The sequence below is a fragment of the Camelus dromedarius genome, chromosome X (assembly GCF_036321535.1).
Source record: "Camelus dromedarius isolate mCamDro1 chromosome X, mCamDro1.pat, whole genome shotgun sequence".
Taxonomy (NCBI): Eukaryota; Metazoa; Chordata; class Mammalia; order Artiodactyla; family Camelidae; genus Camelus; species Camelus dromedarius.
In genome coordinates this window covers 18836852-18981030 of record NC_087472.1, presented here as the reverse complement: position 1 = coordinate 18981030, position 144179 = coordinate 18836852, and the positions used below count along the sequence as shown (strand labels likewise).

The following is a 144179-nucleotide window of genomic DNA, read 5'->3' as shown; positions in this document are numbered from 1 at the left end:
TATTCCCAACATCCCATCCCTACTTGTATGTATTTGCTCTTCACATACTCAATCTTTCTAGAATTAATTTCCCCAGGGCCAGGAATTTTTGTCCTACTTCTATAACTGTTACACTTCAGCACCTAGAACAGCATCTAATCTTTTGTTAAATGAAATTCTCTTCAATTTCAGTAGAATAGGTGTCACTCAGCCTGCCTCAAAGCTTCCACCTGTGCTCTGGATCGCTTGTTTCCACCTCTCCAGTGACCACTAGATCCTTTTTTCCCCCTACATTTTCAACCTCACCCTCTCCCTCTGGCATACAATGTGCTCAAGTCTCTCCTGGCATGCATACAGATAGAAATAACCAACAGCCATCCAACTGCTCACCTCTCATTCACAACCAAATTTCTTGAAAGAGTTGTCTACACAGTTTCCATGTCCTCTCCTCTGTTAAATTCTCAACCGACTGTATTTTGGCTTTAACCCCCACCATACCACTGAACAGGCTTCTTTAGTTAAAGTTAGCAATCCCCTCTATGGTGCAAATTCCCACAGAGTCGATACTCTTCATCTAACTCTGTAGCGGTTAACACAGTTTCCTGCCAACTTTCTCTCTCCTTTTTCTCTCTCTCTCTCTCTTTCTCTTTCTCTCTCTCTCTCTCTCTCTCTCTCTTTCTCTTTCTCTCTCTAAACACACACACCTGCCTATTCTTTATACTGCTCCCCTGGAGTTCTGTCTTTGGCTTCTTCCTGCACTCTACATACTCTCTCTCTATGTAAACTCTACACTCACTGTAATAGGTAATTACTATATATATCAAACGTGGAAAACTGACTGCTTGAAGCTTCATATGGACTGTAGCTAGGTTTTGTTTGGCTGGTTTACCAGACTTTTAAAAAATGTGAATGCCTTTAGGCAGGGCCTATGTGCACATTTTGTCTTCACCCCATATCAGCCCTAGCCAGAATCATCCATTTATGTGACCTGCCTGGATCCTGTAGACATTTAGATTTGCAACTCTTGATACTGTGACTCAAAACTATATCTGCTGCCCAATCTACATTCCTTTAGTACAAATATTATATTCAACTTTTTGCCATTATCTCCATTTGTATATATGACAGGCCCCTCACACTCAACATAGGTAAAACAAAGCTAAATTCCCCCTCAAATCTCATTTATCTGTGTTCCTCCTCTGAGTGAATGGCACTCCCTAACATTAAAGTTCAAACCTGAGATTCACCCTTGCACTCTGTCATCCACCTTATCACTCACATTCCATTGGTTAGCAAGTCCGTCACTTCTGTCCCCTAAATCTCTCCCAAATGTATGCCCCCTTCCCCCCCCCCAATGCTGTATTTGTAATTCAGGGTCACAACAGCTCCACCTAGATCACTGTAATAGCCTCTGTAAGACTTTTCACGATCAGGTCCCTACAGACCCTCCAGTGTTATCTCTTTACCACTCAATTCATACCCTAGGTTAAAGGCCAGCACTCTCAGAAACTCTCCAGGTTCTCTACACCTTGGTGACTTTGTATGCTCTCTCTGCTTGAAATATCCCTCCCATTTCTCTGCCTGAAACACCCTTCCTATATCCCACATTTCAGGAAAACTCACATTCTCCTTCATATTTCAACTCAGACATTACCACCTCTAGAATGCCTCTCCTGATACCTCACATCTTGTCTAGGACAGGTGCCCTCAGCACTTCTTACCCACTGCCTCCACTAAACTAACTTCCTTGTGGGCAGGGAAGGTATTCATCACTGTACTCCACATGCCTTTTTTAAGTGCCTGGCACACAACAGTCCATCAATAAGATTTTTAAAGTAAATGATTCTCTGAGTAAAGTCTATCTCCATTAGATTGGTGCCCAAGAGTCTTTGCAATTCAATTCCATATGTCCATTTTCATCTGTATCTCACACTATACCCCTACAATGCTCCAAACAATGTAAACAGTCAAGAATATCACATTACAGGTTTTGACTAGGGAGAAAGTCTGTACAACCCAACCATTATTATTCATAAATTGAGATAAATTGCCACTATGACTGTTGAATAAGTAACCAAATTGGTCTACTTCATTCCCTGAAGCCCATGTGCTGGTTTCCCACATCTATCATTGCTCATGGTTTCCTCAATATCTTTTCTTATAATAAGTCTATCTCTCCTACACCAGATTATATATTGTCTTCCTGAAACCTGACCAGCTCTACCTAGCCAGAAATAGAAGTGATTGCTGCTTTCCCTGAGTGCCTTCATATCTTGAATTCTCTGATAACTATCCAATTTTGCCTTTTTTCATAGCTGTTTGTGTGCATAGCTCTTATTCTCTTTCTGACTATAATCTCCCATGGAGCAGGTAACATATATTTTGACCTTTGAATGCCCTATGGCATCTTGAACTTAGCAGGGACTCAATGCATATTTTAAATACATATTAAACAAAATCAGATCAGGGAGAGCATTTCACCTAATTACAAATGCATTTGGCATTTGATTATCATCCCCCAGGCCAACTGCTTTGTGAATTTGAAAAAATAAAACTCTTCCATGGTAATCATTAAGTATTAATTATCATGGTGGTTTCCCATTTACAAATATTAACATAAGAAAAAGGGGTTTTCAAAGTCACTAAGAGGAGCAGACACTGGTTTCCATTTCTAAAACCAAAGCTACAGAATCCATTTCCATGTGGTCTGCTTGGACAGCGAAGGGATCACTTCAGCTTCCAACTGAAACTATATTGGCAACTCAGAGGTATCTCTTCAAAGCCTGAGTCAGTCCCCTGGAGCCTTCCTGAGATAAAGAGCTGTAATTTAATTTGCCATTGCATAAGCCAGTCACGGAAATCATGAAGGAGCTCACGTTTTCATTCCCTTCATAGTAGACATTTAATTATATGATAATTACTTACAGCTTGCTGCTCAGCTTCTACTTTTATGAAATGTAAATTACACTTCACTCAAAAGTGCAAGATGAGCATTTAAAATACTTCACTAAATAGATTTAAAGACTTTTCAGACATTTTTTCTCCCCCTAGCCAAGAATTAGAAAGGCAATATACCTTTAAAGGAAACTTTCATTCAGATACCAGGAAAGTTGAGTTCTTAATGAACACCTGAAAAAGAGAAAAGCTTCTAAGGGGAAAAAATGTATATTGGGTTTTGAACAAGCTCAGAGGCCAAAGCCTCAGCTCTCAGAATAAGTCAGCTACTCTATTAACTGTGCTTACTGGCAGATTCATTAACTGAGTTTTACTGGCAAGGCTGAGGGAAAGAAAAGTGATGGCAATGATAAAATGATTTGAATGTCTACTTTTGGAAATGAATGTCAAATGTGTCTTGTTATTCTTCTAGCATTATTTTCACCTGACGTTAGAATTATGACCTCCTAATAGAGGTCAAGTGACTGGGAAAATCATTATTTCCACTGCTACATTATGCATCTAAGTAGAAAACCCAGTCTGAGGAATGCAAAGCCACAGCTGACTCAAAGGAATCATGAACCAGTCTCCTTAAACCTTTTGAGGCTTTGCCATTGTTTATTGCCAGCTCAAAATTTAAGAGTGTTCAAGATTACTCTCCATGATACTTGTCTCTGGTTTCTCATCCAAGGCCTTGATAGAAAAGTTCAAAAAAACTAGGAAATGAACAACAGCCAGAAAAGGAGAGACGTAACAAATTTTTAAGTTGGAAATAAATATATAGAAATTTAAAGCAAAATTTTTGCCGCTGTTTGATCAGGAAATAACTAGGAATTCAATTACCACTGATAATAATAAAAGACCTTACACTTGTAGAGAATTTTATTATTTTCAAAGCATTTTCACACAAAATCATAGCATGTTAGAACTGTGAGGAACATTAAGAATCATGCAGTGTAACCCTCTCTAATATATTCATCCTTATTTTATTTTTATAAACTTTTAATTAAAGCATAACATACATGCAGTAAAGGTAAATCTTAATTGTAGATTGATTAGTTTTTATAAAATCAGCACACACGTGTTACCACCACCTAGATCAGGACTTAGAACATTAATCAGTATCCCAAGCGTCTCTCTAATGTCCCTCCTGGCCTACCACTATTCTGATTTCTATCATCATAGATTAATTTTGCCTGTGTATGAACTTAATGGACTCTTTTGCATCCAGCTTCTTTCTCAACCTTATATTTGTGAGATTAATTTAGTTGTTTGGTGTAGTAGTATTTTGTGCTTTTTAATTGCTATGTGATACATCATTATGTGAATATACAATTTATCTAGTCCAATGTTGATGAACATTTGGACTGCTTTCAGTTTGGTACTATTACAAATAATACTGCTATGAATATTTTGCACATGTCTTTTGGTGTGCACACATACAATTCTGTTGGAGATATCTATATCTATATCTATCTATCTATCTATCTATATATACACATACACAAATTTGTAAGGTTACTGGGTACACATATATTCAACTTGAGTAGTTACTGCCAGTTTTCTAAAGTGGTTGTACCAACCAGACTCCAAAAACAGTGTATGAGAGTGCTAGCTGCTCCTCATCCTTGACAATACTTGGTATTATTGGTCTTTTTAATGTTAGCTATCCTGACAAATGTGTAGTGATAGCTTTTTTTCATTTTTAATGTATTTTTTAATTGAAGTGTAGTTGATTTACAATGTTGTGTTAGTTTTTGGTGTACAGCATAGTGATTTGGTTATACATATATTCTTTTTCATATTCTTTTTCATTATAGGCTAGCTTTTCTATGTAACATGTGCCATAATGGAAATGAGTTATTAAGATGATTGTCAATATCATTTTCTCCCACTGGTTTGTAAGCTCCATAAGGATTAGTCCATAAGGACTAATCTTTTTTGTTCATTTTTATATCCCTACTGCCTCCCAATATCTGACATTTAGAAGATGTAAACGAATGTGGAATAAGTGAATACATGAAGGAAAATCTTTCCATAGTTTTGAAGTAACAATGCAGAAGTTATTTTCTGATCTTTCTTTAAATTTATACAGAGGTGATAGCTTATAAGATGAAAATAGACAATGCATTGACTATTATTGTGCCAAAAGAATTGACATAGAGTTGTTTATATTATTCTTTTATTATCTTTTTCAACATATATAATATCTGTAGTAATATCTTTTTTTCATTCCTTGTATTGGCAATTTGAGCCCTCTCTCTTGGACTTCATGAAATAAAAAATTCCTATTCATCTAAAAAAACACCATTAAGGGACTGAAAGGAAAACCAGTGTGCGAAAAAATGTTTGTAATATAGATAATGGGCAAACGACTTGTATTCAGAATATATAAACAACTTCTATAAATCAATTAAAAATATAGATAACCCAATTAAAAAGTTTAGACTTGAACAATTATTTCACAAATTAGGATATCAAAATGATCAGCAAGCTTCGTTAGTCATCAGGGAAATGCAAATTAAAACCAAAATTACTAATTCAAAAAGATATATGCACCCCAATGTTCATAGCAGCACTATTTAAAGTAGCCAAGACATGGAAGCAACCTAAATGTCCATTGACAGATGATTAGATAAAGAAGATGTGGTGTATAAATATACAATGGAATACTGCTCAGCCATAAAAATGACAACATAATGCGATTTGCAGCAACATGGATGCAACTAGAGATTGTCATAGTAAGTGAAGTAAGTCAAAGAGAAATCATATGATATCACTTACATGTGGAATCTAAAAGAAAATGATACAAGTGAACTTATTTACAAACCGGAAATAGATTCACAGACACAGAAAACAAACTTACGGTTACCAAAGGAGAAAGGGGTGGGGAGGGATAAATTAGGAGTTTGGGATTAGCAGATACACACTACTATATATAAAATAGATAAAACAACAAGATCCTACTGTATAGCACAGGGAACTATATTCAATATCTTGTAATAGCCTATAATGAAAAAGCATATTAAAAAAACAAAGCAGGACACTAAACACAGTAGGTTTGCTACATAATGGAGTATATGAAATGGATATATGTATATGGAATGATATAGTAAATATATTATTATTGAAAAGCAAAAGTAGAAGGAACTCAGACTATGTATTTGTTTGTACATGTAAGCCTATAGCTATAGAAACACAGAAATTGTCTGGAAAGCTACATATCCATCAAACAAGGGGGTTATCTTATGAGGGCAGGAGCCTGGTTAGTGTTGAGGAAAGGAGTAGAGAAGGGAACTCTATCTGGATCCTACTTGTTTTTAAGAAAGAATCTTTATGTACATAATTTCATATGTTGCTGTGTAATGAAGATAGTATTTTAAATATTAAGAAAAAATACAATAAAGCCAAGGCAAAAGGAAACAAAGAGCTAAACTTCTGTCCTAAAATAGAAGTGGCTCTGAGGTTTGGTACCTCAGAAAAAGAGGTACCTAGAGCTTTAAGACAGTGTCCTCAAGGGACAGACTGGGAATTCAAGATTTATAGATACTGACAGGTATATATAGAATAGATAAACAAGCTTATACTGTACAGCACAGGGAAATATATTCAAGATCTTGTAGTAGCTCACGGTGAAAAAAAGAATATGAAAACGAATATATGTATATTCATGCATGACTGAAAAACTGTGCTGTACACCAGAAATTGACACAACATTGTAAACTGACTATAACTCAAAAAAAAAAAAAAAGACAGCGTCCTCAAAACTGGCAGGGCTACTGGAGTTGTATAGATTCTACAAGTAGAGAATATAGGCAGCCTGTTTTCTGATGGTACAAAGGGAGGTAACGAGACCTCAGAGGATAATGGCAATGTGGTATCCAAGGAAGGCCAGACTCCAGGTCACTCCAGGGTTCCCATCCTGGACAGAAACCCCTCTGCCTCAGCCTGGTCCAGGATCAGCAGAGCTGTTAGCCTTGAAGAGACCATCCAGTGTGTGGACTGAAGACCTGAGGACTCACTGTGATTGTCCGAGACACCCAGCACTTAACGTGAGACTGGAGGCCTCAATAAGCACTGAGATTGGATTTTCTACCAAATTTGGGGGGCGGGTGGTCTCTAAGCAGATTCAATCATGTTTAGAGAATAAAAGAAATACAGTATTTCTTTTGACCCACATTTTGGGGTAAAAAGCATGCCTACCACGAGCTTTAATACTGGGAGGAAGTAGTGGCATCTGGAAAGTCTCAAAACAGTTTGAGCTGAGCTACAGGTGCCTTTTATAGGATTCTCCTGGTCATCAGTGAGAAAGGAGCCATTACAGGTGCGGGGCAGGTGCGGACAAATGCTCAGTGAATGAAAGGGGGACTGGTCCTAGCCCTTTCAGGGACGCATTCCAATCTCCAGAAAGTCGTCCTTCCTGTCTGACTTCCATCTCTCCCACAGGAGAGATACATTGAAAGTTGGGCTTCCTTACCTTAATCTATTGCTTCCCAGCAGTGAAAATAGGCCTCCCAAGTGGCCGCCAAGGTTATAGGGGCAAAATTGTGCTTCACACTTAACAGGGAAAGAAGCTCCTCCTTGAGTTATGTGTCATTAGTGGATCCTAATGTCATTAAATACAAGAATCAAAATTTGCATAGAAATCATTGCAGGGAATTGTTTCTTCTCCATGCCAGCATTGATTTCCTAGCACCGTTAGCTGCTTAATGCTACTGCTTTTAATTGATTACTCCAGGGGAGTCCCTCAATAGCAGGATTCTTCAATTGAGACACTAGGACATTCATTGAATTTGATTCGACAGCCCCAATTGACTCTGGAGACCTCTGCCTTTCTATAGCTAATCAGAACAGCCCCACACAGTTTAATAAATCATGTGGTCCTTCCAAATGCAATACTCAGGCTACAGCCCACTTAAAAATATGAACCTGTCCAGTTCTGTTTACCTGCTCAAAATCAGTGATCAAGTCATACATTTGTAAGTACACACAAAGTTGGGTATGTGAGGCTTACTTTAAAACCTCTTCTGGTACCCACATTTGTATGTATGTGAAAACTCTAAAATGCCTGAATTCACCCTCCTGCCTTAGTAAGCAGTTGCGTGACCCTAGCTCAAATCTTCTTTGGCTAACCAGGGGGATTGCAGTGTTTGGTATTTGCAACACAACTTTCATTACTGAGGACTAAAGCCAAGTGCTGGGTTGAAAGCATAGTAAGGGTAAGACAGCGCAGGGTGCTCTTTAATATCTACTCATTTCCCCAGTCCCCAGAAGGAGTTTCTTGTCTTCTGATTCTCTTAAATGTTGGCCTCAGGAAAAAGGCTTTGGTTCATCAAGTCAATCCAATTGACCAAATATAGTGTGCCTTGATGGGGTTGATATAAATATCGAACCACAAATTCAGATGCACAAGAATTTTTTTTCTTATAACTTAGTCTATTTTGAGCCACCATTCCACCAGGTAGTATAAAACTTAATTTCAGTCAGTTCAAGCTCTTCCCACAATCTCTGGGGTTGTGGCCAAGACAAAGAGAAAGTATTTGATCTTTAGTTTTCTGCTGTCCACCCTGGAATCCACTGAGAGGTATGCTGACATATATGTCTTTTGTTGGCTCTGCGCATGTGTTGCAGGGATATTCAAATTCCACCCAGGCTTCAATCACAGTTTGACTCAGATCACTGCTGTGCCTCCTTAATGCTGAGTTGAAGTTTTCTCAGGTCTTGGGGTCCCTCATGGCTATCCAGAAGACACTTTGTTCATCCCATACCTCACCAGCGTCCAGGGAATTGTAAGGCTGCCTCAAGCCCTGTCCTGAGAGATAACACCTTTGGCCAACACTACTCTACTGCTCCGAAGACAGGCTGGGTTCAGGGGAACTCTTCAGGGCTTGTTGCCTCCCTCTGTGTGGGGAGAGGCCAGGCACAGTCTCATCTGCTCAGATTTCACCATCCCCCTCCCCCTTGAGGACTACATTGTTTCTTCCACTTGGGTCTTGTCCCAAAAAGCAGGTTACTGTACCTCTGTTAAGGGACTTACTAAGGACTTTTGTTCTAACTGTCACTCCTCTCACATCCCATGGAATTTTCATCCAGTCTGGAGGAAAAAAAAAAACTGGCTTGGATTGATCCTGCAGCCTTTCAAATCTATTATGTATGTCATGAAGTGTATGTCCTGGGTTCTTGAGGGCTTAGGCTTTTGAAGCTCAAAAGCCCTGGTTCCTGTAACTCTAAGTAGACTTTCAAAACTCGAAGGCTAAGAATTAACTTTTTTATTTTCTACCCTTCTACTATAATAACCTTTCTCTTGGGTGATGAAATTTCTTTGCTAAATATAGATGGGAAAGGCTAGGTGTAGGGATGGACACACACACACAAACACACACACACAAACACACAGGATAATTTATTAAAATATTATCCCAACATGCTATTATATACTTAAGGCCATAGTAGAAACTAGAGGGGACAAAAGAAAGACACGGTCTGTGTGCCAAAGAGAATACAGTTTCATTATAGAGACCATGATTTATATATCTGAGACACTCAAAAAATACATTGTGACATATAATTCAGGGATAGCTCGAATGATACTCAAAATGCTATAAAGAAGCCAAATAAGAGAGCTATCAGTATGAACCATAGGGGTCAGAGACAGTTCCATGGAAATGATTGACCCGAATGGAAGAAGGTAGTAGGAGGTTTTAAATGAATTATTTCATCCTGAAAACTTTTCTCCAGTCAAGTGTCAAGTCCCTTATATTAGGCTTTTTATGGTGTTTTCACTGTCCTCCTGCAGGTTTGACGAAAAAGCCTATTTATGTCTTTCAAAAACAAATGTGCCCTAGAGCTCAATTCACTTAGTATTCAACACATACTTATTAAACACGTACAGTATGCTGAGCCCCATGCTAGGTACCATTAGGGCTATTTGCCTAGAAGGGAATCACCTGGATCTCATACAATATCCTGGGCAGCGTGGTGGAGAGCAGTGGTTTTCACACTTGAGCTGCCTCAGAATCACCTGGAGGACTTGCTAAACCCCAAATTACCAAGCCTCACCTCCAGAGTTTCTGACTCAGTAAGTCTTTGGCAGTGCCTGAGAATTTGCATTTCTAATGAGTTCCCAAGTGATGCGGATGGTCTGGCAGAAATGACTGGCATATAAACTGACTATCCTTCAATAAAAAATATGTATATACAAAAAAAATTGGAAAAAAGAACCCATAGGATTTTTTAAAATTTATTTTTTATTGGTGAGGGGAGGTAATTAGGCTTATTTATTTATTTTAATGGAGGTAATGAGGGTTGAACCCTGGGCTTCATGCCTGCTAAGCAGAACCCACAAGATTTAGAGTCAACCAGACCTGGGTGTGAATTCCAGCTCTGGTACTTACTAGCTATGCAACCCTGAGGACATTATTTATCTGCTCTGAGCCTCAGGCATTTTTTTTTTTTTTGTCTATACCTCATGATACAACAAGATTCAGCAAACCTATTGTGAGATCTGTGTGTTAGGGTACAGGGGAAATAGCAGTGAACACGATAGACATAGATCCTGAGGGGTGACAACCATTCAACACCATCACAAAAAGTAGTGTGTAATTACCATTATAACTAGTCCTGTAAAGCAGGAGGGCAACATGCTATGGAAAACAGAGAGAAGAGCTAATCCAGGCTGAATGGTCAGGGAAGACATTACTGGAGCAGGCTGATACTTGAACTATAAGTAAAAGAGCCTCTGTACTCTAAGTAGTACAAAGCTACTATTCGTAGCTGCTGGTTGGTCCAAGGTATGATGTGGCTGGTGGTGGTGGTGGGGGTTCCGAGTGTGGCTAATAGGGAGTAATAGGGAGATGGGGCAAAAAGGAGCATGAGCTATAGAAGGGGTGGATGTGGCTGGTGGTGGTGGGTGGGGCTAGAGGGTGTGGCCAGTGGAGGAGGGCATGGTGGTGGGCATGACAGTGGGGAATTGTGGGGGCAGGGTGGGATGAGGATACTGGGCTGTAAAGCCTGGTGGAAGCGATGCATGGGAGGTGGTGACTTGCTGCTCACAGTGGACAAGGTTAGTGGCTGTGACTTGTGATGCTGGTGAGTGCAATCGTTATGAAGAATAAGGGGGCATTCCTTTAGATAAACGACTCAGAGAAGGGAGTTACATTTAAGCGAAGACTGGAAGGTTGAAGGGAGGTGATATCCACTCCAAGCAGGAAGAACTGCACATGCAACAGCTCTGAGACAGTAGGGAGCTGAGGCTCCTATAGAAACCCAGTGCAGCAAGCGTGTCAAGAGTAAAAGAGAAAATGGTGGAAGATGAGGTTAAAGAGGTGGACAGGAGCCAAACCATGCAGAGCCTCGTAGAGATTGGTAGAGTCTAGTCTTTTTCCTAAGAGCAAGTATAAGCTAAACATGTTCAATAGCTCACTCTGGCTATAGTGTGGATAACAGGCAGGCTGGAGGTAGAGGGCACCAGTCAGGAGTTTGGAGGAGACTGAAATAATCCAGCAACTCAGCACTAAGTCACATTTTTTCTCCTGACAGAATACAGGGACCTCCATAATCAGAGCTCTTCCATGTCCTTCCTCCTGATTCTTTGCCTGGTACCCAGTTATGGGACGATATCTCCTACACAAAAATCTGTTTCCCAATCTGAATCTGGATCTGAATCCCTAATACCCACTACCATGATCCCTTAATAGTTAACCACCAGCTAATCTGGACTCTGCCAACTGCCAACTACTGGGAGGACCATTGTCAACTGCAATGGCACTTCTGCTTAGCCAACAATCTGGTTCTTGGTTTAGTTTGTAATTGTGGATACTTGCACTCACACCTTACCTGCTCTTAGCCCTCGTAGTATGATTTGATTCCGAACCTACCCTGACTGGATTCCAGCCACCAGGTACTCAAGCCTATAATAACTAAATTATTAAACCCTGGAATTACATCCTTGTCCCAGCCCCAGCCTTCCCCTAACCCACTAAGCCCTCCTGAATTCCCAAGTCTTGTCTACTCCAACCTGGCCTGTTCTACCACCACTCAAGCCCTAGCAGGTACTGTTGAAATGTTAGAACACCATTCAATAATTAACACAGCCTGAGATTCAGATCACATTCTGAATTGGATGTGGGCTGTTTGATATTCTTGGGCTCTTGTGATTATACAATTTAGGCCTGGTAAACAAGACAGAGATGCTCCTTTATAACACCTGAGCCCCCTCGTCCAGTTCCTTGGAAGTCAGCACTCATATTGAATGGATTTTCCTGAGGCTTCTTAGAAGTTTAATAAACAAATCTATTACATATCCTAGACTATAGGCATCACTTGGGTGACATCGCTGTATTCACTCCAAGGCAATTACCCTGGGAGACAGGAAATCTCTCCTTCCTGAGTTGCTGGAAGACCATGTCAACTGTGTAGATCAGAGATGCACCTCTGAATGTGTATGTATAGGCCCGACTGATCGGGTCCATGCTCTTCATATTCAAGTCATCAAACTGCAAGTGAAGATGGCGGGAGGTGGGGGGGAGGGAGACGTGAAGCTATTAATGGGTTCAAAGTCCCTCCACTTACTGGTCTTCAGCATTAGCGATCTCTGGAGTTAGATCAAAGGAAGGGAAGGCAAGTGACCATGGGTGATGTTTGCAGACACAGAGGGCAGGTTTTTGGATTCAAGATCCTTCATCTGTAAATCTAGTACTTCTCATTGTAAAGACCAAAATACTTTGGCGGGGTGCAGTGGGGAGGAGGATTCTCCCCCAGAATGTCATCTCACTAGGAATCTGGGAGGTCTCCTGATCCGGGCCTGGTGATGGTTTTCATGCCAGGGCTTGGCGGCAAGAGTTTACAGGTTAGAGCAAAGAATTCCTGGGAGCAGGAAACGCAAGGCTCTAAGAATAGAAATGAACCTGGCAGGTCCAGACCAAAGAGCTGAAGTTAGAGGACATCAGGGGTTTGCAATAAACAGTAGAGGTGGCAGGATGTCAGAGTACCAGAAAGAGACCAAACCCAACAGGGGCAGACTAAAGACATCCAGCCCCAAAGGCAGGGAGTTTGTAGGACTCGGCCAGCACAGGAAATTCTTTTTATTTCTTTAAGCTTACTGGGAGCTCTGTGAGAGAGGCTTGAAGCTGGATTAGTCACAAAGATGGTGCTCACATCCAAGGTGTTGAGTTTTTCACGGGTTGGCCCCAGGATAAAGTATAATAGAATTTAGTTTTTAGGTTCCCTCTCTTCCCTTTTGGCACCCTCTCATCCCAGGCATCACTTGCTGTATCCAGCCACACAGATCCCACCTATCAAGTCTATCATCACAATGCCCCAGGGCCCAGAAATCCCTGCATCTTGGGCCCCCTTCCATGCTCTCTGCCCGCAGCCAAATCAAAACATAACAGACTGAATGCTGCCGAACACATTTTTCCTTTGTATTTTAGTGGAAGCTTTTAACAATTGTGTCCTTTGGTGACAGTCCCCAAAAGGATAATTCTAATATTGGGAACTTTTGGCTGTCTAGCATATCTGGGAGAATTTGTAGGACTAGTTTAAAACAACAGAAATTTATTCTCCTATGGTTCTGGAGGTCAGAAGTCTGAAATGGGTCTCAGTGGGCTAAAGACACAGTGTAGACAGGGCTTCCAGTTTCCTTGTGGAGGCCCTGAGGGGAAAATCCATTTATTTTGCCTTGGTCATCTTCTAGCAGCTAGCTGCCTGTATTCTTTGGCTTTTGGCCCATTCCTCCATCTTCCAAGTGCATCACTTTAATCTCGGCTTCTGTCACCACATTGCCTTCTCCTCTGCCTCTGTCTCCTCCTGAGTCCCCCTTAATAAGACCCTTGTGATCACACTGGACCCACCCAGATAAACCAGGATAATCTTCCCATATCAAGATCCTTAACTTAATTGCATCTGCAAAGTCCTTTTTGCATATAAGGTAACACATTCAAAGTTTCCAGGGATTAGGATGTGGAAATATTTCAGGGTACCATTATTCACCCTGCCACAGGGAACATTTCAAATTGTACCACAGTTCAAAGTTTTCTATGTCTGTACATAGTTTATGAATTAGAGATTTTAAAGAAATGTGAAATAACTCAATAACTCAGTGTTACCTTTACCTGATGATAACAATCATCATTTTCCAAAGGTTGTATATGGACGGAAGGAGGTGATGGTGGGGAGGGGTGCATGTTACAAAAGCTCTGCACTGGGACATTTGGAATTGGCCTCTTACCTGAGTAACTCCACTGCCAATTAGGACCAGGCTCTGCCTTGTGCTTTCATTTGAAGCCTCATTTCATGACAATTCATTTCAGTGCTTCTGCTGCTTTTCCAATACAATTTACTCTTGAGCCCAAATGGTGCTCTCAGCCTGGTTGGAGATTGAAGGTCAGCTTCCTTCAACTCTGGCCTTGATGGTGGAAATAGGAAGTGGACATTTGGAAAATTTATCTGGGGAGGGAGGGAAATTAAAACTGAAGGGAATCCAATTGTTCTTCAGAAACGTCTAAAGAAATTAGAGAAACGGTGACTGAAAATGACATCCTTCTTAATTTACAAGCTCCCACTTGTTCGGCACTCTGTGGGGCGGGAGATAGCCTGAGTGTCTGTGCCCAGGGAATTGGCACGAGCCTCAGAAGCTGAGGGCAAGGACACAGTAGTGAGCAAGACGGGACACTATCCAGCACCATCGCTTCCAAATGTTTGCGTTCTAGGGAGAAATATATATAATAACTACCAGTGATTATGCACTTACTATACACCAAGCCCCGTGTGAAGCACACTACATGTGCCTTGTTCTTTAACCTAACCTTCATGACAACCATGTAAGGTGGTTAATATTACCCCATTTTATAGGCCTGGCACCCAAGGCACAGAGATATTAAGTGACTTGCCTCGTGTCTAAAAGTTCCTACAAGGCAGAGGTAATATTTGAGTCCAGGCAGATCTGACTCCAAAGCCCACACTGTTAGCCACTATCCTATGTGGCTCCACATGGACCCCTGGTTGGGGAATTCCGTGTTAGAGATGTGGAGGTTCCTGGTGCCAAATAGGTCAGCATACCTGCTCACTCAAACTTGTCCTCAAGGACCTAATTTCCACTTTGGGGGAAGCGCCAGGGATGATTTCAGCAGATTTGTATGAATTATAATATTGGAGTAATAAGTGAGATGTATGCATCTATACCTGTCAGAACCAATTATGTGATCATATGCTGGCCAAAGCCAAAGGTAATATGGTATCTATATTGTGCAGGGAGAAACCCCCTTCTGGAAGAGAACTGCGTCTGACTAGGCTTTTAATTCCAACAAACATCCCACTTGGAATGATCCTCAGGTTTCTCCTCATATGCATTTTTAAATACCTTATATCATCATTCCCTGCACGCCTTATGAATGGAAGGAAGCCCTAAGTCTCAAGTCCTCCCATCAAAGCTTCTATATGTCTAGGGGTGGGAGATTGGGAGGCACAAACTATCAGGTGTCAGGCTCAAGGAGTATGGTACAACATGGGGAACAGAGCCAATAAAATACAATTTTAAAAGCTTCCATATGTCATCTGTTTCTAACCACCCAGACTGATTCAGAGGTATGAAGGTCTTCAAGGGCCTTGGATCTGAGATTTTAAAAAAGAGAAAAAAAGAAGAAAAACAAGGTATGTAGGTACCTAACTCAGAAGATTTAGAAGAGGTTGTAATTTGGAAGACTGATCACAGCTAAGGTTGTGCTGGGCCCTCAGCTTAATGATAGAGGCAGGGCGTTGTTAAGACCTGCTCCTTGGGAGCTGTCCCTGTGTCTCAAGCCAGCACCCCCTCCTGCATTACGAATTGTCTCAACTCCAGCAGGTTTGGGTCACTCATTTAACGTATCTTTATTAAGGACCAGTTATGTGCCCAGCACTGTGCTAGACACTGCAGGGGATACAAAGATGTACAAGGCACAATCTTGCTTAAGATATTACATCTATCTTGCTAATCAGACTCCCAAACAAGTACTGGAACCATAGAAAAGTGCAGAAACAGTGATCAAGTTCACTTAACTCTGGGTCATTTTCCTTCTTGTCTTATTTTTGCCCCTGTCCCCTTCACTCCACAACTCCTCTGTTCTCATTCCTTGAACCTCAGATTGCCTTTCCTTTCCCCTCCTCAAGTTATGGCCCATTTTTTGTCCTTCAATACCTTCCTGCTGCATTATGAAGATTTACCCCCAACTCGCTCTGATACCTGATACCCTCACCTATTCACAGGTATTGCACTACCCCAATCATAACACATACATCACCACCATCAACAACAAAAACAATGCAACCTGTATTTGGAATTTAGAGACCATGCGAATCAAAGAACTGGCAACCACTTGGTGGCAGCATACCCAAATTCAAACAGCACTATTTCTAAGTGAGAAGGAACATCTTGAACTTACAAAACTAAAGTTAGAAAATGCCAGATATGCAAAGTTAAAGTCAGAAAAAGATAACCATGTCACAGCTATAAAGTAGTATCAGCTATACTCAGGAAGACTGAATTGAGAGTGTTGCAGTCCTGATAACTGCAAGAGAGAGAAAGAGAGAGAGAGCAAAATTTATTACAGGAGTAGGGAGTACATCCTCCAGGCCATAGCTACAAAAAGAGCCCTGAGTCCTAATGTTTTAGTACTAAATGCAGAAAGCCTATTGTCTCCATATTCCCTTAGAGAAAACTGAAGTTTGACTAATTGAATAATTCAGACTATTGGAAGCAATGATAAGCCAAACAAAAATGCATATATAGACATTTTTCTTTCTGGCATAATGGGCCATTTATAATAGGATACTTAAAATAATACAAGCAGCAAGTGTATGGCTTTGGGGAATGCACTCATAGGGAGTCAAATCCTCCTCCGGGATTTGCGTCAAATGTCAAATGAGCTTCCACTGATGCTGAAGGCAGTGGGCTGGCACAGATGCCCTGCTGGGGCTCTTGAATTCTACAAAAACACAGAGATCATATTCTAGTTCTTAAGAAGCCAGAATGTGATCATTATATTAGCAGTCCAGCACAACAACCTTTCCCTGGTATCTTTAGAAATGTGGGGCTCAGAATAGCTTTGCAATTGGCCCCTTAGTCAAATGATCTCCAATTGATTAAGAAATGTCTATGCCTTGCATCCTACATGCCTGAAAAACAAACAGCTTCTCCCTCTCTCATTAGAGCTTTTCTATCTTTAGAGGAGTCAGTCTAGAATTTTCATCCATAATAAGACACCCAAGCCAAGAAGTTCAATGCAGAAAAGTATGGAGTATTTTAGCTCAGCTGACATGCATATAGCCAAAGCCAATCAAAACGCCTACTGAGCCCCTACTATGAACCCATCCCGTGCTAGCTGCTATAGGGGAGACAGGAAAAGTACACAGTACCTGGCCTCAAGTGCTTACAATCCAGTTGGAAGATAAGATGAACATCTAAAACAATTAGACAAAAGACAGAATGTGTTTTCAGTTGGATGCTTCAGAGAAGAGGTGCTATGACATTGAGCAAAGAGGAATGTGAACATGGCCTAGGGTTGTCAAGAACTATGAAAGGTCTGAGATTTTACTCTAATTACAAGCCAGCAAGTTAACCTGCTGCAGCTGAATGGATCCTAGTAGAAAATATGAGACTCCTGGAGTAGAGATGAAGGATTATTGCTCAGAGCAATAGCAGTAGCAGGCATAGCTGCATTTCGGCATTACTTCCAGAGTCCCAATTCCCGCAGGGCAATGTGAATAGGGCCATGTGACACCTGCCCATGAAGTAAGTTGCATTACAGGAGAAGATCTCTGAGTTTAGGGAACCCAAGCTTATAGAAGCTTTTGTAATAGTCAATAAGCATGCCTGCCTGCCTTTTGCTCCAGAGGGAGACACTATCTCTCTATGGCAAGGCTTTTCCTTATGCAAACATCCTTTAAAAAGACAGTCCAGAACAATGGGCAGTCAGCACCTCCTTTGTAAGACATTCAGATACACAAAAGACTCGATAGTTGGGCGAGGGTTCATGGTGTCCTGGCTCCAGTACAAGGTGCAGATCACAGCACAAATGGCTTATGTAAATCCATATCCATTACAGAGCACATGTCCTAGAGATGAGGGATTTCCTAAAATGGCTAATAAAATTCTAAGAGGTACAGAGCTTCAGAACTTTGTCCAACACTTTCATTTTGCAGACATGGAGACTGAGTCCCAGAGGTCACGTGACCCTAATATAATTGTGATGTATGACTAGCATGTTTTCTAGGTCTGATTAGACAGGTATATTCTGTGCCCACTGAACAGCATCCTACTTTTCATAGTAGGATGCTGGTTGAGCACCTCATTAGAAATAAAATTACTACCTGCACCAGGTTTACACTAATGTATTGACATCTACAGCACTCACTAAATGAACTGTAAATCCAATACACTGAAGGCATTTTCCACTGAATCAAGTCAGGCTTCAGTCAAAAGAATTAGCATTGTGATCCACTTAATGCCTGGCATTTGCAGGGGGCCTCTGACTAGATCATTTTAGACAAAGAAAAAAAGAATTGTGGAGTCATAAAATAGTGCTGACATGTAAGTCACACGGCAAGCATCCTAACCCAGAGCTGGGAGTCTAAGGGCAATAATCAACTCACATTGATAACTTGAGTATACTGAGTATACAGCAAGAGTATACTGGCATATAAAAGCCATCTAAGGATTCACAGTTCTTTGTTTACTAATCTGTGTGTTCTTCACAACTTGCTCCAGATCACAAGTGTCATAAATTCTACTTGATTTGTCTACGAATAGCTTTGACCCTTCTTAATTTGCATAGTAGCAGAACTGTGGGAAAGGGTGAGGGGGACTATAAGAACTAGCCAGCACTAAAATGGAACCAAAGTATAGATAGACCTTCTTGTATTTGTGGGGAATCTGGATAAGAATAATAATCCCAGAGAAAGAAAGTAAATCAAACCTAAATATATTTTCTGGTTGGGTTTCATGAAACCTGCCCAGAAAGTAAGGAGCGAGTGTTGAACAAATGAAAAACTCATGAGTTTCTGATTTTGTATGCAAATCCTGCCACAGTGTGAGAAAATATAACTCTTTTCAAAAGCAAGAGTATACTGGCATATAAAAGCCAAACATGGAATGAAGTTAAGTGTATCCCTCAGCAACCCCCCACCATCCCTTCACTTCTAGGCTTCCAATGCCCGAAGGTTGACGAAATAGTCATGACCATATGTTACTGGCTTAAGATGAATTGGCTTTCCCTGGCTTCATAAATTAACAGGAGACTAGTGTCGAGATCAAGGGAGACGATAATCTCATTACACCTGGCAGTCCACACTTGAAATATCTTATTCAGTTGTGGACACCATATGTAACAAGAAACCTTGAAAACTAGTGTATCCAGAAAGGATCAACCAATACGATTAGGGGACTTGGATACTTAGCCTTTGAGGACTAGTTGAGGAGCCTAAAGATGTTCAGCCAAGAGAAGACTTCAGGGGAAACCATTAGTAGTATCTTCAAACTTTGGCAGGGTTATTATTTTTAATAAATCACTTAGTCTGGGTGACTCCAGAGAACAAAAATGAGGCTGTGGACGTGGTTGAAAAAGAAAACAGAATTCAACTCAGTGAAAGAAATAACTTTAAATAACAGAAGCTGTCTAAAAATGGAATGGTAACCACATAGAGCAGGATGAATCTTCTGAGTAGAAGGCTCCATTTTCAGTGTTACCCTCTCCCAGGGGGCTTATTACACTCACAGGGTCTGGGAGTCAGGACCTTAAAGCAGCATGCATCCACTAGACACCAGGACACTCCAACCTCTGGCTGCAAAGCCTCTGGCATTTTGAACCAATTAGAATAAAAACAATCCATCTCTGAGCAGAAAGTCCAGATCCTGCAAATACAACTTTTAGGTTTTTTTTTTCCTTAGAAACTTCCTATCATAGGACCACAGGATGTTGGAGGAAAAGGACCTCTAAAATCATCTAAGCTTCTGATTAAGTCCATATTTCAGACTCTGTGAACCAAGGATGCCCAAGAAAGTTGCAGAAGAAATACTTGTGGACAACTTGAGATGTTACATCAACTTACATTATTCTTGCCTTTAAGTCTATATACTCTTAAGTTCCTTTAAAAATTAAATTTCTACTTTCTTTGTGCCAGGCTGACAGTGCCAATGATTTTACTCTTTGCTTCTTCTAGCATCTTCTATCAGTTCACTGGAGAACCAAGCTGAGCTGTAGCCCAAATCACAGCGTTGACTATGCTCTGTAAGCAAGAGCCCCTGACACATGTAGTATGACTAATGCTCCCTGTAGCTCCTGCTGGGCTATAGACATTTCTGAATAGTTTTCATACCCTTCATCCAGCTCTCTGGCCCATGCAGTGTATTGCATGCTTCCCCTCCACTACAAAGAGCCCCACTGCAGGTATAGTAACTCTCAACTCAGGGTCTATACCAACAAAGAACCAAGGCAGTAGATCTTCTCTCCGTCTTACGACATTTTCCACTCATGTAAGTATGCTGAGGTGCGCCTTATTGGCTCAGGACCCACTGCACAGTGAAGAGGAGAAATTAAGATATGCACATGGCTACTCCTGCCTCTCTTAGTTTTTCTCACAGTGCAGACACAGAAGAGAAGAATGTTCCCCCTTCTGTTTTCTGTCTGTTCAAGCCTGGCTGTTGATATGCTAAAGAAGGAGATTTACGGAATTTAGAAAAATCCTTTCTCCACAGTGTCTAGCTTTTAAGCTGTATTCTTTGTATTGAATTCTATTTTGAAGGTCAAAAGCTGAAGGTTAATGTTTTCTTTCATATTTTATTCTCAATCTCCTTTCCTTAACAGTAGATGGATGTCTTGAGCTAAGAAAAAAAATCACGTACCCCAAAATGCAAATAAGAAAACTACATTTATATTTTTTCAAGCTATTTCCTCTATTACATGTATTATCATTTATTCAGCACTATTCATGGTATATGCATTTTATATATGCTACAACACTATGTATAAGTCATGATTCTTTCAGAAGCATATGAGAGAAACCCAATTCAAACTATTTAAACAAAAATAGGGGACCTATAGAATAAAATCATGCCATTTGCAGCAACATGGATAGACCTGGAGAATGTCATTCTAAGTGAAGTAAACCAGAAACAGAAAGAAAAATACTATATGATATCACTCATATGTGGAATCTAAAAAAAGAAAAAAGAAGACACTAATGAACTCATTACAAAACAGAAACAGACTTGCAGACAGTAAACAATCTTACGGTTACCAGGGGGAAAAGGTGTGGGAAGGGATAAAATGAGAGTTTGAGATTTGCAAATATTAACTACTCTACATAAAAATAGATTAAAAAACAAATTTATTCTCTATAGCACAGGGAACTATATTCAGTATCTTGTAGAAACCTATAATGGAAAAGAATATGAAAGCGAATATATGTATGTATATGTATCACTGAAACATTATGCTGTACCCAGAAATTGACACACTGTAACTTACACATTGTAACTGACTATACTTCAATTTAAAAAAATAGGGGACTTATAAATTAGGAAGCTTAAAGGGTAACCTGCTTCGGGCACAGTGGAATGAAGAGCTCGAGTACTCTATCCTCTCAAATCTATGTTCTGTGTATTGGATTCACCCTGTAGACGACTCTCCATGTACAAGGGAAGACGATGGCCCATAGCCCCAGGTTTACATGCTCCCAGTTTAGATATCCAAATAGAAAAGTATGTTTATTTCCATCCCAGCACCCAAAAGCCAATCCAGAGAAGACACATGCTTAGCCCTGCTTAGATCTATTGCCCATTTCTAGACCATTGTGGCCAAGGGATAAGATACTGTAAGAGCCTCATCCTAGATTATACCATCACCACTATAGCCAGGGTTAGGGGGCCTCATGATTAGCGACCCCACCAGAATCACATGGAATGGCGGGACAGTCCTTCAAAGGATATAGACGGCTGGATATAACAAAACATCAGATTTTGATCACACATGCATCACCTCAATCCTTAAAATTCTTCAACTTATTCTCATTTAATTGAAATAAGCTAAATATCTTCCCCAAAGTCACCTAGCTGTGCAATAGAGCTGAAATTCAAAGCCCATCTTGACTGATTCCCCATGTCCTTTCTCTTTCCCCTACATCTTCTATATTTCAATGCCACTCCACCCTCCTTGAGTGGTATCCAGTGCCCTCTGCTTCCAGCTTTTAATCTTAGTCAAAACCTGCTCTGAGAAAAAGAGCTGACAAACCTTCACAGTCAGCTTTCGGACACCGAATGCCTGAGATCCAGGTATTCCTCCCAGGGAAAATTGCAATTTAGCATGTATCAACTTGAGGAAGCAAAATGGCTTCATAATTAAGGGGATGAATTTGAGATTCAGACAAACCTGAATTTCAGTCTTGTCTCCAACACTTGCTAGGTGTGTGATCTTGGGAAAGTTGTCACTTTGAACTTCAGGCTAATTCATCTGTAAAATGGGAACAATAGCACACACCGAACAATGATGTAAGGATTGACTGAATTAGCTATGTTAAAGTTACCAGCCCAAAACCTATCACACAGTTCATGTTAAATAAGTATTTATTTCCCCTATTGCTAAGGAATAATTCAAGTTTTGTTTTTTAACCCATAGGTGAGGAGTTTGGGGAATGCCAGAGGCCCTTCCTGTTCCTCTGAAATCATATCATGGTAATGTCATATGTATATAGCCTTAGAGTCTTAAAATAGTTCGCATATCTTAGCTCTTTTGATCATTTTAACAACCCATAAGGGATGCAGGGCAAACCTTATTAAGTGCTATTTCACTGACTAGGAAATGGAGGTCTGGGAAAGTTGTCACTGAGGTATTTTGCCTTCTAATCCAGAACTATCTCCTAGTGGATAAGATCATATCTCTTGGTTGTCATGGTGGGAGAGAAAACACTTTCCTCTCTCTAGTTTCTCACATGGAATTTTTTCTCCTCCTCCTCCTTTCCGAACCACTAGGTTTTTCAGTCTGGGCTGTTTTCATGAGTTTATCAGGGATGCCACAAAAACTTCCTTTACATATAAAACTCACTTCAGTGAAATAAACCAAAGAGTACTTCCTTTCATAGTTGATAATAGCTTTTGTTGTTGTTTCAAGTGATAAATTTTGCAAGGTTAAAATTATTCAGTCTTTTTTTAAATTTGATTTCTTAATTTTTATTTTTTAATTGAAGTATAGTCAGTTTACAATGTTGTGTTAATAAATTATTCAGTTTTAAATGTCATGCCATGTGGAATACATTCCTTCCACAAACCTTTGCTTCTGGTACTTCTCAGCAGGGATATGGTGCTCTCTTGTGAGTCTCTGCCTCATTGATTGTCTCTCCCACTAGAAGGTCCACCTGAGGACCAGGCCTGTGTCTGATTTATTGCTGTAATCCCCAGCTCTCAGCACAGCGCCTGGCCCACAGGCTGAGGAACTAAGTTAAGCCAATACTTGTCAAATAAAGTGATCATTGCACAAGGAGAAAACTGTTCTATTGATTTAACAACAATTAGAGGATGGGCCCTGCCCTCCGGGAGCTCAGTGCCTACTTGAGAATGTTTTATGTCCCCCATTATAAGATCCTGGAGATCAGTGGCTGGGTCTTAGTCATCTCTGTAACCCCATCACCTAGAATAATTCTTGACACAGCCAGTGCTTCTTAAAGTTGCCCAATTAACTCTCCTAATGGTAGAGTAGATACCTATTCCTGAAAGTGCCCTTCACAAGCAGAATAGTCTTTGAAGCCTTGCACTCTACCTTAAAAATTCATATAAATATTATAGTCTACTCCACAACACAGCCATTTATACTTCTTAAAAATGTTTAAAAGTACTGAGTAAAAATATGCTCCAGAAAGATGCCCATGTGACGCTAACTCAAACACCCATCCAAGTAGGTAAGATGCTGTAGATGCCCCTTCGCAGGCCCAGTGGAGGGCTTGGTGGCAGTTTTCTTGAAGGACCTGGTCTTCCCTGAGGCTGATTGGCACAATTAGGAGTGAGGATGAATTGTGCTTGAGTGTCTGTCTAAAGTGATTTCCCAAAATGTCCCCAAATGTCAAACTTCAATTGCTAAACTAGGCTGCATTCCAGAAGCAGGAGAACACAGCTTTCCTTGGGGAAAGAGGAGCATGGAGTAGGGATGGTGGAGGAAGGACTGGCCTCCCTGGGGGCACTTTGCTTTGCATCAGACTTGGGGAACTCCTGTGGTTCAGTCACTGGCCCCATCTGAAAATATCTGCTCTGACAACATTGTGCCTGAGTGTGTCACAAGACCATCCGTGTGCCGAGAGTGAGGGGACATGGCAGATAGGAAAAGAGCAAAAACAACTTAAAAAGAGAGGGGAATGTGATGGTACTACTTAAAATTATTGTTCTACAGAAAAAAACAAAAACAAAAACATCAGTTGGGATGAAGTAGAGAAAAATAAAACAGTTTTCAGGAAACCAGTACCTATGATTCCAAGGCCAGTTTTGTTGTTGTTGTTACTCTATTTTATGGCCTAGACTGAGCCCTGGTCCCAGGCCTTCCTGAGTTCCTAACCCAGGCTATAGTCCGAGACCTAACTCCAAAAGTCATGTCACAAAGTGAGTGCATGGCCACAAATGGGACAGCTAAAATAAGGTGAAAGATGCAGAAAGACCAGCACTGCTCAACTTTAATGTGCATATCAGTCACCCGAGAATCCTGTTAAAAATGCAGATTCTGATTCAGGAGGTCTGGAGAGGGGCCCAAGATTCTGCATGGTTAACATGCACCCTAGTGATGCCCAGGCCTGCTGATCCAAAGACCGTATACTGAGCAGCAAGGGTCTAGATCTGGACCTCTTCCCAGTAATGCTCACCTCCTGCATTCACTCCTTCAGTTCTGACAGTCCCTATGGGAGCCCTTGAGATTTCAGGGAAAAGGTACAATTTGAATTTACAGCAATCAACTTTTACTCCATGCTCTCCTTATACTTAAGTGCTTCTTTTTGAGCACAATGCACTGCAAATAACCCTGTCTCCCAGAGTGAAGAAAAATACATCGGGAGCAAAAGAAAGCAGGCAACAGGCAACAGGCAACAAGAACGATAACAATTTGGGCAAAAAAATTATCTCTAAGTTACTAATGCCTGTGACCCAAGACACTAATACAAATCTAATACAAGTATGGGGGAGAGGAATAAAATGTATGGTGTGTACTATCTTGTAGGTACTCTATGACAAATACTGACAGAGACAGCTCAGTTAACACAACCACCAAGGGAAGTAAGGGGAAAGACTCTAAGCATGCTGCCTAACACATAATAACTGTTCAGTAAATAGTAACCTCTCAGTAAATCTTTAAACTAACAAAGACAGTTTTCAGAAAGGCAAGACTGGTTTGGGCAGGAGCAGGGTTACATAATGGGAACCAGAAAACCTTAGAAATACGGAGGAAGTCTGTGTCAGCCAGCATTCGCCAGAGAAACACAACCAATATATTATACATTATATGTGAAACATATTTATTTTAAGGAATTGGCTCACATGATTGTGTGGGCTGTCAAGTCCGAAATCTGTAGGCCAGTCTAGCAAACAGGAAGCAGGCAGGAGGTGATAATGCAGACTTGAGGCAGAATTTCTTCTTCTCCAGGAAACCAGTTTTTGCTCTTAAGACCTTCGACTAATTTAGATGGCTCCCACACACATTATCAAGTATAATCTCTTTTACTTACAGCCAACTGACTGCAGATGTTAACCATACCAAGTACTTCACAGCAACATTTAATATTTGATTAAATAATTGGTTAATATAGTCTAGCTGAGATGACATATAAAATTAACTATGACAGAGACTATTCAAGGCCATTGTTTTTTAGTCCCAGCTTCACATTAGAATAACCAGAGGCTTTTTTTTTAAATTCTAAAGCCAGACCTTATGCCCAAGAGGTTCAATTTTTTTTTAATTGAAGTATAATCAGTTACAATTTGTCAGTTTCTGGTAAACAGCATAATGTCCCAGTCATGCATATAAATACATATATTCATTTTGATATTCATTTTCATTAAAGGTTATTACAAGATATTGATTATACTTCACTGTGCTATACAGAAGAAATCTGTTTTTCATCTATTTTTATATAGAGTGGCTAACTTTTGCAAATCTCAAACTCCCAAATTTATCACTTCCCAGCCCCTTTCCCCTGGTAACCATAAAATTTTTACTATCTGTGAGTCTGTTTCTGTTTTGTAGATGAGTTCATTAGTGTCCTCTTTTTTCTTTTTTCTTTTTTAAGATTTCACATATAAGTGATATCATATGGTATTTTTCTTTCTCCTTCCAGCTTACTTCACTTAGAATGATGATCTCCAGGTCCACACATGTTGCTGCAAATGGCATTATTCTATTCTTTTTTTTTTTTTTTATCACTGAGTAGTTCCATTGTATAAACATACCACAGCTTCTTTATCTAGTCATCTATCAATGGACATGTAGGTTGCTTCCATGTCTTGGCTATTAGTGCTGCTTCGAACATTGGGATTCATGTATCTTTTCGAATTAGAGTTCCCTCCAGATATATGCCCAGGAGCAGGATTACTGGATCATATGGTTAAGTCTATTTTTAGTTTCTTGAGGAATCTCCATACTGTTTTCCATAATAGCTGCAGCAAACTACATTCCCACCAACAGTGTAGGAGGGTTCCCTTTTCTCCAAATCCTCTCCAACATTTATCGTTTGTGGACTTTTTAATGACGGCCATTCTAAGTGGTGTGAGGTGATACCTCACTGTAGTTTTGATTTGCATTTCTCTGATAATTAGCGATATTGAGCATTTTTTCATGTGCCTACTGGCCATTTGTATGTCTTCACTGGAAAATTGCTTGTTTAGGTCTTCTGCCCATTTTTTGATTGGGATATCTGTTTTTTGGTTTTTTGATATTAAGCTATATGAGCTATTTGTATATTTTGGAAATTAATCCCTGTTGGCAGAATTGTTTGCAAACATTTTCTCCAAGTCTGTAGGTTGTCTTTGCATTTTGTTTGTGGTTTCTTTTGCTGTGTGAAAGTTTTTAAGTTTAATTAGGTGCCATTTGTTTATTTTTGGTTTTATGTCCATTACTTTAGAAGATGGATCCAAAAAAATATTACTGTGATTTATGTCAAAGAGTGTTCTGTCTATGTTTTCCTCTATGAATTTTATAGTAGCTGGTCTTTCATTTAGGTCTTTAATCATTGATCTTTTTTTTTTTTTTCTTTCTTCAAATATTTTTCTCTCTCTCCTTCAGGGACACTCATCATATGTATGTTGGTACACTTGATGTTGTCCCACCTGTCTCTGAGGTTCTGTTCATTTTTTTCTGCTCTTTTTTCATTCTGTTCTTCAGATCCCATGATTTCCATTGATCTATCCTCAATTTGACTAATTCTTTTATTCTCCCACCTCACATCTGCTGTTGAGCCCCTGTAGTAAATTTTTCATTTTGGTTATTAGACTTCTTACAATTCCAGAGCTTCTATTTGGTTCTTTGATAAAATTTTCATCTCTTGGTTGATAGTCACTATTTGATGAATCATTGTAATCATATTTTCTTTAATTCTTTAAATATGGTTTCCTTTAGTTCTTTGAACATATTTATAATAGCTTCTTTCAAGCATGTGTCTGGTAAGTTGAATATCTGGACCCCCTCAAAGACAATTTCCACTAATTTTTTCCTTGTGTATGAGTCACACGTTCCTGTTTCTTTCATGTCTCACACATATTTTTGAAAAAAATTATTTTTTAGATTAGATATTATAGCAACTCTGAATTCTAATAACTCCAGACGTTATTGTTATTGCTGTTTTTGTTCATTTGGTTTGTTTGTTTGTTTGTTGATGTGCTTAGAGTAATTCTGGCCTATTTCCCCTGCAGTGTATGGCCTCTGATGTTTCTGCTCAGCTTTTAAAAAAAATTCTTTTAAACCTGCCTTCCTGAGGATTGTCCCTGGGTAAGCATAACTTAGTGGTTAGCCAATAATTGGTCAGAGGTTATGCTTAAACATCTTTAACCAGTAAGACCCATTGTCAATGGATTTGTGTGTGGCTTAGGGAATGCTTTCAAATTCAAGCAATTTACAAACAGCCTTTTGCAAGGCCTCATGTTCATCCAGGGAAGAGTATCTTGTCAGGGCCCTCTCTGGTCTCTCCTAAGTAGGCACAGCTTTGCACATGTGCACAGCCTTCCAGACCACCAGAGATATCTGGGGTCTTAGCATGGATCCCTTTGGATGTCTAATTCCTGAATCTCCCTGGTAAATCTCCAGTTTGTTGATTTTTACCCAACCAGTAACATGACTTCCCAGGCTAGCTACAATATTGGCCTTTCTAATTATTTGCCATTGATTTTCCTATTGTTTTTGACATTATCCCAAGCCATGAATTTTTCCAGACTATGCTGCAAACAAAGTCAGCTCCATCAGGCTGCACTCACTGCCTTCCCTGCCTTCCTAGGCAGAACTTCCTTGTCATGAAGCTGGAAGAGATTAGCAACTCCGGGCCTCTGTATATTAGCCCTATGTTGTTGACTTTTTCATAGCAGGCTGGGATCTATGGGTTAAAAGCCAGTAGGCAACAAACTGAAATTTTTACATAGCCAATTGTTTCAAATATAGCCCAAATAGGCACATATTTAGCCACTGAGAGAGAGCCTACCTGCTTTGCAGACCCTGCAAAACTGCACCTAACATCTGCTAGCCACAGGTGAGATAAACCCTATATCTGTAAAAGACCACAAGCCACCGCTGCCCTTCAGAGCTCTCTGCCCCAGAGGCTCCCATTATTCGGCTGAGCAACAGCACCTAGATGTGTAAGCTCCCTCTCCAGTGCCACTCTTCCCTGGACGTTCCTTGCCCTCCTGCCTTTCTGGGTGGTGGCCCTTGTAATGTAGCCTTTAGAAGGTCTCATGCTGTGAGGGACACGCCCTCCTGTCTACCATGCAAACCTGTCCAATTGGCCCCCAAATCAATCTTATTGGGTGTTACTGCCACCTGGTGGTCATATTTTTTTTCTTAATCAACCCTGACTTGCCCTCAAACTCACTACAAGGAGGACTCAAGCTGGCTTGAGTTTCTGCCCTCCAGGAGTTCTCAAGTTGATAGGCGAGTTATGACAAATCCATTCAGATCAGTGGCCAGCTGATGGATATAAATTGTTAGTGATCAGATTTGGGAGGAGGGAAGAGGTCACCGTGGGCAGGAGTGTGTCAGGACTAGCTTCCCAGAAGAAGTGGAAATTGAATTGGGTAGTAAGAAGACTAGGCAGAACAAAAGATAGAGAAACCAAAAGATGAAACCAAGAGAAAAGGGGCCAAACCACTCATCAGTGGAGCGATGGTTTCAAATTCTAAATCTTTTTGAAAGACCTAATAGAATTAGATTCCCTGACAGAAACCAAATATTGAAAGCTAGTTTCTACCAAGTAGCTCTGTATCTAAGTAGTGTCTCCAAGGTTGTTTTCCCCTCCAATGGTTACTAGAATAAAAACACTGCACATGAAAATGATCACAAGCTAAGTAATGTGTGGATCACGCTACAGAACAGCTTGAACCCACCTGTCTTCCTGGGTCTAAATAACCTCAGAGAGAAATAACCTTTTATAAACACAGTGGAAAGATTACATCCCACCATGGCTTTTCAAACACAAAAGAAATGCTCATAAATATTCTTTGATTTCACTGGTAACAGTAGCTGCTCACAGGAAAATAAAACCATCCTTCCCCTGCTGTCCCCAATCTTCCAAAGGCATCCCACTGCCCTCCTGATCAAGTTATCCTCCTTTGAAACAAAGTAACTTTTAATAAAGTGGGTCGCTGGCAGGGAGAAACTGATACGATCACACACCTGTTATAATAGGATTTAATTCTGCTTCAGATGTGCTAGTTTTAATAAAAAAGGATTGAGCAAATCGAAAATAAATTACACTGAAAGGTCAGGCTTATTGCTTGTACAGTTATGTTAACTCCCCCACCGACACTTTTAGAGACTATATTTATGAGACCTTTTGATTTGGGAAAGAGAGGTATAAAATACATCTACAATTTCCCCATTATTTGCTGCAGTATTTCATTTTCAAGTGTCAATTCCAAGCACTTAAGTATGGCATTCTTTAACAGGAGTAAATCTAAAAAGTATGAGTTGTTTACAGAATGCTGTTATTCACTATATTAATAAAACAAGCGTTTCTATCCAGTGGAAAGTTAGAAAAATCCTTCCAGAGTTTACGCAGCATGCTAATTCACTTGAGTGCATGTGGAGCATTTATTAAGAATGTGTTGGCTCCTAATATGAATGAATATATTCCTCTGACACAGCATCTCCTCCACCAGAAGGGGAGCCTGCTCGATTTACTAACTGGGGATGGAGGGACCAATGACTCACCCAAGATTATTTTCCTGATCTTTCTAATGGGACATTCAAGTAGATATAGTGAGTTTCTATCTTTGCTTGGCTTCAGTTTAACTAGAAGTGTTACCATAAGCGACTCCAAATGTCTTCCTCTGTCCCTAGGTTGGTTTCATGATCCACCCATCACACATAACGGAATGTTGAAGGGGACTTCTCCTATTGCCCCCAAATTGGTGACTATGGTCCAAAACTGAGGATAAGCAATAATAACAATAATAATAGTAAACTTGCATGACATTTATTATGTACATGGCACTGTACTAAGCACGTTACGAATCTTAGTCCAATTAGTCTTTACAATAACCCCATGATGTATATACTATTATTACTTCCACTTTAGAGATGAGGAAATTGAGTCACAGAAAATGTACGTGAGTAGAGAATTCAGGATTTGAACTCAGGCACTTTAGCTCCAGGCTTGAAGTGTCTTGGAGCCTAGATGCTCTCACAGTCGAAAGAGAGTCACCAACAGACGAGAGAGACCAGGTGTTTCCCCAGGGTTTACTAGACATACTGTCATCTGCTACCCTCTACCCCTCTCACCTCCAGTCTACTTCCCTGAGGCCTGGAGGAAGGGAGAGAGCAACTTATTAGAGATTTCAGCCTGATGGAAAAGAAGAAAAGGTTTTTCTCTTCCCTCCACCAAAGGCAAGGGAAGTAGGGGTGGACCCCAAGAGAATCTCTCATAGATTTGAAGAGAACCGGAAGAGGAGGAGACTGGTATCTTCAGACCGGTACCCTCCAGCAGGATGCTGGAAGAGCGGTAGACTCTGCACGCGCACCCTCATACCTTTGGGTGCAATAATCCTTAAGAGAGTGAATCCTTAAGAGAGTGTGATCTAGATTCTCTAAAGGCAGAGGGTGTGTGAATCCTGAGGCTGGGCCCTGCTCCTCACTTGGAGATTTCTAAAGCCAGGTGACTTGCTGGAATAGCCTGTCCCAGTAGGACATGAAAGGATTGTAGTGCCATTAATGTGGAGGAGAACAGGATAATACTGGGTGGTACTCCCACTCCCAGATCCCTGCTGCCCTTGAAAGTCACAGAAAAGGACCACAGCAGTTCTGGGACTCCACATGAAGGAGCACGGAGCAGAAGAGAAGGAGCCTGAGTGCTACCCAGACAGCTTCAGGGCCAAAGTCATGGCCACCCATCTAGTGAGGATGTTGGGCATGTGGGCTTCTGGGAATGACTGCAAAAGACCAGGCTGCCCCTCTCTGAGGGAGTTCTCAGTGGGGCCAGACAGCACTCCCATGAAAGCCACAGAGGCTGCCTGCGCACACAGAAGGTAGCCCAGCAGCAGGAGCTGCCAGCAAGAGCCAGAAGCAAATCTGACCAAGGTGAGACCAGGGGCATCTCCCTACCCCTGACAGACAGCTAGGGCGCCGTGGCAGAGGAGCTAAATTACAAGCAGGACGGGGAAGAAGAATGGGGGCGAATACCACGCCCCTGCATCTGCTTCTAGTTCTCCTATCCACCCCTCCAGACAGAAACCTGGTAAGGAGCAATCTTTGAATCAGACATGAGATTGGAATTTTTTTAATAGAGTAAATTTTACTAACTGACAAGGACCAGAAGATTATGACTAAAAAGAGGCACTCAGCAAAGCAAGGTCGGAATCAGTGTTCAGAAAACATGAAAGCTTTACATGTTAATACTCTACTAACTTAATATTCCTCAGTGAATCAACTACATCAGAATTCCATGGGGGCAGAGTTGGGGAGCAGGTGTCTCTTTAGCAGGCTGTAGGAGTGTGGGGATTACTTCGAAGATAACATATCTATGTAAACATTCTGACCTTCCACGGTTCATTTTCAGTTTGTCATTCCCGGATTTATAAGCAACAGGTGTTGTCCAGACCACCAGCCTAGGGGAGAAGACCATCACACACAAAGACAGAATAACAGCGTCATCCTTCTCTGGCTCAGTTCCCACTTGCAGAATTGGAGGAACTCGAGCTGCATCCAAATTCTTCCTTCTGGCTCAAGTTAGTGATGGCGAAGAACAGATGAGGAAGGATCCTTGGAGTGTTTTGCAACTTCCACTTTAGGACATATTTTCACATAGTTCCTGGAAATCAGGTTCTGACTGCTCTTTCCGGAACCTACCACATGGTCACTGCCCAAAAAGCCTACTGCTCTTTGCTGTCACAGGACTTCACCTCCTTGATATGGCTAGTGTCATCATCACCATGGTAGCAGGCCTCTTCTGTATTGGCACAATTCGTCTCATACAGAAATACTACACCAGAATGTGATGGCACATTCCAGATGTCACATGGGAGCCCTCTCTCCCTCAGACTCTGACATTTGTTCGAAAGGAATGTGCCAGCAGCCTATCTGAGTGCCAGCCCACCGCAACACCCTTGATAATTCCTCTCTCCACATCATACCACTCACCCTACACTAAGGTGGTGGATCCCAGCTCTCTGTTACCAAGGTGAGCTCCTAATAATATTAGATATGTATTGTGTAAGCGCTCTGTGGTCAAGCACTGTGATAACTGTATTATCACATTGAATCCTCAAAACGACTCCATTAGGCAATTCCTGGTTGGAAAACATAGGAACAAAAAGGAAGTAATGACTTAAACAACATGAGGCTTAGTTTCCTCTCATGTTCAGGTAGGACTGGTGTGATACCCCGCGGTGTCAGAGACCTAGATTCCTCTTCCATTGTTCCATCTAGTGTGTTGCTTCCATTCCCAGTGTCATTACACAGTACTGGCTGGCTGCTGGGGCTTTAGCCATGATGATCCCATTCCATCCAAAGGAAAGTGGGAAAGGGATGGGAAGGGTTTGTCCCATTAAGGACGCTTCCTACAAGTTGCACATACTGCTGCTGCTTACATTTCATTGGCCAGAACTTAGTCACGTGATTACACTTAACTGCAAGAGTGGCTGGGAAACGTAGTCCTCATTCTTGATGACTTTGTGGCCAGCTAAAGAACTCGGGTTCTATTGCTGATAAAGAAAAGGGAATACATTTGGGGGACAATTAAGAATCTCTACCACAGGTAGGTACAAGCTTCCCACATATGATTGTGCATTTTGTGGATTCAGAAAAGTTGAAAGATGGAAGATGAAATGTAGCCAGTGCCTACTAACAAAACCAGCGTGCTCAAGGTTCAGTCAGCTCAGGAGTGTCTTTTGGATTAGACTGCACCATATGAAATGATCATTTTCATAGATCAAAAGTGATGGAGTAGCAGCAATTTCATATGGTTCAACCTGATAATAATATGACTATACGACTGCTCTGTCTAATGGGGAGGGAGCCCTTATTTCCCACTGGCTAGATGCTAAATGTTTAGCAACCATCTCTCTGTGGTGGGTGGGGGGAAGCCCTTATTTCTAATATTTGCTGATTTCCATGGTGTAAATGCTCCCACCATGGCCGATCTCAAACCTCCAACTTGACATCACAGAGTTGGGAAGATGTATACAGTAATACAAAGGTACATAGTATTTCCACATACAAAGGTAAGTATATAATCTCAAGAGCATACAGAAGTAAAATGTAGTAAAACAATTAGGAAGTGATGAGTTTGGCCTATGTGTTTTTAACATAGATTTTAATTAGAAGTTTATATAATTTAATTTTTAACAATGGCTTAAAAATTGGCTTGCAAAATTTCCCAAAAAGTTAACCATTGGCTCTTGTGAGCCAGAACAAGCTGGCTCTCGCATACCCTCGGCTAATGGTCAGAGTTCAATCATCCAGTCATTTGACCTGCCCAGCAAATTCCTTGCTTCCTTCTGTAAACCAACACAGAGGCACCCACCTCTCCAGCCTTCCAGATGTATACGTGTTAACTGAATATTTATAACTTCGCCTGCACCCTGAGATCTCTGTCCATATATCAGCACTTCTTTAACCCCTTCTATTTATCTTCTCAGCCTCTACCACCCCTTGGGGTAATAAAAATGTATATGTACTCCCTACTGGATGAAGTACACATTTCCTGAGTTTATTTATTCTACAGTGATCTCATTAGTCCTCCAGCTTAAGAAAGGGCCCCCTATTGCTCTTTCTAGGATCCAACAGCTCCATTTTCTCCTCCCCAGGCTCCCACATTCGGATAACAAAAATCTCTGTCCTGTTAGCTGTTCTTTCTCTACATAGAAGCAGCCTAGTATTTTGCCTTTGTGGTCAAATTTATCCACCTACCCATCCATCCAGGAAACTTATTCCCACATTCTCTTTGGATAGTCTCACTGCCTCATCATGGGATAGAGATTAGACTTAAAAGTCCATATAAGTTCCTTCATGAGCCCATATAAGTCCTTTCCCAGGGACTTCAAATATTGTCACTCCCTACCTCACCTTTTACGTTTCAGCAACACTGAAAAGCCTGGAGTAGCTTTCAGTCCTCCACTTACACTCTCCCAGGGTTTTCTTGCCTTGTGCTGCTGCTTTTCCCGCTGGGTAAAAGGCTCTCTCCTCCTCTCCCCATCCCACACAATCACAGTCCCTTGTCAAATGCTTGGTCATCTCTCTCCACCTCCTCCACGAAGCCTTTTCCGATACCTCAAGACAGAATTCATTACTTTCTCCACTGCACTTCTTTACTTCTTTACTCTGTACATACTTCTGCATGACATATAGGGTTGCCAGAGTTAACAAATGAAAATACAGGACATCCAGTTAAATTTGAATTTCAGGCGAGTAACGAAGAATTTGTACCATGTCTCGTGTGATATTTGGGACAAAGTTATGTTAAAAATTATTTCATGTTTATCTCAAATTCAAGCTTAACTGGACATCCGATATTTTTTCTAGCAACTCTGGTGACACCACGCTAGCGCCCCTCGCTGGCAGCTTGTATATGTGAGTTTCTTGAGGGCAAGGATTTGGGCTTGTTTATCTATGTATTCTTAGCACCACGCAGTCCTCAGCACATGGTAAGAGCTTAACAAATGTATTTGGAACTACATTTGGGGACTGCTTTATACCATTTGAACTAGTTTACATACATCATTTTACTGAGTCTCACAAAAATCCAGTAAGGTTAAAAAAAAAAAAAACCCCAGACATGATTATCTTCATTATACCAATGATAAAATGGAGGGCCAGAGAGAAGTGACCCAGCCAAGACTCTTGCAGTGCAATCATGACAGAGGCAGAACTGGGACCGGGTCTTCCTGAGTCCCCAGTTTTTTTTCACTAAATCACACTGCTGTTTTCCTGTATGTAGCCACAGATTTTATGCAACTTTGCAATTTTCCGAACTATTTCTAAGCTTTAAATAAATGATCATGCTTGCTTTGGTTTTAAATGATATTATGCCTCCGTTGGTATAGCAGTGACTTTAATATAGTTTGAGGTGCTTGAAGTTGAGCCTTGTGAATTTTTAATTAGGTATCAATCAAACTGAGAGTCTGGTTATAAAGCATCATTTTCCAGTAAAGTCAGCAACATGGTAAATGATTTTATTGGTAAACCATGAGCTTCTTTACATATTTATTATTATTATGTCAATACAGGTTTCCTCTATCTGCGTATGTATAGTAGTTGACAATACCAGCCACATTATTAGTTTGGTTTCCTCTGCTTGGCTAGCTTTTCAGTCGTGGTGAGTGAAGTCTGTATTTCCTGTCTCAGCACTTTCGAAGAAGTGGCAGTTACAGTAAAACTTATATTAACTTGCACCCAAGTAATGAGCCCTCTGTTAATTGAAATTTTTCTGCACTTAAGCACTTATGAAAAAAGGAAAAAAGAGGCAATTACATGAGGATGGGTCGACAAACACTTTTTCCCCCAGAAACATCTGACACTAGTCTCTTCAGTCCAATTCCCTGTACTGTTTCCATCCAGAGTCCCAGACAGTAATGGGTGACCAGCACCTTGGCCCTTAAGAAAGGTCCAGCTCTCTAGGAGCCATGGGGTTCAAAAGAGGCAGGAAGAAACTAATGTTTATTAAATGACTACTATGTCCCTCTCTGGAAAGGGTCTCGAGAAACTGGTGACCGTGATAATCTCCTGGGAGGGAAACTGAGTGATGGAGGCGGGGTGCGGGGGACAGTGATAACAGGGAGGCTTATTTTGCCCTACAGTCCTTTGTGCCCATTTCAAAATTTTTTATCATGCACCTATATTACCTAATCAAAGAAATAAATTAAACATTGTTGTATATGCCCACTATATTCTTTGCATGAGCTAATACATTCTCATAAGGACCCTTTGAGATAAGAACGGTTATCTCTATTTTTAGAGAGAGAAAACTGGGGCTCAGAGAATTTAGGTCACTTGCCTCAGCTCACATGAGTTAAGTGAGAGACTCAGAATCTGAACGAGCGTCTGCCTCACTCCAAAGCTGCACTAACTTTGCTGTTCCCCAAAAAAGATGAAAACCCAGTATTTGTACTCAAGGGCAATCTTGATGGAGAACTAAGACATAAAACTTTGAAGGGTTAATTACTGTAGCTTATTGATTCTAAGAAACACCCTTTAAATGTTCTGAAATCACTAGGATGTGTCCTCCAATGGATGGCAAGTTGTTGTAGATTTCATGGTGTGTTATTTTGCTTGGTGAGTCATAAGATAATGGTGTGTTTTTCCACCCATGGTATCTTGGAGTCAATGACATATGGTTCCAATAGGATGTAGAGAATCGAAAAGTCCGAATAGGCAAGTAACTGCTATAGGAGTTCTGAGGAAGGAGCATCCTCGCCTGTAAGAGTTGCTGGGAAGGCTCGGCACTGATTCGAGCTAAGCCCCAGCGATTGGGTAGTATATCTGGTATCTACTTTGACAATAGTTCTGTGCAATACACCATCCCAAAACTCAGTGGCTCAAAATGACACCCATGTATTTATTATTTCTCTCAAGTCTACAGTTTAGCTGGGATGTTCTGATCACCTGGGCTAGATTTGTTCCTAGGTCTACTGTCAGCTGCAGGTCAGCCGACTGGTCTCTGCTGGGCTCACTCATGTTTAGAGATCAGCTGGCTGTTGGCTGATCTAGTTTGGCCTCAGCTTGATTGAGTGGTGGCCGGGCTCCATTCTGTGCCTCTCCTATATCTCTGGTGGGCCAGCTTTAGCACATTCTCACGGATCTTGCAGGGAGCAAGGGCAGAGGGGCAAGAAGGAGCAGGAGGAAACAGGCGAGCATTTTCCAAGCCTCTCCTTGCAATATGTTTGCTAGCATCCTATTGGGCAAATCATGACATGGTTTAGCCCAGAGTCCTGAGATCAGGCAGAACACCCTGCTTACAACAGGAGAAGTAAAGAATGAGGTCCGTCAATGCCATCAATCTGTCACCAATAAGCTTCAGATAATGCAGGTTGAGGAAAGGAAGGCTTTGGTTGCTGGCTTGGAAAGACCCTCCAGGAAGAGGAGAGTCATCCAAATAGAGTGTGTATGTTTGAGGGGTTGTTACATCAGCAAAGACAAAACCAGGCTAGGCTATAACTATGTTTATTTAGAGAAAATGTTCACAATGACAACACAGAATTATTGTTTGAAGTAAGGATAGAGCCAATAGTCCTATAAATTCAGCCTCCCCATCTCTGTACCCAGATGCTCTCGAGACTCACCCGTGGAACCCTAAGTCTCTACCAAGTACAGTTGGAAAAGTCCTGCATGTCACCCTTGGTCCCAGCAGCAGGCCTAGCCTGCCTTTGTTCACCTTCCTAAGACAGGCATAATGAATTCAGCTTGGAGTGCAGGCTCTCTGACCCTGGGGAAGTCACCCTCCAAGTCAGCCATCTTGTGAAGCCAAGGTGCCTTCCTCACCAACCAGGGCATCGTTCCTCATGTTCAACTCCCTCCAAGTCCAGAAAGAGGGTCCCACTCCAGTGGATGAACTTTAGAAAGAACACGTGAACAAGCCCCACTGGGATTCCAGTTTGCACCCTAACAATGTTTGCAGAACTTTCTTCCCTGTGATATTGGTAGATAATTAAACACCTCTCAGCTCTGAATCACACTGAGGATATGCACAGCACTGAGAATTTTTCTTTTGAAAACAAAAGGGAAATCAATTTCAGCCAATTCCGTTGTCACCATTTTATGAAGTTAAGATGCTCAATGTAAATTAATGTTTTGAATGTATGCCTTTGATCAATAGGTGTAATTATTGATTGAAATCACACAAAGCCAAAAGAAAACCAATCACTCCTGACACTGTAGGCTTTATACCATGCAGATAAATCCCAAACACAACTGCACTAAGCTCAAAGCTGATGTGACCCCACCCCACCCCCAATGCTACAAGTCAACTCTTAAAAAAGAAGCAAATATTCACTCTTTGCCTGCCTTCCTGTGCACCTCCTCTGGATTTGTAACAGGTAATGTCCCCATTTACAGATGAGGAAGCTGAAGGCCAGAGGAAATAAGTAAAGGTCACAAAGCTAGTAAGTGGTGACCAGGATTCACACCCAGAACACTGATTCTAGTGCCTAGAGGAGCACGATCTCTTTACTTCCTTTGCCACTGATCTTAGATGCCTTGCTCCTCTCCTCCCCAAATATCACTTTCCATTCTGTTTCATGGAGTTCTGCTCACCCCTAGAGCCTGGCTGCAAAGGTGACACAAATACCCAGTTTCTCCTTCCCAGAAGACCTCAAACAACCAGAAACAAAGGATCATGCCAGGAAATGAGTAGAGATAGTATCATCTGGTAGATGAAGGTGCAGGATCAGTGACTTCAAGACGTAAGGCCTCATACATGCTGCCAGAACTACTGAACTTTAGAGGAATCCTTGAAAGACATGAAGTGGGTGGGATAGCATTAAAGAGAGAAACGACAGCCCACGACATGGGTGGTAAAATTCTGCTGTAGTAGATGAGAGCAGTCCAAAGGCTGCTTCCTGCCTTCAGGTGGTGGAAACAGGAAGAGCTCAAGAGAGACACCAGTACAACATCAAATAGGAGCCCTCCCACCTCTTCCCTCTACAGGCCAGGTGGTCTCAACAATAGCAGCACAATATCTGCTTCCAGTTGGGAGCCATGAGTAGGGAGCTTGAATCCAAGAGACATCAAAGCTTTAGGTATAAGACTGTCAGACAAATTATAGGACACCCAGTTAAATTTGAATTTCAGATTTAGCAATGGACTTTTTTCCCACAACTATGCCCCATATATTGCATGGGACATACTTACACTAAAAAAGCAATTATTGTTTGTCTGCAATTCAAATTTAAATTCAAAACTTCTAACATTTTAAGATTTTAACATACAATATATGGGTCATACTTATATTTTAAGAGGTCATTACTAACCTGAAATTTACTTGGGAATTCTTTTATTTACTTAGCCTGGCAACCCTATTGATGAAGCTTACAGCCTCCGAGAGGAATAAAGAACACTCATGTCAGGAAGAACACTCACCCATGTCCTCCTCCAGGAAGATCTCCTACTCTCCTTTAAAATGATCACAACGAACAGTAGCAACTTCCATCCAGTCCCTCAACCAGACTGTGCAGACAGAGGCAAGAACTTCGAACATGTAAGGAAAACTCATACCATTAAAGAGAAACAACAAAGTCAGTAAGTAAAAGAATTTGAGTTAGAACAAACAAAATTAACAGGAAAATCAGAATAAGACCTTCACATACGTTTGATTTATTCCCTCAGAAAGAAATGGAAGGATATTACATCCAGAAAACTGGAGTAAATGGTTTTGAATAAGAACTAAAGATTATCTTTAAAGCTACTTAGAGATGTTGAAAATTAAAATATAACTATTAAAATAAATAGCTCAACAGATGTGCTAAATAGTAGATTAGATTTACATGAAATGCAAATAAGCAGCAAGATTGAACTGAGAAATTATCCAGTAGAACCCAAAGAGTTAAGAAGGTAGAAAGTGTAAAAGTACAAAGACATAGAAGACAGACCTAGAAGTCTGGATATCAGTCTAATAGAAGTTCCAAAAGAAGAGAGCAGACAAAATGGAGAGGAGGCAATGTTTGAATAAATAACAGTCAATATTTTCCCAGAACTAAAGAATGATGAGTTTTGATTGAAAAGTCCCATCAAGTGCCAAGGAGGATAAATTAAACATACACACACACACACACAGACACCCTTAGACACATTATAGTACAATTTCAGAAACCAAGGATAAAGTGGTAAAAGGTACCAATGCAGAAAGAGAACTCAGAGTACCAGAAAGGAATGAGAATCAATTCGACATTAGACTTCCATCTGCAACAATGGATGCAAGAAAACAAGGAGCATTCCTATTGTTAAAGGAAAATAATTCTGAACCTAGAACCCTATCAAGAAGTGGGGTAAAATAAAGACATTTTCAGCCACATAAAGACTCAGTAATGTTATCTACCACAAACCTACACTGAAAGAATTCCTGGTGGATATATTACAGAAAGAATATTGATTCCAAGAGGAAGCAGTGACATTCAAATCCAAAACTATCAATATGAGAATTGGGGATGGAGAGAAGAGGGTAGTAAAAGCATGCTAAGGTTATACTTACTAATTACAGTGTTAGAAAAAATGTAACTTTATGTGTATGTTAAAAATTTAAGGGTGGGGGAGGGTATAGCTCGGTGGTAGAGTGTGTGCTTAGCATGCACAAGGTCCTGGGTTCAATCCCCTGTACCTCCATTAAAAAAGAAATAAACCTAATTACCTCTCCCTAAAATAAAAAAAATTTGAGTGATTAGTAGAACATAGAAATAAAATGTATAATTTTCCAACTTGAAAGAAGGGGAATAAAAAAACTCAATCCATTCAACAAAAAGCAGAAAGAAAAAAATGAATAAAGTGAAAGCATGATATGGTTATAACAGGAAATAAGAAGTAGGAATAACCTCATACACATCAGTAATCACAGTAAATGTGAATAAATTAAACTTATCTATTAAAAGACAGTAAAAATGATCCAACTAGATGTTACATGCAAGAGACAAAATAAAATACCTATAATGAAAAAGAATATGAAAAAGGAATATATATGTATATGTATGACTGAAACATTATGCTGTACACCAGAAACTTGACACATTGTAAACTGACTATACTTCAATAATTTAAAAAATTGCATTTGACAGTTGAAGCAAAAATTATAAAATAAAATAAATCAATCCTTTTTTTGCTCATTGAAAAGAAATTGACACATTTTACCAAAGCTTCAAGAAAGCAATATTTAAATGTAATGAATAGAAAAAGTTCTGGAAGTCTACAAACAAACAGATAATAGTGATTACTTCTGGGGAAAGGAGGTGGAAATTATGATCAACAGGGAGATAATAAATAATATTTTCATTTTCATAAGAAGAATATATTCATGTATTTCTTGTGTAACTTATAATTCCTTTAAAAGTTGCCCTACAATTTAAATGCCAAAAAAGGTCTCAATCTGTACCTAAATTGAAGACCTAAATGAAATGGACAATTTCCTTTTTAAATTACCAATACTGGCTCAAAATCCACTGCTTCCCAGCTGAGTGAGCTTTGGCAAATTATTTAACATCTCTGAGCTTCAATTTCTCTATAAATAGTGAACAGTAATAGCGCCTTTCTTATAGGTGTTATAAAAATTAAAATTAAATGAGTAGACAATGGAAAGTGCTTAGCACAGTGCCTGGCATATAATAAGTGCTCAATAATTGTTCATTGTCACCATTACTATTTATTAATAAAATAACAATATTGAGGAATTACAAAGGCACAAAACCTTACAGTGATCTCACAGTCACCATCCTTAGTGTGTAATTCCCAACTGCCTTCTGAGTCAATCCCCCCTTGGAATTCTGTCTTGTACTCTCATTCTTGACTGTTGGCCTTACTCTCCCTCCCCACCCATAACCCTGACCCACTTCAGAGAAAGTCACATGGGTTCTCCTTTCTTGTTTGTTTCCTTTTTTAAAATTATTGTGGTAAAATACACATACCATAAAATTTACCATTGGAATCATTTTTAGGTGTAGAGTTCAGTGGCATTCAGTACATTTACATTGCTGTTCAATCATCACCACCATCCAATGTAGAACTTCTTCACCGCAAAAAAATTCTGCACCCAGTTAAACAATAATTCCCCCATTGTATATTCTTTTTCCTGAAATTCCCTCTTCTCTGCATAAAAATACTAAGCATTTGTCTCCAAGGACACATAGCATCTCTAAAGCTCTCCTTACTGGATGCCTTCCAGTTCTCCAAATTTCTAGAATGATGGTCTCCAGGCCTTTCCTCATAGTCAGTACTTTCAATGAAAGTAGGGAAGGCATCTTTTAAAATATATTTACAGGCCATTTGCAGCAACATGGATGGACCTAGAGACCGTCATTCTAAGTGAAGTAAGCCCGAAAGAGAAAGAAAAATACCATATGATATCAGTCATATGTGGAATCTAAAAAAAATAAAACGGACACTATGAACTCATCTACAAAACAGAAACAGACCCACAGGCATAGTAAACAATCTTATGGTTACCAGGGAAATAGGTGGGAAGGGATAAATTTGGGAGTCTGAGATTTGCAAATGTTAGCCACTATATATAAAAATAGATTTTTAACAAATCAAGTTTCTTCTGTATAGCACAGGGAACTATATTCAATATCTTGCAATAACCTTTAACAAAAAAGAATGTGAAAACAAATATATGTATGTATATGCATGACTGGGACATTGTGCTGTTCACCAGAAATTGATACATTGGAACTGACTATACAATAAATAAATAAAAATATGTATTTATATTTTTATTTATTTATAATATTTATATTTATTTATTGTATATATGTATATATGTGTGTATATAAATATATATATGTATATATATATTTACAGGGATAACAAGCCATTTTAAGTCATTCGAATCTTACTGACCTACATAGAACCTGTTATGGGTTGAATTGTATCCCTCAAAAATTCATATATGGAGGCCAAACCCCTAGTACCTCAGAATGTGACCTTATTTGGAAATAGCACTGATGCAGACCCTAATTAGTTAGGGTAAGATGAGGTCATATGGGAGTAGGAGGGGCTCCTAATCCAGTATGACTGACTTCCTTATAAAAAGAGCACCATCTGAAGAGACAGGCATGCGCACAGGAAGAACGCCATGTGAAGATTGGAGTTTTGCTGCCACAAGCCAAGGAACTTCCAGAAGCTAAAAGAGAAGCCTGGAAGAGAATGCTTCACTAGCATCTTCAGAGGGACCATGGCCCTGCTAATCCTTTGTTTTTGAACTTCTGGCTTCCAGAACTGAGACAATAAATTTCTGTTGTTCCAAGCCATCCAGTTTGTGGTCCTTTGTTACAACAGTCCGAGGAAACTAATACAGTCACCTACTAAAGAAAATGGGAGGGGGAAAATTTGAAGGCAGTGGAGGGCTGTTGGCATGTATTAGTAGTTTATTGAACTGGGTAACAAATTACTCAGAGAATAGGGTACTTTCAGAGAGAGTCAGCTTAGGATAGAGGCCATAGTTGGGGGCTATGGATAGTAGGGGCATTATAAAGGTCCTGGAAGACTCAGAATGTCAATAAAAGCCAGGCCTGCTTACTGCCATTTTCTTAGTGTTTCCAAGAATACTTTTTCTGGGTCCATCTGATGACTCCCTGATGCCACATGATGTATAACTTCTTCCTTTTTTGTGCTATTTTTTGTTCATCTAAAGAGAAGATCTCTTGGGAGCAGACAGGCACTTGACGGGAACGGTCAGAGGAAGGCAGGCTCTCCCATATCTAAGCTGCCCAGTTTGGCATCATGAAATACTACCTAGTGTTCAGCTCACATCTTGTTTAACTGGAGGCTGATTTTTACCTTTTGAAGGGCAGTAGGCTACCCTGGGTATTCGGTAGGAGCTTTGAAGACATGAATTTGGAATGAGTTGTGATATTCACTCTGCCTTTCCTGGAAGACTGGAGGCAGGGCCCACTTCTCTGTCAACCATGGCATGGTTTCCTTACTATAGACCAGAGGCTCAGGAATCCAAGAAGATCTTTCAGCCAGCAGCTGTTGTCTAAGAGGTGGGACTGAGGCCACGGAGGCCTGTCCAGAAAGCTACTCTGTAACCCTGCTGAACTACCTCGTGGCTGAAAAGGAAAGGACCTTTCTCCAACGCTTGAAATTGGCTCCTCTGTTTTATCGGAAATGAAATTCACAGAATTTAGAAGTTCATGAGGCCAACCTCATGTTCACTTGCTGATTTGGCCCTTAATGATCTCTCACTTCTCATCTGTGTCTTCCTGTGTTCCAGCCTCTTGCCAGTGTGCCCATAATACAAAGAAAATAGCCCCTTCTCAGCAAATATCTTGAGGTTTATAAATGACAAATAGCTGAAAAGGGAGAGAGCTGGTACCTTAGTTGACTATATAAGTTTAAAATGTGCCATCTTTTATTTTTAATTATCTTTTGTTTTTTAATTTCCCCAGTGAATCTTTGCAGAAGTTAGGTAACCGTAATTACAAGTCAAAAGGAAAGTCTTCCCCACGGAATAATTGGCAAGATTTTCAGCCATAATCATCTTGACCAAATATCTAATCATCAGACAATCATACCCTTGGCATTTGCAAAGATTTTTCAAGATCTAAAAGTGTACCCCTTTAAGAAGACACCAAATAAAAAAAATAAAATGAAGGAAATATGGCTAAGTTTTGCATTGTCACTATACTTTGTTCAGCTTTTTGAAAGATAGTATAAGCTCTAATGTATGGTGTGACTCATGTACTCGTGTATTCATTCAACAGACATTTTTAAAGAACTTACTATGTTTTAGGCACCATGCTGCACACTGAAGATACAGTGGTAGGCAAGATGGACCCTGCTTGCACGGGCTTATGGGTTAATTAGGAAGATACACAACTAAAGCAGCAATTATAGTAATGTGTGATGCATTCTATAAAAAGTTAACCTTTCAAGGAGATGTGAGACTGTGGCGGGGGAACATTTTCTCTGGACTTGGGAGTGGGAGTGGAGTTATGAAGACTTCCCAGGGGTGGGGACATTCCAGTTGAGACTAGAAGGATGAGTTAGTCTGGCAGTATGTGTGCAGATGGGAGTTCCAGTCAGTAGAAACCCATTCAACAGGCTAAAGCTGTGAGGCTTTGAATAGGGTACATACAGGGAACCGAAACAAGTTCACTATGGTTGGAGTATTACTGTAAGAGAGAGTTCCTGTTTAAATAAATGAGGTTGGACAAGTGGACAGATGCCAGGTCATAAAAGGTTTTCTAAAATGTGTTAATAAATGTAGACATTTCCCTCAAGCAATGGGAAGCCACTGAAGGCTTTTGAGCAGGGAAGTGACATGGTCAGATTTATGCTTTATAAAGCACAATCCAGCTGTAATGTAAAGAACTGACTGGAAATGGGGAAAGAATAGAGGCAGGGAGACCAATGAGGTTACTGCAGTAGTCCAACAGAGAAATGATGGTGGCCTGGAGGGGAGTGGTAATCTACAGTGCAGTGATGGAAATGGAGAAGAGTGAAAAGATTCAAGAGATATTTAGAAGGTAAGATGAACAGGACTTAATGACAATATCGGAGAGGGGGATAAAAGGTGTCAAGGATGAGTCCTTGATTTAGGCATGGAACTTTAGGTGGCTGGTGATGTCATTCACTGAGATACAGAACACAGGAGAAGGTGCAAACTTGAGACTGTGGGGAGGAGAAGGAGAGGAGTTTAGTATTGGAAATTTGGAGTTTGCAGCACATGTGGTATATCTAGATGGAGATCCCTAATCAGTAATAGAGGAGAGGCTTGGGCTGAAAATAAAACTTGAGAGTCACCATCATTTAGATTATACCTGAAGTCACCAGATAAGATTGCCTAGGCAGAGAATGGAGAACAAGTAAAAAGGGCTGAGGCTCAAGTCCTAAGAAATCCAACATTTAGATTCTAGGTGTAGGAGATGAGCACCCAATGAGACTGAGACAGAGAGGCCAGGAAGAGGAAAATCAGAAGAGGTGTATCATAGATGACATAGGAAAGGAGTGTGTTTAGCAAAAAAGAGTAGTCAACAATGTAGTAGGCTACTGAGAAGCCAAGCAACATGGGGACTGAGTGTCCACAAGATTTAATGATACGGAAATAATTTTGTATCCATATCTCAGCTGGGTTCATTTTGATCTTGCCTAAATTCAACCAAAGTACTTTCACTTTTGTTTGCCTTACAATATTGGGCTTCTTAACATAGGATTCCATCTGAAGAAAAAATTCCATGGATTTAAAAAAATTGAATGAAAACAGTAAGAAGTAGCCACTAGACTAAGAATTCCAACTTCAGCTGAAATATTAGCAATGCCTTTCCAGCTCTAATATTCTGTGACTCTGTCCACTCAAGATACACCCCAGTCTAGACTTACCCTATTTTACTAACGTTATCTCCAAATGGTTCCTAGCATGGACCTTCAGGCCTATTAGTCATCCTCCCTATATTGTCAACTTCATGTCAGTTTCTTTGTATCCCTTTCTATCCTCTGTCCATAAAAATCCTTCCATGTAAAACTTGAGTTCCCCTTCTCTCAGAGGCCTTCCTTGACTCCATGTCATGCTGATGGTCTGCTCCTCTGCTCTTGTTTTAGCAATTATTACACACTACTTCTAACTTAACAGTTTTCTGTTTGAGACATGGCAGTCTTATCACCCTAGTGAGACTATCAATTCTTCTAGAGCAGCAGCTATGTATTTACCTGTATGTCCACTCCCACATGTGAGACACAGGCTACATGCTCAGCAAATACCTATTAAAAATCATTTTTCTCCTGAAACTGGCAAGCAGCTTTCCTTTTTAGCTGTTAAGGCAACAAGACCAAGCCCTACACTCTGCTATCTGTGGTATGCTTACTGCAAAGGATCTTCATTCTATGACATTTGCCATAGTTAATGGGGTGAGGCAGGGAGATGTCAGTATTTTAGTTGCAGTAAATCATCAAAAAAAAAAAACAAAAAAAAACAAAAAACAAAACCCAAACAAAAAAACCCAGGCAAATGCCACAGGAAAGAAAACAACAGCTGGTGCTGTGTTCAGGAATCTGGGACTTTTGTTACAAACCCTCAAACCCTAGTGTGGGCCTGGCCTTGAGAATGAACATCTCACACTGAGAGGCACTCACTTTTAAAGAAGGTCATGTTTGAGGTCACAGCTAGTGGACTATATTGCTTTAATGGGGACAATATAAAAATCATACATTTTCTACACAAGGGCTGGGGAATGATTTTGCCTTGGCTTATGATGCATTTACCCTGGAAGGAAAGCAGGTAAACGTGGTTGAGACTTCCATTAAGCTGTAAAACTTGATGGAGCCAATTATCTCCCTCTGAAACTCAGCCAATATAAGGAGGAGGAGAAGAGAAATGGCTTGGACATGGAAATGGGACATTGATAGAGATATGTGGGGCATCAGGAGGTCTGAGATTTTCATAGTGGTCCACAAAGAAGAGGGGGTCCTGAGAACAAAATTTGACTGAAGTCAGTGAGCTTTTACTGAGCCCCTTTGGCTCCCACAAGCCTTTGTGTTTAGCCCTTTTGTGGATGATATTAAAATACAGGGTTCCTGGTCCTTGCTCTGTAGAAAACTATAATGTAGTTGTTAAAGCCAAGACAAAGATAACCAAATTAACAAAAGAACATTTACAAAGTGGTATGAGTGGAAACAAAATATAAATTAGCTTCAAGCACCTATGAAGTGGGGAGTCAGAGAATTACAAGGTGTGTGTGTCCACAAGTGTACGTGTGCCCAGTTGTGTCTGCTAGGGAGGTGGTGGTGCAATAATCTGGGAGATGGAGCTTCAACCTGAGGAAGTTTATGAGCTAGATCACTGGAGGAAATGTAGCCTTCTCTGTAACTATATCAGCAGTGGGTGCAGAGGCAGAAATAAAACAGGGCATGTAAAGAAAAGGATTTTAAAAATCAGGCTATTTAGACCAGCCGGTCTTTGTGAGCATGGCTGGGATTGGGGAGTTGGGCAAGCAGGCATGAAAAGGTTGGTAGTGGGGAAAAAGCTGGATGATCAGTTGAGACTAGTTAAAAGAGAGCCTCAAAATCCATAGCTAGCATCATACTTAATGGTGAAAGACTGAAAGCTTTCCCTCTCAGGTCAGGAAAGAGACAAAAATGCTCACTGTCACCAATTCTATTCAACATTGTACTGGTGGCTCTAGCCCAATCAGGCAAGAAATAAAAGGCACCCAGAGTAAAAAGGAAGAAGTAAAACTATCTGTATTTGCAGATGACATGATCTTGTATATAGAGAACACTAAAGAATCTACTAAAAAATCTATTATAACTAATAAATAAGTTCAGCAAGGTTGCAGGATACAAGATGAATATACAAAAAAAATTGCATTTCTATACACTTTCAATGAACAATCAAAAAATTAAATTAAAAAAACAATTACATTTACAATAGCATCAAAAATAATAAAATATTTAGGAATAAGTTTTTAAAAAAGTAAAAAACTTATACTCTGAAAACTACAAAGCATTGTTGAAAGATATTAGAGATTTAAATAAATGGAAAAACATTTCATTTCATGGATTGGAAGATTTCATATTGTTAAGATGTCAGTAATCCCCAAATTAATCTACAGATTCAACATAATCTCTACCAGAATCCCAGCCAACTTCTTTGTAGAAATTGACAAACCGATTCTAACACTAATATGGAATTACAAGTTGCCCAGAATAGCCTAAACAACCTTGAAAAGAAAGAACAAATTAGGAGGAGTCACACTTCCTGATTTCAAAACTTACTAAAAAGCAGTGGTAATCAGGACAGTATGGTAGTGGCACAGGATACACATATAGATCACACGAGTAGAATCATGAGACCAGAAGTAAAACCATGTGTCTAGGATCAACTGATTCAACTGATTTTTGACAAGGGTGCCAAGACCATTCAATTGGGAAAAAAATATTCTTTTCAATAAATGGTGCTGTGACAACTGGATAGCCATATGCAAAAGAATAAAGTTATACCCTTACCTCACATCCTACACAAAAATTACCTCAAAATGGGTCAAAGACCTAAATGTAAGAGCTAAAACTATAAAATTCTTAGAGGGAAATACTGAGGTAAATTTTCATGACCTCAGATTTTGCAAAGTATTCTTAGATATGACACCAAAAGCCTGGGCAACAGCAACGACAACAAAAATAGATAAATTGGACTTCATCAAAATTTAAAACTTTTGTGTTTCAAAGGACACCATGAAAAAAAGTGAAAAGAGAACCAATAAATGGGAGAAAACTTTTGCAAATCATGTATCTCGTAAGTGATTTGTATCCAGACTATTAAAAACTCTTACAACTCAACAATAAAAAGTCAAATAACTCAATTTAAGATATGGTCAAATGATCTAAATAGACATTTCCCCAAAGAAGATATACAAATAGGCAATTAGCACATGAGAAGATGTTCAACATCATTAGTCATTAAGGAAATGCAAATTAAAACCACAAGGAGACACCATTTCATACCCACTAGGATGGCTACAATAAAAAAGATAAAGAATAACAAGTACTGGGGAGAATGTAGAGAAATTCGACCCCTCATACATTTCTGGTGGGACTATTAAATGGTACAGCCACTATGAAAAACCATCTGGAAATTGCTCAAATGGTTAAATATAGTTGCCATATGACCCAGCAATTTCACTCCTAGTTATTTACCTAAGAGAAACCAAAACACATGTCCACACAAAAGTTTGCAGACAAATGTTCAAGGAGCATTATCCATATAGTCCAAAAGTGGAAACTCAAATGTCCATTAACTGATGAATGGATAGACAAAAAACAGTGTATCCACCATACGAGGGAATATTATTCAGCTATAAAAAATGAGGTACTGATACATGCTACAACTTGGATAAACCTTGAAAACATTTTTCTAAGTGAAAGAACAATCACATTGGACCACATATAGTATGGTTCCATTTATACGAAATGTCCAGAGCAGGCACATTTATAGAGGCAAAGAGTAGATTAATGATTACTTAGGGATGGGACAGTAAGAGGGGAAATAGGAAGTGTCTACTAATGGGTATGGGGTTTCTTTTAGGAGGAATGGAAATTCTAAAATTAGATTGTCATGATAGCTACACAACTCTGTGAATATACTAACAGCCATAGATTGTACACTTTAAGTAGGTGAATTACATGGTATGTGAGTTATATCTCAATAAAATTGATATTATGACTTGAGTTGAATTGTATCTCCCAAAAAGACAGGTTAAAATCCTAAGTGCCAGCACCTGTGAATATGACCTTATTTATAAAAAGGGTCTTTGCAGATTTAATCAAATTAAGATGAAGTCGTGAGGTTGGTCCATAACTCAACATGACTGGTATAAGAGAGACATCAGGGGAAATATCATAGAGATACAGACTGGGGTGATGCACTTGCCAGCCAAGGAACACGAAGGGTCAATGGCCACCACCAGAAGCTAGGAAGAGACAAGAGATGATTCTATCCACAGTCTCAAAGGAAGCATGGCTCTGCTGACACCTTGATTCAGGCCTCTAGCCTCCATAACTGTGATACAATAAATTTCTGTTGTTCTAAGCCACCTAGTTTGTGGTATTTTGTTATGCTAGCCCTACCAAAATAATAAAGCTGTTTAAAACATAAATAAATAAAACAACACAAAAACTTTCAATTTGTGTGAGATATCAGAAATAACACTGGACTAGGAGTTAAAAGACCTAAATTTTGTCACAATTCTCTCCTGATTCACTGTATGACATCAAGCAAGTCACTAGAACTCTGAGCCTAAGGTTTCCTGTTTATAAAATGCAAAGATTAGTTTACATAATCACTATAGGTACTCTTAAGGATGACATTCCTCACCATTAATATAACTCATTCATTTTACAATTCTGAAAATGTTAGCATGGGGCTCCAAATTCATATGATACCAGTAAAAAGTATTGAAATATTTTATAATCAAATTAACTCCTTCCATCTTGAAGCTCTTTTGCTCATCTTGAAATCTCACTGGAACTAAAATCACTCCCATTTCTTCTTAGCTCCTATTGGAAAATAAAATCATTCCCCAGGCTTTGTGGGACATACCATAGTTTGTGACACACAATACAGTTGTGAATTAAACTCCACTTGTCCTTTCTCTTATACCTTGTAAAGGTAGAAACTCCCTTCCAGCATTGTGTTAATATAAAACCTATGTGAGGCCAATAACTATGCCTCATTTAACCAAATAAAGAAAAATAGCACTGCCCTAGTTCTTGTTCTGCCTTGTATTCAAAGATGCCTTATGTAATGTATAAACCATTGGTTTTGATATACATTGCAGAAATCTTGACCTGATTTCCCCTTTGTTATTAAAAATGTACAGCATACTGTTGCACAACACAGTAAGTGTTCAAAATGACCTCCCCCTCCCATTTCTACGTTTTAAAGATTTGGAGCATAATACCCTTTCCTTTATGTTTCCTTTACGGTTTTTCAAACTTCCTTTCATCTCTCCTGTGGTCCTTTCTCTTTGCAAAGAAAAGTCATTTGACCCTCTTGACACTGGCAAACTCCATTGTAGCTCAAGAAATGGAGTATGGGTCAGTTGCTGAATTGTACACATGCCATAAAGATGTCTTCTTTAATAGATAGCTCCATGTTTAAATTAACTTCCAAGATCACCACAAACCGGCAGAATGTTTTCTCACAGGCTGACTATTCAGGAAGCAGTTTTAACTTTAGCTTCAAAATAATGAACTCTTCTAAGTGCCAATCATTGGCTTTTTGGCAACTCATTAAGGTTTCTATTTAGTAGCTTGCCTGTTGCACTTAAGATTTTACAACTTACTGTTGTTAATTTGTATCAAAACATTTTAATCCTGCAGGTATTTATAAAATGGCATTTTCAATTTCATGCTACAGTAGTTAGCTTTATATTCATTCTTTCAGTCACTCATTCATTCAATATTTGTTGGGTATGATGTGAAGTTTCATACAGACTGAATTTTTACAAATTGAACCACATTCCAGTACAAATCATGAATGGCTATTCACACAAAACCTAGAGTGGGTCCTTCTGTAAAGTAAATAATAATTTGATAAAGAGATACCTCTACTTTAATGTATGAATTCTACTAAACATTTAAAGAAGAGTTAATACCTATCCTCCTCAAATATTTCAAAAAAATTGAAGAAGGGTAACTTCCCTTGTTTTTGTTCTACAAGGCAGCATTACTGTGATACCAAAATCAAACAAAGACAGTACCAAAAAAAAAAAGAAAATTATGGGCCAATATCCCTGATGAACATAGATGTAAAAATCCTCAACAAAATACTAGCAAACCAAATTGAACAATACATTAAAAGGATCATATAGCATGATCAAGTGGGATTTATTCCAGAGATTCAAGGATGATTCAATATCTGCAAATCAAACAACATGATCCCATATTAACAAGACAAAAGAAAAATATCATATGATGATCTCAACAGATGCAGAAAAGGCATTTGACAAAATTTAACATCTGTTTATAAAAAAAAAACTCTCAACAAAGTGGATATAGAAAGAAGAAAGAAAGGAAGAAAAGAAAGGAGAAAGGAAGGAAGAAAAAGGAAGGAAGGAAGGAAGGAAGGAAGAAAACACTAATTTGAAAAGAAATGTGAAAAAAGAAAAAAAGAAAAGATTTGTGCACCTCTATGTTCATAGCAGCATTATTTACAATAGCCAAGATAATGAAACAACCTAAGACTCCATTCATAGATGAATGGATAAAGAAGATGTGGTGTGTGTGTGTATATATATATATAAATATTACTTAGTCATAAATAGAACGAAATCTTGCCATTTGCAACAATATGGATGGACCTAGAAAGTATTATGTTATGAGAAATAAGCCAGAGAAAGACAAATACTATATGATTTCATTTATATGTGGAATCTAAAAAACAGTATGAATGAACAAACAAAACATTTTGTGTCAAGCTCACATAGCTAGTAAGTGGAGAAGCTAGGACTAGACCCTGGAGGAGTCTGATTCCCCAAACCAATGCTCTTTCCCCCAATCATCATGCCTCTCCCTGGTCTCTAAAGCCCAGCAGGAGTGTGAGAAGTTGGGATTTCCTGATGTCTAGTCCAGTGTCTATTCACTAGACTACTTCACTTCCCCAAAGAGTGATAACCATTGTTTATGACTCTAACATAATGACCCTCATTCCATAAGTCACACACAATCGTCATGTTGCTTCAGAGTCACGCTTCATACTTTAATAAATCTGAATGGGGCATTTTTATTACTTTATACATTGAAGAGGTTAGCAAAAGGAGACATTTCTTGAATAAAGCTCCCAGCTCCCTTTGCATTTTTTGAAGCCTGTATTCTTTCAGTTTGAACTACATAATGCAGTTCCTTCCAGCAAATACACTTCAACTGCTGAAGAATCTACCAAATGTAATTTTGTTCTTTGAGTGTTCAGGGTAATACTTTGCATCCTATACATTTTACTATCAGTTGATGAATTCTAGCTTGTTTCAAGACCTCATGTGTTCTCTGAATGTATGTTCATTTCGGGATCTTATTATTTACTCAATCCTTGGATCAGCCACTGCACAGCACTCTGGCCAGACGCTATACATCATGCCACATCCCTACTGGGAATGAAAACATTCAACAATGTTCAGTTTGTTTTGAGGTTCTTTTCCATTACAGCCCTGTAGAAGACTCTAATAAATGTGTTTCTACTATGAAATCAGTTCTTCTCTGTAAAGGAAAGGGGACTATTTTTCCTTAGGTGAGTTTTCCTAGAATATACTACTAACCTACAGGCAATCAACTCATTCTGAGTTGTGACCAAAATTTATTTTTCTGGCAATAAAAGGGTGAACCTAAGGAAATATTATCACATAAAAAATGCCTCTTTAAATACACAATTTCTCCTTTTTTTTAACAGAAATAAATGGTGAATGTTTTAGAAATGCAAACTTTATAGAAAGACATGTTGAAATTGCTTTAAAAGAAATCAACCAAACTATGAGATACCTAGTTTACAACTACACTAATGCAAGTACACATAGAAAATATTGTATATATGCTTTTTGTAATATGGATTTTCAATCCTCTTTCCATGCAAGTCATGGGACTGGTGTTCAAAATATTTAGCAACCAGTATGGCACAGACATCAGCCAATCAAACTGGAGGCCAACACTGGCTCTAAGGTAGAAGCCCAAACTCCTCTGCTAAACCACAAATTAACTATTTAGTTGCTGGGCAGTACAGAAATCTTGGGGTTCCGTGAGAGGGATCAGGTCATCTGGGGTTGGGGAGGCACTTGAGGGAAGGAATTATTTTCCAATCACTAAGAGGTATTCAGTGTTTTAATAACCAGTACAGCTGGTTATTAAATAGTTACAGTAGTATACTTGAATTTATATTTTAATATTATTACTGAATTAATAAAAATAACCAGTATGGTGGGTGCCATCTGGAAATCAACTCTGCCAGTCAATAAGCTGTACTCAACACGTTCATCAGTGCCTGCCAGGCCCCAGGCCCTTTGTCCAACCCCCCTACCCTGTGCCCCTGCTGCCCAGGCAGCCATGTTATACACCATATTACTCAGCCCTTCACTGACCACAGCCAACATGACTCAGGATGGACTCATAATCCAAAGGCTGAAAATCCACAGGCCAGCCAGCAATGCTTTTTGGCCTGACACAAAAAGATAACCTGGCCAGCCAATCAGATTTCTAGTCTTAGAAATTTGAGTTTGGAGACAGAAAAAGACTGATGCCAGAGCAGCTAGTCCTTTCCTGGCAGGAAATGAGAGTGGGAAAAGTGATCACTAAATCCACAGAGGATGGGAGGAGCTAGGGTTGGTCACAAGTGGTGGTGATTATTCACGGCAGTGAGTACGGATTATCACAATCAGCACACAAGGAAGGATGGCTATCCATGTGCTGGGAGGGACAGAACACAGGGAGACCTCTGCTTCGGGTTTAAAAATATAGGGGTTCCCAGGAACACAAGTGACAGATGACCAAAAGAAATTCTCCTAGATTGAAACTACCAACAAAACCCGACTTCTGCTTGACCACCAGAGGCCTGATTCAAGCACCTTAGAATGGTGGTTTTTAAAGTGTGATTCCCCGACCAGCAGCATTGACATCACCTGAGAACTTGTTAGAAGGCACATGCCCACAGAAGCAGGAACTCTGAGGGTGGAGGTCAGCAGTCTGTGGTTTAATGTGCCCTCCAGGTGATTCCAATCCAAGCTCCAGTTTGAGAACCTTCCCAGGGGCAGTGTCTCCAATTGGTCGGATTTACTGGACAAGAAACTCCTCTGGAATACATATGTGCCTACCAGTTCCAATATAAAATTCACCATCCCCAAGCAGCTGCAGGATGCAGTACATACTCTGAACCAGCAATCATAGGCCCCAGAATGGCAGATTTAAAGATGCCACCTAAAAGTTATAGACACTGAGTCTGATAAGCAGCTTTTAATGTGGTCTTTTCATGTTACTTTTAGATGAAACCCAGTTATCTTCCTCCTGGAAGTCGGGGGAGCAGGTGTTTGTGGCTGAGGTATAACAGGGAAACTGTTTTAGGCAGAGACAATTTTGGTGCTGCCTATAGGAGAAAGGTTGGTGTATCAATGCGCAAGAAACAAACCATAGGGACATGTCAATTACTGCCTGCTAGCCTACTGCCTGCCTGTACCCTCTGCTGCTCATGCTGCCAAGTTTTATATCACATGACCTTGCCCTCTAGCTGCAGGGTGTCCCCCTGACCCAGGTATAGTCAAGTCAATCAAAACACTTACCTACAATGTGACCTGACGTTGAAGATGATCTGTAGTCCTGTGATTCTCTCACTCGAAAATCTGAAGACTGAAGCAGTTAGAAATGACAACTCAAGCTTACCAAGAATGCCCGGAGGAAGAGAAGGACCTATGAAGGATCACAGCAAGGCAAAGTAACCACAAAAGCAGAATGCATTGCACAGCACGAGGTACCAAGAAACACAATCAAGGAGGCCATCCATTAAAGGTATAATCACGTATAGAGAGAAGCAGAGATACTGAGAGAGAATGACAATGTCAGAGACAGTGAGAGAGACATCATAGAGTCCTGGGAGAGACGGAAAGCTTAAGTGCCTGGATTCCTGCTGGCTGGCGGCCCTACAATAGCCTCCTTTTCAGGTTTGGACAGTCGGAGTAAGTTGCTAGAATGCCTGAGGAGGGGGCTATTTAAATTAGTTTGAGCGTAAGAGCAGGTGAGGGCGATTAACAGGAGTCCAGGAGAAAGACAAAGACAATGAAAGAAACAGAGAAATACTCACAGAGCAACAGAGACCGAGAAAGTTCCTAGGGATGCAAAGTTTGACAGGCATTTTGTCAGAGAAGGGATCACGGCCACAGCTCTTTCTCCCAGGAGTTTAATCTTAAGTCCAGTTAAATGAAGAACGAATGAATGAAGGCACAAATTTTAAGTGAACATGTAAAGTTAATGACGTTTGTCAGGATGGACAGAGGGGACTCTGGCCAAAGCCCAGTGGCACAAAGAACAACAAAGCTTCTGGGATCAAAACACTATCAGAATAGAAAGAGGTGACCCCAGTGGGCCAGACCTCGCCCCAAGCCAGTCCACTCAAAGAGGAAGACAAGGAGTGGATCTGTGGGGCGGCAAACCCAGTAACCAAGCTCACCCAGCTCTTCTGGTGTCCTGAACAAAAGTTAATGTTTCTAAAGAGCTCAACTTTTTGAATTTCAGCCCAGTTTTTGATAGCGCACCTTTAGTCAGTGGTGGCCTGGGTGAGGATCTCACCGCAGGGCCAGGGAAGTGATGGGAGTGGGAGTGTTCCACCCCAGACACCCCAGATTCAGTCATAACAGATGACAGCGTGCAGCCCAGCACCAGCAATGTCGACAGTGGATCACAAGGGATCACAACCTTGCCAACTTCAGTGGCAGCAAAAATGGCATGGAAAGCCAGTTCCGAAGCAAACAATTTAGGTTAGCAAAGGTGGACGTTTCCAGCCTCAAAAGGGCTTATCTGAATTCTGGCCCAGTGCCGAGAGGAGCAGCATGAGCAGCCTGGGGCCTTGATAAACATGTGGGACCTTGGGGCATTCCCAGACAACACTGGACATTTGCTCTTACGGCCTATATTCTGACCCTGCCATTTTGACCCCAGGACATTTTTGTTCTGAATTTGGCTCTTTCCTCAACCTAGCGTATGGACTGTTCAGGTTAGAAGAATTCAATTGTACTAGGAGTTTAATACCTCTATTTCAACTTATAAAAAATTTCTTTGAATGTATAAATACAGATTTGACGCCTTGAAAGCAGCTGAGCGCGGGACAGGAACATCGTGTTACAGAGTAGGTACATGTTGTGTTAGGGTCTCTCCTCAGAGCACTCCTGCTGTACCAGTTTAGAGCAATGATAACCCGGAGGGTGATGCCGGAGAAAGGGAAAAAAAAAGGCAGCCTTGGAAATCTGAAAGCCGGCCTGATGCTCACAGCCAGGCATGTTCTTCTTCTATTGGACATTAATCGGTTCACATAATACCAGCTTCAAACAAGGTTATCCTGAGAATGTGAGACAAACAAAGCCACTTCATAATTTTGTCATAAGCACAAAATCAAGGTCATTATGTCCCAAACAAACCACCAAACACCATCCGCTCTCGGCTAAAATGAGGAACTGCTATTTCTTTATCAGTTAGAGCTTGATCCTCTGTCTAGCTGGCGCTGTCTATAAAAAAAGATTCTATTGAGATACCCAGTCATAGAATCGTCCCTGATTTCTGACAGCTTCAATCTAGAATGAACCCTCGCTTCCTTAGACCCTCCCTCCATCACCTAACCAAAGCCCGAATCCTATAATAGGCTCCTTTTACTCTCCTCTCACTGACAGGCCCCGTGGCTCCCCATGGTGTGTATTCACTCTCCCTGCAGCAAGTAATAAATGCAACTTGTTCAACTACTGGTGTGTTCCTGCTGGGCTTTAGATGAAGGGCACTGCCATGCCCCTAAAATGCATTCCTTTTTCTTTTCACTGAAGTATATAATCAGCTTACATAAAATGCATTCTTTTACTTGATTTATCTTTATTGTTATATTTATTGATGTGCATGTGCTTTGCATTAAAGGTAGGAAAACAAACTTTCAATATCATTTTTATGATTTGGGGAGAGTAACAGAGTTTTGTATGTTGCATGTACAATAGCTACAAAGAGTTTAAGGAGAACAGGTAAATATTCATAACTGTACTGGGAGAAACTGCCTAGTTAGGTTGTATTATGATAAGTAATGTTAATTATTAAATCACTTGAGTCTATTTTAATGGAAATTTTGTGCTGTTTTAACAAAATTGGTGTCAATTTGGAGGCTCAGGGGTGCATAACATTTTTCCCATTTAAAGTAATGGTAATTGCAATCTTCACTTAGGAGGATTTGCACCAAAGGAGACTGCCAGGAACAAACCACAGGGGGAAAGATTATATTCATAAGCTTTGGATGTGCAATAGCATAGATCCACCCTGAAGAATGGGAAAATTCTGGAACACCTGAGGGAAGTTGTTCACAATTTCCTCACGGAAATAACCAAGAAACTAATATCAATTTCCAAGGCATAATGAATATAACTGTTAGAAGTAATTGACACAAAATAAAATGGTCAATGTCTAAAACGGCACATGGTAAAATTTATTAGAAATAAAAAAAGCTGAAAAAATACATGTCATTTGTAACAATGGAAACTGAAAACTGACCTGAGAAAATTTAGACCTGATGGAAATAGCCACAATAGAAAAACATGACAAGTTGTGAAACTGCACAAAATAAAATTTGTTATTAACTCTAATTTTATGGAAAAATCACATTCTTAAAAAATTTAGATCTGTATAATTTGACCCAGGGAAAAAGACTTTGATAAAAAAAAATGTCCACACATTATAATTTACAATGCAAAGAAAATTTTACTACAAGAAATAGTTTAGTGATAAAGCAAATCCTTATTGTAAACTTAAAGTGAAACTAATCAATCCTAATGAAAATACTTTCCGTAGAATAAAAATACAAATGAAGAAAAGTCTGTACAGTTTAGAAAATCGATCAAGGACTTTAGCTGGCTTAAGGGAATTTACTTCAATAAAAACTTGATCAATAAAAAGGCATCAGTGTTGGGGTATTAGCTAGGATACAGCTCCATATACCAATGACAACAAAAATAAAAACAATAGCTTAGCGGGGATGGGTAATAATAGCTCAATGGTAAGTGCCTGCTTAGCATGCATGAGGTCCTGGGTTCAACCCCCAGTACCTGCATCCAAAAAAAAAAAAAAATAGAAAAAGATAACCAGGTGGATATAACTAAAGTGAAAAACAAACTTCATCAAAGTTTATTGAGAAGTGTTAACTTACTGGGGGAGGGTACAGCTCAGTGGTAGTGCAAATGCTTAGCATGCACGAGATCCTGGCTTCAATCCCCAGTACCAGCACTTAATAAATAAGTAAACCTAATTATTCACCCACTCTGCAAAAAAAAAAAAAAAAAGTGGCTTAAACAGATGGGAAACTATTTCTTTCTCCAGATAAAGAAGTCTGAAAGTGGGAGTACCCCAGGGTTGGTCAGGCAGTTCCATGGTCATCAGGGACCCAGGCTCCTTCTATCCAGCTGCTACACCATCCTTGATGTGCATCCACATAACTCAAGATCTTTTTAAATAGACTCTTGTCCAGGAGATAATTTGAGCTTTAGGAGTGATGGGAGGCAAACTAAGAAAGAATTAGGAAATTAAGCAAAAGAAAAAATCTTGAGGTCTTAGAAATCAGGATGGGCATATATAAAAGGAAAAAAGGACATACCTACCAACATATACCCAGACCTAACTGTAATCAGCTATCACAAATGTAAGGATGGCCAAGAATCCAACTGTAAACAATATAGCTAACACACACTGGGGAACAGTAAATGGAATACCATGCCGATCTTAGTAGAAAATGGGTAAATTATCATATTTTGGCAATGCTCTCATATGGCCAGTACAAAAAGTAATGGCATTTGAAGACTTACAGTTGATTCGAGGACAGAGATAAATAAGGTATCGATCCCAATTAATGATGATGGTCACATACCAAATAGTCTTGCAAAGATGGGACCTTATTCAAAGATTTTTTTTCTGTCTTGGATATAGCAAACAGGCTTTGGCCTCTACCTGTGAAGGAGATACATTAGTTCAAAACTGTATGCACGATGGGAAGTAGACAGCTGGACATCAATAATACTCACCATCAACCTCCCACAGATATATGGAGACCCTAAAAAATAGACCACATAATTTGATAGTCCTACATATGGACAAATTCTCATATCTATCTCACAAAGAGAAGATCAGAAATTAACCAAGCATGTCTTGAGGGCAATATGGAAGGCAAGGTGGAAAGTCAAGGGAAAGATATAGCTTGAGTCTGAGTATAGTGGCCTCGATGAAAGTTCTTCTAGTGGGAAAGCAATGTATCAGGAAAGGGACAAATACTCAGGTCACTAGACCAACAGAAGAAAAAGGCAGTTATCACCAGGTTCTGTAACGGTTATATGCTACTATACAGTGAGGAAGGCCGTCACTTGGTCCAGTTACCTAAGTAAACCACCGCTGCAGGGAAGGGGCACCAACCATCATGGAGAACACAAAGAAACAGTAGCCTGGGCACGAGCTTTGGCCTTACCAAAAACTTGGGAACCTTTTAACCTCTGCCTGATAATAATTTTCAATACCATAGCTATTAGTTATATGACAAAGTCGCATTTGTTAATGGAGAGAAATCAGAACCGAATACTTTGTACCAGTGCAAAACATCCTGGGCCAGTCACGTCACACACTAACTGCCCACAGAGGGGTAGATCTAAGAACAGATCAATGATCTACGATCCAGGCATTTCTCTCCTTAAACACCCTACAACTTTTTATGAAATAACTAAGGGCTAAGAAAAGCTGTGCATACAAGGTGAGGGTCTGAATTTGGGTTTCCTCAGAAGCAGACCCAGAGACAACAATTGTTAATGCAAGGAGTTTATTTTGGACTTGACCCCAGGAAACACTCCTAGGGAAGTGAGGAAGTGATACAGGGAAATGAAAGCAGTCAATAAGGAGTGTGTTGTCAACACAGCCACTACTGTGGATGACAGGGGCTTAGTCTCATGGGTAAAGTCTGGGGAACCATACAGATAACACACCTTAGGAGACCTCGCTGAAGGGGTGAGTGCACTGCTGTGCTCACACACCAACTCCCATCAGCTTTTGGTTGAGAGCCGCTCTCAGAGGCGTTACCCTCTTAGCTCTTCCAGCCTACCATGCAAAGGGTAGAAAAGCCTTCAAGGCCTCTGATAAAGTCCTCAGATAAAGAGACACTGGCAGTCAGAAATCAGCTGGAGCACACAGAAATAATAACGCAGGGGACATAGGAAACAAGTGTTGCTACGTGCATTTGAACCACAGGAAAGTCTTGCCCCTTGTGTACTGGGAGGGTAGCTTAGGCAGACTAAATTCAGGAGACATGAGGTAGAATACTGATAGAAGTCTGAAATCTGACGGCAACTGGAGGATTTCAGAAGTCAAGAACACCTGGAGAGAAAGCAATGTGGACACCAGCATTATCAATGAAAGCGGCCCAGGGATCAGAATGCGCTGCACTGGCGACCACCCATAGAGGAGGAAGAATAGACCACTGTGGGGGCCTTTGCCAATAATTTGGAAATAGTGGCACTTTATTTTGCTGACAGTAGATAGTTTCACCAGTTGGTAGAGACTTTTCAAACCAAACACCTAGCAACTAAGAAAGCTGTAAAGATTCTAGTTCAATAACTTAGTGGAGAAGTCTCACACGATGGACCAAATTCGGGGGCATATTTCATGGGAGAATGTGTCATCTGACAAGAATCCAGGTTTTCCAAACAGCATAAGCACCTGTAGGCTAGGGAGCCAGGGAACAAGAAGAAATTGTGCAATAAAGACTGAAAATGAGAGCTTTCTGAGCTCTCTGCCTTCTTTTGATTCCAAGGAAATTAAGTCCTGAGGATCCAAAGGCTCAAGACCGATGCTTTACGAGGGCCTCTTGGGAGCCTGAGAGTTATTGGGAAATCTAGTCACCTCTCTTCTTCCTGGAGTAAGGGAAACCACTCAAGAGCGCCTGTTCTACCCACTCCGCTCCTCACACATTCTCTAGACAAGGAGTCAGGATGGGTCAGATTCTAGTACAATCTATTAGACCGCCTGCTCGAGGGCTGGCTCACCTTGCACATATGATACTGCATTCACGGACACAGCATTCTCTCCCGCTGCTTCCGGCCTTTGGGCAGCTGACAGGGTAAACCGACTATCCTGCTCTTTCTCTCGAACACGATGCCAGGTCTAGGGTCACTACCCAGCAGTCTAGGCCTCTCATTGGAAATGGGATTTCTTGGTTGGGACTTTGAAATTTTCCATGACACTTTCATTTCTCTGTGGAAAATTGACAATAAGAGAGGTTCCATATAGAGACTCGGGGGCTTTCTGTCATGCTTGGACTGTGCCATCATCTGATGTTCACTGAATGGGCCTCCTTGGCAGGTTATGTTCAACAACTATACATAATCTAGGATGAGGAACAGAATAGATGATGAAATTTTCACTAAATATACCAAGTCATCTTTAAGTTACTGTCCTGAATAAAATCATTTCACAAGTTCCTAAGGATGACATTAGAGGCAATCACTGAACATCTTGGAGAGCTGAATACCCCATCTCCTCGGTTCAAGAAAGAGCCATGATATGGTCAGAGAAATGGCCCCATGAAAAGACTATAAGGACTTACCTGCAGATTTTCTCCCCTAAAGGAGATAGTCACATAGAGCTTAGCTATTAAGCCCTTTGGGTTAACAGAAAGAACAAGAAGTAGAGATTGTTAGGTTTCCATGAAAGAAGTTCAAAGATCCTAGTTGTGTTTGCTCCTGCCCTCCATCTTCATTCCTCCCGAAGGGAAGAAATGTTGAACTGATCTGTCAGAAGCCAGGACCCTCTTTGGGCTGTTTTTCAGTGCACAGAACTTGGGGGTATTAAATAAGACCCTTTAAGGTATCATTTTCCACATCTCAGGTGACTGTAGCTTTTAATATCATGGCAGTGGAAAATTCCAAGATTTTATTTGAGGTTTAAGAGCTCTGGATTGAAGTTTGAAGCCAAAGCACCAGCCAGTGAAGTGTTACTTTGCTTACCTTTGCCTCCTTTGTAGACCTTACAGAAATGGCTGATACACCAAGGACAGATTTGGATATCTCTGGGTCCCTTGACCTAACATCATCATAAACTCATTGCTTAATAGTACCCCAATTTCACGTCAACTTCCAACAGAGTATAAGTCCTAATTGTGGAAACAGTCAAAGGAATCCAATCAGAAGGGTAGCAGTAAGAAACATGAAATCTGGACAATGAATGAAGACTTGAAAGAGTCCAGCAGACAGAGGATTGTCATTCTAGAAGATCTATTCCTATATGCAGAACCCAAATGAGAATGAGGATGTGAAAGATGCTGACTGGCACTCAGGGTTACCAAGGTTTGCCAGTAGTACACTAAACAGAGCCTGACAGGAAATGCAAAAGATCTTGGCAGGGGGAGAGGGCAACTCTAATGGTCCACCTTTGTTTTGATAATTAACACCACTGTCCTGCATTCCCAGCTTTGCTTATCTGCTATGTGTTTCACACTAGATTCTGATCCATTTTCCATGTTCCCTTATAACCTGACCTTGACCCTGATTAATTGCACACTAACAGTTTCATGTGACAGACCCAGGTTCTTTCCTGAGATGACAACCCCTGGGGCAGAGGCAGTAATGTAAAACATTCCATTGGTTCCCCTACGTTTGCCAGCCTCTTGCACATACACAGGACCATGTGACTAGTTTTGGACAATGGATATAAATGGATGTGACGTGTCACTTCTGGGCTGAGGCAATAAAGAGCCTACAGGAGATTTTCCAGCCTCTTTTTTCTCCTACAGCGGCAGCCGAGTAGCCACGTGTTCCAGATGGTACAGCTACAAAACAGGGGAGCCTCGGGCAGCCTGGAGCCTCGAGTGACTGTGTGGGGCAGGTCCCTTCCCACTCTCACGGCCCTCTGACCTGTGCGGGCAGGACCTGTGTCGGAAGGAAAGAAACTCTTGGTGTGCAAAACCTCTGATCACTTTGACTGTCTGTTATCCGAGCATACTTGTACTCCTATAGAAGACCCCCCACTCTTCTGCAAGCATAGTGCTTATTTCATACTCTTAACTCACTTGTTAGTAGATCTACATGTTAGACCCAGACTCCTCTGAACTGGCTTTATGGGACAGAAGAGCAGGCCCAAGTCAGCAAGCCAAGCTTTAACTTTCAACCAAATACATAGTTGTGAGCAATACAATTCAGTAAACACAACTATTTTCTGCTGCACAAAAAACAGGAAATAATTAAATTTCTTATAGACGTTTCTTTATTATATTTTCCCACTTGAATATTTAGAGAATAATTTAAATGTAATGCATACTGACAGCAAGCACAGTATCAAATATTAGTTTTTTTTTTTTTAATATTTTTCTGTTCTCACCCTTTATTCCTTTAGGAAAAAATATTTAGATGACCTCAAAGAAACAATTATTATGCTAATCACAGTATGCAGTAACACGTACAAGCCCATACTCAATAGAAAAGAAAGCAACAAAGAAGTGAAAAAGTCTTTCTCCTCAAATCATTTTAATTCATTTTTCCACAGCCATATAAATTTAAAGTATGAAACAACAATAATACAGCTATAGAATCTAGGTTCTCTTTCAAAGCAGCGGCATATAAAACATAGAAAAGCTAAAACCTCAGCACAAGCTTCAAAAGAACAAGGACTGAGAGGATTTTGATGAAGACATGAAATGCACAAAATACAGTACACAAAAATACTAGAATGCATAAAATATAAAGCTACACATTTCAGGTAGAAAGCATTGTAAAATATATAAAATATGCAAGAAATCAAAACCAAAGAGATTTTTCTTAGAGTACCATGAATACACTGGAACTGGCAATTAGCATTTGAAGATGGGAACAAGAAAATAGCAGTTTCCCATTTAAAACTTTATTTCTAGGCTTTAGGATTTCACCTTCTTGACATCCTTCTTTCCAGAGCTCTCAGTAGCTGACTCTGCTTTTCTTTTCTGTGACTAAAATGGAAACAGATTTAATGTTCTGCTCCAATATGCACATTTTTAAATGGCCCAACAATGTTAAATCTAGGATGTAAATGCATTAAAAAAAAATTTTAACATGAATATTCACTTAAATGTTATACTCACAGTTAATGTTCTATATAGCCCAACAAACTATATAACCCAATGTAAAATAACCTTCAAAGATGTTTCTTTTTAAGAAAAGACATAAAATACCCATCAAAAATAGTCATCAAGTTTCTACTTACACATGGTACTATAAATGTACGCTTATCTTAAAGAGCTACTTAATACTTAAAGTTTTCTGGGCAAACTTATTTATGAGTGTCTTATTTTGTAAAATCTTATGATAGATGTTAAAATGCCATATTTCATATATTCTATGATGCACATTTCTCTCCCACTTTAGCATCTCTGAAGTCGGGATGAATCCTATAATTGATGACAAACCATAGTCACTTGGCAGCAGTTTATCTTAGTGGTACATAAAATAATGCCGTGTCTTACAATGGAAGGCATCTTAGACTTGATGAAATATGGTCGTTTACTTAACCACACTCAAATAATGTATCTATTAAAGAGTATTTGAAATTGTAACTATACAAGGTAACCTGACTGAATTAAAATCAAGTCATCTTATTATTCACAGGTTAACTAATTACCAAGTAAACCAAGTAAAGCTTTGCTATCTCCTCAAAGTTCTTCTTTGCGCTCATAGTTCCACAAAGATCAGAAAATTTATTTGGTCAAATCAAAACTCCCAGTTTCAATCTCAGCCCCTCCCAACCCACCTCGGCCCTCTCCTACTCCTCATGACAACTCTAGTCTCAATTCAAAGGATTTTACTTGCATTTTACTTCTGTTTAAAAGTCACGAGGAATTTCTTTAAATACTGAACCCTGTTACTAGGGAGTTCCTAACCATACGTTCTACAAATAGGAAACGTGGTTGTAGTGTAATTCTTTCTCTGTCAAAAACAAATCGGCACTTCATAAAACCAGTTTTTATAATAGATATCACTATGGCATTAAACATAATATAGGCATTTTAATTATGTAAAAAAATGGGATCTACCTAAAAGTTAGGAAAATGCTGAAAATTTTACCATTGGAGTTTTAGTTGCCCGTTTCTTCTTTTCTGCTCTCTCTCTTTCCTCAATTTCCATATTTTCTTTCTCAATCAATGAAATCAGAGTATTACAGCGTCTCTGGAATTCCTAAACCAAATAATAAAAGACTTTTAATTTCTGCAATCCAGGTACAATCTTTAAAAATTGGTAATTCTTTAATTGTATCATTTCTGTGATACAGAATTTTTAAAGTTGGTATTCTTCAGAACAATATTCATATGGGGTATTCCACCAAAAATATGGGGAGTAGATAAATGTCATTCAGTGGGTGAATGGATAAACAAATTGTGGCACATCCATACCATGAAATACTACTTAGCAATAAAAAGGACAGACCTATTGGTAAACACAACAACCTGGAGGAATCTCAGTGGAATGATGCTGAGTGAAAAGAGCCAACTTCAATAGGTTATATACCACATTGTTCCATTTATAGAGCATTCTTGAAACTACCAAAGTTTAGAAATGCAGAACATACCAGTGGTTGCCAGGGGCTATGGATAGGGGGAGAGTGGGTGTGACTATAAAGAGCTAGCACAAGGGAGTCTTGTGGCAGTGCTAGTTACACGTATCTATACGTGATAAAATTGCACTGAACTACACACACATGCATACATGAGTGCATCCGTAACCCATGAAATCTGCATGAGCTCTGTGGATTGTACTAATGTCCATTTCCTGGTTGTGACATTGCACTGGATTTATGGAAGATGCTACCATCTGGGAAAACTTGGTGAAGGGTGCATGGGTCCTCCCTGTACATTTCTTTACAATTTCCATGAATCTGTAAGTATTTTGAAATAAAAAGTTAACAAAAATCACATAAACAAAAAAATAAGGGGATGTCCTACTGTGAAAGTATGTTTGGAAGTACTCAGTTTACAAAAGTCAAACAGATTTCTTTACTACAGGGCTTCTCAGAGCCTTTAAGTTCCTCATGAGCACTAGGGTGGGAGATTTAGGAAGCAAGCAATTCCCAAAGCTACTCAACCAACAGAACTCCTTTCTCAAAGGACGTCTTGTGAGATCAGAGTTCTGAGGAGCATGTATCAGGAAACACTGCTGCATTTGTTAATTAACAGCAAACAATAGCTGAAAAGATTCCACATTAACCTTGCCACTACCTATATTTCACTGCCAGCAAGTCAATGTATACAAACTATAAACAGTTTTTATGAACACATAGTGAGCATTAAACATAAGATTCATTAGTATGGATGCTCATGTATATTAACCCTGTATACCTCGCTGTATTTTAAAGGTAAATAACAGTTTAATATCAAAGGCTAGAGAACATCTTAAAATATGGTTTCTTTTCTGTGTAAGCAAAAATATCTGATAAAATATAAAATACCTAAACGTTCAAATAAAAATGTAGGCTTATTGGTAGTACCCAACCAAAAAAACAGTCAAAGTACAGGAATAGAAAACTCATAAAAAATTAAAATATCCAACTACTAAAAATTTTTTTCACTCAAACTAACGATCAAAGAAATGCAAAGTAAACGAAAGATAACTTCATCAGATGAGCAATGACACGTGCACGCATTTGGGGGGGTGCATGTGTGGGTGTGTATCCAGTGCCGGTAGTGAGATGGTAAAATGGGAACTCTCATTCACTGATGATGTGAGCCAATGTTACTACCTGTTAAAAAATTGTGTCTTCCCCAAATCTGTAGGTTGAAGCCTTAACACCCCCACAATGTGACTGTGTTTTAAGAGAGGGCCTTTAAGGAGGTGAGGAAGGCTAAATGAAGTCATAAGGGTGGGTGCCCAATCCAACAGGCCTGGAATTCTTATAAGAAGAGTAGGAGACATCCAGAGATGTCTCACTCTACACTTGACAGAAAGGGTCATGTGAGGACACAGCAAGAAGACACCATCTACAAGCCAGGGAGGAAGGGCCTCATCAGAAACCAACCCTGAGGGTGACCTGATCCTGGACTTCCAGTCTCCAAAACTGTGAGAAATTTCTGTTTAAACCACCCCATCTGCAGTATTTTGTTACAGCAGCCCAAGCGGACTAATACACTATCTTTCTAGAGAGTAGTTTGGGAATATCAATGAAGCATCTTAAACATCCCATAACCTTTGATCTTACAATTCCACTCCTAGATGCTTCATGTAGGGAAATAAGAGATTTACAAAACAGTAGAGCAGTGTTGTTTTTAGCAAAGAAATACTGGGAACTAAATTTTTGGTAATTTGGAAATGGAATACACAGACACATCTTACTATACACATACATACACAGAAAGAGCTGAGAGGGGACTCATTATATAGAGAGTTACTAGTGGTCAACAGCAGCTATTTCTGAAAGTAGGACCAATGATAATTTTTATTTTCTTCATTATACCAGCATGTATTTTCCAGATTTTCTGCAATGAACATTTAGGTATTGGGCCATTTGTAACATTTTTAAGAAATGGCAAATGTTTTTTAAATTGTTTTATCTTTCTAAATAAAAGCCAGAAAATGGCATACAGAAAGGTTACCAACTATCCAAGCACTTTCTACTATGTAAAATTCAAGCCCAAAAAAGGAGGCAGAAAACCAAAGACAGTCTAGCCAGAAAAAAATTCTTCAATAACAAATTATTGTTTAACTATTAAAAATAACATAACAAAACACTGGTACATTCACGTTTCTTATGCATCCTCAATTACACAAGGTTAAATAATTTAGGAAAAATAACACTGGAATTTTCCTTACTTACCAAAACAATAGTAGTATCTTTAACATGCAGACCAAACACACTTCAGAGCTTCATTCAAGAACACACATACAAATTAAACAGCATGTTATTCAATTTATCTATTATAGAAAGGGCTAAGTTGGCCCTGATGAGATTTGATTGTTGGTTTCTAGGGAGAATAGATAGAGTCTTTATGTGAAGCTGATTCTTAAGTCATTAAGCTATACCCTCTGGCTATTATTATTCTCAATAAGTAATAGTTGCCTGTGACTGTAGATATCTTTAGATACATATTCATGGTTCATATGGGTGGTTCAGAAAAAAACTAATACTTTTGAGATGATCTCATGCAGGGAAGTGGAATATCTGAAAATGATTATAAATAGACTGTATAATAAGTTCTTACCTTCATTCCTTTTAACCTGTCACTAACTACTCCAGACAGAAAAATAATCGAACTCTCTAGAGAAAGGCACCAAGGAATGGGTGAGCATAGATGTCACCTTCCTAGCAGAGGCAATGCCACTTTCTCCAGAGACACCAATCCCAACTTTCATTCACACACTTAAAAGACTGCCTAACTAAACAGATGGTATCATAAACAGAACACTGGCAAAACCCAGAAATTACAAGGAGGAAGGCCAGATTACCAATAAAACAGTGATTCACTTTTTGAATAACTAAGTGACTGTAAAACGACTATAAGAAATTTCATGATGTCAAAAGCATTTTTATCCCCCGTAGTTTTCTCCTTTCACATACATATTCCCCTAGATTCTTGTACCTTTTTATCGTCCTATTTTCCTCGGGTTACAGGGAGTGGTTCATACAGTCTTAAACTGTTCTGTAGCCTAATTATCTCTTTCTCTCGTGATTTCCCCATGCTCGATTTAGAAAGGAAATTGGAGGGAGAAAAGTAGCACACAAGAGGAAGAGAGGTGATGCAAAAACAATGAAGATAACAGAAAGAGCAGGAAAATGACACATGGAAAACTGCTCCGCAGCATTAACAGCTGTGGCCAAAGGGGGAAAAAAGGACTTTGTGTTCACACATGTGTAGGAAATGCTAGATCTGAAAAAGGTTAAACAAACTTCTTCATGGCAGGACTTCTCAGAGCTTTCAGCACTCGAAGGTAAATTGGAAGTGTCAAGGGCAGGAGTCAGTATCAGCATTTCCCAAATCTATTCAAACACAAAACCTTGTTCTGCGTATTGTTTATTTACAAATCCTGGAACAATGTTTGGTAGAAACCAACTTGGGAAATGATGTGCAGGGTCAGAGTGACGGATAAGACTAAGTTTCAAAGTACAAAGAACCTAGAAGCGAAAAACGAAGAACTAAGCAAGTTTACTTATTTCAGTTGACAAAAGGATCTCACTGACAATTCTTGAGCAGGAGGAGTCACGTAATCAGAGATGTATTTTGTACTCTGAAATCTTCCCCTGATACAGATTCTCAATAGTGGGAGTTCATAAAATTACAGATGCTCAGGATTGGAAGGGACCTTTAAAAATCACTGAAGTTGATGCTGAATCCCTTCTACTAGGTCCTTGCTAATTAGTTGTCCAGCCTGTCTGAATTTTTCCAATGATGGGGTACTCACTACCTCCCAAGGCTGTCTACTCCACCTGTGGACAAGTTAAAAATGCTCCCTCATGCAAAAAGCTACAATGTGCTACCTTATAGTTTCCAAAAACCGTTTCTAGGTCTAACTTTTGTTTTTGTAGTCAGACTGAACAAGCTGATTTCCTCTTCTGTGTGACAACCTTCCAGATATTACAAGGCAGCTCTCATGCTCCCATCACAATCACCACAGTCACCACCAGACCTCCCAAACCTCCCTCTTTCGGGCTCCCCTTCACTCACCCTTCATTTAACACTTTTCTTGAAGAACTGTGTAACACTTATATCTACTTCTGGTTATATTATTTCTTTCCTTCCACCTTTTTTACACATTCTTTTAAACCAGAGGTCAGCACATCCTTTCAGTGAAGAGACAGTAAACAGTAAATACTGCTGGCGTGCCAGACCACACGGTCTCTCATAGCTACTCGGCATAGGCAATGAATGCATAAATGAATGCGCCTGGCTGGGCTCCAATAAACCCTACCTACAGATACAAAAATCTGAATGTTGTACAACTGTCACATGTCACAAAAATAGTCTTTTGACTTTCTTCCAACCATCTGAAAATGTAAAATTCATTCTTGGCTTGCAGGCCATACAAAAACAGGTGAAGGGCTGCAGTTTGCAAACCCCGTTTTAAACCACAGACTTTAGATCGACTTTAAACAAACTGTGCTGCCTTGGTTTTCCATATCTTTTTAATGGTTTATGATTCTATTCAATGCAAAGTCACCCAAGTTTCAACTTTTGAATACTAGGACATGTATCTCTACCTTTATTTAATAAATGATGGGCTGTCTGCAGTAAGTGGTGCTGCCCCGTGCCGTGTCGTGAATATCAATCACGCCGGGCACCAAGTCCAAACATCCTTTGCCCCAATACTCAGCTTCAAAGCATCAATTCAAAACGCACAAAAAGCATCAGCAGACCTGAAGTGACTTACTGAAAGAGATTAAAGAGACTCCACATTACATTTCCTATGTACTAGAATCCTAAACACTAAGCCTGCCTAAGTCTGAATGACATAAGGTCTGTGCCCATTATGGTTGAAAGTCAAAAGCAGGTAAATGAACAAGGGCAAAAAAATTAATAAATAAATCTCACTCCATATTTGTGCCTCTAAACTTGTAGGCAGTACTACAAAGTCAGAATTTTCTTCTATAGTTCTTAGTAAAATAAAATGGGTGTTTTTTCTCCTTTGCTCTTTTGTAAGCTCCCTATATTTTACCTCCAGAATTGATTCCTTCAACTATATATTCTGTGGTATATTTCCTAGGTTCTTTGTCACTTTGGAACCTGTATCATACTAACAAAAAGCGATGGCATTCTATACTAGAATTTCAGGGCCCAAGTACATTGGCAGTTAGATGGGAGTTAGTATTCTAATAAATATATCCTATATTTCTTAAACAAGTATCAAATGTTATAATGCTTTTACCTAACTGCTGCTGCTTAAACATCGTTATTTGTAAAATGTTACATCACCTCCTCACAAGATAACACATAAGCATAAATACATAAAATGAAGTCCTGTTAGTGAATTTATCATATTTCAGGTTGTTAGAAGTGTTCAGTCTTAAATCAAACACTACAGATGCTAATAAAACACATGATATGTACAACTGGCTACTCAAACTTAGTAAAAACAAAAGCTGCAGGGATTATAGCTAAGTAAAGTCTATCATTAGAAAAAGGTACATAAAAAGAGAAGAAAAGTAATGAAAAGAAAAAAGAACTCACATAGAAAACAAGCTTATGGTTACCAAAGGGGAACGAAACGAGTGGAAGGAATAAATTAGGAGTTTAGGATTGACATACACGCACTACTATATATAAAATAGATAAACAACAAGGACCTACAGTATAGCACGGGGAACTATAGTCAATATCTTATAATAACATACAATGGAAAAAATCTGAAAAAGAATGTGTGTGTGTGTGTGTGGATATGGATAACTGAATCACTTTACTGTATATCTGAAACTAACACAACACTGTAAATCAACTATACTTCAATTTAAAAAAAGAAAAGAAAAAAGAACTCAACCCTGTTGCTACATTTCTTCACATTCTATCCAAATCTGATCCAACTTTAGGGGTCTATGAGAAAGAAGCAAACTAAAGTACAAAAGTTCCATGATATTATGCTGATCCGTTTAGATCTAACCATTTGAACTTGAAGGTTAAGAAAGCAGTAGTAAAAAAAGTGATTCTGGGGCAGATGATATATTAGCTAAGGGAAGAAAAAAAAAAAGAGGAGGAACATAGAAAAGACAGAGACAGAAATTTGGGAATGATCAGCCTATATGGTAATTGAGGTTAGACATGACCCTACTTCCACAGAACAGTATTTCTAAAATGTCAGTCTGACCATGTCACTGCCCTGGTAAAATCTTTCAGTGACTCTCCGTTTCCCTTAGAATAATGACTGAAGTTCAATACAGGGGACAAGGCCCTTCGTAATTTGCCAGCTATTTCCCCATCGTCCAGTACTTCCCTACTCATGCTCGACCACACCAACTTGCTTGCAGTTTCTGCACATGTTGTGCTTGTCTCTACCTTTGCATATGCTGTTTCTACAGTCTCAGGGCCAACTCATTCCTAATCTTTCAATACTCAGTTCCAAGAAGGACCTCTTCCGTGAAGCCATTGCTCTGACATAACCCTTAAGGCAAAGTTAAGCATTACTTCTCTTTTTTTTTGAGTTATTTTATTTATTTTTATTTTTAAATTATTTTTAATTGAAGTATAGTTGATTTACAATGTTGTGTTAATTTCTGGTGTACAGCATAGGGATTCAGGTATACATATATGTATATTCATTTTCATATTCTTTTTCATTACAGGTCATTACAAGGTATTGAATATAGTTTCCTGTGCTGTACAGTAGGACCTTGTTGTTTATCTATTTTATAAGCACCACCTCTTCTATATATACCTCCATATAGGACCTTTTTCAAAATTAAGGCTGAAAAGGGACATTTTAGTTTCTCAATCACTTGAGGAAATAAACATAAATATATTTTAATATTTTAATAATTCTATAGTCAAGAAAACCCGTAATTTTACAGTTTATTATTTTATGAATAATGTATTAATTCATATTCTCACATTTCATTAAGAATGTACTGCTGTAAAATATCATTAGCTGTTATTGCATAATTAAGGACTAATACACAAAATAAAAAATCATGAATGGACTTCTTTATAAAATTTCCTAGGCTATGTTGCATAAGCAATAAAGTGTTATTGTGACTACAGAATAGGTTGGAAATTTTTGACTTTGACTTTCAGTTTTCTAAAATGTCTATAAAGAAAATCCTTCTCTGACTGGACAGATAATTTATAAACTATCCTGTGCTGAACTAAGAACTTAGTTAACATTTTCTATTACTGACAAAAAGGAAAGCAAGCTAATAAAGAGCTATAGCGATATTTTCTTAAAAAGTATTTTTTCCTCCTACCATTCTAATGAGGAATGTCATTTTCTCAATTTTAAATAAGGAGCACTATCATTAATAATAAAGTTGTAACCTGAAAACAAACAGCAATAATATGAAATTTTTATTACATTGTATACAATAGTGTGTGATTCTCTCTCTGAGATACTACCCACAAAATTCATTTAAACTACTACAAAAGGCAGGTTAATTATAATAACTAATTATGAATACTTTGATTCAACTGTCAGGGACAAGGCCACAGGCTATGCACACATAGCTTCTTGAGCTACAGGAGAAGGAAAAAAAGGCTCTGTAGAGGCTAAAAAGCAAGAATATTTCTTGACTAAAATTAAAAGTCAAAGCAACCCTGCAAAGGAAGCAGTAAATGATTATATCAAAAAAGTTTTTTATCTCAGAGAATTAAATTCTGCTTTTTCTCCTTTAAGTACTTAAAAGAACCTAAGCAGGTCCAAGGAATTACTTGGATATTTTCCAAATGTCCTTTCCAGTAAACTTCTCAGAGTCTTCTCAAATCTCCCAGGCATGTTAGTCTGTCACTAAATGAACAGAGAGAGGACCCTGACATTCACTCCCTAAAAGGAATGACAAGAGAATTGAGCTAATGTTGGTAAAAGGATTGGTAAGCATTATATGAAAGGTACTATATAAATACAAAGTATTATCTTTTCCTCTTGCAGTCATTTGGCAAAGGTCCTTTTAATTCTGATAGTTTCTGAATGTCCTAAGACTAAGACCCCATCACACTTTTTTCTAAGAAGGAAAATGGTAGGGTGATTCATGTGCTCTGAGCTTAAAAATCTAAGCTGATCATACCCTTCCTACTTGCTTATGTAGTTCAATAGAGACTGATTACTTACTTAAAGACCACACAAGTTCTCAGAGAAAGAAATCACAATCTTTTTAGCACAGAGAAACGAACTAGAACTCATTTTCTCTTTTGTATAGCCAGCATTTTTAAATGAAGAAGAGCCTCAAAGAAATCGTCAACCTTTAGCTGAAGGCTTTCAAAATGAGGCACATTCACAAGTGGAGGTTCATGCCTTTAAGCACTTTAAGACTGTTAGCTAAGTCAGAAGCAATGAATTCAGTACTTTTGAGTTCTCCAAATAAAATGTAACTACCAAGGTTTCTATTTTTTTTCTAAGTATTTCACACTACTTATTGGTGTCTCTGGGAAAGAGTCATCTTTAAACAAGATTATGTTTTTAAACATAGCTTCTTTAGTAAGCTAAGTTTAAAGTTTAATCATAAATAAAATTTTAATTTGAACACAATGACACACTCACATAATGAATCAAATTACATCTTCTGTATTTCTAAGATAAGGTTTCTCAATGAAACAAATTATTTCAGTTTTGGAAATCACAATGCTTCTTTCAATGGGGAAGTTTCACTTCCTAGGTTGTGAATATGATTCACTACACAGGACCAATTATTTAAAATGAGTGGGGCAAAGAGATCATCTAGGAATAATAATAATAATCCAGTTCTTTAATTCCCTAATGATTTATATTATCATGAAATATTTCAAAAAGATGGTCTAAATATATGCATGCATATTTTAAAATATATTACATATAATGTAAATCCAGAAATATAAGCAAAAATTATCCATTAACTAGGAGGGAAATAAAAACAATATGGTTGAAAAGTTAACAAATAAAACTCTGGATTAAAGTATTTAATATGAAATAAACTATTAATATGTTTTTCAAGATTCTTTAGAAATCATAAATTCCACCTTCCAGAACATAATAAAGGACAGAAATGTCTTCATTTTTAAGAGACAAAAGTTTCATTTTGCAATCAAGTATGTAGTTAGTATCTGTTCTTTGGAAACATGTATTAGAGATTTAAACCTCTTGGTGAAGAAAGAGGTAAATGTTTTGTAGGAAGAAGATGGAGGAAAAAAGGATTCTTTACACAGGAGTTCAGAGACATCTAGTGGTTGTTAAAAATATACTGGGTTTTCTCCTGGAGAATGAAATAAGGTTATAGAGTTCTACAGTCATGTTCCTATTACAAATAACACAAGATTTTTTTGCACTTTCTGTTTCAGCCTACTGTTTCAGTTTAATGATTCCAGAAACTGAAAACAGCATTAAACTCTCAACCTTTTAAAAATTAGTAAAATATCACTGAAAGAATACTCAAAATTCAGCAAATGTTCTATCACATAAAAGGGCATGTATGATCTAAAAAGATTCATCAACAAATGCAGGTGGGCATTTGTCTTTTACAAGCTGTTGGTGCTGCTCTAAATTAGATCATTATACACATAAAACCCCAAATGGCTAAAAAGTTTAAATGAATGGCTTTTGAAAAGAGTTCCCTGCTAAACATGGTGATAGATGCACTGTACTAGAAGGCACCTTAAAAGGCCAACTAGCTCACTGTCAAAGTCTTCAGACCATCAAAATGGAATCTCATTTTCAAAGCTAATAGAAAAGCTATTTTACATTGTTCCTCAACAATCTATTTCAGTGGACCAAAGAACCCTGTCAAACAACTCTGCCCTACATCCAACTTCAGCCCTTTATGCTACAGATTAAGTCTTAGCTTTTTTACTCTTTCCTCAAGTCTTCCTCCTGTATCATATTAACAAATACACCTCTTCATATTCTTTTGTACAAATATAGCACTTTACATTTATCCCTATTAACTGTCATCTTGCAAGGGAGATTCAACTGACCCATCATTCCAATTTCTCCAGTTCCTTTTGGATTTTTGATCCAAAGTATTTGCTACCTCTCCCAGCATTATGGATTCCATAAACTTGATAGACACATTGTAAAACCATCAAAAACTCTAAAGTTGTATTAAAATTTTAAGAAATATCTGATCTCGCAAACGTTCACCAAAATTAGCACCCCAGTACAGCAACTCAGATTTTTTCTTTTTATTCAACTTGAACTGAAAATATAAAATGGGTCAAACAAAATATTAATAGCCATTCCTTCACATCTCGAACTTTTGGCCAAGAAAACTTTTATGATAGACAGAAACTACTTAAGAAAAATATCCATTGTTTGGATTGTTAGTTTCTGGCTACTTTTAATGTTTAGGCTGTATAAATCTATTTCTATCTTAATTACCTCAGCTGACAAAAGACTGACGATGCCAACATTAAAAACGTGTTGCATTTATTCCAGTATCATCAAGAACACTGCTAAGCAGCACTAGGATTTAACAGGAATACAATTCATGTTAGAAAGTAACAGGGTAAATTGCATGAAGCAAAAATAAAATCCCTTCTACTTAATTATTCTCTGTCTCATAACATTCTTATAAAAATTCAACTTTAGCAACAATTCCTTCTCATTAAAAATAAATCCTTAAGTTATTCACACAGTCTCAAGTACCACCTGCTTAATTACAAAGGGGAAAATGTGCCTTTCAAGTGGAGAGCTCTGGCGGTCCCCATTTCAACTAAGTGATCAAACTTAGCATCACCAGGAGTGTGACAACCTAACATAATGTGCCTCCTGATGTGATGCAGTAAGAAGTATACATCACTTATTTCGCATTCTTGCCAAAAATGCTTAACCTAAATCTAATAAAGTGCAAACAATGAGATAAATGTGGAACATTCTACAAAACAAGCCTGGGCACCTTAAAAAAGTCACTGTTGTGACAAACAAAAAGTTGTAGACTGAAAGAGACTAAAGAGACTGAACCAAATGCAATATGTGAAACTTAACTAGATCATCAATTTTTAAAAAACAGCTATGAGAGACACTTTGGGAACAAGTGGAAAATTTTATACATGGACTGTACACTAGATGACATTACTGAATCAATGTTTACAATTTCAGGTAGGATAATGGTATTGTGGTTATGTAGGAGAATGTCCTTAATTTTAGGAGATAAATGTTGAAGTGTTTAGAGGTGAAAACTCGTGATGTCTGCAATTTACTTTCAAATGATTCAGAAATACAGATCTGAATATTAATGAGTATAAAATACAGACTTATATTTCTGAATATAGATATGTTTCTGTATTTCTGGATATAATATATAGATTCTATATATAGATTCTATGTATGTATGTTTAAATATATATATCCATATGTTGGTGGGAGGAGAAAGCCAATGTAGCAGAATGTTAACAATCAGAGAACCTAAATGGAGAATATATGAAACTTGATATTTTTCAAAATAAAAAGTTGGAGGAAATCAGTAAGAAAAGAATACATACCATGGCAGTTCTAGACTTGATAAACCAGTCAAATCTAAACTGAGGAGCATTCCGAACACACTGTCTTAATTCTTCATACACGTTTTCTCTATCAAAGCCCATTTTGTGTAACATACAAATCAAGAATCTATCTTCTTCCTCAGTATAGTTCTTTCCTTTGCTGGTTCCATACTGAATACGTAACTGATGAAATGGAGCCTTGTATCTTGCTATCTGTGGATTTAAACAAAACAGTGCTTTTAACTAAATGTGCAACAATAATAAATCAAAGCTAATTCTCATTTAATCATCAATTAAAACAATCTATTGGTAATTTGACAACTATGAAATATAGTACTTTGGCATCCAGGGCTTTCTTGATACTGATCCTTCGTTGAATTCTTGCTTCTCCACGTTCAATTTGAGCCATAATTTTCTCAATGTCCTGTAATTCATTGCAACGTTCCCAAAATACAGCTGAAAAACAGAATTATTACTTTGTAATTCTATCATCTTAAGCAAATGAATCCAAGGAACTGAAGAATAAAGAATTAACAGGAAAGGAAGGACACAGTGAGCTTACACTGTATTTAAGTGTAAATTTAAAATTAAGATTCAGACTCATCTGTATGACATATGTTCAATTATGAAATAACCCTAAGGGGTAATAAATGAGGAGTATTAAATACCTCTTTTCATTTAAAAGTAAGATCTCAACAAGATTTTAGGTTAGTGATTTTCCTTTCATAAAATATTATGGAGTTTTTAATTATCCATCCCAAATGACTTGAATTTCAAAAGATATTACAGATACGGATTTAAGCTATGCATATATGTTTGGTGCCTTCTATATAATGTTTGAATAAAAGTATAAAGTGAAACAGAAGAGAGAGTGGTCATATGAACTTAGAGAATATAGCTTCCTAGTAGCAGAAAGAGAAATGAAACCATTATCAACAGGACAATCAAACTTCCTATAAAGCAGCAATTTCTACTGAAACTGTTATTTCACTTTTGGAACCACTCATTATTCTTACAATATTTCCAGTGACATATATCTTGTTGTTTAAACTTACTTGGAATAGCCTTTTCTCTTAAAAAAAAAAAGCCAAATCACCCAAATTTTATAAATGAGCTAAATAATCTGGCTGCATTAATATGTCACATCTTATGACTTGAGGGTCTTCTAATGATATATTCTACATTCTCAATTTTTTTTTCATTTTTGGAGTCTACCAAGAAAGGAATGTTAGTACTCTGACTTTTGTAAGTTCCTGTGTTCATTTATTCATTTTCTCACTTATTCATTCAACACATATTTAAATGCTTCCTATGTATAAGATACTCATGAACAGCCAATGGTACATATTTCTTCTTTTACTGCAACTAACTACATAAATTCATTCAAATCTCCCCATCCTCTGTCACGGCCCCAGTTAAGCTGCCCCAAGCAGGAACATTTGACATGATACCCTTTTTAATCATTTTTTTTTTCTTGCAACTTCATACACACTGATGCTATCTCCCTTTTTCTACCTCTTGAAGAAAATTCTACTTCAGAAAATCTCTCTGCGCATATGCTTTTACACTCTTTTCATTCAACTCCTGCTGCTAAAATTCTCTATTTTTTCCCTCCTTAAGCCCCCAAATACCCTAAACTTACGTGATAAAGTCTAAGAGCAGTAGTAATGTTCCGCTGGTATCAAAAAAAAAAAAAAAAGGACATTCATGGACTTGATCTTATGCTACACGAAATAAAAACTCAACATGATTAATCTCTAAAGTCCCTGGCAATCACCAGAAGACCTTGTCAGATTTTCAAAATAAAAAATATATGTATCTATTCTCTAATTAAACATGGATTTCTTCAAGCATTAGTGCTAAACATAGATTAAAAGTTGTACCTAGTCTGCGTTAATCTTTGGCATATTAGTACTGTAACGTTTCCTCCCTACTATTCTTCACTGCAAAAATAAGGAATTTCAGTTGTTAGGCGAAAAAGGCTTTGAGGGCTACATACCTTGTAACATTGCTTCTATGGGAAAAACTGCCCTAGATTCTATACAGCTGATACTCAGACTAAATTTGAGAGCTCAACCTAATTGGACTTGAGAAACTTCCTATGTTCTACATAAAGAAAACTTACTAGGAACATTTACTTATTTTTAATAAGATTTCTTTTCAGAAATCTGAAGTTGGATGCTCTGTGACATGGAAATTAGTATTAACTCCATGCACTTCAGCAGGTAATCTACTTCTGGTCAACACCAAAAACACAGCTGAGTAAGAGAGCAAGCTGATTCCAGGAGCAATCAACATATTTATTCAAGCAGTCTTTTTAGATCTATTCTAGTCTGCTTGGAGTTAATGGAATCCACATGACCTGCCTGGACCAAACTGGAATCCTGAGAGTATTTGAGGATCTAAAAGGGCCTGATTAGAATTCTCTATTTCAAGGACAACCTAGAAAGACACTAATTCAGTCCACTGAACTGAAGTCTCAGACTTGACTTGCCCAGAAGATGACCAAATTCCAGAGGTGGGAACGCGGGCATTTTACCAACGCTCATCCAATAGCTACCCTTGTTTTATGAGTGCTATACTTGGCTCTATTAGCCAACTAGTAAGGATGATAGCAATCTGTTTTGATGAATCTTAACTTTCCTAGAAATACAATTATATTTTATACTTTCACCTAAATTTTATTCATAAAAGTCTAAAAGTCTCTGAACAAAGGTACAATTAAATTGACACTAAAGAAAATACATAAGGTTACAATTAAACGCCATTTCTGAAGTATACAAACCTGAATACTCCATGACCTCCTCAGGGGATTTGCCTTCCACCTCTCGAGCTATGTTATCAATGTCATCTCTTCCATACTTCTCATTAGCTTTAATAAACTGGTTAAAATCTCGCTTAGTCCAGTTTGTGAATCCCTGTGAACAAAAAATTAAGCACCATCAACAAAGGTTAAATTAACAAATCAAACTATTGTTCTATTCAGTTCTATACAATGATACATTTAAAATAGTTTCAAAGGCTTAATATTTGCCTCCTTATAAAATCCCAGTTTTTTTATGATGGAATCAAAAGTTGAGTTGAGTTATTGTAAAAATAACTGCTTTTCTATCATGAAGACAAGGTACTTCTCTCCAGGTACTAAAAACTGACTTAGAGCTCCAATATACTGTGTAGTTTAAAATTCCATATTTTACAGATGCCTAGTACATTAAAATACAAATGCATTAAAATAAAAATGCCAATATAAATGCTGAAGTCCTGATACTCCAGTACTTTGTTTTTTTTTTTTTCACAGACCTGTCCCCATGTAAATTAAGAAAAAAATGTGGATACATTAAATCAAAAAAATACATGAAGGGGAAAAAAAAGAGACTGCAGAAAAATTTTTGTAGCTCTTTATATCATTCTAAGAAACTGTGAATAAATAATTTCTGTTCAAATTATATTCATAAATAGAATGCCTATCAACAGAATTTTATTGGGCCCAATTTCTTTCCTAAAAGATAGAACAGTTCGACCAATCAGTGTTTTAAGTTTCTTTGGTATTTATTAGCATGCCTCTGAAGTCACAAAACCAAAAATTTGTTTTCCACTCCTTACTTCCCAAGCCACGTAAATGTGATACTCTCGACAGTGCAAAACTCTATCCCTAGCCTTTAGCTGATAAGGATTTCCGATGACCCCACATTTTGTTCCTTTGTACTCCCATGACTTTTTTAAAGATTAATAATTTAGGGCAGTAGAAAAAGATGATTAAAGATGACTTCAACTACTGGGAGGGGCAAAAAAACCTGATTTTGTTTATAATTACAAACTAAAGCAATTTCTCAGTTGAGACTATATTTTCACAGGAGGTTGTGCATTCATAACATACTGCAAGCCAAGTAACATTCAAAGACCATAACTTTATTTTTGTGTTCAGGAAATAAATTTTGAAAATAAAACATGAATATTTAAATGTTTTATTTTATTCTGTGGTAAGTCCTAATATTCAACCAGCTGCAATTATATTTTCAAACTAAACTTTGTCTTCCAGGCATTTGGCTCAAAAACTTATGAGTATAATTTATAAAAATTCATTTAATAAAATCACATTATAACAAAAAAAACCTATATAATAAATAAGATATAAATATAAAAACTATATTTCAATAATTAATGTGGAAAATTTCCTAGCACTGTGCTTTGCATATTGTTCAAAAGAATGTACTGAATGAATAAATCTTGCTGGCAACTTTATACACTAAGGGGGTATCATACTTTGGAAGTAAGCCACTCAAAAAACTCATTAAAGCAACAATGACCAAAAAGCATTAGTATGTTGTTCAAATGGAAATATTCCCTATTTAGTAACTATTTGCTTTTAACTATACAATGAGCATCTTAAAAAGTTTCAGAAATTTCTCATCATCATATCACAATTCTTTTCAAGAAAGGATATAAGGCATTTTGAGAATTATGAAATCATTCCATAAAGTTTAGTAGAGTATAATTTCAGAAGAGAGTTCATAATCAATAAAATAAATTTAAATTTGCAAGAATATGCTAGTAATTCTAGTCTTTCAGGATTCATATGTGGATGAACTGACCTTATTATGATTGATAAAATGTATGTCTTATTTCTAACAATTGACACTTATATTGTATATTCATGTATTTTCCATTATTTTGAAAAAAGTGTACTCTATAAAAGGGAGAAAAAATAGGGATATTTGGTCTAAATGAACGTTTACAAAATAGCCCTGATTTTGCTGGTGCATCCAATCAGGGTACCAGGCCCATACAACCAAAAGTAATGTGATCTATATTTTCTTTTCTTCTGTTGGTTGACTAAAAGTCCTTCAACCCTTAAAATATTTTACTTGTGTGAGAAGTTTTTCCTTTTCTTCAGTCTCTTCCGGTGTAAGAGGTTCAGCTCCATCAATCTTTTTCTGCTCCTCTCTTTGAGCCACAGCTGGATTTGGGATATCAGGATTCCGTGGGACCTAAAAACCAACAGATGTGTTATGAGTAATCTGTTGAAAAAAATTAATGAAGGGTGTATATACTCATATCAATATTTAGAGTTATTTCAACAGTAAACAAAATAAAGTCATACCAGAATGACACATGATCTTTTCCACATTTCTACCACCATGATATTACCAAAGTAAAACTGCTCTTAAATGTGCCACATGGCATTTTAGAGTTCAAAGCCCATTGCTAAGTGCCACATTATATTCTAGATTTAATTATACTGTGGAACAAAAAATCCTTATAATATTGTAATATATGGTAATAATAATCATATGATTATCCCCAACACCAACATTATACAGTAAAATCTCAAGCCCCAGAAACAAACAGTTTGGTAGTGTGAAAAGAGCCCATATTCACCTGGCAATATAGACCAGGGCAGATAAGTGGCAATGCACCTGAAGATTGCATCCAATGCTCTGATCGGTTCAACGTGCAAAAAGAAAGGAGTGCTTTTATTGCCTGCCGGGGTATGGAAAGAGAGAGCATCTTCACATCAAATGCAAAGACCGAAAGAAGTGACAGAATAAGGAAGCAAAAAAAAAAAAAATAAGAGACTATACATAAGAGGGAAGGGGTAAGCAGAGCACACAAACAGCTGTGATGGGACCCGCAGTCAAGGAAAAAAGACTAAGTAGCAGTGACCAACAGAAAGGATAATGTATACTATACAGCTGTGTATAGTATACAGAGCCGCAATACACTGACAACTGAGAAGAGAGCTCAAGTTCAAAAGACTGAGGACAGAAGCTCAGCTCTCCAAGGAAGCAAGCAGTCAGCCAGTCACCTGTTATCTCAAAACCGTAGCCCCAGGGACCTCAGTGTGTCACCGTGAACATAGACAACCCATACAGTTGAGCAGTATGGAGCAGCAGTCACTGTATGGAGTGACAGACTAAGTCACTTGGCGCAAAGCCTCACACCATTTCTATGTGCATCTGCAGTGACAGTGCAGCACGCTGATTTAAGAGGGCAGGTATATAACATGGATAGTACAGTTTATAGCATTCTGTTACATGTGAAAAGAAAAGGGTTGACAGCAAGCCTTCCACTACTTGGAATGCCCACCTATCATAAATGACTCATCCTCTGGGGGTATCAGACAGTCTGGGTTTTACTATAATGTAATTGTAATACATATTAGGGTACATTTCTCTCATTGTTATACCTACTTTATAGAGTTTGAAACTACAGCACTGTAACTTAAAAGTAAATATTTTTAAAACTATTGGATCCAATAGTTGTTTAAAAATAAAACCTATTAACTGGGCATAAAAAGGAAATACTGAAAAAATACATTCATTTGTATGTAATCATCAGTATCAGACAATCAAATTAGTAAGTATTGACTAAATGTCTATTTTATCCATAGCACTATGACAGGCAATCACTAGAATACAAAAGAAGTAGTGGACATGGTCCTTGCCCACAAAGAGCTCACAACCTAGTTGTGGAGTTCTGAGCTGCACTCTAAGAACTCTAAGGATTTGGGAAGATGGAGAAGAGAGAAAGAATATTCTAGACTGGAGCAGTATAAGCAAAAACAGTGAAGGCAAAACCAGGAAGGAGCATACAGGGTTTATGTTGAGAAGGGTAAGAAACCAGGCCAGGTAGAGACAATTAGAGGGCCTTCTGAAATTACACAGGAAGCAACAGCAAGCCATTGGAGATTTTTCAACAAGGGAGCAAAATGTCAAAATGTAGTGTTTTCAACTATAAGTCTTGTGCTAGATGGACTGAAGTGGGCTAGCAACTAGAGCCAAGAGTACCAGCTAAACTGTCATATTCTAGAAATGAGATATGATCACTTGGCCTAGGATGGTGGCAAATGGAAATGGAAAAGAAGGTGTAAATTAAAAAGGAAATGTAGTCCAGTGACACTCATGATTTAGAATAACTTTTTTCAATGGCTAAATTCCACTTTTAAATTACAAGCACACCAGCAATTCCATTCCTAACATATCTATACAAAGACATTTAGGAGAATGCTTGCAGCAGCTTTACTCATAAGAGCCAAAACCCAGAAGACAGCCCAGATGTCCATCAACAAGAGACCAGATAAGCAAACTGTGGTATATCCTTACAATGGAATAGTACTCAGCAATAAAAAAGGAATGAACCACTGATAATGGGACAACATGGATGAATCGCAAAAACATTATGCTAAGTGAGAGAAGACTTACACATAATGTATGATTCCATTTATGTGAAATTCTAGAGAAAAAAAACTAATCTAAAGAGGAAAACAACACCAGAACAGGGTTGTCTCTGGGGAATGGGTATGGGGATTGATTGGGAAGATGCGCTTTCTGGGGTCACAGTAATGTTCTATGTCTTTATAGTGGCTTCCATTATGTAGGCATATGCATTTGTCAAAACTCATCAAATTGGTACACTTAAGATTTATATATTTCAATATATGTAAATTTTATCTTATAAAAAGAATCAAATATTGAACTATGGCTAATGATATGCATGGTGAAGTGTTTCCAGGTGAAATATACATATGTTTACAACTTTGAAATGCATAAAAAAATAAGAGGGATACCCATTTGATAGAAGACTGGAGCAATGGACAAATAGGTAATAAAGTAAATAAATACAGTAAGATGCAAACTGGAGAACATATGTGGTATGTATATGGGTGTTTACTGTACAATTATTTCAACATTTTTCTCTGTTTGACATTTTTTCATAATAAAATGTTGAAAAAAAATCACAGATATAGCTTTAAAAGTTTAATATACCCCTTAAATTGCTGGCCTCAAGTTTTAATTATAATTGAGGGAAACCTCTTCAATCTTAAGATATTTCTCTACCAAATAGCTTCAGACTTTCCACATCCAACAAAGCATACTTTAACCAAATAAAATAATTTCATAAACATCTAATTTCATGCCAGAAAATGCATAATGTACCCACCCAAAATAAACTGTTTATTCCTATGTAGATATCCCCAATACTGAAAATTTCCCCCTTGAGCTTTAATAAAAGCAAAATTAGAATATTATATTACTAGATTTTTAGGAGCCACTGTAGACTACTTCTTCCACATCAACTGCTCATATTTTTAATACAGCAAAATTTTAGAATGACTTCATTGTTACGCTGACTATTTTCATTCTAAAAATTACTCATATAAATAGCTGCTAAAATTTTCAGAATTAGAAATGACTCAAAATTCCTAACTTCCTGTTTCTCCTCCTACCAAAAAACTCCTTCTTAATATTTATTATTTTTAAAAGGTTTTTATTATTTTTTACCTCATGAAGTTTTTATCAGCTTTAAACTTCCTACAGTGATAGAGTGATTTCAAAGTGCTAAAGAAGAATTAAATAGACAAGCTATAGAACCATAGTACTAAACACAGACACGCAGAAGGTCTCTCAAGTACTCACACTGTATCTATTACTGGTGGCCCCCAGCAACACTTAGCAGAGCTATAATATACAAGAAGTTCTCCTTCCAAGGAAACATCTCAATTATTACTTGGATTTCTGGTCAGATCCTAGGGAATTTGTGATTAAGAGCTACATTCCATGGAAAAGTGAAAAACTTTTCTTGCTCTTGTTTCTTAGGAGTTTCAGCAAGCATTTCACAGAAATATGGAATATTGAAATAAATGTGACAACATACAAAATGAAAGCAGTAACCTTAAATCAGCTCGCTGTATTTTGAGTTTCACCACAGCAAAACAGGTGGCCCATGATGACACATTACCAAAACTCACAAAGATTACAGAACTTTCTGCATTTGTCAAATGTTTATACCCACCCCTAAAGAATTTTTTACTAAAGATATATGTTAGAATGTTCTACAGCTTTCTTCAGCTTCTAATATGGTAACTCTTTCACTTCAGGTCTTAGACTCAGTGGGATTTCTGGATACTATGGATTCTTTCAGTTCTGCAATTGAAATTTCAATTTAGTCACCTTCTTCCAATAGAAAGATTTTAATGAACAAGTGACTAAAAGCATTAAAGTAACTCCTTTAAGTCTCAAGAGTAATGGAGCTTCTGAATATGTCTAACTTGCAACAAGGTCGAAGCTTAGACAGCAAGGAAAATTGGCACATAATGCACTGCTATCCACCAAGTGGTTAAGGCAAAACAAACAAATACTTCTATCAGCCTCAAATAAAACAAAATTCTTTGATTCCACATCTTATTATCAGCAATATTGCTGTGACCTTGCTATGCTGAATACAGAGGGGAAAAAAACAAAATAGAGAATAAAAATGCAAATAAGCAGGCCTTGGGGGAAAATGCTATTTACCAATTGCTTCAGACCTACTGGGCCCCTCACCAGCCATGCTCCCAATCACTACAGAATGCGACGGTGGGGACTCAAAATGTACAAAAAGGTACCATGCACCACCGTGCTCCCAGCTACAGACAGCACCTCTCTCCCCTGGGCTAACAATCATTTAAGCAAAAAGGGGGAAAGGAGTCCCTTTTTGAGACCCTAACTGTGCATAGAGAATACCAGGAAACTCCACTACAGCAGTCCTGTGCATCTGAGAACAAACTATTGCTCCATTCACTTTGTGGCTCAGGTGAGTTTTCTGGAGGTTTAGTAGGGGGGAAAGTCAATGCTAGGTATGCTTGAGAAGATATGCCCAACACTTATCAGTATCACATCATCCTTTACAGGAAGCTTTTGCAGATGATTAACATGCCATGCTCATCTGTCTATACAGTCGGCCCTCCGTATCCGCGGGTTCTGCATCCATAGATTCGAGCAACCTCAGATCAAAAATATCCAGGAAAAAATTCCAGAAAGTTCCATAGAGCAAAACTTGAATTTGCCACACGTGGCAACTATTTACATAGCATTCACATTGTATTTATACCTATTTACATAGCAATTACATTGTGTTAGGTATTATAAGTAATAGATGATGTAAAATATATGGGCAGATTTGCATAGGTCACATGCAAATACTATGCCATTTTATATAAGGGGCTTGAGCATCCACGGATTGTGGTGTCTGTGGGGGCTTCTGGAACCAATGCCCCGCAGATACCGAGGGACAACTGTACTCTTAACTCAAACACAAAACCCACCCAATTCAAGCACCCACCTTAGCTCAGGTCTGTAGCCCCTGGTAAAGAATGGAAGAGACAAGGTTCAGAAAGAACCAACATCCATAACGTATTCTTCTTTGTCTTGTAAATCCTCAGCTAAGTATGCATACGGAGGGTCAAGGCAAGTCTTAAGACAATATAAAGGCAATGCAGGATGGGGCTGAGGAGAACACAAGGCTAGTTGTGGGGTGGTAGGGGCTCGACTCTCTTTCCATCCTCACCGCCACCACCACACTCTGAGCCACCACCAGCTCCTCATCTTCACCCTGAAGCAGCCTCCTGGCTGGTTTCCTTGGAGAAACTCAACATTCTCTGTATCGCAGGTAGTGATTTTTAAAAATGTAAATCTAATCAAACTCTACCACTTACAAGCTGTTTGATCTTGAATTAAATTACTCAGGGCAAATTACTGAACCTCTCTATGCCTCAGTTTCCCTACCTGTAAAATAGGTATGGAGTTCCACAGCTCCTAGGAGGATAATGAGCTAATCATTTTAAATAACTAAGAAGAATAAGCAACATAAGTAAGGACTAAATAAGTATCTGCTGTTATGATTTCATCACCCACCAAACCCTCTGCCTTAAAAATATCTCAAAGGTTTTCCTTTACTCTAAAGTTCAACCTAATTAGTATGACCTATAATTAATGTTCAGTGGTCCACATGATCCGACTCAACCCGTTCACCAGTTTCATCTCAGGTCATTCTCCTCCTCACCACTCCCGAGCAGCACTGGCCCTCTTTCAGTTTCTCAAGGGGAAATCCCCCTTCCTACCACAACATCTTTGTACCTGTGACTCCCCTACCTGAGTGCATCTCTCCCACACTTCACTTGGCCAATTCCTGTGCATCTTTCTTGATCTCAGCTTAAATGGTGGTCCTTAGGGTCCCCCTCCCTGATCTCCCAATCCACATTAGATACCCAGGTTACACTCCCTCGTAGCACCCTTTGTAAGCTCTGAAAACAAATAACATCTGTACTATCAGTTTAATGTCTGTCTCCTCTATTAGAATGTAGGTTTCATGTGCTGAGGAATGCTATCTGTCTTAATCTGCCAGTTTATCCTCCGAGCTTGGTATGGGACCTGGCACAGGGGGGCACTCAATAAATATGCATTAAATGAAAAACAGCCCTCCTTTCACCCTGACTCTCTCTTCTGTCACTCTTCTCGGGGAAGAGAGGAAGAGAAAACAGTAAGGTGCCATGGCGTGGGTCCCACAGCATCTTCCCTCTCCTCATTCATGCCTGTCCTCTCTTCTCACACCTTTCTCCTTCCTATCACCTTTCACAGCTGTCCCTTCAGCCCTCCCTCTCCTAAAGTTTCCTCTCCCCTCCATCTCCTTTCAGTTGGTCACCACCCAAACGTCAGGTAAGACCCCACCCCCAACCACAAACTGCGTGTAATGAAAGGCACTGTTTAGATTAAAATCAGAGCCAGGATGAGAATGTGGTGGGTACGGTATTATCACAGGGAACAGAATTTCAGTATCTCCAAAGAAGGAGCATAAACAGTTATATTAGCAGAGATGATCTGTTTATTGCTGCTACTTGACTACCACTTGGCTCACCTCCCAAACAACATGTCAAACCACTGTAAACACAGTCCTTATTTAGGACTGCAGAAAGAAGCAGGGTTATGTAACATGCAGAAATAGCCCAGAACGTCTGAGTGGAAAGAGCATAGCACTTGCATGCTGAGAGCCTGTGTTTGAGACCAGCACCCTTGGCAACTCTGTTAGCTACCTGACCTTGAACAGCCATTAAACCTCTCTGAACTTCAGTTTCCTCACCTACTATATGGAGGTGATAATAACGTCTATCTCACAGGGTTTCTTAGAAATCAAATGAACAATGTGGTAAAATATTTCTTCATTTATAAAATGCTCTACACAGATATTTGGTTGATTACTAACTGAGGTCTAACATTTCAATTTCATTCTCCTTTCAAGTCTCAGCAGTAACAGTTAATAAAAATAACAGAAATAATGACCTAAACTTAAAATTTTTTATAATCCTTAGTGAGTATATATATATACACACATATTTGTTTATCTCATGAAATCTTATTAACTACCCTATTAACTTTACCATTTTTATTTTACATCGTGAACCTGTAACTTGCCTGTTTCTTCTAACATATCGCTGTTTTCATTTTCTTTGAAACTGGTTTTATGCCTGGTCTCAATGTTCAACCATGGTTCACTTTACTCTTCTACAACTTCCTAAGAGGGATTTTATCCAGTCCTTTTGGTTAAATACATTCAAATTTAATCGTATTTCCTTAACCAGATTATAATTAACCACTTATATTCACTATAAGTCTCTTATTCTTATTTATATATATTTCCACTTATATTCACTCTAACTTTCTTGTCCCTATTTATATATGTCTAAACTTTGGTACATAAATAGCAAGCAAAGGTTTTTTGCTCTACTTCAAATGACAATTCTCCAACTCTGGACAAATAGTAGAAACACTCTAGAGATTCACTCGGTTCCAAAATACTAACTAACTAAATATCTTATACATGTGGAGCTTTTCTAGGCACATTACAGCTACTAATCAAAATAACTGGCTATAGTTCCACTTGTGATAAAGGTTCACAAAATACTGTTTAAAACGTAACTTCCAATTCATAAAATAGAAATCTTCATCAAGTTATAAGTGTTAATAGTTTTACAATTTTGTTCATACTATTGATTATTACACCTTTGGTCATCCTTTTCCATTCACTAGAAAGTCAATTTCACCATACAGAAATAACCTGGTATGCCCAATCTCTCCATGTGATAGCTTTAGTACAACAAACGTTAAATTTCACTCACTATAAATGATTCCTATTTACCTATATAAATACGAATTTTGAATTCCAAAAGGTCATTTTAAAATTATATAATTCATTATCTTGTTTATCATTATTTTAACACCTAAGTGATTGCAACCTACTAACCACCAACAGGGCTTCCATCAATCTATGAGCAATAAACACACAAATACTATTTCTGGGTCATTTTGAGGAAAATAATAAAAAATTTCCTATCACCTATAATACATTCACTTCTAATTAAACACATACCTGTTGTTCATTCTACATATTCTTTGAGCACTTGAACACTAGCATTATTAAAATAATATGTTATTATTACTATTTTGAAATATTGGACAATTCTCCTTTAATCCCATTTAGTGATGATGCTACTGGTGATTGGGCAGTCTGATGCTTTACTTCTAGTTAAACCTCCTCTTTGGTTTTAAAAACACCACTATTTTGATTTACTCTTAGGTTCATTCACATTAAAATGGAACGCTTCCTAGTCTAGTTCAAAAGATTATATTCGTTTAAAAGATTATGCTAATCTAAAAAACTGAAAAATTACCTTATAGCCTATTGTCTTCCTATAGTAAAGAATTTCCTTTTCAAGGAGCTCAAATAAGCGTGGTGGGAAAAATTGAAAATCCTGAACATTTGGCTGTTTTGGAGGTCGTGGAGCCTGTGGAGGAAAAAATGCATTATATATATATTTGTTTCCAGTATATGAAGAGAACATACTTATCTTTTTAAATTTCTTTTCTATATAGAAAAATAAATACAATGGAATCCATTTATATGGCTGAGCCATGTCAAGTACTTTTCTGTACTGTTGCTGTATTTTAGGGACTAAGATGTAGCATTAATATAAGGAAATCTCAATCAGAGACCATGTTACATGAGAATTCTGCTGTAGGACATAAACCCTGGCCTCATACTGTTTTACCTTTGGAATCTTTGGCTCGCTGACACGTAATGCCTCTCTGAAGTAGGCGTCCACTGCATAGTTCGCTTTGCGTTCTCGTTTGGGAGGTTCAATCCATTCCACCATTCCAAGCTATATACAGAAACAAGAATGAGGATTTTAATTACTCCAAACTGTTTTATAAAAGTCAAGCACATCAAGGTTGTAGAAGCGAGAGAAAATCAAAGCCATTAGGAAGAATCAAAACTTGCTTTATAAAACTCTAATTAGAAAAGGTACATGCACCTCAATGTTGACAGTGGCACTATTTACAATAGCCATTGTAACGACACTGAAATAACCCAAGTGCCCATCAACAGACGACTGGCTTAAGAAGATGTGGTATACAGATACACTGGAATATTACTAAGCCATAAAAAAGAATGAAATATTGGCATTTGCAGCAACGTGGATGGACCTAGAGAATATTATACTTAGTGAAGTAAGACAGAGAAAGACAAATACTATATGATACCACTTACATGTGGAATGAAAATAATACAAAGGAATCTATATACAAAACAGAAACAGACTTCACAGACAGAAAACTTATGATTACCAAATGAGAGAGGGAGGGAGGGAGGGATGAATTAGGAGTATGGGATTAACAGATACAAACTACTATATATAAAATAGATTAGCAACAAGGATTTACTGTATAGCACAGGAAATTGTGTTCAATATCTTGTAATGACCTATAATGGAATATAATCTGAAAAAAGTAACTGAATCACTTTATTATATACTCGAAACTAACCCAATATTGTAAATCAACTATACTTCAACTTAAAAAAAACTTAAAAAAAACAAAAGCAAAAACAAAAACTTACTTTATATGTCACAATTATACATACCAAATTCCAAAGCTCTGTACTGTATACCAAGTTTAGGTGCAAGAACAAGGATAGTTTTCTTTTTCTTTTTTTTTTTTTAAGTAATGGTGCCATTCCATTTGACCTTATCTGCAGGTTGTATTCTAACCTTGGTATATCAAGAGTGGATGATAAGCTAAGATGACTAGAATGGTCACAAACCTATAAATTCTCAGTGTCTAGAGAAGTAAAGACTAAAGAAACCCAAAATAGTGGCATCCACATATGTAAAAGCCTATCAAATAGGAAAAAATCATTTCTTTGTTGATTCATGAGATTAAAACCAACGTGGAAAGTCAAAGGGAAGTAGACTGCCACTCGTTTCTGAGAACCAGAGAACATAAAACAGTGAAATGAAATATCCTGAGAGGAGTAAGAGTCCCAACATGATCACACTCAAACAGAGGCTAGATAACTGTCCTAGAAGCTATAGGTGAGATTTCTTAATTACAAAAAAGGTTAGACTAAATTAAGGTCTCTTTTAACTCTAAGAGTCCATGAGATATACTCACATATAGTATAATGTGAGTTTACGTAAAATGAGAAATACCCAGAACAGTGAAATGAGTTCTGTTTTGTTTTTCCCCTCAGAAGGATTGATGTGAGATGATAGTAATGGAAAAGATATTTTTACATAACCAGTATTTTATTTGTCTCAATTGGGGTGAAAATAATAATAAATTAACTTTCTAGAAGTAATGTATTTGGCCATTTAACTTACACTTGTTTGAAAGTCTAGGTATTCAAATTTGAAGTATTAGAGGCCAATTAATGAACTTGCAAAAACAGAATAAATCATGCTGAATTACTTTGTTTCAGATAAAGTACATTAACACAAACTTATTCAGATTAATTTATTCAGAATCAGTGTCACTTATGACTTAATTCACAAAGTATGGTTATAAAGTAGTGCAACTGGTTCAACAAATCATATATGAAAATCTACCTCATTGTGCAGTTCCCATAATATCTATGAACAATATTCTTTCAGGTTTTCAATTCTCTTCAAAAGATAATATGAACTTATTTTAAGAACCTATCTAGAAAATACGGAAAGACATAAATATAATCTCAACTCAGAATATTCAGAAAAATTCTGATCTAATGAGACATTCAATTATAAAAGCACAAGTCATCATTTTGTTATTAGTAAAATTTCCATATATCTGTACATCATTATTTTGCTAGAATTATAAGCACAGGAAAACCTGCTTTATTAAAAATAGACAATTGTAAAATGATTATAAATCAATAAAAAATGTTAAAAAAAATTAAAAAAAAATGTTTTCCCAATGTCCATGATAATAGAGGAATAAAGTTGTTTTTTCTCTGAAAAAAAAATAGACAGATAATTTACTAAGCCTAATTTTCTTCTAATAATGTAGATAAGAAGCTCCACTGATATTTAGATTCTTCGCTGTTTGATATTTTCCACTTTATAAAACACTCAAAACCAATAAGCCCACAGGAGTAACTGTAAAATTAATAAAATTTGTATCACATAATGAGATCTAAAAAGCATATTAGGAAGGCAGTTTCTACCCTGTGCATGCAGGCTATCACCTCATCAGAATAAACCATAAGTAGTCTGAATTAAGGTTATAGATAGAATAATCAGATAGATTTTGGTCAGATACTAAAACCTAACCAGAAATAACGGTAACAAAGTATTATCAGGATACTAGTTGCAATGCAAACTAAAATGGCTGACCTCTCACTTTTCAGTAAAATCAATACCCAAGAATAAGCTTTTTTAGTGTTAATAAAATTTATTCTGCCAGTTAAAAAATAACAGCTTTATAGAACAATTTGAGTAACAAAATTAAAATGAAAGAATTGCATTATTAACTCAAAAAAATAAAATAAATATCCTTAAGCCCATGCTGATATAAATAAATGAGTGCATAAATAAATGGGGAGAAAGGACAGATCTTCCCTACAGAAAAATTCCAATTAATAAATGTAGATGGAATGAAGGAAACACAAGCCATTAGGTAAACACCACAATAATAACTATTGCAGGCAAACTCCACCAAAAGATGCTAAAACCAGTGGGTAAAAGTTTGAGGAGTATCTCCCCCAAGATATTTATCAATTACAATGGGAAAAATGGTAACTTTACAATGGAAAAACCCAGCAGACACCACCTCAACTAAGTGATTAAGGTTAACATCCCCAGTAACATGACATAGTGACATCATATGCTCCCTGGTAGGATGTACTGAAAAAGATGTAATATCCCTTCCAAGGCATTCTTGCCAAAAATGGACAACCTCAGTCAAATCATGAGAAAATGTCAGACAAACCCAAAGTGAGAGAGAAACTACAAGACAACTGACCAATACTTTTCAAAAGTGTCAACGTCATGAAAGACAAAGAAAGACTGAGAACTGTCACCGATGAGAAGAGACCAAGGAGACACACCAACAAAATGCAATGTGGGTCAAGAGAATGAGAAGACAAACCACAGACTGGGAGAAAGCGTTTGCAAAACACACATCTGATAAAGGACTGTTATCCAAAATATACAAAGAACTGTTAAAACTCAATAATAAGAAAATCACCAACCTGACTTTAAAATGGGCAAAGGATCTGAACACATACCTCTTCAATGAAATATACAGATGGCAAATAAGCAAATGAAAAGATGTTCAACATCATATGTCATCAGTGAAATGCAAATTAAAACAAAGATATACTACTACACACCTACTAGAATGGCAAAAATCCAGAACACTGACAACACCAAATGCTGGAGAGAATGTGGAGCAACAGGAACTCTCATTCACTGCCCACAAGAATGCAAAAACAATATGGCCACTTTCAGACAAGTTGGCAGTTTCTTACAAAATTAATCACCTTTTTTATTGAAGTATAGTCAGTTTACAATGTTGCGTTTAATTTCTGGTGTATAGCATAGTGACATTTGTGTGTGTGTGTGTGTGTGTGTGTGTATATATATTCCTTTTCATATTCTTTTTCATTATAGGCTATTACAAGGTATTGAATTTAGTTTTCTGTGCTATACAGTAGGACATTGTTGTTTATCTATTTTATATGTAGTAGTTAGTATCTGCAAATCCCAAACTCCCAATTTATCCCTCCACCCTTCTTTCCCCCGCTAACCATAAGTTTGTTTTCTATGTCTGTGAGTCTGTTTCTGTTTTGTAAATAAGTTCATTTGTGTCATTTTTAAAAAAACACATATAAGTGATATGGTAATTTTCTTTCTCTTTCTGGCTCACTTCACTTAGGATGATGATTGCCAGGTCCAACTATTTGCTGAAAATGTCATTATTTTATTCTTTTTATGGTTGAATAATATTCCATTGTATATGTGTAGTTATATGTATCACATATTCTTTATCCAATCATCTCTCAGTGGACATTTAGGTTGCCTCCATGCTTTGGCTTTTGCAAATAGTGCTGCTATGAACACTGGGGTGCATGTATCTTTTTGAATTAAGAGTTCCCTCCAGATATGTATGCCCAACAGTAGGACTGCTGGATCATGTAAGTTTATTTTTAGCTTTTAAAGGAATCACCATACTGTTTTCCATAGCAGATGCACCAAACTACATTCCCACTAACAGTGTAGGAGGGTTCCCTTTTCTCCACAGCCTCTCCAGCTTTTATTGTTTGTGGACTTTTTAAATGATGGCCATCCTGACTGGTGTGAGACGGAACCTCATTGTAGTTTTGATTTGTATTTCTCTGGTAATTAGCAACATTGAGCACTTTCTCATGCGCCTAACTGGCCACTTGTATGTCTTCACTGGAGAAATGTTTGTTTAGGTCTTCCACTCATTTTTTGATTAAGTTGTTTTTTTGTTATGGCATTGTATGAGCTGTTTGTATATTCTGGAAATTAAGCCCTTATCAGTCGCATCATTTGCAAATATTTTCTCCCATTCCATAGGTTGTCGTTTTGTTTCGCTTATGGTTTCCTTTGCTGTGCAGAAGCTTATAAGTTTAATTAGGTCCCATTTGTTTATTTTTGCTTTTATTTCTATTGCCTGGGTGGACTGCCCTAGGAGAACAGTGCTAAGACTTATGTCAGGGAATGTTTTCCTATGTTTTCTTCTAGGAGGTTTATAGTGTCTCATCTTATGTTTAAGTCTTTAAACCATTTTGAGTTTATTTTTGTGTATGGTGTGAGGGAGCATTCTAACTTCAATGATTTACATTCCGCTGTCCAGCTTTCCCAACATCACTTGAAGAGGCTGTCCTTTCTCCATTGTATATTATTGCCTCCTTTGCCAAAGATTAATTGATCAGAGATGTGTGAGTTTATTCCTGGGCTCTCTTTTCTGTTCCATTGATCCATATATCTGCTTTTGTGCCAGTACCACCCTGTTTTGATTACTATAGCTCTGTAGTATTACCTGAAGTCTGAGAGGGTTATTCCTCTAGCTTCGTTCTTTTTCTTCAGTATTGGTTTGGCAATTCTGGGTCCGCTCTGATTCAATATAAATTTTAGGATTATCTGTTCTAGTACTGTGAGAAATGTCCTGGGTAATTTGACAGGGATTGCATTAAGTCTGTAGATTGCTTTGGGTACTATGGCCATTTTAAAAATATTAATTTTTGCAATCTAAGAGCATGGGATATCTTTCCATTTCTTTAAATCATCTTTAATTTCCTTAATTGGTGTTTTATAGTTCTCTGCATATAAGTCTTTCACCTCCTTGGTCAGGTTTATTCCAAAATATTTTTTTGACGCAATAAAGTTACACATATTCTTACCATACAATCCAGCAATCGTGCTCCTTGGGATTTAACCAAAGGAGTTGAAAGTCTATGTCCACCCAAAAACCTGCACATGAATGTTTATGGCAGCTTTACTCATAACTACAAAAACTTGGAAGTAATCAGGATGTCCTTCAGTAGATGAATGCATAAATAAACTGTAGTACATCCAGAAAATGGAGTATTTACTCAGCACTACAAAGAAATTAGCTATCAAGCCATGAAAAGATATGAAGGAACTTTAAATGCATATTACTAAGTGAAAAAAGTCAATCAGAAAAGGCTACATACAGTATGATTCCAACTATATGACACTCAGAAAGGGCAAAACTATGGAGATAGTACAAAGATCAACTGCTGCCAGGGGTTAAGGGGAGAGAGGGATTAACAGGCAGAACATAAAGAGTGTTTTTAGGGTAGCAAAACTATTCTGGATGATATTATAATGGTGGATACCACTCATTTATACATTTGTCCAAACCCACAGACTGTACAACACCATAAGTGAACCCTTATTAAACAATGGACTTTGAATGATAATGATGTGTCAATGTAGGTTCTACTGTAACAAACATACCACACTGGTGACTGGTGTGGGATGTTGATAGTGGAAGAGGCTGTGGGGTGTGGGGCAGAAGGAATATGAGAACTCTTTGTATTTTCCACTCGATTTTGTTTTGAACCTAAAACTGCTCTTAAAACTAAAACTCTGCTTTTTAAAAATTGCAAAGTGGGATCCTGGATTATAAACCCTGGAACAGGGAAAGGAAATTAGGGGGAAAACATGTTAACTTCCTGGATTTGATCATTGTACTATGACTAAGTAAACTGTTAATATTAGGGGAAGCTGATGGAGAGGGTGTGGAGGAAAGGGGACTCTCCTATACTGTTGGTGGGAGTGTAAATTGGTGGAGCCATTATGGAAAACAGTATGCAGATTCCTCAAAAAACTAACACTAGAGTTGGCATATGATCCAGCAGTCCCACCCCTCAAACTAGAGAAAACTCTAATTTGAAAAGATACAAGTACCACAATGTTCACAGCAGCACTACTTACAGTAGCCAAGACATGGAAGAAACCTAAATGTCCATCGACAGATGAATGAATATATATGATACACAAGATATGGTATATACACAATAGAATACTATTCAGTCATAAAAAAGAATGAAATAATGCCATTTGCAGCAACATGGATGGACCTAGAGATTATCATACTAAGTGAAGTAAGTCAGACAGAAAGATAAATATCATATGACATCACTTATATGTGGAATCTAAAAAATGACACAAATGAACTTATTTATAAAACAGAAACAGACTCACAGACATAGAAAACAAACTTATAGTTACAATAAGGGGAAAGGGTGGGGGAGGGATAAATTAGGAGTTTGGGATTAACAGATACAGACTACTACGCATAAAAGAGATAAACAACAAGGTCCTACTGTATAGCATACAGAAATATATTCAATATCCTGTAATAAACCATAATGAAAAAAAATAAAGCTTCTAAAATCCTTTTTAAAAACATTAGGGAAAGCTGAGTGAAGGATATATGTGAACTCTGTACTATTTTTTGCAGTAAAGTCTAAAGTCATTTCAAAATTAAAAGTTTTTAAAATTAGAGCCATAATTTTAGTTTAAACAAAATAAACTACCATTTCTTCAAAAAACCTTTATTGTCCATGAAGTATAATATGACAAGGCATTATCTTATAAATGAGACCACCTGTAGCAAAGTCCTTCTGGCATTTAAATAATTATATGTTAACAATATTGTTACTAATACAATTAACACTAAGTGCCACACATTTTGTTCTAATTACTCTATGCTGTAGTTACTACAACCTCCATTTGATAGGTGAAAAAACTGATTACCCAAAGTCACTTAATTAGTGACACAGTTGTGATTTCAGCTTCAGAATCTAGGAACTCAACCACAATCCTATATTGCTTCTCAAAAACAAAAGTAGTGGTAGTAGTAGTAGCAAAAACAGCAAAAATGATAATAATAATGACAATGATGATAATAATAATAATATAATAACAATAATAAACCAGCAAAATACATTAAAGTTAGCCCTTGGATAAGATCATTTTGACCTACATCACTTTCATTCTATAGCAGAGTATTGTAACAGGTAAGTGCCAATGTTTTTACTAATACATAATTGTTATGGAAAGAAATGCTAATTTGAGCATATAATGGTTGAGGGTAAAAAGTTACCTTCTGTTTTTCTCTATAATCTTCTCCTTCAAACTTGTACAAACTTTGTTCAGTGTCCATTCTAAAATTTCTCAGAGAAGACTCTCCCATTTTCTGCAAGCGTTCATTCATCTCTGCAGTCTAAAATTGAATGCATTGAAATTAGAAATTTATCACTGAAGTTACTTATAAAAACCTGTGGATTCTCAACCTTTTTAAAAATCAGTTTCTGACATGAAATATCCAGTCTGTTAATTTACAAGGTAAGAATGCAATGCTAACATCAAACTTGAACATAAATTTAATTTGCCCCAAGTATTTTAAATACTTAAATGGTTCTTATGAAATGTTCTCATTTAGGCTTTCTTTAAAATCTTTTATCATTGAAGATGTAGCCATTACTATTTTAACCATAAAGGCAAACTTGGATTAAACAACATTTTGCACACTAATATGAAACATACTAACACAAGATTGCTCAAAATTCAACATATGGTCTCAGATATATGAAAAGGTGCTCAATATCACTAATCACCAGGGACATGCAAATCAAAGCCACAATGAGATATCATCTCACACCTGTTAGAATGGCTATTACCAAAAAGACAAGAAATAACAAGTGTTAGTGAGGATGTGAAGAAAAAGGAACCCTTGTGCACTATTGGTGGGACTGTAAATTGGTACAGCCACCATGGAAAGCAGTATGGAGGTTCCTCAAAAAAATTAAAAACAGAACTATCATACAATCCAGCAATTCCACTCTTGGATATTTATCTGAGGGAAATAAAGACACTAACTAGAAAAGATACCTGCACCCCTATGTTTGTTGCATTATTTACAACAGCCAAGGCATGGAAACAACCTAAGCGTCCACTGATGGATGAATGAATAAAGAAAATGTGGTGTCTATGTATACAATGGAATATTACTCAGCCATAAAAGAAGGAGATCCTGCCATTCATGACAACATAGATGGAACTTGAGGCTATTATGCTAAGTGAAATAAGTCAGACAGAGAAAGACAAATACCATATGATCTCACTGATATGTAGAATCTAAGAAAAAGAAAACCAAACTCACAGATACAGAGAACAGACTGGCTGGTTGCCAGAGGTGGGGGGTGGGAGGTCAGTTACAAAACAAAAAATCTTGGGGATGTAACATAAATATATGGATGAATATACATAGATACCTAGATATAGATCCTCAGAAACAGAAAAAATATAGTCTGAAAAGTAAATCCAACCAATTTATAGGAAATACAGTAAATAAGTAAACATGGTAAAATACCCCAGGGGGATGGAATCAGCAAAATCCAGACTGTGAGCACTCAAAAGGCAAATAATCCACTTTCTTCACCAAATAAATTATAAGGGAAATAATATATAAATGGAGGAAGAGCCTACAGATTAAAAAAAGATACAGATGACGGATCAACCAATGACAATGTATGGACCTTACATGCATTCTGATCTTTAAAAAAAGAAACCTTTTTTTAAAAGCATTAGCTATTTATGAGATAACTGGAAATATGAATACTACTGGATATTTGATGTTAAAGAATTTTGGGGGGTTTTCAGGTGGGATAATGCCATAATGATTATGTTTTTAAAGAGTTCTTATATTTTAGATATATATAGTGAAATATTTACAGCTGAAATGACATGTCTGAGATTTGCTCCAAGATAATCCAGGGAAGGAGGAAGATGAACTGGGAGTGTGAATGGGGCAGAACTGGTTGATGGTTGTTGGAAATGGATGATAAATACATGGGGGTTCATTACACTATTCTGTATACGTTTGCTTATGTTTGAAATTATCCATAATAATTTGTGAAAAAAAGGAAAATTCAACACAAAATCGCAATATTCCAAAACAGCTTATTATACTTTAACAAATAATGCTTTAATATTTAATGAAATGTTCACAAAAGACTTTGAGGTAACACAATGTATCAGTAGACAATTTCAAATCCCATGCAAAAAAAAAAAAGGTTATAAAAATGCAGTCCTGATATATGTGATTAAACACAAAATTTATTTGACTTTAAAGTAAATACCAACATTGTAAGCATGAGGTATAAGGTCATTCAGTTTCAAACTCTGGTTCTTAGTCTTTCTCATCAAAAATTAAACTAAATAAATTCTGAATTACTTGTGGATATAAATCTACAAATTCTTATAGAGAATATCAGTCGTTTGAAACATGCATTTGAAACAACACAATACAATAAGCACACACACTGAAGTATGCTGATCTTAAATCCATCGTGAAAACAAAATGCCATTTTAACTAACCTTCTTTTCCCCTCTTTCCAGAAGAGTTGTGATATCTTCATCTGTCAGCTCACTTTCTTTAGAAGCAAAAACATGGGTGGCTCCATGACGTATCATTTGCAACATTTCCTCTTTTGCCATCTTGTTAGACTGCTGGTCAATGAGTCTTCCTAATAATAAAAATAAAAGTTGTATATATTCAGTGATATTCCAGAGAAAGCAGAGCATAATGGTTCTAAACAGACAATACATTTAACCATAAGTAAAGTTTTGTAACAGAAAATTAGTGAGCTTTAAAGTAATTTTTAATGAACAACTCTACAAGTTTTTCTTCTACCATACCTTCTATTCAATATGAATTTCCTTCTGTAAAATTCAGTCAAAACATAGGACAGAAAGAAACATTTTTTATGTTCAAACTTCATTTCACAGGTCAAACTTCTCTGTATGAAAAGGCATCTTCTAATACAGGTTTTCAAAATTTTAAACCAAACATTTTATCTGCTAAATAATATCAAGTACTTCAAGAGACATGCCACTGACATTCAACTATAAGCCAGTGATGTTCACCTACCTACTCCATATACTGAATGCAAGGCTTCGAAATAGGAAGATTTAAATTAGCATTTTTAATTGACTTTTTTCTGTCACTAAATTTGCAGATTTTGGTCAATTTTCATTAAAAGTAATCTCCTTTGAAGAAAACTGCATGTGCTTTTTGCAAAAAAAAAAAAGCCTAATTAAGTTTATACATATAAATACCTTGCTGTATGACAATCGAGTCAAGTCTCAGTTTTATCTCAGCTCTCTCAACAATCCTTTCTTCAACAGTGTTGTCCGTAATGAGACGAAACACACGTACTGGCTTCTTCTGACCGATACGATGTGCCCGATCCTAGTAGAAAGAATCCTAATGTAAGACACTGGGTATTCTGAATAACTCTGGATACAGTGTGTGGTATAGCCATCATATGCTATAAAATTCTGAAAATAAAATTAGTTCCTGATCTCTCTAGACCTGCCAGTTTTGAAAGGAGGATAATGAATATTAAGAATATCTAACCCTGGGAACAAAGAAATCTGCAAATATTCTACCATGCCATGAATGGAAACTTCCAGAAGGACAACAGACAAGGCCCCTTTAAGATGAGGACTAAAGGGAGCTGAAAGCTTCTGGATTAAGTTACTAAGTAACTTTAAGCCACTAAATACAAACACCTTCTACACTAGAGCAAGGAGTTTTTTAAGTGAGGGGCAAAGTAGTTAACGAGGGTTGCTATGGTGGCAAAAGTCAGCTTTCCCTCATCAGCAAGCAGTTCTTTCTGCTCACTGAGGCAATTCAGGAATCTATAGTAAAGGGTCATAAAAATTAATAGGATATTAATACCCTTACTATATGGTCTAGAATTGGTCCTATGGTTTATAGTTGGTAAAGGTGACAGGTGGCAAGTTCTGATAACATAAAAACAACTAGGGGGAGTGTTTTTAAAACACAGAAGCTGCCAGAGCAAATAGGTGAAGGGAGGAGGGGAGTCGAGAAAAAAAAAAATCAAAGAAACAAGGTTCAAAACAGTCCTTGTATTGAATGTAAAAACACCGGAGCCCAGTAACAGTTTCGAAGCAGCGCACCGAAAGAGAACACAACACCCCTACATATATTTACATTTCAAACTCAAATCAGTAAATTGTGAAAGATCAGCTATATTCTAACACTTTTAAGGAAATGAAGCGTTATCAATAGGTTTTCCAGTTCAGTAACACTGCAACTTACTGGGGCTTACTCCTACTTAGTCACATCAAACAGGAAGTTCAGTACCACGCTAAAGTAGTAATAATTATGCCAAAGCATGTTGATTTTAAACTGTCCCAATGGTCAATATTTTTCAATTCTCTATTACAAAAGAAAAGGAAGAACTTCTAGGGTATGCCTCATCATTGGCATATAACTTTAATTGTTTCCAAAGACAGTCAATTGTCCCACAAATTCTCAAGATTTTGAATGCATAGCTGTTTTGTATCTGTTTTACTTCTGAAATTATATTGATCTTAAAATGTGAGTCACAATGACTGAAGTTAGAGCTCTAGTTCAATAAATGACACCATGATGAAAGATAACAGACAGCTCTCTGAAATTTTTTTAAAAGGTAGAATAGTTTCTGATGGTGTCCTTAGGTAGCAAATGTTTTCCTGGAATATATTCCTTTGTTACCTTTTTACCTTCTGGCCCCAACTGTTTTATTACAAAAGTTAAAATTCTACCTCTCCCAATTTCAATGCTAAGGATTTTAATATATTCAGTTGTTAAGCAGCATAATATTGAGAGATTAATTTTTAAGCCTTTTTCACTAAAACATATGTATGTGTCCTCTTCAATACTCAGGAATGAGAAAAAAATGACATTTCTGTTTCATGATAAAAGCCAAAATTGGCACACAAATTCTATAGTTGAATTTGGGGTGCATTTGTTTATTTTCATTCCATTTGTCTTTGCACTTAGCACAGCCAACTCTGTTTTCCAGGAAAATCTATTATAACATCTACAAAACCTCCCCCAAATTGTTGTTATCCTTTTATCATTAATTATTTTTGTGCCCTATAAATAACAATAGTTTTCTGAGCTAAGATACATTTCCGATATCATTAGAAATTACTAACCATAGCTTGCAGGTCAACCTGTGGATTCCAGTCTGAATCATACAGTATAACCACATCAGCACTTGCCAAGTTAATTCCGAGGCCTCCAGCCCTGGTACTCAGCATAAAGATGAACTTGCTACTATTAGGAACATTAAAGGCCTCTATTGCTTCCTTTTTTTATTAAGATTGACACAGGAGATGGAAGAAAAAGAGAGAAAAATCAAATTATACTACCAGAGTCCTTAAGAAAAAAATATACATTTTTTAACATGCATGCTCAAAACCCCACTTTTTAGAATAATACTTTATAATATTCTTTTTTATAATATTTTAATAATATTCTTTATAATACTCTTCCATCTTCAAAAATATTTAAGCATCTATCTATAAACTGTACTATGTGAATTGCTATAAAAAGTATATTACATAAAGTTCTAATCTTTAGAAGCTTACATCAATAAAGACAAAGAACAATCACAAAGACAAATTTAACTAAGCAAGTAATAAATTATTTAAATTATTTTAAAACAATAATAGTGAAAATGTTTTAATTGAGTGAGAGTTGAAATATATCTAGGGGGTAAAAGTGTCAGAAATCTCAACTTCATTCCCATTAGTTTATGAAGGATTAATAAAGAAGATATAGTTTAGAAGACCAATCAAGAAAGAAAAAGGTTTAGAAATGGGAATGAGAGCAACAGATAAAGGGGGAGGTAAGTAAACTTATTTCCACATGGTGAAAAGGGGCAGACAGGGAAGTAATGAGGAAAATTAGGAAGGTAATCCAGGCATATTTAGTAAAGAGTCTTAAAAATTAATAGGATGTTAATATCCTTACTATATAAAGATCTCATACAAATTAGTTTGAAAAAAACACTAAAACCCCAAAAGAAAAATGAGAAATATAAAAGAGCAGACAATACACAGAAGAACAAATACAAATGGCTAATAAACACAAGAACAATGTTCAATCTCACTAGTAACTCAATAAATGCAAATTAAAACAACATAATACCATTTTTTGAAGATTAAAAAAATGATAATACTCAATGTTGACGAGGGGGCGGTGAGACGGGCACTCTCATACATTGCTGCTGGGAGTGTAAATTGGTACAACCTTTCTGGAAAGCAATTTGGCAATATGCATCAAGAGTCTTAAAAGTGTTCATACCCTTTGACCCAGTAATTCCACTTCTAGGAATTTATCCTAAGGAAATAATCAGAGATGGGCATAAAGATTTATGCATAAGGATTTTTACTTACGCATTATTTATAATAGTGAAAAATTGGAAACAACCTAAATGATCAACAATAGGGGGATAAATTATTTATAGTATGTCCCTAGGATGAAATATTACATTCAAATTATTCTTAACAATGATTTTTTTTACTCACATAGTACAACTTAACTGAGTAAAAAGTGCAGTGTATAGCATATAATATCAATTACTTATATATGTTATAATGCACAAAAAGATTGGCCAGAAATACTTTTATTTTCCAAATTTCCTTGGCAATCATATATTACTTTTATAATCACAAAATACAGGAAGTTCTATTTTTTAAGAATGGTCAAAAGTTGCAGGCAGAGAAGGTGACTCTGCCGCAGCCCGCACAGCAGGTAGAGGGGCGGTACAGAAAGCAGCATGGTGTAGTGAGAGGCAATCGGTGTAGAGGAAATAGCAAAAACCTGGGCGTGAATCATAACTCTACCATTTATTACACATGTGGTTCTCAGCAAGCATTTAACCTCTCTGAGACACAGTTTCAAATGGAGAAAATTATGCCAATACTTTACTGGGCTGCTGGGAGAATTCAACTGAACTGTAAGTTGCCTAGCTTATAGTCGTTGCTTGATAAATGTTAGTTCCTTTCTCTATAAAAGCAAAGAGGCCAATAAGTAAAGGTGACAGGGACTGGCTGAATTTAGCTGCAGCAATGGAGAAAGGGCAAATCTGAGGGCTAATGAGAAAGAATTGCTTATTATTCTAGTTGCTGGCAAACAACTAGAATAAAGACTCAAATGAGGTCTTCCCCTTCTTATTGGGAAAATAGATGAAATGCTTGTCTGAACAACAACATCATGGGAAGACAGGACATTTCCAAAACAAAATGAACAGCTTGCACTCTGCTGTATCTAAAGTCAAAACATGCAATTCAAAGTCTCTGAAGGGAGAACATTATTTGACATTTTAAGAAGCCAGATAATTTGGGCATAATTAGGTAATGTCCATATTGTTCATGAGCAGAGAGATTAGTCAGAAATGCAAATTAACTATTCGAGATCGGAAAGCACCTACTCTTCTGCCTTCAATTCATCTTCATTCCAGAAGAAAGGCCATCTTGAATTGTACTCAATGGCCTATGCTTAAGGTGGATTTGGAGAAATTCATTCTCAGGAATAAATTAGTAAAAGCCCAATAAAGCTTCAAGTTACCATTTCAGAGAGTAAAACATTATAGAGCAGGGAACAATGTAAGCTTTGAAACATCCCCACATTTATAAATATTACAACTGTTTCCCCACAGGGGGCAGCAGGGAAACCCTTAATGTGAAAAGGGCCTGCGCTCCTGCTGTGACACTACGGTATATGACAGCCAGGTTTCACTAAGGAAGCACACAAGGGATGGAGTGCCCACTGTAGGTATGGAAGGAGAGGGACACAGGCTGAGAGTCTCTGTGGCCTGAGAAAGGGTCCTAGAACTGAGAGGTAAAAAGGCCCATGTGCAATTTCATGACCTGTGGTCTCTACGCACTGCACAGTACAAAAACTGTGTTCATATCTATTATATCCAATGATCCTCACAACGTTGTCAGGAAAACAGAAGCCTAGGCATTAATATTACCCTTACACTACACAGTTACAGATACTGAGGCTCAGAGGATTAAATAGCTTGCACACACTACATAGTGGTGGAGCTGGTGCTAAAATTCAGGTCTTCTGAAACCAAGTTCAAATGCATTTTCCACTATACCATGAAATCACGATCTCTGCCCAGAGCATGAGTATAGACTTAAAACAGAGGCCAAAGACAGAGCCCTAAAGGATCACAGAAAAGAGAAGATAAATTAGCAAAGCCCTCGCCCAAAAAAAGTGCTTTAAAGGGTTTAAAATACATTAGACCCCTGACATTCATGAGAAATAATCTAAAAATCTTCAAGAATTTCCAAATTAGAGAAAGATACTGGGTGCTAGGTAGGCTTCCTCACTAGCTACGGGACTCATTTCTGCACCGCAATCATTTGGTATTCCAAGATCCAAATGCGTGATAAGCACCTACACCTCTGTTGTTCCATTGCAGTTTTACAAAATTTCTATAGGACTGAGATTATTCCCTTTACATACTGTCTCATGAGTTCTTAGGGTTGCTCATAAAATGAAAAAATCTCAATTGTTAAACTCCACGAATGGCGAGGGTCTACTGTAGGAGGCAAATCAAGAAAAGAAAATGACATAGAATTGGGGGTCAAAGAGTACGTTGAGGAACAGTAATTCAAAGGTCAGAGACAGCAGTGGTTAGATGAGTGAGAATGTCTTTGAAGACCTTGGAAAGAATGATTCATAAAGAGTCAGTGTAATGGAAGTCCAGCTGAAGATCTGAGAGAGAGGTGGTAGCGACAAATTCAATGCACCCAGCTAAAGAAAAGGGCAAAATTCAAAACTACCTAATGATGAGAAACATAGCTTAACTGAATTCTCATTTTTGAAATCTTGTTTTATTTTCTCTTCCTCACCTCTCTTTCTTCATGTGGGGTTTGTCCATCCAGTCGACAATACTCATAACCACGCCACATACAATAATCCTCCAAAATGTCCAGCAAGCGAGTCATCTGGCTAAAAATGAGAACCCTTGAACCTAAAACATTTCACCAAAAAAAAGCAAGTTATTCCACCTGTGTAAAACTAACTTGAAAGTTACAAAAATAAAACATCCTAAGCAATATAAATACATAGCACATGAACATTCCATTAAACACACACACACACACACCTCTTCAAGGGATACTACAGAATTACGCATTTCTTGAGTTATGCATTTTTAAAGCCTTCAAAACCCTCCACACACACTGAAATCATTTAAAGTCTGCCTTTATTCTGCCCTGAAGATGTTTCTACTCTCTCATCCTCAGTAGATACGCCCATACTGGTCCAAGCTTCTCTTCCTAATGCACAAGTCTGTCATGTCACTGTCCACAACCAAATCTTCTATGACCATATCCCACCGCCTTCAAAATAGTCCAAACTCCTTAAAACATAGTTGAAAAGGCCTTTTGTAATTTGGCCCCATCCATCTTCCCAGACTCATCAACTACCACTCTATCCAAATACCAACAGCTCCGCACTCTCTTCTTTCACACCTCTGCTTCACTGCCCTGGAAATCCCTTCCCTTCCTTTCTCTCATGGTTTACTCCTACACATTCTCCAGTGCTACCCTCAAACGTCATCTTTGTGAAAACTTCCCCAAGTCCCAATCTCTCAGCACTGATCACAAAGAGCTGTAACTATTCCCCCTCACTTCACTGTGAGCATCTACAAGGCAAGGACAGTTGTCTCACGCATCCTTGTATATCCAGCCCGTAGGACAGTTCCTAACAAACAGTAAGGATTCAACGATGTCTGCAGAACAAGTGGATGAGTGAATGACGAGTGATTATGCAAAATGTTATTCATATACAATCTTAAATTATTTCATGTTAATTTGAGGATTTGTAACTCACCCTGTTCTTTAAGTTTGGCCAACAGTTTATCAAGAACTACCATTTTACCACTGTTGCTAACGATGTGCTCATCGGTGGTATAGGGTGGACCAGGTTCAGCACCATCAAACAGGTAAGGATGATTACAACACTTTCGAAGCTGCATCAGAATGTTTAAGAGTCGCATCTTGTCCATTTTGCCAGCAGAGTTTAAAACATCAATATCTTTCATCAGGATCTTGGTATACCTAAAATTTTATACTATAATTAATCATCGACTATTAAAAAAGCTTAATGCCATCAAGAAATGTCCCTTTGGTGACCAGCTTAGATTCCTGTTTAAAGATAAATAAAAAGATTTGATTTGAGACTAAATCTGATCAGCAAAACCAAGAAACTAGTGAAGATTTGAACATTTTAACTTGTATGTTGCCTATTAACCTGTTTCCTCCTGCTTTATCCATTGCTAGAAATTTCCATCAGCTGATGACAATTCAGATAACTACATCTGATAATTATTTAATAACTACAATATTTGCTGAAAGTTGGTATCCAACTTTTACTGTTTGAGCTAAAAACAATTTCTTATACCTGTCTGTACAGGTCATTTTTTTCTGATCCTATAAACATTTTTATTATCTTTTCCAGACCTTCACCCAGCTGAAAACAGACCTATGTATCCTCCTGGACAGTCATAATATTTCATTATAACCACAGCCAACCTGTACTGAGTGCCAGTGCCAGGTATGTGAATCATCTTGTTAAATCTTCACAATTCCAAGATAAGTACTAGGGTCACCCCCATCTAATAGACAGAAATTCAGGCAGCTAAAAGAAGTAAAACAACTTATTCAGAGCCAAAGAAAGGGACAAATCCAGGGTTTGATCTTATGACTGAGTCCAGAGACATATACTCTTCACCACTACCAGATACTGGCTTCAATAATAGAGAATTCACTATATAAGTGAACTAATATCATTTATATAAGCAACATTTTGTTAACATGTCTAATTTATGATTCCTTGTGACTCCTCATGTCAATTTCCTGCTCTGTTGGTATTTATCAAACTATTCCAGTTTCTATTTTTGTAATATCCACATCGCTGATATTTTCATTCATCTTATTATTACTTGTCATTATTATCATTATTACTATTTTCATTGATGGAAAAAGCAACAATAACAAATGTGCCAGTGACATTATCCCCTTTAACTCCGACATCATCTCTATAACCTAAGTATTATTATCCCCATTTTACAGAAGGGAAACTGAGGTTACATAACTTGTCCAAACTAAATACCTACTAAGAGGCAAAGCATGGACTCAAACACAGGTCTATAGATGTCCAGGTCCATGCTCTTTCCTAAAGGTTAAATAAAATACTCCTCAATTTTCTATAAAAATATTTGGACTACATAACTTGGCATTTAAACATAAAATGTAATTTATGAACTAAAGGCACAATTGAACCACTACAAAGCTAATTTTTAATAAATCCTTATACATAAATAAATTCTAATGGAAATAAAATAGCTCACCATTCTCGCTGCATTTTACTCAGTCCCAAGTAAATCTTGATTTCCTTTTTAGGGGGCAGGCTCTTCTCTACATCAGTTTTTATACGACGTAACAAAAATGGTTTCAAAACCTAAGAAGTGATAGTTTTTATAAAAGTTTATAAAACATTCAATGTTATAAGCCATTTATTTCATCGACAACACCCTAATGTGAAATTTACTTCCCACTGTATAATCTGAAAAACACTACCAACACCAGCTGCTAACTTTCTTGGTAAAAAAGAACCAAGTAATGGCCCATTAGAAAATCAGAGTAGGGGACCTAAATTAGACATTCATGATCTGATGGCACAAAAGACATTAAAAATTAAGACAACAAGATTACTGACTACTGAAGACGTAAAAAATAACCTTTTAAAAAAATTTGCTGTCGTATAAGATTTTTAAACCTTAGAGGAAATCTGAGGTCAGAGTAGATTGGAAGGTCTCTAAAAGTGAAATAAAAATTCAGTTCATTTCAAAATGGTTAAATATGTAAATGAGGAGAAAATGCTTCAATGTTAAGAAAGATGTGAATGAACAGAGAGAAAACATGAAATAATCAGTGTACACCTGCAAGGCAGATTCTATCACAAGGGAAAAAAATCTGTAGAGTACCTGCAATGTACCAGACACTGCACCATGAACTTTATTTTACATAAGAGTATTAAATCCTTACAATAAATCTTTTGAAGGAAATGTGATTATTTCAATTTTAGTAATGTCAACAGTCACTTTGCCAGTAAGTGGTAGAAGCAGAATTCAAACCCAGATTAGGCTGATTCTACAGCCAGCTCAGTCCCTGAGTAGCTGTTATGAGCTGGGCAAGTTGCTTAGCTTTTCCAAGCCTGTTTCCTCATCCATTCATCAAAAATACATTTTTGGTATATGCCCAGGCCAAGCATTTTTAAATGGAGATAAAGATACCTACTTTCAAGGCTGCTGTGACAGTCTGTGGTCGTGCCGTGTAGGGCTTGACCATGGCGAGTAAACTGCAGCTATTATTATTAAAGTTACATGAGAGGTAAGGAAAAGGGAAGTGCAAAAGAAGACTTCTGGTTTCCTGTTTGGGCCTCTTAAATTTGTCTAAGAGGCATTTTTAAGAGTTTAAACTGCCTGTGAGACATTTAGGTAGAAGACTCAGAAGGCAGAGGGACATGTAAATCTAGCTTAGGCGAAAGATAAGGAGAGAGAAATCTGGAAGTTGTAAGCTTCGAGTGGTAGCTGAAACTATGGGAGTGGACCCCCAGGGAGGACATGTATGAAAAAGAAAGTCAAAGACAAAGCCCTACAAAATAGGAAACTTTCAGGGACAGAAAAAGAAAAGCCTGTAACAGGGACTGAATCGAGTAGTGAAAGAGGTTAAGAGAAAATCCATTCCATAGCCCGGATACTAAGCAGGAAAGCACTTCAAGCAGGAGTGGCTAGCGGTGCTAAACATTAGAGAGAAGCCAGGAGGCTGACCAAAGGGTATACCCTGAACCCAGCAACCGAAAACTCACAAACACTTGTGAGACAAGCTTCAGTTGTATTTAATGGATAAAAGTCAGTGGTCAGTGGATCCAGGAGTGAATCGGACCCACTAGAGACAGAGTAAGCAGCGCCCAGGGCTGCCCGAGTTCCCGCTGTCAGAGGCCCAGCGGTGCTACAACCTGTGTTACAAGATTCTTAGAAGACCTGTCCTCTACTCCTCTTCTGCATTCTCACAATAAATTCTCCATTACGCAACGTCATTTGTTTCTTGACTTGTTCTGTTTAACTCTAAACAAATATTGACAGCACGAATGACTGTTAGGGCTTCAAGTCAATAAACGTCTAACGAGCAGTTACTCTGGCTCAAGCGCACGGGGCACAGTGCAGGGGAAAACAGACGGGGCCTCTGCCACACCAAGGGTACATTTTGCCAGGATCGGAGGAGAGAGAGAGAGTGGGACAATATGTTGTCGTTTTTTTTTTAATTTGTAAAGAAGGCTTGAGATGCTTATTAAAAATAGCAGACAAAAAAATAGTGAAACGCTTCTATAGCCACTTCCACACAAAACTCCGCTAAGCCAATTAAAAAAGTTATAGGTGTACATCTGAAAAAAGAGTGACTAGGAGATTTGGTGGTGGAGATAAAGAGGATAAACCAATGTCTCAGAAAGCTTAACTAGCAAGGGAATAAATGAGAATCATAGCTACAGAGGGACACTGTGTTGAGGGAGTAATGTTTTGTATATACGTGAGGGTGGGTGGGTCTCAGTGTGGGTTAGGACTTAATGACGGAGATACTTGAGCATGCTTACATGTTGAGGGAAAAGAACCAATACGGAAGGAGAGGTAGAAAATTCAGTCAATAAAAAGGATAAGTCAAGGGGAAAGGTCCATATGGAAACAAGAAAAGTTGAGATCCAGGGTTTGTGTTGGAAGGATTAGCCATTGCCCAGAGAAAGAAGACTTCTTCTACTCAAACAGAAGGTAAGAAGCACAAATACAGCTAACCTTGGAAGATGGATATCCTTGAAGGAGTTCCTAGCTAAGGACTTCCATTTTCTCTTTGAGAAAGGAGTGATGTTCCTTGCTGAGAAAGGAAGAGGGCAAGGAAGACCTGGAGAAGAAGTCTTGGGGACATTGGGGAAAGTCTGAAATAGCTGTTATACAAGAAAAGGGAAAGGATGCTGAAGAAGGCCATGTTGAAGGCTCACCAACATTGTCAAATCCCAGCTTATGTTAGGGTAACAAAACCACGGTGGTTCCAACCTGTACGGTGGGTGTAATCTTTATCAGCTGAGCAGCCCCAGTACAGAGCAGGTCACTCTGCTCATAAGGGGTAAAAGTAGAATTCTAACCCAGAGGACAGAGACACAGTTACATAATTCCAGTTTAGAGCTTTTAGGGCAGAACTGGCAGGTCAAGAGAGCAAGGGAGTTTGAGATATTGGCCAAAATGGCTCAAGTGATAGCAAATGGGCTCTTTGCTGGGTACAGAAGAGGTAATAACAGAAACGGGCTGACAGATAGGGATGGAAAGCAGGGGTCCAGGGACTGGGTATCTCTGTAAGGCAACAGGACAGGTACAAGAGGAGTTACATGAGTGAAAGAATTAGAAGGGTACGAGAAGCTGTTATCAAAGAATGGAAACCTGGTGTTCAATGAAAGTGAGGAAGTCACCTGGTAATGAGTAGAAGACAGAGAAGACAATGGGTGGAGGGTGGACTTGCAAGATAACTCGAGCCCCAAAGGAAGAGTTCTACACATGACCGTGGAGAAGAAGTGGTTTCGAAACAGCACTGGGGAACTAGGAGAATACTGATGCAATACCGAGGATGTGCGGGGTGCGGGAGAGTGGACAGCCTCTATGGGAGAGGGCCTCATTATCCACGGGGGAGAGTCAAAGCAAAAAAATCGGTTTCCACAGACAGACTGAGGACACAGTGGGAGTTTGTCTCCCAAAGAGGCTGTCAGAAAGGTTGAGAGGGAAAAGCACTGAGATCGAGACAAGACGCTAATCCACAAGTTCAAACAGATTCTACGGCAGTTGGTTTTCTGGCTCAGTTACTAAATTTTGTCTGCTATTACTTACTGCGTGAAGTCTTTCCACAAGTTTTTGGTCACCAAGACAATTTTTAGTGTCAAACCAAGAATCAAAGTCCTGTGGAAGGGTAAAAATTCTACAGTAAGTGCACAGTTTTTTAAAATGCAATATTCTATAAATTCTTACACAACTCATATAGCAATAATTCACTTTAAAAGCACTTTCAAAAATATGTTAACTGTGATGGCCAATGTTATTTACTTCTGAAAATAGATAAAATAGTGGTACAGTTAACAAAACTTGAACCCCATTATATAGGCACTCCATCAGCAGTTTTTCCTTAAAAGCCTTTTATTAGGCTTCCCCATACCATAGGAGCATTATATCCAGTTAAGAGGAGTAGGAATAAGAATATAAAGTCGAAGACATACTAATGAAAATATGAATTAAACAACAAAAATGAACAAAAGCAAGATAAGGTATACAAACCAATAGATAGCTGAACTTGGTACTTTTTATTATCAATTAATATCAGTAATGAGGAAAATCGAGCTCCAAAGTCCTTAAATCATTCAATTCAGTTTGCTGCACTAGCATAACCTTGTGTTAATGATAAAAACAGTATAAATCATTCATTTACAAAATATGCTGCTTTTCAAATTACATATTATGAGCTCTTTAATACTCACCAAATGTTAATGCCTACAATAATCAGATTATTTCAATCACTTCATCTGCCAAACTAGTATGCAGAAAGCCCTTGCAATGTATTTACGAGAAAACGTATTTTATGTATTTATTTACTTTTAAATAACTTTTACAACTGAAGTATAGTCAGTTACAAGGTGTCAACTTCTGGTGTACAGCACAATGTCCCAGTCACCAATGTAATCACAAGAAAATTTAGAATGCACTGTTCTGAACTCAGCCTACTTCATGTCGTAAGTTGTGGTAGCAATGTGATAGAGGCAAAGTTTAACAGGCAGGATGATCTCAAAGAAAAGAAACATTATTTCTCTAAATATCCCCATTTGAAAAACTTTCTACTCAAGAGCTCTTTTCTGAGAAAACCAAAACACACAGATAAAAAACTACAAATGAAAAAGAACTATAAATTTCTATTTACATTCTGTGCTTTGAAGACAGATGTCCGTGAACATAAGAAAATTATACTTAAACGTATGACTCAAACTTACATCTGCAGAATTAAAGACATCAGGCAATAGAAAGTTGAGTAGGGCCCAGAGTTCATGTAGGTTATTCTGCAAAGGTGTTCCAGTTAGGAGAAGACGGTTCGTTGACTTGAACTCACGAACAATCTCTGAAAGCTAGAAAAGTAATAGTTAACGTTGTTTTATTTCTTACAATGTTCAATATTCAGTTCTTCATCCAACCCAATATACTTTTTGAGTACAATAAAACTTGAAAATTAATCTTCTATGGAAAAATATCCTAGTTAAGGTGACACTGCCACCTTAACTTGAACAAAAAATTCTAGGCATTTCTACACTTAAAAGAATGCGGATCAGAGTCACACCTGAGACTGTTCCCCTACTTCAAAAAAATTTATTTTGTCCATTTTGGGTTCACCGAAACAGTCAGAACTCCATGGAATCCAGGCTAGTCAGTTTACACAGTAATGCGTCCTTCTTTGGGCATGTTCACCTACATGCCAAGCCAAGTTCTGTCTTGGTCTGGTCACAATTTCTAAGCACCAGAGTTGAACTCTTATATTCAATTTTTAAATATGATACTACAAAACTTAAAGCACAAAAAGTAGAAAAGAACTGCAATCTTATCAATAAAAATGCACATTTTTATAGTGCTCTTAAATTAACAAGTATTCTCTAACATGCATCCTTCTTATCAGGTATTAATTCCAATTTGAAAACCACCACCTGGTGGTTTTGCTTCAGTACTGACCGTTTCTCCCAAAGTAGCCCAGTGATCCAAAGAGAGGTTCATCATAGTAACTGATGCTTTTCCTACTGTTAATGGAGTTGAACGGCAAGAATGTTGGTACTTTTCAATGTTAACACCACACTCTAATTCACACAAATCAGATAATTCTAGGTAATTAATTTTTTAATCCATATGAATACACATAAGGTGGTTCCTCAATAAAAAAAGAAACCAATGCAAACAATACTTGTACACCAAACACTGCCAAAATATTAACATACTGTAGCATAAGAGGATTAGGCCACAACAGGTATAGCAAATGAACACCAAATTTTCTTTACATTAAAAACTGTGCTCAATTTTCATTTGCCTTGCATTCAATAATTTAAACTTCCAAACCATTTTAAAAAACTGATTTTCATTTACATTCTGTGAATACGATCACAATCTTCCATCACTTTTTTATTCTGAATTCAGGAAAACAAACAAACCTATGTGGTAGTTAAAGGAAAACTTTTAAAAAGACATTGAGAACTAGCTTACCTTAGATTTTTCATTCTTTATTCTGTGAGCCTCATCGATGACCAGGTATCGCCAGTGAAACTTTTTGAATACAGATTTTTCTTTAATTACCATCTCATAAGAAGTAACACAAACATCCCACTCTCCTGGCATCATTTCATCACGAATAAAAGCAGCCTGATGCAAAATAAAGTTCCTTATATTAGAATTTGCTGACAAGATGTCACAGAACTAAAGCATCAAGAGAATATTAAGAACTTTAAGAGACCCTAGGAATCATTTGGTCTCATCTATTTTAGAGAGAGGAAATCTGAGGCCCAAAGATACTTTTGTGGTCAATTATCTGGATGACATGCTAATATTTTCACCAACAAAAGAAAGGCAAAGTCTTCATTAAACAAGTACAGCATATTCAGTGAACTGGAGAAGTTCATGTCACCAGAAGATGACAATTACTAGGCGCTCTCTTCACACTACATCGTGTCAAAAGGACATGGGCAAAGGAACTACTTTCCGAATACCATATTTTTACCAAGATCCAAGCATTACCAACGCCATTATCATTCCAATAAATGGAAAAAGCTCAATATACATGAGTGATTCCAACCTCGTGAGATGTCTTGTATGTTTCCTTCACTTTCCAGCAGGGGTGAGTCAAAACCTTTGTTCGAGGGTCATGAAAGCCCCCTAATGTTTTTGTGAAATCCCTGATGTTGTTATGAGGCAATGAGTGTGACTTTATAAAGGGAACTTTATCTAGTACAGGAGTCTATTTAAAATGGTGAGACTACTTAAAACTATTTTTAAACCTTCATAGGCAGTGGCCAATGTGGTAGCCAAGTTGACTGAAAGCATTTTTAATTTGTATGAACTGAATTCTAGATTATTTTTATCATGGGTCAAAATAAAACCACAAAGGTTAACAGGGAGCAGCAAAATCTATACTGAAAAGGGGTTGATTAGCACTGTAAACCCAAAATTACAGTGCATAAACAAAATTAACTGTTCACGTTATAAAAATCATTATTTCACAAATTCAGTTATGTACCAAACACCAGGGACTCTTTCAACAAATACTCAATGAGTGCCCATTATGTATAAAAGGCTTGCCTGAGCTGAAGTAGAGGACAGAAAAAAGGCTTCTGTAAATCTCGGCTGCACCCTGGGAAGTGGTCAGTCAAAAAGTTATTTAAGATATTAGGGAGTTAGAGGCAAAATAAAAAGAACCAGGGTGCCAGATCCCATTTGGTTCTGCAAATATCTTATCTTTCATTCTGTGTAATATTCAGTTTAATGGTTCCTCCTACAGTTTCATGGAACATATACATATTTTAATTTAAATTAGCTCTGCTTTGAAATTTGTGTAACTACTTGACTTAGAGTTAAATATCTTGACACTAAAGATCACATAATCCAAAAGCTCTCATCTTACAGGTGACAAAAATTAAGGCCCTTCAAGATTCATTCACATCACAGCCAGTAGCAAAGCTAGAACTAAAACCAGATCTCCTGTTTCCATATCCATGACCTTTGATGCCTCTGGAGTGGAAAAGGAAGAGGTTGAAAACTGTGTTTGGAAATCACACCTCTAAATACTTCAGGACTACACTAGTTTTAAACAGGAGCAGGATTTTCTCTAATAATTTCCAAACTTAATTACCTACTGTATTACCATCATATATTTTACCAAATATTTTACTACCAAAATATGAGCTCATAAAATGTTGACAGAAGGCCAAGAAAATAGAAAGACCCAATATATCTATCCTGTGTGGTTACAAAGGTTCAAATCTGTCTATAAATAAAGATCTGGATTTTCCCTATATATAATGACACCTATACGTGTCGCATATGGCACAATAATTATTTATGTAATTACAATTACTGGTTCTCATACTCTTTTGACAATGGCCCACAGTTAAAGTGTATTTTAGGTTGCAATCCAGTATACACATACATATTTGAGAACGTGAATACTGAAAGAAGCAATACGTATCCTCACTACATATGAAACTCTGCTATTTTCTATTATATTCTATCTCAATGTTTTAAAAAAATTGTAGTCACCACCCACTAAGCTGAATTCCCAACCCATTAATGAGCGGCAGTTTGAAAAACACTGACTTTCAAGATTAGTTTTCAAGATTAAGATGTTTTTGAAGTCTCTAGAAGAATTTCAACCACCCGTCGGGTAGAGATAGGGCAGTCACCAATAAAATACATTCAGTCTTTCCTGAAAATCCCCAGAGATACTTCATGAAACCCTTGGATTCCATTATAGTTGAAAACCACTGATGTACATTTTTACTGAGACATGATGAAAATACAAGCCTACATATTTCTCAGTATCTACGACCTTCAAGAAATAATTTTAGCAAAAAAAATCAGTACTTTAGAACTGCAAAGTTTTATAACAAATAGTATTACATTAAATAATAACAGTGATCAGAAAGAGTTCTAAGTGACTAATTTGCTACTGGGAAATATTAGCCATAAGGAAGAATCAAGCCTGTAATTCTAAATTTATGAACTCAGTATTTCAATATTTAAATTATTTATGTTAAATTTAAATAAATTTAAGTAATTTTTCTTCAAGCAAAATGATAAAAATGAAATTACATAATTCATTATGCTACCATTCTTTTGAGGATATCTTTTGATAACCTATCTAAATATGTAAAATAGAATAAATCTTTAAACTGTGTTCTCTGGAGACAAAATAAAGACAAAGTTTAATAATATGCTTTCTAAGCTGATTATTCATTTTGGTATTTTTGCATAATTCATTATTTTTAGATTAATTCAACAGTCCTAAAATAATTGTAGCCTACTATATTTACACATTGCTAACTTAAACAAGAACCCAGAGTTTATAATATTATCTAAGAATATATGCATACATGTATTTTTCTATTCAAAGATCAAAACTAAAAGCTGTGTCTATGCATAAACACAAAACACAAAGCTCTCTGTACAAACAGAAAAGGTTCCATTCATGTGTATGTGCATGTTTACAAGTCAAAGTCAAAAGTAAAAAATTTAAATAAAAAAACTGACATGGAAATTTATACATTTTTGGCATCAAAACAGCACAAATAATAGAATCGCTGATAAGATATACTGTTAATAAAATAAGACTTTTTAAAATAAAATGTCACTTAAAAGTGCAACTTAAAAAAGCTGAGGTTAATGAGTTAGTTAAAAGTAAATGCAAGTAAGCATAATAATGGATTGTCCATTATGAACAGGTTAACACATCTACCTCATATAAGTGTTAAGAGAATTAGCTTAATTAATATATAAAAAGCACTTACAACAGAGCCTAACACAGATTAAGCACAAGTTAAGTGTTATTTAATAGTAGCAGTCAACTCAAATGCCTTTTATAGCAATAAGATACAACTTAACACCAGAAACGATGCTATTCTTGATTCCCTTTTTAAACCTGTTTCTCACTTACTCTCGCATCCTTGTCTCCAACAAAACAAATAACACGAAGAGATGGGACCCATCGTTTAAATTCATTCATCCAGTTGTGTAGAGTAGACTTTGGAACTAAAACCATGTGAGGTCCAGGAATGTTTCGGTAATGTTTCAGGTAACCAAGCAAAGCAATCGTTTGTAAAGTCTTACCAAGACCCTGCATTATCATCACAAGGAAAAAAAAATCCATAAACGGTTTTTATTTAATGCAACATTTTATTAGTAGAAACATTACAAAAGGTATTTGCCAACTATCTCACATAGGGAAAAGTTAAAAGACTTTTTTTTGAAGTGAATAACCATTCCAATTCAATACTTACCATGAGCACAAAAAGAAACCAAGAACTTGCAGTTAGAAAGTTACTCAACAAAGTAACTTTCTATTTGAGAGACTTTTACTCCTACAGGAGCAAGAAATGTATATAATTTTTCCCACTAGTTGCAAAATTAGTAATTTTGTCTACTTCACAAAGACACATTTCCTTTACCAGCCTGCTTAGATATCATCTTCCTTTCCCACTGTCCCCAACATTATTACAGCCCTGGCATGAAATATTCAGACTACACATCTCAAGGGGCATGTAGCTCTGTACTTGCATTTCACACCTTGTAGACCTAAGGAACCGTAACAGAACAGAACATAAAAGAACTTTGCAGCCAGAAAGGACCCTAGAGAGATTACCTAGACCAGTGGACTTTTAAAAAAATAATATACTGACTGAACACCTGTGAACCCACGACCTAGCCCATGGGAAAGAGAATTCCGTCCTATGCTGCATGACCATTTAAAACAGCCTCTGGCTTTATCTCTATATGAAGTATGTATTTCTTTAACAAACCTAAGTTTGAAGCTATTTTTATAAGAGTTACCATATCTGATATTTCACTTATGAGATGGGTTTTATGAATGCTATGTATCAATATCTTAAAATGTTTATACTCCTTAACCAAGTAATTCCACTTCTAGAAATCCCATGGAAATAATATGAGAGGTGCAGAAAAACTAAATTCTCATAGGGTTTTCATAATAGTATTATTATATATCAGATATACATATATATGAACAATATATTCTATATACAGATACATAATATATACTATATACATACTATACATTAACCAATCCAAATGACCAGCAATAAGGGAGGAGAGGAATAAAATTATGGAACCTCCCTAGGATTAATTATTATGGAGTGGCAACTATATGTCCATCATTCCTTAGCTTTCTTCCTGACTCCCACCTGGCACTCTACTGTCAAGACTCAACACTGCTCTTTACTTTTTTGTTCTTTTTCCCATCTATTCACACTTTCTGATTATCACACGTGGCGGCATTTATATTCATTCATGCATGCATTCATTCATTTATTGTTTGGTTTATTCATTCACTCAAAAGTACAAGGAGTTTTTTTTTTATACCATTTGAGGAAATTTCAATAAGCATTTTGTGGCCTGTGAAACTGTATGTTCTAGAGGGTACTTAAAGAAACAATTCTTGACTTTACAAAAGCCTTTCCTGTTATAACTAAATAAAACAGCCTCCAAGCCTCAGCGAAGCAGTTCAGCTCAGGTATTTCAAATTTACATAAAAATTACTGATAACTGAGAATGTGTTTTAATCTACCAACTCCTTACCATTTCGTCGGCCAAAATACCATTGACTCCATTTTCATACAAAGAGATCAACCAGTTCAGTCCTCGAATCTGATAATCTCTCAGTGGTCCCCCTTTCACGTCTGAAAAAAAAAAAATCAAGGATGTCTCTCTCGTATTTTCATTAATACAGCCAAGAAAAAATTTTCTAAAACCAAACGAGAAACAAAAATACCAACATGATGAAGTACTTACACGAAGGTGATACCTCAAATCTAACACACACATTAGATGTTCTCCGACTCTCCGAGAGAAGCTCTTCATCTTCTTCTTGTTCTGTGCGCCTGTGACGGTAGCTGAAATGAAAAAGTACTTTCATATTCAACCCAAATGCTAAGGTGTCCATTAAGTCACTAGACATTGTTAATATCTTTTATGAAGAAAGAGTTACCTAGAGTCTTGCTTAGAATTTGGCAGAACCAGCCTATATTTCTACTGATTGACTTTCAGTGAGAAAAAATATTGTTGCCTCCAGAACATATTTACACTGACAATAACCTTATTTTTTGAATAGAAAATCACACTGAATAAGTGAAGAAGGAAGGGAGGTATGAAGGGAGGTAGGAGGGAGGCTGGGAGGAAGGGAGGGCAGGAGAAAGGGAAGAAAGCAGAGAAAGATGGCAACGTACTCTCCGGCAGAAATTAAGCTCTGCTTGTCATCCTTCTTTATTCGAGGGCGCCCCAATTTCATGTTTAGAGGAGATGTTGGAGATTTCTGTGCTGAAGGTTGAATGAAATGTGCAAAAAGTTCTGTCTGCTTCAGTAAAAATTCAAATCTCTTTGCTCGATCTGCTTTCTAATTTACAAGAAAAAGAAAAAGTAATGATTTCCTTTTGTGTTCATTCAAATTTTAACAGATATTTATATTGCACTTACTTTGTACTATAGTCTAAGCACTTTAAACATACTAACCCATTTAATTCTCTTAATAACCTGTGCGGTAGGTACCAGTGTCATCCCCATTTAATGATGATAAAACTGAGGCACAGAGATGTTAAGTAAGTTGCCCAAGCTCCCACAGCTAGTAAGTAGCAGAATTTGAAAATGGTGTTTTCAGATAGTTTGAATAGAGGTCAAGTGATCTGACAGACGTGATAAATGTTGCAGTAAGAAGCATCCTGCTGAAAGAGTTGGGGTCAAAATAGCAAATTCTGAGTGGCTTGGGAAGCTAACCAAGAATTTTCAAGCTTCATCTAGAAATAATTTAAATCTTGGAACAGTGTCATCTTGCCTCGAAATATTTTCAATGTCATGGCACAATAATGTAATAAACATTTCTCTCTTCAACTATAGTGATCTGGAAAATTGTGTTTTATGCTAAGAGTATATAAAGTTTCTCCCCAAAGTGAGGATTTGGAGAAAAAATATATACACACACATACACAAGTGAAATAGTTACTATATATCAGCAATTAAAAATTGATACATACTACAATTTCTCAATAAATTGTAAAAGGTTGTATAACTTACACAGTATAAATGCAATAAAACTTTTGTTCATTAAAAAATCTTAAAAGATCAAAAAATGTCTACATCATTCCACATAAAGGAAAAAAAGGTGACTTTTTAATTCCTAGTCATTTTCTGACCACAGGGTATAGAATATTTGATTGCCAATAAAGGATGCATAATTAATAATACAGAAACTTACAAGAATTCATTAACATAAATACAAGAATTAGACAAACACATTCAGACCAGTAGCTGGACGGAAGCCAAAACCTTTCCACTTTATGTTATCCTCACTGGAATGTTGTTTTTAGAGTTGTTAAAACATTAACTGTCTACGTTAGATGTGGTCTTAAACATTAAGGCATGGAGTTTTGTAAAATCACCATGAGCAACCAGAAAGTGTACTTTATCTCTACTTATTTTTATAATATTACTGCAAAAACAACACCTCAGCAACCCCTCAAAGAAATTCAGTTCCAGTTCCAACTACTGGTAATTTCTCTTTTGAGTTAACCGAGTTCACTGGTTTTGAAAGATCCCAGGGCATAAAAGTCTAGTTAAAATTAAAGCTAAAATATGGGTTTTAGTGACTAAAAGTTAGATAATTAAATGTATATCAAAGCTGTAGGTGAGCATAAGTGAAGTTATACTGCTTGAGTATGTAATATTTTCACACACTGGGCAAAATATCTATCAAGAAAATGTATTACCATATTACATGTTTCATAATGCGTAGCTTTCATTCATATACCCAAAGCAAGGAGAGAAGGAGAAAAAAAAATCAGTCTGGTTTTGTGACTTACTTTCTCTCAGCCATACTGATACTGCCACTGATATTTTTACTTTGTGGATAAAATATTCTAGCATAAAATACCCAATTATGGGGTAAAGAGTGCTAAACAAAAGCAAAGAGATGTGGCTTCTGTTCCCAACTATTCCATACAGTTTCTCTGATATTCTATTTCCTCATCTGAAAATGAAGAGATTCACTTATCCAACAAAAATCTATTACGGTGGATTATATATTAAATTACTTTCCAATTCTAAAACCTATGATTCTGTATTCATTATATATACCCATGCTTATGTATTTTTTCATCTTTCACATCTCTTCTATAAAAACCAACTACTACATTCACTATCCTACCCAAGAACGTATTTACCATTTTCTCTTCATATTCTGGATCCATCTCCTTTTCAGATTTAGAAGCTTTAGCAGCAAGTTTAAGTTGAAATGGAGAAACGTTTTTCTAGAATTTCAAAGAAAATAAATCATCAAATTGCAAAGCAAGGTCAACATTCTCATTTGAAGAAAGAAAGAAGCAATTAAATACTAAATAAATAAATCAACATGGGCCATGCATAGACCAATGGTGAGAGAATGTCATGAGCAGGGCTTATGATTAATCCAGTTCTGTGCACCTGAGGTCCAATTAAAAAAATCAGAAGAATTGTGAAAGCCAGAGAAATTACAATAATTGAAATGAAACCGAAAAGGTGGAAAAATGAGCCTTTCCACCTATTCTCTAACGTAAAGTGTAAGAAAGAGAATAACCACTGAATAGGAGATTTAAAATCTAGAATATTATCAACCACAAACCAAAGAATTCAAGGAAAGTAAATAGTAATTCTCAGAAACATTTCTTTATGTAATGGAGACAAGCCAAACTTTTGGAAGAAAAGACTGCGGTTTTTGTTCCTGAAAAGACACGATTTTTAAATATTGTTTTCATATTCTAATCAGAACATTTAAATTTTTTATGTAATGTAATGTGATTGTATTTAAAATAATAAAATAGTACAGTTTCAAACTTTTGGTTTATGTTCATTTTGTCCAACCGGAAAGAAACTGTTTTAAGCTATACTACATAAACATTTTGTAGAAGCAGTTTCTCAGAGTTATTAACTATTAAATTTTGATATTAAAAAATTGTAATTTAGTGAAAACTAACACAAATCAACTAGTTTAAAATACTGAAATTATCTAGGGGGTTATCTCACACATCCTATCCTTTGTAAAGCCAAGCTCGTACTTATAAATATAAATAGATATGAAGAATACATCTCCTTCCCTATAAGAAATCAAGAAATAAAATAAAAACACAAATCTACCCATTAAGTACCAAAGTGTTTCAGTTTTAACACAAATTTTGCACAAGTCAGGATACAAATCTGTTTGATAAAACTAAGGAAATTATATCCATTTGATCATGGCTTTTGACACCCGGTTCCTGCAAGTTTGGGTCACAAATCAACAGAAGAATGTGATCTTAAACAGAAGAAAAACATGGCTCCAAATAGTTAATGAATGTTCTCCAACATTTACTAAAATTTCTATTTTGAGGAAATCCAAACTAAGATTATGGAATTTGACCCTGGTCAACGTTATCCTTTGGAGCACTGATCAGATATTGTTCAGTTATTCTTAACCCAAATAACAGCCGTCTTGATTTACAGCATCTTATATGTATATATCATCTATATGGGGTGTTGTGAATGTAATTTTGGATGGATGAGAATAGAAACCACTAAAATCCCCTCAATCCCACACTTTCAAACTGTCACATATACTATAAATCCTATTTTATTTTCAAAGCAACAAGTCAGGAAAACTGGGTAACAAAATCCACACCTTCATTATTCCTTGAAAAGCTAAATGAAATCTAGTTTTCAGGTTTCAAAATTACTCCGCCTCATATATACAAGTATATATCTAATAACGTCGGATGTAAATTTCACTTATAGAAAATTAAAGCCTTAATATTAGAAAAACATTTTACTCACTACTTTTTTGCTTACCTTGTGTTAGAATACCATAAAATTTTAGTTATACGATAATTAAAATTCATAATCTTGAGCACTGCCATTAAAAGCTATAGGTAATTACTTAATTGGCACTATCTTCCACAACAAATTTTAAAATACCTACCTTCTAAACCTTCACATTTGTGTATGTATATGTTTTCACAAATACACCTCTCATACAAGAAAAGATAAAAGGTGACTAACATACTCTAATGAATGCCTTATGGATACTATCGTCTGGTAGTCTAGATGCCACGAGAATGCTGCACAAGGTCACCAAGATGCCCTCTCTTAAAGACCATGACCTTTTTCTTGACATATTCATTACCAAAAATACCAACTCCAACTTTCACAGCATTAGGTTATCCAACTGTCACTTAAACCAAGGAAGTTCAAGAACCAGAAGGTAAGCAAAAATACCTTTCTGTAGCTCAATGTCACAAGACAATCCACAAGTCTCACCTACTTCAAGCACCATGAAAATGCTCTCATTCAGTCTATTTTCTTTTATTTGATATACAGTTCCAGCAAGTTTGATAGTATGGCTTCCCACTCTACAGAGAATAAAATAAAGGCAGCAGCAAGTGACACAGGAAAGACCACTAGAAGAAGGCACACTGTCAAGAGCAAGAAGAGATGACAGCAGGCCAGGACTAAAACTTCAGCTCCACTGCAGCGACATCCCTTCTTCTTGGTGTTCAGGTGAAATTATTTCCCTCTGCCTGCTGTGTTCACTTGTATTTTTGTATTTTACAGTTGTTTTCAATGAAAAGGTTTTGTCATACCTATGTCCTATATCGTAAACCAATTCTCTCTGATTAAAGTAGATGAAGCGTTTAAAAAGTGATAGCTTGAGAATTGAGGGAGGAGGCTGAAAAATTATGGAAAAATCAGCACAAGACTGGAAATGTCTGGGAGGTGATTATTTAATTGACGGGAAACACCCTCCTAGATCTCAAATGCCTATGTGCCACTGTCAGAGTACAGTCACTGATGGACAGGAGGAAAAGGTTAATCTGTACTTTTAGTACACTGTTTAAGCGGTCAAGGCAGTGCACAAATATTTAGATGAGGGGTACTGGATTACTTTGTTTGGCAGAAAGGTACAAATGAAAGCACTCAAGTAGATGTTTTGGTACTACTCAGATTTCTAAGAAAAAATTAAAAATAAAAAAGATGCAGTGACGAAAGTAGTAAACTTCAGATATCCAGAAAGTTCCTGCCGGGCAGCACCTCATTTCCTGAGCAGACAAATGAGGTACTATTAGGGCAATTTCTGATGAGGCCACAGAGTACATGAATATATATGCATCAACTCAGTGCTTATTATACAAGGTTTTTTTTTAATTGATTCGCAATCTCTTCACAATTCAAAAAATGTATACACCCTGGATATCTGACAATCTTTACTGCCATACAAAAGACGGCTGAGCACTTACATCTGCCCAGTCTAGGGAATAAAAGGCACCTAGACACATTCCTCAATTTCCCAACGTTGATTTATATTGATATGTGGTATTTGGCCCAGCTTTAATCATCCATATTGTCTTATGGATCCAAGTACCACACAGATCTTAAACGCGTTTGTTTTCTATGGTTTTCACTTAGCACTACAATTGTCTTTCTGTTTAGTCAGCCTTGTAACAGTAAAATATGTCACTTAAGCAACTGCTGAATTTAAAATTACTCTAATTCACGGCAAAAGGTGTTAATTTCCCTCAAAAGCTTTTCGTTTGGTCGTATAGGATCATATAATGATTCAGACAAAGCCACTTGAGATCTCTAAAGCATAATTTTAATTACCTACCGTTTTTTTAATTGCGATATGTCTACTCGTAAACGGGAAAAAAATCCAGCCATAAATGATCAGCTCCACAGTTTTATTATATATGAAAAATCCTTATGCCCCATCCTATTTTTTTAATCTCAATTTTTCAACGCATTTCATAGTTTTATTTGCACATCTCGGTCCATATGAAATATACCTTATGGAGATAATACATATTTTTCTGGATCTGGCTTTAATAGGTGTCAGAGCGGTCCCCTTAGTACGTTAACACCAGTTCATCCTGGCGACGCTGGGTTAAAAAAAAAAAAAAAAACACCCTGCGTGTGTCCAGGAGCCAGCAGCGCCCACTAGGAAAGGGAGGCGGAAGCCTGGAAGGCTTGGGGCCGGATTGGGGGACCATTTGGGTGGCCCTGGAGTGAAACACTATACCGTCGGGGGCGGGGCAGGAGAGGGTGAGGGTGCACACGTTGGAAATTTTCCTAAACCACCGTCCACTGTTCCTCAGTTGGGGTGTGGATTTGGGGAGGCGGGGGTACAACGCCGAGAGCTCATTTTCTCGGGGTGACACCCCCCCCCCCGCCTCACTCAGCAGGCGGGGACCAAACGAACAAGGGATGATTTTTTTTTTCCCCTGCCACCCAAAGGGCCGACACTACCAGTCAGAGAAATCAAAGTCTCTCCTATCGTCCTCCACCTCCCAACCACCGGCACCTGGAAATTCAGACTGAAAAAAAAAAAAAAAAAAAGAAAAACAGTAAAACCCTTTTTGCATGAGTGTGGGATTGAAGGGCCCTGATTTCCCAGGCAGAGGCCGACGGGAAGGGAGGGGGGGGAGAGGCAGCGAGCGAGAAGAGAGGGAGAGGCGGAGGCTTTTTCCTGCACGGCCCCATCCCCCACCCCGTTACCCCAGTTCCGGGAACGCGAAGGGGGCCGGGGGCTGTCCAGGGGCGCCCCAGCCCCCAAGCCCCGGGATAACGGGCACCCGCCACCCCGCGCCGCGCCCGCGCCCCAGCCCCGCCCCCGCCCTCCAGGCGGCGAGAAGGAAAGGGGGAGGGGAGCGAATGCTAGACTGTTCCGCCGCCCCCACCCCGCGCGCCCGCCTCCCCCAGCCCCCAGCCCCGCCGAGCTTCGTGGGTACATGTCGGCGCCCAAAGGTCAGGGTTTGGGCCCCTTGGAGGGGCGGTACGGGATTTGTCCACTGCACACACACCCCCTTCCTATTTACCTCCTTCTTCTTCTCGACCTTCTCCGTGGCCACGGTGGCTTCGGTGGCCGCGGTGGCCGCGGCGGCCGCGGCGGCCGCTCCCTCCTCCTTAGAGGTGGACGGCCCCGGCTGCTCGTCCTCTACGACCACGATCGTGGCGGTCGCATCAGAGGCTGCCACGGTGGCTGCCACTGCGGCGGTGTCCGGCTCCATGGCGTGGGAGCGGGAACGAGGAGGGGGACGAGCAAGGGGACGAGGGCTCCTGGGCGGCGGCAGTGGCTGCACTGGAAAGAGCTAGATGGAGCAGGGGTGGGGAATCACTCGCTTCCAACCCCTTCGCTCGGCCCCCCCTTCTTTAAATAACCCTCAACCCTGCCCCACTTCCGTCCACCCACCCTACGTCATGGCCTCCCCCCGTCACCCTCCCCCCTTCCTCCACCCCCCCCTCAACGATCGCGAGACTCCCCCTCCCCACCCGGAGCCCGGGCCGGCCCCGCACGACCAACTGTTGCCTGAGCGTGGGGCTCGGACAGGGGTGGAGGCGGGAACCCGCAGCCCGCGGCCCCCAGAAAATCTCCTTTCCCACACGCCCCCACCAGTCAGCCTGAGCTCCCCTCGCAGATGTGTGCAGAAGGAATCCTCTTCCCCTTAAATCTGCTCTTTGTACCTCGGGGCGCTCTCCCCTTCTTGCACAAAGAACTTTTCCTCTGCTTAATAGCTCTACTGTAGAAGGTCTGTATCACCATTTGCAAAGCCCAGAACCCCTTTGGGGACTGCCCTTTCCCAGGTCCCCAAACGGGGATTGGTGGTGCACTTCCCACCTTCGTAAATTCTGCAGAAGCAGAAGCACTCCTTGAATCTCCTGATGGCAGCTGCGAACATTCACTTACAAGGCAAAGCGTGACTCGGGGCTTTAGGTATAGTCGCTCTATTTTGAACTCATACCTCTCGATGGCCAGTGTGCAGTAGCCCTTCTTTTGCTCTCACCACTGAATTTTTAAACTCCTGGGGGGCAAGATCAAGGTCCCCACAGAACCTGCGGCAACTCGTGGTAGGTGCCTTAATAATAGTAGCTGGATTGAGTTATTGTGATTTTTGGTGTTCTCTTCGTATCCCTGTTGTTATTTAGTAGTAATTCAACACCAATAAAATGCACGATCATGGATATAAAAGCATTTTGTAAAAAGTATGCAAATGTCAATTATTAAATACTATTCTCCTATTTCTCCCCACCATTTATTTTGACGAATAAAGGGAAGATTTACATCTTAGTTTCTAAATTTCAGATATTAGGGACAAAAGATAGAAAAATGTATAGAAAACAGTATACCAAACAACAATCACAAACCCTACAATTTCCAAAATGAAGCAAATATTTTCCAAAGTGTAAAGAAATCATGATTAATTTCCCTCAACACATCTTCCTAAATTACCAATTTGAAATCAAGTGTGATTTCTGCAAATAGCAGAAAGGCACACAGTTGCCCCTGCCCCCAATATATCCCTTTTTCCTAGGGATAATACCCTAAATTCCTTTTTGTTTTAAAGCTGTGACTCCTTAATACACAAAAACCTTGTGACATTTTAGCTAGTATTGGTCATTTACACCTTAGAGTGAAGGAGTGTGAGATCCTGTTCAGGGACTGATTTTGAACAGAGAAAAAGAAGCCAAGAGCAAGACACAGGTGATTGAAGGAGTGTGTCACTGAGAGGAAAGAAGAGGCTGGTGGTGCTAGCTTTACTCTGAATTTACTTTCATTATGTTCGTCTCATTTACTTTAGATTTTGCCCCCCACTCCGTGCTCATGTTTCTCACCCTGAAGTACACATGTGTACTATCAAATGAATATTTGGAGTATAAGTATTAAAAATAGTTCTTATTTCTGAAGCATCAACTTTAGTCCAAAAGTGGGATGGACCTAAGCCACTTAACAGGTCATTTGAAACACGATTTTTCTACTAAAATGCGCAGATGTATTAAGGACTGAACTGCTGAATTTGAAGTGCCTCAAAATAAAAGCTTGAGACTTCTAGTTGGATACCCTACCCCTTCCCCACTAACTGTCCAATGCCCTTGGTCACTAAGGGTTGTGTGGTGGGAAAGTTTGAGAAGCACTTGAAAGAGAAGGATGCTGTAATACATGCAACCACCTACCTGACTTGAGAAAGACCCTTCCAGACAAGGGCAATGGAAGAGTTCTTTATCACCAAACTGCAGCTATGGGAGGATAGAAATCACCTTTCATTGCCTGGGGCTTCACAGGAGAAAGGCTTAAGAAATATCTGTTGTGTATGTATGTGTTCCTGCTTGCAAGGGTCCTTTATTCGATTGTATTTCTCATTGCCAATGTATGATATTTCAGTTACATCGTTAGCTACGTGCACTTTTGTGAGGAAATCTGGGAAACTCACATCCTGTCATAACACCTTTTCTCTGGGAACATGTGTTCCAAGTTCCCAAAAAAGAATTTAGAAATTAATTTGGGGGACAAAACATATCTGTACATTGGCAATTGTCCCTGTATGTATAATGTAATCCTTCCTTTTCAAGATAACACGGCTCAAAGTGCTACCGAGTATAAGTTTGGCTGGAGAGGTCAATGCTTGGTCCATAGACCTTGCCACAGGATTCATGTAAATATTGCCCTTTGGCTTGTGGCAACAGCTGCTATTTACAGAGCATGTGCTATTCTTATTTGCAAATCGGCCTAAAATTCATGATCTGTAGACTTTGTTCTACAAGTCACCTCCTTTCTGATCCTACACAACATCTTGCTCTGTCTGCTATGACTTTCCCCTATTATGTCTTTTCATTTGAAATGATCTTGAATTGCTCTGCTCCATTGAGATTGGAGAACAAAGCAAATTTTTATTTTATTTTATTTAGAGAACCTTTAGGTCATATTTGGGAATCTCAAAATGAATCCTACTGTACAGAAGAATCTGTCCATTTTGTCTGATTATGATCATTGTAGAAGTTATCCAATAGTCACATTTTCACATAGCCAAACTTGTTGAATAGCTACCAGAACGCGTGTCCAGTGACAGTATTAAATACGTTTATAAAGTTCCACAAAGGCAAGGTCAAGGGCTTGGTGTTCCTTCTCTTATCCTGTATCTGAAATTTATCACTGAAACCACAGTATGACAAAAAAAAAAAAACACATTGTGATCCCACTAATCAATGTTCTTCAGAAACTGGCACAAAAGATTCTGGGGACAGTATCTTGCTTACCACTGTAGTAACCATTCTGTTCATATCAGTGAGCTTCTGCACCATTCTTGTTAAAGACATTGATGATAGTGACATTTTTGAAAATGGGACATTTCCTCAGTACTCTGTATATTAAGGAAAAGGTAGTGGTAATAGCTAGTACACATCTCCCAATTCTTGAGCACTCACTATTGTATCAGGCACTGTGCTAGATTCTTTCCATATGACATTGCTAATCCTCCCAGTAATTTTATGAAATAAATATTATTATCCCTGTGTTACAGATCAGAAAACATAAACTTAAAGAGGCTACATAACTCATCTAAGGTCTCACAGCTAGTGAGTGACAGAAGCCAGAGTCAAATCCCAGATTGTCTGGCTCCAAACTTCATCTTTCCACTTCACCTTTATTAAGTAATCTCTATTTCACAAGGCTTCCTCCTGGACTGTGGAAATCATATTGAGAAGATGACTGAAAAATATTTCTGCCAATTGTCTCCATGGTGTGCCCCCTGAGTTTATGAGAAGAAATTGTCACTCTTAAGGCTCTGGTACTATGGACAGCCAGATAATTTCTTCAGCTCCACATAGAAGTTGTTGTAAGGTAGAAGTTGGAGAATAATTTGGGATTCTTGCATTACCCAAAGTCAAGTCTTGGAACAGTAATGGACCCAGGACAATTTGAATGCAGGGAGGGGGAAAACCTAACAACTTAGATGTCCAAGAAGAAGTGTTTGGAGAATATTGTATAGTACGTTCATAATGGAGTACTATGCAGTCAGTATGAATGATTATGTATATATGTATCTGATGACATGGAAACATGCTTCTAATAGATTGTTAAGTGAAAAAAGGCAAGCAAGAAAATAGAGTCATCTCATTTTTGCAAAAAAAGAAGGAAAGGAAAGAAAGAAGGAAGGAACTATTTATATAAATAGATTTCCACAAAGGAGAAAGTCTGGAAGATTATACTGTAAATGTTAACAGCAGTTACAGCAACATGGTAAGATTATGGGTGACTTTTTTCTTATTTTTGCTTTTCTACTCCTAATTTTCCTTGATGAAGGTGTTCATTCTTATAGATAAATAATGTTTCAAAAAATATATATATATATATATAACTGAATCATTTTGCTGTATACCTGAAGCTAACCCAATATTGTAAATCAACTACACTTCAATAAAAAATACAGGAAAAAATAACATTTTCACAGATGAATCAAAAAATATTGCTCAAAACTGGACAAGTTGAAAAATACCTAATAGAAAGAATAGGAGCCAGTAGATAGGGTAAGTCAAAAAAGTGAAAAGAATAGTTTCACACTGAAGAGACAATGCAGTGATGTGTAATGTAATGGAAGAAGTATAAATCACTGTGCTGTTTACAATAATGTTACCTGGTTAAGGAACTGGTTGTGTTTGTTTTTTTTTGACATTATCATTTTAAGTTGCACGTGAAAGGATTTTTTACTTTTAAAATTTATCACTCAAACCCTAGCTCAGGAAAAAGATACAGCCAGATTTTTTAAATACTTCCCTCCCTGAAATTCTACACACCCATGCGTGCCCTGAAACATAAAACACATGTTAAGTAATGTGAATTGGGTTTGCTAAAAGCAAATGGTGAATATTATTAGAGGGAGAATAGCACAATTATTACCAGCTTGGGCTCTAGAATCGGAAAGGCTTGGAGTTCGAATTCTACCAAATTGTTTAACCTCTCTAAGCTTCAGATTTGCAGCTGTAAAATGGATAAAATAATACCTAACCCAAAGTGGCTTTATGAGGACTTAATGTAAAAGTATACATATGTAAAACATTTAGCATGGTCTTGGCATGCAATATGCACTCAATGGATGATAATTAACAAAAAGAAAAAAGCAAGGTGATGCTTTGAGCCAAGGAAGAAGCCAGGATATGAGAAAGTTAGTCCGAAAGTCGGTCCTAAACTAAAGTGGAAGTAAGGCAGAACTGTTGTTTGCCAAGTGATTTTCTCTGTTCGTTATCATTTACTGGGGTCAGCAGTTTGGTGCAATTACACTTCCTCAAAGGTAAGTTATGAAGAAAGGCAGTAAATGAGGAAGAAGAAGGTCAGGACACTTCGCTACTTAGACTGTGACCTCCTTGAGGACAGGGACCATGTCTGATACTTCTTTGCTTAAAGGCTACATGATGTGAGGTGGAGGGAACGGGATCAGGGGCTGGCTCCCCAGTGACAGTGTGTCCTCCACCTTCCACACGTACCCTTCAGGTGTTAAGTTGCCCTCCGGTTTCTCCCACTTTGCTTCCTTTAATTTTGCCCTAGGTGTCCATTTTGAACAGATTTCTCATGCATAATAATATATTTATAGAACACTTTTTAAGGCTCTTTTACAGCTTACTCACTACGTGTAGAATAATATATCAAGACCAATAGGGAGGAGGGTAATAGTCAGTGGTAGAGTGCACGCACAAGGTCCTGGGTTCAATCCCCAGTACCTCTGTTAAAAAAATTAATCTTCTGGAAGAGTTTGAGAAGGACTGGTGTGAGTTCTTCTTTGTATGTTTTGTAGAATTCCCCGGTGAAGCGATCTGGTCCTGGACTTTTATTTGTAGGGAGGTTTTTTATTGCTATTTCGATTTCATTTCTAGTGATCGGTTTGTTCAAGTGGTCAGTTTCTTCTTGATTCAGTCTTGGTGGACTGTATGTTTCCAGAAACTTGTCCATCTCCTCTAGGTTATCCAGTTTGGTTCCATATAGTTTTTCATAATATACTCGTATGATATTCTGTATTTCTATGTTACTTGTTTTAATTTCTCCATTTTCCTTTCTTATTTTGCTAATTTGTGCTCTCTCTGTTTTCTGCTTTGTGAGTTTGGCCAGAGGTTTGTCAATTTTATTTACTTTTTCAAAAAACCAGCTTTTGGTTTGATTGATTTTTTCTATGCTTTTTTTTTTAATCTCTATTTTATTTATTTCCTCCCTGATCTTTATAATTTCCTTCCTTCTGCTGCCATTTGGGGTTTTTTGTTCTTCTTTTTCTAAATTCTTTTAGCTGGTGGGTTAGATTGTTTATTTGAGATTGTTCTTCTTTTTTGAGGAAGGCCTATATCGCTATAAACTTCCCTCTTAGCACTGCCTTTGCTGCTTCCCATAAATTTTGTGTGGTTGTGTTTTCATTTTCATTTGTCTCAAGGTATTTTTGAATTTCAACTTTGATATCATCATTGACCCATTGGTTTTTTAATAGCATGTTGTTTAATCTCCATGCTTTCCTTTTTTTCTCCTTCATTTCTCTGTTGTTGATTTCTAGTTTCATGGCATTGTGGTCAGTAAAGATGCTTGAGATAACTTCTATCTTCTTAAAATTGTTGAGGCTTCTTTTGTGCCCAAGTACATGATCAATCCTAGAGAATGTTCCATGTGCACTTGAAAAGAATGTTTATCCTATTTTGGGGGGGTATAATGCTCTGAAAATATGCACCAAATCTAATTTTTCTATTATATCATTTAATTTCTCTGTTGCCTTATTTATTTTCTGTCTGGAAGATCTGTCTAGTGATGTTAATGCAGTGTTAAAATCTCCGAGAATGATTGTATTCCCATCAGTTTCCTCCTTTATCTCTGTTAGTAACTGTTTTATGTACTTAGGTGCTCCTATATTGGGTGCGTATATATTAATGAGTGTAATAGCCTCATCTTGTATTACTCCTTTAATCATTATAAAATGTCCTTCTTTATCTTTCTTTATGGCCTTTGTTTTAAAGTCTATTTTGTCTGAAATAAGTACTGCTACACCTGCTTTTTTGGCTTTTCCTTTTGCATGGAATATCCTTTTCCATCCTTTCACTCTTGATCTATATGTGTCCTTCTCCCTAAAGTGGGTCTCTTGTATGCAGCATATTGAAGGTTCTTGCTTTATTATCCAGTCTGCCACTCTATGTCTTTTGATTGGAGCATTTAGTCCATTAACATTTACAGCTTACCCACTATGTGTAGAATAATATATCAAGACCTGTAGGGAGGAGAGTAACAGCTCAGTGGCAGAGCACATGCACAAGGTCCTGGGTTCAATCCCCAGTACCTCCATTAAAAAAAATTAAAAGATGCCTTCTTTAATAAAATAGGAACTCTGATGACTTGCAAAGAAAATGGACTAGGTCCTTGTCCTGAGCCTAGACCAGTGGTCTCAAACTTTAACACGCGAGCATCACCTGGAGGGCTTGTTAAAAACACAGATGTGGGACCCACTCCCAAAGTTTCAGAATGGATAGGTTTGGGGTGTGGCTAGGAATTTGCCTTTCTAACAAATCTCCAGGTGATGCTTATGCCACTGGTCCCGGGACCACACTTTAGAACCAATGACCTAGAACAGGGATCAGCCAGCTTCTTCTGTAAAGGGCCAGAGAGTAAATATTTCAGGCTTTGTGGGCCGTAAGGTCTTTATTGCAATAACTAAACTCTGCTGCTGCAGCATGAAAGCATCATAGACAACAGGTAAATCATGAGCATGGTCAGCTTCTAATAAAATTTTCTGTATGGACACTGACGTTCAAATTTCATGTAATGACATATTATCTCTTTTTCGACTTTTTCAACAATTAAAAAATATAAAAGCCATTGTTAGGTCAAGGGTCATACAAAAATGAGCATCAAGCTGTGTTTGCTGAGCCCTACCTGAGACTAACTATCCCAGGAAGACAAAGCAAACACAAGTGGAAAAAAGAGACATAACAAAGCAATAAATATGTGAGTAAGTGTTTAAGCTCGATAGCAATCAGGGCAATGCAAATGAAAACCACAGTGAGATTCTGCAATACCTCCACTAGAATGGCTGCGACTTTGAAAAGATGAACGATACCAAGAGTTGGTGAGGATGAGGAGCAGTGGGAACTCTCGTGTCATACAGCTGAGGGTGCAAATTGTACAAGGACTTTGGAAATCAGTTTGGCGTTCTTTGCCAGAGCTGAACACACATGTACCCTATTGTGAAATGGAGAGAGAAACGGAGATGTGCCACCCAGATTCCCCTTCAAGGAAAGACATTCTGCATAGATATGGGGAATGCCATCAACAGATAGCCTACAGCTGCCAGCTCCTTGAAGGTCTGCTTTAGCTGCAGAGAGTTGCTTTGCCCAAGGTCATGCTCTCCCGAAGATGAATGAGCAATGCAGCCGTGTAAATGAGCGAGGCCTGACGCAGAACACACTGATGGGCACTACTTGTTCCAAAGCTCCACACCAAGTTGGTTCAAGCTTTATCAGACTTGGATCACAGCCCGTCTTCTCCCTCTGCCCAATCCTTCTTCCCCTGCCTTTCTTTTGCAGATGTTGGTCCTAATAAACATCTCGCACTCAACATCCCATCTCAGCTTTTGCTTCTGGAGAGTCCAACTGGTGACATCTTTGATCCAATAATTCCACTAAGATAATCTACCCTAGAGAAAATCATTCTTTATGTACACCAAAATCTATGTATGAGAACATTGACAGCAGCTTTTGTTTGTAATCACCGAATACTGGAAACCACCCAAATGTCCATCAACAGGAGAATGAATGTGACATATTCATGTGGTGGAATATTATACATCAGTGAAAATGGTGGCTTTATATATCTACATGCATGACATAATACTGAGTGAAATAAGCAAGATATAAAAGAGTGCATATTGTATGATGCCATCCATAGAAAGTTCAAAAACAGGCAAAAATATCTGTGGCTGCATTCATAATTGACAAAACTCTAAAGAAAAGCAAATAAATGATTACCACAGAAGGCAAGATAGTAGTTATATCCAGAGATGATCTTCAAAATCTTTAATGACTGGTATGATTCAAATCCAATCAGACAGGAGCTTTATACCTCATGAGAGTATGCTAGCTCTATACCAACCCTGGTTTAATTCTGGGTGGGGGAAAAAGGGGTGGTCAGAGAGAGAGGCACCTGGTTTGGGGGTGTCTTCCAAAATGCTAGCAGTGTTTGATTTCTTGACCTGGATAGAGGTTACATGGGCATTCACTTTGTAATAATTTGACAAACTGGACATATATGTTTTATGAACCTTAGAAGAAGGAAAAGTAGATATATTATAGGAATATATAAATAAATACTTTGTAAACGTTTACTTTAAAAAGTGTAACTGTAAAGCACTGGGGAGATGGTGGAGGAGTAGAGATAAGAATGATCAGACCTCATGCAGAGCTCAGCCTGTGCTAGCTCATTGTGTGCTTGTTTATTCTGTAACAAAAAGATACAAAACAGACCTTGAGAAATTCCAAGAAGTTCTATAAGAGGTACACAGAGAGAAAGGCTGTTGTTCAGAAGAGGGAGCATTCTTTTCCAGCTGAGAGGTAACTGGAGAAAAGCTTCAAAGAGGGAGGACTATTTGAGGTGAGCAATGAAGAACAGGGAGGGTTGCAGCAGGTACAGCTGCAGAGGAGGTTGGGGTGGGGGTTGGGGGAAGACAGCAATACTAAGATGGGTGTAAGAATGAGTAGTATGTGATCAAGAAATTAGTCAAGTTGATTACAGCAGCATTTCCCAACGTGTTTTGCTGCTTAACATCCTTAGGAAAATTCTAAATCACGCATTGGTTTTTATAAGGGCTACCTGTCTGTTCCACAGACTCCTATCAAATAACTATGGTGCTAGGTCCTGGGTGCTCGGTGCTCAGTATACAGCCGTAGCAAGACAGACAAGGTGGTGGAGTTTACACTGCCTATATCTGGACTTAATTTCTCTTTACTGGCACCATTCTTCCCGAGAGCAGAAAACAATCTAGACTTATCCATGTAAATTCAGTCAAGTCAAAGTTGTGTGTGTGTGTATTCCATGTTTAAACTCAATCAGATTTAGGAGTTTCCCCTTCTCCCTCCTTCTTGACCATCACGTTGATTTTGAACTCCAGAGTTTAAGTAAGACTGAAATAGCAGTGGTGGGGAGGAGGTGTTCACTTCTTAGGCTCTTGATATATTCTTCACTGGCCTTCCCTGAGATGTCCAGTCACCCTGTCACCCATCCCTGCTGCCATCCGTTAAGGCAGCCAACTCCACATCAGGCCTCTAATGGCCCCGGTCCCTCCTGCCACCCAGTGCTGCTTCCCCTTGTTATAACCACAAGATTCCAGCTTCTAAGATTTCTTTTTCTACTCGCCTCCTTCTCAGCTCTGAGGCTCTTATCTTAGGATGGAGGGATGGGGTGAGGGACATAACATGTCTTACCCAGCAAGTATTCTTCCCAAATATTTCTGTCTTACACCCTGGACTGCGACATAAAGCAGTAACCTAAAAACCAAGAGTATGTTCTGTCCTTCATTTGCGACATCTGCGTTGGCCTTGAGACCAGCCTCGTGTGTCACGTCCTGCCTCGAAAGGTCACAGGTTTGAGGGTAGAAGAGCACTTGGTTAATCTTTATAGATCAACCCATTAGATCCATCACAGTGTAGATGAAATGCCGCAAATAGACAACTGCTTTCAAGACCTGACTGGAATTCTTGAATTTTGTGCTTTCAAAAATATTGGCTTGTTTACTTTAATAATATTTGTGTTTAACTTCTAAACGATGATATTAGAGAGATGGTTTCACTTGGCAAATGTGGATAATTTTGATTCCTGCTAAGTGAAAAACTGACTTGACTTCAGCCATAACTCTATTTTCTCTTTTAGGGTTTTCAAAGTACCAGAGAAATAGCTATGTGCTGTGTAAGAATTTTGATCAGATAAATGCAGCTTATGGGTCTGATGAGTATCTCTTTGAGAATTTGTAGAATTTTAATCATTTTTACGAGTCTGTATTTCAACATCAGCATCTCTTTGATTCTTTATGGTTATATGTTAAACAGCTTGTGACCAGTAAAAATAACTTAACACTCTATAAAGGTCAAGACCAAGATAGCAAGTTAGAAGTATTCAGCTGGACGATCAAAGGAGTATCTGGGTCATGAGCATGCCCGCCTGCTTGCTACTAACCACTGCACTTGTTCAGTTCTTAAGGGAAATGCTGGGTCTGGCATAAGGTTTGTGAAGAGTAGTCTTAGGAGGTAACTCTGAAAAGGTTTGTTCAGTACAGAATCCTTTTTAATAAATTTGAACTCCAATTTATGAGGGAAGGTAAGCCTGGGTGATGCCAGACCTGGCTATGGGATTTGTGAAGCAGAAAGGGGAGCTTGGTCAAGGAGAATGAAATGGAGGTGGAGGGTGAAGGGAATTAAGAAACTAGCCAGGACTGGAATAAAGCAGCGAAGGGAAGGTGAGACGTAGGGGGAGGAGGAGGGCCTTTAGGGCCTCAGGTGCCAAAGGAGACCAGCTCCCCTGCTCTGCCTGTCCCCTTCAAATGAGCCTTTCCCACCCCAAATTCTATAAGGAATGAAAAGTAGAAATGGAAATATACAAGTACAAATGAGCTCTTCTTTATGCAGCTCTGCATGGAAGGCACTATCTATGTTGGATTTGTGTAGAATAAAAGCGAGGCTTTTCAACTAGTGGTGATTTAAAACTCAATGAATCATTTATGCCTCTGCTCAGCCTGCCTTCCAGCCACTGGCTGCTGACTCACCTACGCGAAATCTTCCTCCCCAGCCTCATCTATGTTAGCCAGGCCTGCTTTTGCCTTTGCAGGCCCTACGCTCTCTTGCTTGTGAAGACTTCAGCCAGCAGCGTATGAAACGTATTAAAATGCACCCCCATCCTGCATTAAAAATTTATATTTTTGCTATAAATTTTTGAAAGGGCTTTTGTAATTTTGCTCTTGAAATTATTGGTCTGTGCATAACTAATTTCACTTATAATGGCTGTGATTTCTCCATAATCATTATGCATACTTAGAAATTCTTGGGAAGTGAGAAGATCCAACCTAAAAAATTGTCTTAGAAGACAATGGATTTTTTTTAATGAAAGTGAAATTTAATAATTAATGAGCTTGATATAAAGTTATATTTTGTGGCCTTTTAATTAAATTATTATTTTTTAATTTTCCATTTTCTTTTCGTGTTTCATAGTATGTTTCTAAGAGCTCACTTTTTAAATTTCATCTCCAGAAAGCCTGTAAGTCCTAAGCACTTAGTTATAGTTGTTTAACGAATAAAAGACAGGCACTGAGCACCCATTTACGTGTGTGAGTGTGTGTGTGTGTGTGTGTGTGTGTGTGTGGCGGAGAGGGGGTTGTGGTGATGGTGAGTGGTGAGACTTGTGTTTTCTCAAAGCTAGAATTTCATTTATTTGAATTTTGTTCAAGGACCATTTAACTCTCTCCTTTGGATGTCTTATGTGTAAATACAAGCATAAGGCATAAGACCTTTATTCAGTTAGGCAAAATGCCATCTGATGAGGATAAGTGAGAATTACCAGAGCTAGACATTAAGGAATTTACTATAGAATTGACAAAACTTGAGTTATGCGATATCAGACATGAAGGAGAAGCAGGGTTCACAGATAAATCTGAAGTTTCAAACTTGATAACTAGTTAAATCATAGTATCATTAGCAACCATAAGTAAGTCAGAAGGCAGTGGTGGATAAAATAATGATTGTAGCCAACTTACAAAAAATTACTTAACACATACAGAAGCATGTAAGTAAGCATGATCCTGGAAGAGATCCTGAAAAAAGAGATACAAAAATTCGCTGCAAGATCAGATCAGGCCCAGGGAAATGATGAAATTAGTCAAGCTTGCCTTCATCCCCCTCTGCTGGCCCTAGGCTGAGTGGATACATATCTTTACCCAACTTTGACTCTGGGTCAGTATACATCCTAAACACCACTTCAGACTCCCTCACCCCATGACCTTCTGCTCTGCCTTCTATACTAATTCCCAAGCCTACTGCACCTTCTTGGGATAGTTTCCCTACTCCTGATTTCCATCTGCCAAGTATTGCCAGAGAAAGTTACAGACCCATGCTGATGTGGACCACTACGGAAATCCACACCATCTGCCTCCAACTGAGCGCTCTCTGTTGCTCTAAAACCCTTTATTAACTTTTCTGGAATCTCTACCACTCTCCAACAGTGCCTATTCCCCTCTCCTCTGCCTTATTCAAGTCCCCAAACCCTCTCCTCTCAACTTCAATTTCATCAGAAATTTCATCAGATAAAATGTGATCATTCAGGTAGAGCAGTTACCATAGTGCCTGGCGCCTAGTGGGTTCTAACTAAAATACTTACTGTTACGATGGTTAATATTGAATGAATGGCATAATGTGTTATTTAAAAATTTGGGCACTGGAGTCAGAGAAACCTGAGTTTGAATCCTGATTCTGCCATTTACTAGCTAATGGGCAAGTTGCTAAACCTCTCTGAGTCTGTTTTCTCATCGTTAAAATGGTAACAATCATATTACTACTTTACGGGGATTTAGTGAGAATAAATGAAAATATGTACTTGAAGCCATGAGGAGTGTGTCTGTCACATGAGTGTTCAATCTTAGGTGCCAGGATTATTATTGTTGTCATTGGTAATAAAATATGCACTTACTACTTTTAAAAAAAATCATCATCTCCCTTGTGAGAAACCACAGTTTTTAGTGTCCTCACCTTAATATAGTTCCATTTCTTCATAACCTCTTATTCTTTGCAACAAATATTTGAGTCCATCACTATCTGCTGGGCGCTGTTCTAGGTGCTGGGGAAACTGTAGCCTTGGAGGAAGAAATATCTCTCCTCTTCTCTAAGGTTGATTCCTCTATCTGCGTCTTGGATCCTTGTCTTTCCCAATCACCAATGGATTTTTCTTGCAACCTTTCTGCCTCCCTCTTATAGTGTCTTAAATGTCCTCCTCTTCCTTGACTCCTTCTTTGCTTTAAAGTGGCTTCAGGTTTTGTCATACATTTCTGTTTAATCCTTCTAACTAATGTAATTAAAATTGTATTTCGCTCCTTTTTATTTCCAAACTTCTTCAAAACATGGTCTCTCGTCTCCATGTCCTCAGTATACAATCTCACCTCAATTCCCTGTAATCTTGTTCCTACTTATACCATTTATTGAAACCATGGATTTTGTGGTCTCCAGTGGGCTCCTGACACATCCAGAGAAAGTCTCTCAATCCTCATTTTCCTTGTCCTGTTTTCAGCATTTGATGTGGCTCTTATTATTTCTTTGTTTTTCTTTCTTTCTTTATCTTTATTTTTCTTTATTTTTTCCCATATTATTTATTTTTCATTTTCATTGATTGCAAACATTTTCAAATGCAGGAAAGTACATGGAATGACATTACCAAT

The 144179-nt window shown here is 38.0% G+C and overlaps 1 protein-coding gene across 8 annotated transcripts; it reads right to left on the bottom strand.

The window, feature by feature from the left end:
- Positions 1–64718: 64718 nt before the first annotated feature.
- On the bottom strand, positions 64719–130127 carry SMARCA1 (SWI/SNF related, matrix associated, actin dependent regulator of chromatin, subfamily a, member 1). 8 transcript variants are annotated; one of them, XM_031445741.2, is made up of 25 exons: positions 129798–130127; positions 125142–125228; positions 123156–123322; positions 122722–122822; positions 122509–122609; positions 120851–121030; positions 117412–117567; positions 116163–116294; positions 115015–115083; positions 111436–111545; positions 109917–110143; positions 108932–109053; positions 106368–106403; positions 105215–105367; positions 103322–103454; positions 102581–102729; positions 100305–100424; positions 92435–92545; positions 92057–92170; positions 83439–83561; positions 81359–81491; positions 78911–79029; positions 78574–78786; positions 66535–66676; positions 64719–65454 (listed from the first exon to the last, which is right to left on the bottom strand). In XM_031445741.2, exons 1-24 carry the CDS (start codon positions 129987–129989, stop codon positions 66542–66544), a joined length of 3183 nt encoding a protein of 1060 aa, XP_031301601.2. In that variant the 5' UTR covers positions 129990–130127; the 3' UTR covers positions 64719–65454; positions 66535–66541. The 8 variants fall into 8 exon arrangements, with proteins under 8 accessions (XP_031301601.2, XP_031301602.2, XP_064338807.1 ...); XM_031445742.2 differs by having other exon boundaries at positions 64719–65523; positions 66566–66676; XM_064482737.1 differs by having other exon boundaries at positions 66566–66676; positions 129798–130126.
- Positions 130128–144179: the final 14052 nt, after the last annotated feature.

What these genes read in the sequence shown, in the direction of transcription:
- SMARCA1 (XM_064482737.1), bottom strand. Translation starts at nt 129,989, where the DNA reads ATGGAGCCGGACACCGCCGCAGTGGCAGCCACCGTGGCAGCCTCTGAT. An exon ending in TAAAGAATGAAAAATCTAAG is followed by an intron (nt 116,295 to 117,411) that starts GTAAGCTAGTTC and finishes TTACTTTTCTAG; the next exon opens with CTTTCAGAGATTGTTCGTGA. An exon ending in TTGTGGAAAGACTTCACGCA is followed by an intron (nt 111,546 to 115,014) that starts GTAAGTAATAGC and finishes ATCACTTCTTAG; the next exon opens with GTTTTGAAACCATTTTTGTT.